A 144,179-nucleotide genomic window follows, 5' to 3' on the forward strand; every position below is an offset into this window, starting at 1 on the left:
ACATACAGTGCATACAGAAAGTATTCATGCAGTAGCCTGATACTACAATTGTTTAAATTCATTTTTTTCTCATTAATCAGTACCACATAATGACAGAGGAAAAACAGAATTTGTTGTTTCTACACCTCATCCAGCCAAACTGAGCAATCATGGAAGAAGGGCCTTAGTAAGAGAGGTGACCAAGAAGCTGATGGTCACTCTGACTGAGCTCAGAGATCCTGTGTGGAGATGGGACAAAGCTCCAGAAGGACAACCATCACTGCAGTCTCCACCAATCTGGACTGTATGACAGAGTAGCTATGGAAGCTTCTCCTCAGTGCAAAACACATGAAAGCCTCCTTGGAGTTCGCAAAAAAAGCACCTGAAGGACTCTCAGACTGAGAGGAACAAGATTTTCTGGTCTGATGAAACCAAGATTGGACTGTTTAGCCTCAATTCTAAACGTTATGTCTGGAGGAAACCAGGCACCTCTCACCAGCTGCCCAGTACCATCCCTGTTGGTGGTGGGGGTGTTTATCAGCAGCAGGGACTGGGAGACTGGTCAGGGTTGAGGAAAAGCTGAATGGAGCAAAGTACAGAGATATGCAAACCTGTTCCCCAGCACTCAGGACCTCAGACTCAGCTGAAGGTTCACCTTCCAACATGACAACAACCCTAAGCACACAGCCAAGACAACACAGGAGTGGCTTAGGAACAACTCTGTGAATGTCCCAGACTGGCCCAGCCAGAGCTCTGACTAGGGTCCAAGTCAGAGCTCTGAATGGGCGAGTCTGGGACATCTCTGGAGAGACCTGAAAATGGCTGTTCTCTGATGGTCCCCAACCAGTACTGAGTAAAGGGTCTGAATACTTATGTAAAATGCGATATTTCTGTTTTTCCTTTTTAATAAATTTACAAACATTCCTAAAATTCTGTTTTCACTTTACCATTATGTGGCACTGAGTGTAGATTAATGAGGGGAAAAAATATGAGGTTAAACAATTACAGTATCAGGCTGCAACATAACAAAATTAAAAAAGGGAAGGGGGGTCTGAATACTTTTTGCATGCACTGTATATACCACATACTGGCATAGCCTGTTTTCACTGCCGATACGTCCAGTTTGTTCAGTCAGCCTAATTGTTAAAATAACAGTTTACTAGTTAAGGGTAAAGGTTTTGGTGCAGATACTGGTGGAGAAACACTCAGCAGTTCATCACTAATTACAGCTCTGACTTTGATGAATACCCATATGAGGTTTGGTATCTTAAGGCCTATGCAGAGCTCCAATAAACTGTCAGCACACAACTGATGACAAAGCCCAGTTTGACAGCTGTGAGCAAGTGTGTGGCTGGGAGAGCTGCATATGGATATTACGCAGTGTTGCTGCCTTGTGGGAAACAAATGGTTCACATATAACTGTAAGGTTAATCCCAACTAATGTTTTAGAAACTCTGTTTTAGTTGTTATTATTAAAAATCATCAAATTAGGCATTGAGCACTGCAGTGTGTGCAGGATGGTTGCTCCAACGTGCCAAATCTCATTCACCACTTAAGTCATAACTATTTTCATCTGTCATCAATACGTGACTAGCTGCAAATTAAATATTTCCTTAGAATTCAGTAAATGGCGTTAGTTTTAGTTTGGCTTCTTGTATGGTTAAGGAAAATATAATGTAAGAAGTGAATGGTTGGATGGATGTTTAGGATCTTGCTAGACTAAGAAAACCAAGACCTATTGATGCTTCATTTCATGTGACTTTGTTCTCTGGCTTAGATCAATTTCACTAAATTGACTTATGATTTCTCTAGTAAAGATTAATGGAGTTGGTTTGTGTTGTGAGACGTGTGCACGTGTAACACTGACTGAGGTGAGTGATGCACAGCTCAAAAAAATATATACTGTATACTTAAAAAATATTGTGCAGAAAAAAAAAATGCTGTTTCCTTCATGGCCACAAAGGAAGAGCTCATACTGCAGCTCTACAAAGTTTACTAAGTAATCACCAAAAAAGGCAATTGAGATGTAGTTTATTCAGCAAAGCCAGGCGTGTAGGCATGCAGCCTTGGGGCCAATTTCCAACTGCATGAATGAAAAAGGGAGCAGATGTGGAGTAGGCAGGAAAAAAGGAAATAAAATACCAATATAGTGCAGCTAGGATTTCTCTTAACAAAAGCTTATATTCCAGTATTCAGTAATAATTCTATTCATTAATAATCATATTTATACTAAATAAAAATAGAGTTGATGAAGATTTTTTTAAAGAAAACCAAATCACTAACAAGGCATATGTACAGTATAAGCTGGCACTAAATATATTGTAGCTCAGCTTGTAAATTAAAATACAGTCAAGCCAAACAAAAACAAGTGCGTTACATTACATCCCAAGTCACTTGTTATTGTTGAAGTAATGAAATATCACAAATTTACCAAATTTGGGAATTTTTATTTTCACTTTAAGTCAGTTATGTCACCTTAAGAAACAATTTCAAATTAAAGCTGCTGTAATCAATGGATTAAATGGCCGTGTGTAATTTTAAAGCTGCTCTATCTTGTGAGTTAGCCACAGATCATTATTACCTCACTGTTGCTGCCCTTAGTTCCACTGAGCTATTTTGCGCCTTGTAACTTTGTGTTTATCTTAATGACCTGCAACTTTTAATGTTTTGGTTGACTCTCCTCATTTTCAGCAGCTGTTTTTAAGCACAAAAACTGATAAACTGAAAATATGTTTTCTTCCCAGCACCAAATAGCACACTGAGCAACTAGCTAGTGAACACGTTAGAGCATTTAGCAGCTAAAGAGCCAGATAATTCCCCCAAGAAACAACAGCAGAGCTAAAAGGAGAATGACATACATAGATATCATATAAGACCCTAAGGCTCACCCCAAGTCCGCCCAACAGCCCAAGCTAAGCCCTGGGCCAGGAAGCCCAGAACGCCCAGGACCACCCAGACCCCCTCATCACATACATATATACACACCTCCTGTGGTGTGTATGACACCTCCTGTAGTCCACTTGGCTGAACTCCCACACCCCATCCTGTGTGACCCATTTGAATCACCCACCCCCTTGCACACACCTTGATTACCAGTCCTCTATTAGCAATTAATGAATGTGATATTCTCAAACTCAAACTCATTTTTTGTGTTTTGGGGGGTTTGTTTGCTGTCTTACCACAGCCGTCAGAAACCAGTCAGAATGAAGCAGGGAGGTACTTGACAGACTCGCAGCTGATTATTTCTAAATAAGTGCACACTGATTAGAATCAGTTTTTTTTTTTTAAAAAAAGCCCATTGTAAATACTAAATAAATAACTGTACTAGTGCCTGGGGTCTGCCAACCTATTGAACCAGATATTCGATTAGTTTGATGGCAGTCTTATAATAAATTCATTAGGCCTTTACATAAGCAACAAACTTTGACCTCTCACTAAAATACTAACAAAGCTCAGAAGATGAACACACAAACCCCCAGGTCCAACACCAGTAATACTACCTAGAAACATATAGGACATAAAGTTGTATGTACCTTGCGTTTTTTTTCTTCAAACACCACTCCTGAAGCACATCCAGACATCTCACAAAGTGAAAGAACAGAGGCATTGTCAGCTTTGGTGATAACAATCTCAGACAGCCAACACCTCCACTGCCAGACCCCACTGTCTAACATTTATGTGTGTCTGTGCGTGTGCGTGTCCGTTTCTCAGTTTGCATCATCAAAGAGCAGCTGGTGGCAGGCGGTGCAGCCAACGAAGCCATTTGACAGCAGCACAGCACACAGAGGCCTGGCCAGCTTGTACCAATTTAATGCTGGCTGCTCTCATATGCATGTCCCAGTGGTGACCCAGTGACCCAAGTGCTACAGAGTGGGGGGCTGTTAATAGCTTGGTAGACATAGGTAATGAGATTATCAATTAGAAGGAGACTAGCTCTCATTTGTCCATGTTATGATGGACATAACATGCTGGTGGTCCATTATGGGCTTTTTTGTTTTGAGCAGTTATTTCCAATCCAGAGAAGGTTTTCAGAACTTGCACAATAAATTACCCAGACAGGACTACAAGTGATGATGGCCCATTATCCTGAGAAAGATAAAACCAGATCATAACCACACAGTTGATCATAAAGTTTGAGGTTTTATTTGCACACTGGTGTCACCATCATGCACTCACACAGCACACCTAAAGGTTTGCATGTGTATTTCTGCATATATGATGCTGATAACAGTGTGACGGTGTGTGCATTATGGGAGGTCACTCGGTATTCCCCTCAGCAGCTGACCAGACGCTGTGCACATCAGGCTCCCAGGAGGTCAGCCTGCATAAAAACAGCTCAGGCCAAGGATCTTATTCTCTTGCCACATCTGAAGCCTCTGAGCCATGTTTTATTCACATAGGAAGAGAAGCATGGAGCTTAGAGCATGAGGGATTGCAAAAATGAAAGAGAAGAGAAAGCAGCGGGTGGGACAGGAGCCGACAGAAACATGAGGATGAGCGCACTAAGGGGACAGGATTGTGTGAGACAGATAAACTGTTGGAAGGACAAAAACTATTGACATTAAGTATGAAGTTCAAAACTGAGACAAAGTTAGCTTAGTGTACTGTATATACGTCAAGAGCCTGTAGCAAACACTTGAGCATTTGATTTCACTGATTAGCATACCTACATTCAGGGGAGGAACTAATCAGAGATATCACCTGCTGTTGTGTTTGACTCCAGCTAAATCCTGTGTAAACATGATTTCAATAGCACAGGATTGGAGACCACCGAGCTTGACAGTAAATGCTTCGTTGATTTTCTTCCTGCCAGCTTTACTGTTTCAGTTCACTCTGATCAAGATTATTTCTGGCTGCCTGGAGGCAACCATTTATTTTAAAAAAAAAAAAAAAAAAAAAAGCACTAAAAATCCATTGCAAAACACTCGCCCGACCCCACATGGCAGCCAGTTAGCTATGAACTGTGTAGCATTTAGCAGCTGTGCCAAACTTTCTGACCAAATATTTTCTTCAGGTTTTGGTAGACATCAAAACCTGAGCGAACATTGGACTTGGTGGTCAAAAACACAACTCCAGATGAGTACAAAGCCAAGAGAAGGTTAATTTACCTCGCAAAATAAATAAATAAATAAAATAAATACAAAAATAAATTTAAGAAAGGAAGAAGAAGGCTGGGGAAATGGCTACTTTGATTTTGTTACAAAAAATAGCAGAACCTTATACACAAACTGAAATGTCAAACCAAAAGTTTCTTTTGTTCCGTTTGTATTTCTTGAGTCATGTAGTTGTTGAATGAGTCTAATCATCCGTCTTTCTTTGTTGCCGTCTGAAAAATCTGTACCATATTTTTCTAATTTTTCTCTCCTTACTGAACTTCTGACGACAGGAATTTTCAACCATCTGGTATTGCAACCAACTCCAGAGGCTTTAGCTCTATTCCCACGCATGATTTACAGTGTTTTTTTTTTTTGTTTTTGTGCAGTAAAGTGATTTCTCTGTGTTTATAGAGATTTCAAACAGACTTGCTGTCAATTGCAGCAGAGCAGGGCATTATTTAAAATGCAGCATAGTGGCTTGTAGACAGTACCCATGGTCACAGCTTTGATTGTTCCCACTAAATATATTAATGTGCTAATGATTTTTTGATGGTAAAAGCTGCGCACAGCTCATTTAAATTCTGATAGTATTTCATCCATGTGCTTTCCCACTTGCACCAAAGACCGCCCACACAAGCTTACCCACTGCGTCATCTTTCATCCTCAGGCTAACCAACAGTGGAGGTCAGCGAGGATGTCACTCTGCCACTCTCCTTCACACACACACAAAACAAAAACCATCCTATCTACCACTTCTTTCACACTCAAACAGCCTCACTGTCACTCATCCACATCTATGCAGCTCTCCTAATCATATGCACTGCACACCTATCAAATTAAATTTGCACACAAAACCCTTTTATGGTAGCACTTGGATGACTATTCAGCCACTTAATTAATCTAATTAATCTGAAAAGGTATATCCGCCTAATCAGAACATGTGTGTCATATCTGGTAGGATCATCAGTATCCTCCCACCACTGCTCAGCAAAGTGTGAAGGGTGAAACAAGGAGATGATGAAACTTTAATTCTGGTTTTTCTCCATTATACTCATATATTTTGCAGCATGACACTTTCTAAAGCTCGACATTGCATTATAGATGCTATACTTTGTTTTGATCAGACGGTGCTGACAGATGAATGAATAACTGACTATTAGTACACAAACGATGCCTTGTTTATTTGTTTAATGTGTGGCGTGGCTGTGCCTTGAAGATAACTAGTAAGAACCTCATTAGAATAGTGTTCTCATATTTGCTGTCTGTGTATAACAAAGATAACTGAGGCAGGCCACACATTTCACAGGACAATTTTGGGAATCCGTGCACGATATGCAGCACGGTGGAATATAATGAGTCATTTTTCTTATAAATTAAGCCACAGTGATATTAAAAAACAAACTTTTCAGATCAAAACTTATTTTGCCCATTGCTGTGCTGTGTTTGAATTAAGTCAGGCCCACACCTGGCCTGGAAGGGCAGCTTTAATGACTGGTTGGGCATTAATCAATACAGGTAATGCTGCAAGCTGATGTCAAATATTTAACATTCAAAGCTCATCCTACTGACGTTAATAAAGAAAGGTGTTAGGATATGGGACCCTTTTGGTCGAGGCTCCCTCCAGGGTGTCAGCAGCCATAGCAGCCTCTTTTGTCCACGTGACTTTGTTCAAGGACATGTCCAACTCCAGCCTGATCAACTTTTGCCTGTATATATATACATCTCTGTCTCTCTCTGCCCCCTCTGTCTCACTCCTACCGTCTCGTCAGGCTCTGTTGACCATACAAATGACAGTATAGACTACAGCACCAGTGTATCGGAACCAAGAGCTGAGGGGAGTGATGAGGGAAGGGAGAAGAGATATGAGACAAAACGAGATGGATAGAGAGGAGGAGAGAAAGAGAGTCACTCCTTTCCAGAGCCTGTCAGCCTTTTTATTACCATGATGCCTGTGCTTTTATCACTGTGCCTGCCAACAAAAGTCTCTTAAACCCAACAGGGCATCAGCTACGGAGACCTTGTTGAATGAGGGGAGGGGGACTCAATGGTTATTTGATCTGCAAGGCACTTGAGCATTGCCAGTGAGTCAGTAAGAAGGACAGAAGGGGCTGCAGGGAGGATGGTTCACCTCCCTGACCCTGTGCAGGATGGAAGGAAAGGGAATGGACGGTATGTAGAGGACAGCCAGTGGCGGTGGTCAGTGTCACGGAGAGATTTTATAGGCAGGCAGAGGATTAGAAGGTGGTGTACATACAGTATGTGCCTCATCTTACACTGTGAACTGCTGGGAAGCAGTACCACAGCTCACTCACAGAAGTAGATGTATTTTACAAATGGATGAATTTATGTCTGAGTAAAAATGGAATGGACAAAGTGAGGGAGGGAGACACACAGACAAAGGAAGATAAACTTTTTTTAAAAATGGAACTGTGCTAAAATTTGACCTTTAATATTCATGGTTTAACATAATGGCTTAAAAGTGTCGGAGCGAAGTCATATAATTTTGCCTTATTTACATACATATAGGCAAGGTAATGCAATCCTTGGTGACCTGTAAAGCACCAACCACAAACTGCAAAAAGTACATATTATAAACAAACATATCAAAAAGTTTCATATCATCCATCAGTGTGGAACAAAACTGTGATGTATCTGTGAAGTTTGAGTAAAAATATTTCCCATTAGTAAAATGTAACTTATTTGGCTGCTATTAATGCTCATGTGAGCATGGCACCACGTGAGGAGAGGAAACCAGTCATGCACATTGTGCTTGTTGTGGCAAAACCTGTTGGATGAGCAATAAATAAAGTGCAGACAGATTGTCTTTTCCCAGAATATATTTCTTACAAGAAAGGAGCAAAACAGAATAGAACACAATTGATCAGAGTCTTCCCCTGTTGTTCCCCAGTTGTTCCCCAGTTGCTCAGCTCCTATTAGGCTGAGGCCTCTACTTATACAGACATGCAAAGTAAATGCAAATAAGCATTCACATAATCAGATAATGAAGTCTGTACTTCACTATTGTTCTACGAAGTGATTCCCTAATAAGGCTGTATTCTAAAACTCTATATTCTCATTCGACAGCTAACCCTCCATCCTGGGCGTGCTCTGTTATACACCAACATCCTTGAGAAACTGTGTCCCTTAATGCCAGACTATACTAGGTCAGGAAGAATGTCAACATCAAATATGATTATGACAAACACATGAGCCTTGAAACCTGAAAAACCAAGAATGCAGTAAGAAATAATAAAAATCATAATCAGTAAGAATAATCAATCTCTGAAACTCATTTTTCCATCACATGCTCCTGAAGAGATAATGAGCAGTTTGTTTTAAATTGTTGTGCAGTTCAAATTGCCATTTGCACCAACTTGAGACTTTGTATTGTTCTCTTAATATACATGTATGCATATAGGAGACAAGCAGGGTCAGGCCTGGTTATTACTTGTGGGAGGGGGGGGGGGGCTCAGAATGCCAGGCATTGTGAGCAAAGGCTGGGCATTAGGCTAGCAACTGGTCCCTGTGATAACCTTATCTCCAAAGAAACAGTAAGTATTTTCATGAGTTTATTTTTCTTAAAGATGATTAAAAATCTTTGTTCTGACTTCTTAAACTGTGAAATAATTGGTAACTTTGGCAGATACTTGTGTACACCCTTAATACTCTCCTTGTTTCACTTGACCATTATACAGAAATTACAAACTAAAGGTCTTGTGTTGAGAGAAATATAATGATACAGTGACCACAATGATCCTGGCAATTTAATTTGTAATTAGATTTTTTTTTGTATGTTTGAAAGTCTGAATGATCTGAGAGCTTTAGCTCCTTCTGTGCATGTTCCCTTGTATATCATTGCTTCGGTCAGGGCATAGCCACCCACACTATAATCTGCCATACAATAAACAGGCATTAGGTTTTATAAAAGGGTGACGTGACACACCTCTTGTACTGATAGGAACTGGCACCTGAAGTCCATCTGAGTCGTGTCTCCACATGCACAGACTCCAGTCCCCACAAAAAGAAGCCAGTAGATACTATTACACATCATCCTCACCACTGCCCAACTTGTCATCATCCCCTATGAATATTTAATTCCTCTCTCCTCTCTTTGGCCTTCTCATCAAATGTCTGGTATTAATGTGCCACAGACGGTGTGCTGCACCCCTCTCCACCTCCTCCTCCCTCTGCTCTGCAATGACTTGTGTCTGGGCCAATGCATAATGACTGGTAAAAGGGTGACTCAGGCTGGGCAGCATGTCACTGGAGTGTGGGGTGACATGAATGGAGAGGGGTCATGTTAGGTGGCACACTGATACAAACGCAGCCAACACAGGACCGGTCATGATTCTGTAAGGATTCTAACCCAAAAAATTTGCAATGAAGAAACTCTTGATAAATTCAATGTAAGGAAAGAATCAATGCTTAATTTTATTTATTTTTTTGTGTGTGCGATAAAGATTTACCTGTTTTACTGAAGGTGTGAAACCCCAGAGGGGGACAACTAATTCTTCACATTATTTCCCAAGGTTTAAAAAGCTTCTACTCATCCACATTTTGCTGAGGACTTGTTAAAAGCCCTCCACGATCCCAGAAGGTACCTGGAATGCAAGTTGGGAGCTACTAGAGACTGTGTAAAGCACGTTGGTATTGCTTTGAAAGTGTCAACAATAATAGCAAGTGTAACATGACCTGAAACAGCTGTTCACATAAAATCATACTATAATGTCAGCAAGTTGTATGATAATGGTCTCTGAGGGCAAAGTGACTGCAAGAGAAAAAACACTTTATAAATAAAATGGTGGAAAACATAAAACTATGACTCACCACAGGTTATCTGATTGAACTGCAGGTCCTGGTGTGCTCTTGTTGCTTTCATTCCCCTAGTTCTTTTCAGACACATGCCAAGCTGAGCCGCTCACACTAATTGGCTGTATCTGATGAGCCCAGTGCTGTGCCTTAGCTACTGTCAAAAAACCTTGCATTGAGCAACAAGCTTTCAGTAAATGGCATTCATTTTGAGGAGGTAGTCCTTCCAATGCAAGCTACAAAGGACAGTGATGTTTCAAATGCGTCTGTGGAGGAAAAAGAGTGACAAAAAAAAAAAAAAGATAAAAATGCTGAAGAGAAAGAAATAATGAAAAAAGACCACCAGTCAATTTTTCAAGCTCAAGCTGGTACGAACAGGAAAAAAAAAAAAAAAAATCAGAATAACGAATGGGACAAGAGCCAAAAGACAGATTTACTAATGAAAAGAGCTAAAAGGCACAGAAATCTTGTGAGATTTCATCTTAGGGAATTTCTTTATGCCCTAACAGAAAATACCACTAACATAAGGGACTTAAATTAGCTAATTATTTTGGAAGGCTATGGCTTGTTATTAATGCAGATGTCAGTATTAACACACTATAGGCTTCATTAAGCAATATTCTTGATCTCATCCCTCTCACTACTGATTCTTCTCCAGCTGTTGACACAATGCAGATGATGGAAGACACACATTTACATATCACGCACACACACATTTAATTCTTTATCTGAATATGTTCTTACTAATAGATGTATTGTACAGTGTATATAGGTTATATACAGGACTGAGAGTGAATATGATATCAGTTTGTTGTGTAGATGCTGTTTCTCACAACAGTTATTCCCATTACAAATTATTTTAAATGATTTTACTTTAAGCTTCACTAGCGAGCCTGCACCGTATAGTGTGTTTACCAGCAGTAAACAATGTCAACACGCTGCATGAGTCATTGTCACACCTTCAAAGCCTCATGGGGCATGCTGCTGTTGAATGTTAACAAAACAAGTTAAATATTTTTCTCTGTCTAAATGCCAAGTGCTAAAATTTTAATATCCAGTATGTCAATAGCTTAGAACATTGACAGAAAACTGCAGGAATAGAAGCCCAGTGGAACAGGGCCTAGCAAACAGCAATGAAAGAATAGAATCGGCAGCAGCAATTCACTTCATACAAGCAAAAAATACTGCTTATTTATTTGGACCCAGGGTGAGGGAACTGTCTTAATTAATTTTAGTCACCACATTAGCATTTAATTTAAAAAGGTGCTTCCTAATGCTAACTTTAGAGAGGTGACTATATGTATCTATTTTTATGACATTGTTTTACTTTTTGACATCAGTGTATTAATCTGCCTGCATTAAACAGCACATCCAAATGGACTGAGAGTGAAAGTGAATTGCTGGATGGTGAACAAAGTCCAGCATTCAGCGAGCTTAACTCCAAGCTATGTTACAGTATGTCAGAAGAGGGTGTACCAAAGTAGAACTAAAATGTCAGTGAATATTAGACTTATATTTCCCAGCTAACCAGAAACACAACTCCGAAGTGTTAATGATGTGTCAGGGATGTGTTTCTGTGAGAGTATTTAACCTTTCTGCTCCTAAAATAGGCCATTTTTTCACAGCCAGCATGTTCACATGTCATAGCAGGAAAGGCACAGATGTAACAGAGTTTGTTTCCTTGAGTTTCCTTCCCTTCCCGGATCTCAATCTGTTATGTTAGTAGGCCAGCACAGACAATATCGAAATGTAATTGTTTGTGGAAAGACAGGTCACTCATCACAACACAGAGGCAGTATGAAGAAGATAAAGCTAAAAAGCAAATGAATATGGCAGAGCCCCTGCTGTTGGCCTCTGTGTTACTGGGCTGAAAACAGCAATGAGTGAATGTTTTCAACACTCATGATGTATTAAAAACAGATGGTGGACTAATCATATACAGTGTTAGTCACATAAACATACACACACACATATACGCGTACACTTTAGCTTACCTCTGCAGGGCTTCCTTATAGGAAAGCAAAGATTGTCGGCCATTGTCACAGTGTCACTCACACTGACACAAGGCATGCCATGAGATGAGATAACTTGAAATGACTTGACTGACATGAGATGAACTGAGGAGATGAGAAGATGAGATGAGTTGAGTTTAGATGGAGCTGATGGCAGTGGGAATGAAGCATCTCCTCTATCGTTCAGTCATGCAGCACGTTGAGGTGAGTCGTCCACTGCAGCTGCTTCCCTTGTCCATCAGGATGGCCTCTAACTTTTTCTGTGTGCATCTCTCCACCACAGCCTCCAGTGAGTCCAGCTTCATTCCGGTCACTGAAACAGCTTTTGCACCAGTTTGTCCTGCCACCTTGCATCCTTCTGTTCTCTGCTGCCTCCCCAGCAGACTGCAGCATAAAACAGCACACTTGCTACAATAGTTTGGTAAAAGTGGCTGCAGTGGCTCCTAACACTCCGCCTTAGGAGGAAAGGTTATCTCTGTCCTTTTATATATAGAACGTCCTGTGTTCAGCCACCAGTTCAACTTATTGTCCAGGTGCACACCTAGATATTTGTAGATATTCAACGTCCGGAGCACAGATGTCAACTGGATGAAGGAGCTTAGACGTTCAAAAATCCAGTACCATCTCCTTGGTTTAAGAGGTGTTCAGTAGGAGGCAGTTTTGTGACTCTGTACTTCTAAATGTGGCAACAATCAGAATTGTACTTGTAGTCTGCTGTGTACAGTGTGTATAGGAGTGGTGCCAATACAGTCTCCTGTGGAGCCTCTGTGCGGCTCCAAATTCTACCAGTTCACCAACCCGACAAACTGTGGCCTTTTTGTCAGGTAACCTGTGATCCAGGAAACAAAGCAGGGACAGCAGACACGCTACTCTAGGTAGTGGAACACAGAACCAGGCAGTTTTTACTGTTATCTACTGTTAGTTGTAACTACAGTGGGTACGGAAAGTATTCAGACCCCTTTAAATTTTTCACTCTTTGTGTCATTGCTGCCATTTGCCAAAATCAAAAAAGTTCATTTTATTTCTCATTAATGTACACTCAGCACCCCATCTTGACAGAAAAAAACAGAAATGTAGAAATTTTTGCAAATTTATTAAAAAAGAAAAACTGAAATATCACATGGTCATAAGTATTCAGACCCTTTGCAGTGACACTCATATTTAACTCACATGCTGTCCATTTCTTCTGATCCTCCTTGAGATGGTTCTGCTCCTTCATTGGAGTCCAGCTGTGTTTAATTAAACTGATTGGACTTGATTAGGAAAGGCACACACCTGTCTATATAAGACCTTACAGCTCACAGTGCATGTTAGAGCAAATGAGAATCATGAGGTCGAAGGAACTGCCCAAGGAGCTCAGAGACAGAATTGTGGCAAGGCACAGATCTGGTCAAGGTTACAAAAGAATTTCTGCAGCACTCAAGGTTCCTAAGAGCACAGTGGCCTCCATAATCCTCAAATGGAAAAAGTGTGGGACGACCAGAACTCTTCCTAGACCTGGCCGTCCAGCCAAACTGAGCAATCGTGGGAGAAGAGCCTTGGTGAGAGAGGTAAAGAAGAACCCAAAGATCACTGTGGCTGAGCTCCAGAGATGCAGTAGGGAGATGGGAGAAAGTTCCACAAAGACAACTATCACTGCAGCCCTCCACCAGTCGGGGCTTTATGGCAGAGTGGCCCGACGGAAGCCTCTCCTCAGTGCAAGACACATGAAAGCCCGCATAGAGTTTGCCAAAAGACACATGAAGGACTCCCAGACTATGAGAAATAAGATTCTTTGGTCTGATGAGGCCAAGATTTAACCTTTTGGCGTTAATTCTAAGCGGTATGTGTGGAGAAAACCAGGCACTGCTCATCACCTGCCCAATACAATCCCTACAGTGAAACATGGTGGTGGGAGCATCATGTTGTGGGGGTGTTTTTCAGCTGCAGGGACAGGACGACTGGTTGCAATTGAAGGAAAGATGAATGCGGCCAAGTACAGAGATATCCTGGAAGAAAACCTCTTCCAGAGTGCTCAGGACCTCAGACTGGGCCGAAGGTTCACCTTTCAACAGGACAATGACCCCAAGCACACAGCTAAAATAACAAAGCAGTGGCTTCGGAACAACTCTGTGACCGTTCTTGACTGTCCCAGCCAGAGCCCTGACCTAAACCCTATTGAGCATCTCTGGAGAGACCTGAAAATGGCTGTCCACCAACGTTCACCATCCAACCTGACAGAACTGGAGAGGATCTGCAAGGAAGAATGGCAGAGGATCCCCAAATCCAGGTGTGAAAAACTTGTTGCATCATTCCCAAGAAGACTCATGGCTGTACTAGCTCAAAAGGGTGCTTCTACTCAATACTGAGCACAGGGTCTGAATACTTATGACCATGTGATATTTCAGTTTTTCTTTTTTAATAAATTTGCAAAAATTTCTACATTTGTTTTTTTTCTGTCAAGATGGGGTGCTGAGTGTACATTAATGAGAAATAAAATGAACTTTTTTGATTTTGGCAAATGGCAGCAATGACACAAAGAGTGAAAAATTTAAAGGGGTCTGAATACTTTCCGTACCCACTGTATATTGGTGGAAATCACTATCTGCTGGAGATCATTTCTAGTAATTTCGAGTCTTGTTTCTTTAATAGTTTTGCACTGCATTCACTTTGCAGTCATGTAGTGGAATGAGTAATAAACAGCAAAACACTCAAGTTCTATGTTAATTTCCAGGAGCTTGCCATAACAATAGGCCAAAATGTTGCATGGTTGCACACACGCACACACACAAATTCAAAATACTTCACGTAAGGAAATTAAAGGCATTAAGATCGCTCTTAAACAATTTCTATTTTAGCAGAAAAATTAAAAGAAACCAACCAACAGTGATGGCCGCACACACACAGTTTGCTGAATTGTGCAATAACAATCCCAGCTATTTATAACAAACAAACTGAGCTCTAACCTCATCCGCCTCATGCTACATTCCATGTAGCTAATACTTTAGCATTCTTACACCAGATTTATGTCTGACTGCAAAGTAACTCACTCTTGCCTGTTGTTGATAAATGATGTGGCTGACAATAGATGACAATGGAAGGTGGTCAAAAAGTAAAAATAAACTTGTCTTTCATTTTTCAATGAACACTTTAGCACAGGCTACCCATTGTTTGTTAGTCTCAAGCACATGAACCTAAATTTCGTTTACATATATATATATATGATGGCAATTCTTTTAGCCCTGCTGGCCAAAGTGGTACAAAGGTTTTTGGAAGACCTCCAGCCTTCTCTGTAGTTGGACCTACTGTAGTTCATTGAATATAAAAAAAAAAAAAAAAAAAAAAAAATATATATATATATATATATATATAATACAGCAACTGCCAGTAGAGAAGAAAAAAAAAAAAAAAAAAAAAAGAGAGAAGTGCCTGATACTTATTGATTTTCTGGCTATAATCCAGGACTATTTTAGCACAGTAACTTTGAAACTTAAGCATGAAATCTATAATTCCTGCCAGGTTTATGAACATTTAACTCTAGCATTACACTGCCCCCTACAGGCAAAACTATAATATTCAAATCAATTTCCTTCCAGTCAAACTTTATTCATAATCTCAAAAAATTAACAAGATTCTGACCAAATGACAATTACACTCCATGTCTGGCATCCTCCCTGTCCTACCCCAGGCAAACTATTCAACTAATCAAATGTAGACCAATTAGAATATATCTCAACTGTAAACAGTGGCTTTTTTATCTTTTAGTGAAAGTCAGACAACGGAGAGCAGATGAGCTAAATACAGGCCCTTAGTTATCACAGTACATTATGCAGCTCAGTGGTAAGACAATGAGCTTATGAAATTACAGTTCTGCCTTATCTCTGTTTAACTCAAGGTCATGACAGACCCTTTGTGCAGTCTCTAAGTGGGGTTGCTTCAATTTCACTTCTGTGGATGTCAGTCTTTACATTTCATGTTGCTCTTTAAAACTGTCACACATCATCTGACCGAACATAATTAAAAAAAAACAAAAAAAAAAAACACTTTACAAAGACATTCCCCTAGGTTATCATACACATCTAATTAGACATATGTTAATAAATTAATCAGTTATTACCCCCCGAAGACCAGTTTGCCACTAAAAAAAAAAAAAAAAAAAAAAAAAAGGTCTCTTCACACAGATTTCCATCTAACACCATTTTCCTGAGCTAACAAGGATCACACACTTTTCCCCCCAGTGGTGTACCAGGTTGACATATAACGCAAAGCTTTGAAAACATTTCGGATGATTATTTCACAAACTTCAAATTAAAATACAAATCAACTGAACCATAAAACCTAATATAATAAAGTCGCACCTCTATTCTGTGATTCGACCCTGGTGCTGAGAAGGCAAGACGCATTATCCACATGCCTGACAATGTTAGGACTGATATCAAAACCATTCAAGTGCTTTCAAAACACAAGCAAAAGATTTTAGTTGACCTAGGCAAATTACAATGGTATAAAAATGGCTCATATTCTATGACAAATCTTAACAGTATTTTTTTTTTTTTTTGACTCAGTGTTTTAGAAAAAAAAAATGAAGGAAAAAAAAAAAGAAACGAGACAACCTGTAAAATGGCAGCTATTAGTCCATTGAAACTGAATGGCTGATGAGTTGGTGGTAACACACATTAAGTGGTTCATGTTGAACCAAGTCACATCTTAAGAGAGCTAAATAGTTCATTGTCACCCATCATTAGCCGCAGCCACTGAAGAACACAGCTAACCCACTGCTTGCAGAGGGATCATGGGTGATTGTGTGCCATTTAGCGCACAATTAGTTGAGGCGTGGTCGTGTCCTTATGTACGCCTGGCTTTTTGTCTCTTGGCCTGGCGTTTGGCTTCATCCATGGCTGCACTATCTCCACTTGTTTGTGCCATGCTCCTCACTCCCTGGATACGGTTCACCACCTGTAGCAGGAGGGGGATAACCTGCAAAGCAGAGGTGAAAAAAGGTCTTCAACAAATGTTTTTTTTTTTTTTTTTTTTTTTTTTTAAAAAATCAACAGTTTCCTTCTTGAACTATAAGGAAAAGCCATAAAAGATAAAAAAAAAAAACAAAACAAAACAAAACTATAACTACAATGTAGGACATTCTTGTTAACGTGGAAGTTGTTACATACCTTCTCATGGTTGTAGGCTGCTAACAGAAGGAGAAGAGTAAGAGGTAGAGCTATGTAGGAGCCCTGGGCAACATCCTGGTCAGGCACTTTACGCTGTGGGAAAACACACACACACACAATCTGCATTTACACAATTATAAAAAGCCCAAGCAATCATTTTTATACATAACCTTCTCAGAATAAGACATGACCCATATTCTTTAAGTTCTACGTTTTTTAAAAATGGATTTTCCTGCAGAAAACTCTGTCAAAGAGCAGATAAGGAACTTACAGTGGGGTTGAAGGTGAGCGTGACGTGCTTGTGGTAGCCGGTGGAGGAGAAGGAGACCTGAGGCAGCGTGAAATCGTACTGGGAGCGGGACAGTGTGGAATACAGCATCAGCACATAGTTCTGGAAATAATAGAAGAAACATCACTGCAGATCCAACAGCAGCATCCTAGGTCATGGTTACGTCTAGAGCCGTCTATGAATTTTAGTGACATACATAAGCATGTGAACAGCCTTATAATAAGTACTGCTAAATGTAGACAAGGAAATCACTTTGCACAGAAGAGAACCATACTTACCTCTCCGTCTCTGTCTAGAGGAGGAAAGTGGAAGAAGAGGGACTGTCCCAGAGAGACACTGTTGATTGGATTGTCCAAATTGTCACTCTTATACAGCTTCACCTGGGCAGAATAAGAGGAGAAAATAGGAGTAAAATTCCAGCAATATCAATTTGGTGCTTAATATACACGCTGTGAGACATATAAAGTTCTGTGAAAAGCAAAAGACCAAAAAGATCAAGGGATAATAGAAGCCAAACATTCATACCGATAGAGTTGGGAGGTGTTCAGGGGATGTGATGATGTTTCCACTGAGGTCAAACTGATTGATCTGCCTAAAGGCAATGATGTTAACCCCTTCAATGTCACTGTTCCCAACCTGAGGGTGAACATAGAGCTTAATGCACAGATACAACCTTGAAGAAGAAAGAAAATACCAACTTTGGAAAAGGCTTTGGTACAAGTCACCCGGTGTGATAATAACAGAGAATTAAGTGGAATTAAGGCATTTTCAGCCTTGCCAGAGAGATAAAGGCATCTGCACTTTTCAGACAAGCTAAAATTATGAACTTAAAGGTTTAAAAGTGCAATGGGATTATCACTGCTTTTGTTCTGCGTATAGAAAATGACCCATGTGATAAGACTGCTGATTAAGTCATAATCACAGGGTTCCCACAGTCATTTCAACAATTCAATTACAGAAGTTTTCCATACCCTGCTATCTAGTTTTCATGACTGTTACTGCAGTGCAGCACACAGGAAGGATAAACTATGTCATTGATAATTTATAGCTAAATGAAAACAGCAGCAAGGAAAATCATCACTACAATGTCTATTTAGGGGCTGATCTTTGTTTTTGATCATATGGACATGACATTCATCAGTAGATGCAGATTCTTAGCTGTCAATATCAAGAATGCACTTTCAGCTTGTAAGACATCAATGGGATTTTTTTAAGTGTTCAGAACAAGAAGTCTGTAGTAAGTTTGCTGCTTACCTCTACAGCTCTGTGCTGTGGCAGTGCTCTCTCTATGTGGTCGTTGCCTTCAGCTCGCAGCTGAATCAGATACTTGCAACCGGGCTGCAAGAAAACACTCTCTTAATGAAGTCATTTACAATTTTACACAGTAACATTCAATATGCTTACTGCACAGCATTATGTGCAGAGCCAAATGTGGCTTACACAAACATATTGTACTAGCTCAATCGCTCCTTTTCCTACTGATTTGAGACAAGTGGGTGATGAAACCAGTGTGAGAGTTAATTTTAGTTTGAAACCCTCCAGTCTGATTTTAGCAGTCCACAGCACCCTCACCAGCAGACCCCTGAGTCTGAAGCGGCCCTCCTCATCAGTGACAGTGTCCTCGCTGTAGAGGCTGCACTCTCCCTGTCCCACCGCCTCCACAGCCACATCTCTCTCTGCATCCCCACTCAGAGACTGCACTGCTCCATAGCAGCTGAGGGCAAAAGCACAAGACCATGATGCCAATCAGACACGTGATTCTGAAGCTTTAACCATATTCTTTTCTAACAAACACTATAAATTAGCAAGTACAAAAGAAAAAAAAAATGTCCTGCTGTAATTCTGTGCCTGCTCGCTAAGCAGGACATTAGTGTGTAATGTCCACTACCTGTATGCAGTCTTAATGCCAGTTATGTCAATGCTGAGGTTCTGGCCCTCCTCCACTGTGATCATCTGAGATGCTGGCTCAAAGCGGAACTCCTTCATCATGGGTTTAAAGTAGTACTGGCCAGGACTCTGGACAGAGAAAAGCAGTGATTATTTCTAACAACAAGCAAAGATGGTCAAAGTGTTCCTACAATAAGCTTCACAGCTTAGAGGGCAGATATCCTACAGTGCAGAAAACAGATTGAAGAGGGTCAGAGACAAATAAAGGGGTTGCTGGTTTCCTTACCAGGTTATTGAAGGTAAGCAGGCCAGTGTCCTGGGTCAACAGGTTGGAACGAAACTGTCCTCCACTCAGAGACAGAAGGACACCTGAGAGGGGCTGACCGTCCTCTGATTTGATCTACAGCACAGAAAGAATACTTTTTTGTGCGGAGTGAAAGGAAAGAGATTTTTTTTTTTAAAAGTTCAATGTGTAATATTTAGAGGGATCTATTGGTAGACATGGAATATATCATTCAGAAATATGTTGTCATTATGGTGTAATCACTGGAAAACAACAAACCATGTTGCTTTTCCATGTTTCTACAGTAACCCAGAATGGACAAACTAAATACTGGCTCTAGATAGGGAATCACATTTTGTTTTAAAGGTTATGGCCACTGTATCCTCGCTCACACCTGGACACGGTGGGTGGGTTGTGAGGGGTGGTCAGAATGGTGCATTCTGCTATCTCAAAAAAAAAAAAAAAAAATTATATATATATATATATATATATCTCACACTCAGCATGGTGCTATTTGTGAGCACCAAATTATGAAATATTCAGTATTGTCAGGCTGACAGGTGAGTTTAATGTCTCTGAAGTTTTGTTCACAGATTTACAGGAGGAAGATAAACACAGACACAAAACTTCATAAACTCTGCAGAAGATTTGAAAGCAATTTGTCTAAAACCAACACTGACCGTTTCTGCCAGGATTTCATGATTGTTGCGTATAATTACAGACTCACTTAACAAAAGCAGCACAAAGGGGACACAGTGACAGCACACAGCAAGGCACAAACCTGCTGCAACTATCATCAGTGATCTTTTCTTTTAATTATATTTTGAGAAAACACACAGCAGGAGCCAACAAGAGCTTTTCAATATGCCATTTCATTTTCACTTAAACCATATAATCAGTGAGAGCAGTAAATGTGAACAAAAGACTATAATTGTAAGACACTCTGGATGAACGTGTCAGCTAAGTAATGTGGATGTGGAAGTGGATGGTGATTACTGGGATGTAATGTAAGTGAGGATAGTCACATGTACCTTGAAAGTAACACCAGCCAGAGCAAAGGCCTTGAAATCTCCTTGGGTTCCGTCCACAGGACTCAGGACAAAACCTTCTTTACTGGCGCTGATGTCGTACTGCCGGTCGCTGTGGAGCGGACCCACGCTAATGGAATATGAGAAACCAGGTGGTTAGGAAGGCAATTTTTTCCGGGATGGACCTTTTACACTATGTGTCATATGGTTACTATGTAAAGGACAATGATGATACACATATGACAATGACAGATTTTTATCAATCTTTAAAATATTACATCAATAAAAAAAATAGGAAGGCTAAGTAGAAAAACTGACTTTATTTCCTTCAACCGAAAAATATTTGTACCATATTGCATATATGGCTATGAGACTACTATTTTTGTTCTTCGCAGGCAGCTGCTGACAAGGCCTCAGCAACCTCACAGGATCCTCCATACAGCAGCAAATAAAAATAAGCTGATCCTCTCCTACATCTAAACTTGCACCTTTACAATGGTTGTATCAGTATAGGCAATGACAAAAAATATTTGCAGTGCAACAATGAAAAAAAGAAACGAATGGATTGCTCATTCCTATGATCCTTGTCTTGCTTCTCTGTGGTTAGTTAGATAATCAGGTTTTAATGGCTCCACAGAATAACACTAAACAGAAAGCATAACACTGTGATGGGGTCATTTAGTTACATGTAGGCTACACGTTGAGCACAATATTTTTTGTGTATTTTTTTTTTACATTTGGGAAACTGGCCACATTAAAAGCAGCTAAGTTCCATCCATGGATGTACAGACGGCTATTACTGGACTACTGGAAAAGGTCCTTTTAAAGAAGCTACACCAGTCAGATGGACACTGGTACAAACTCTATTATCCATTTGTTTGAGCAGCCCTATCAGAGTTTTAACTAGAACACACACATCGCTGTTGTAAGCGTTACTATAATCTGTGTCAAAGACATCACAGGCTCAGAAATATCCTCCCTCTAGTTTTACACACTCTATTTACCTGGACATAAGTGCTGGGTTCACATACCTGTAGGCTCCCATCTCGTTAGTTGCCACAGTAATGAGAGGTGCTGCAGATCCTCTTTCAGTGATGGAAATCTCTACACCCTGTAGCTCTGGTGACACTTTGCCCTCCAGGAAGAGACCAGCACGTCCAGTGATGTCAACGAGCCGACCTGGACAGGACTCTGTGGAGAAAGGATAATTTCATTTTAGGAAGCTTGGTGGTATTTCATGGATAGAATTTATCATTTCAGCTGTTTTTTCTCTTCTTCTTCTTTGACACCAAAGAAATAGTGAAATATTATAAGTACCTGTACATGAGCCTGCATACTGGTTTAGGACTTAAAAACCAGCCATAACAAAAACAAGGATACAAAAGTAGGCACAGTGGGGCTTAGATTACAAAGTGTGTGTAAGATCTTACCTCCAGTGATAGTGGCCTCTACTTCAGGAGGGTAAAACAGCAGCTCCTTGGAGGAGGGAGTCACAGTGATTTTCTCTCCAGCCCTGTGCAGTATGTATTAACAGTTTTAGGGGAAACATGGAACACTAAACTCTAGACACTCCCAGCACTTGATACACGATGATTTTTCCAACTAAACTCATGCTTGTAAAAATGACATTTTAGCTTTTTTCTGTCTGTCTGGATTTGAAAATTCAGTTGAGCTGAATCCTGCAGACTACTCAATTTTGGAAATTGACCCTCTGCCTGTGATAGCAGCTGCTGATTCAAGTGGAAGAAGCAGAGGACTGCCTGACCTGTTTGTGCCTTTCACACAGAGCTGCTGGTGACTGGTTAGCAATAGCAAGCCAGATAAGAGCAGAAAAACGACTTTGTAAATGAAGATTTATTTCTCTGCAGTGGCAGTAAACACAAGGGCCCACCGATCTCTCTGCTGTATTAAGAGCATAACAAGATATTTAGTGCTGACAAACAGTAATTGCAATAAACTGCAGGGCTATGGCTATATACTGACACTCTCCCGCAGACACAGACAACTTCTCACAGCAGAAGTGCTAGCTCAGCTACTGTACAGCACAGACATCCACACAGTGTCTCTCTCACAGGGTCATAAATGTGATTCTAGTGAATGTCAAAGCTCCAGCAGACTCCCTCTTTCCACAGTGTAGACAAAGTGAAGAAGCTTCTCACAGCTGGCGAGCACTGCCTGCTGATTCTACGTCACTGTCCATGCTACACCAAGTGGTCTCCCCTATGTGCCCTTAATATCAACATCACACACTATACACACAACAAGGTCACTCACTCATCTGTTGCATTTTTTAGATATGCTGGGGGAGAATCAGTTCATATTCTGTTACATGTTCAGCTCACGGAACGGAAGTAAATGATGATGGTTTTAGAAACTGGTAACAAAATCTGCTGCTTATATACAGTCTCTGTTTCTGATTTGTGTTCAGATTAGTTTTCCATCTATAATGCCATGTTTGCAATTACAGAGCGTCCTGAATTTGCAACATCTCTGCCCACAGAGGCACATTCCTTTACAAGACTGTGACTGTTATCTATTGTAATAAGAAAAAATGAAAAGATGCAGTGTAACCGACCTGGCCCAGTAGGAGAACTCATAGTGGAAGGGGCCTGTCAGTTCATCAGCCTTCTCTTGAACCGGAGGGCTGTCGTCCCTGGCGCCTCCATCCTCTTCGGCAGCACGGCGCTCTCGTTCCTGTCGACGAAGTTGGATCTCTTGCAGCTGCTGATCTTGCCTCTGCTCCTCTAGGCTGCGCAGGGGGCCCAGCACCAGCGCTGGCTCGCTCTCAATGGATGACCTGACCAAGGAGAGTGTGGTATAAACCAGTTGAGACAAACAGACAAAAGCACAGCAGCTAGTATTACTACAAAGTTCAGCCACACTAAGTCTTAATTACTTGATGGTAACTGTGACATCTAGGAGCTTGTCTGTAGTGATGAGTCCAGTCATGTGATGACGCACGGCAGTGAGGGTGAGAATAGTGGGGGCTGACCTGCAAACAGGTTAACAATGATCAGAAGGATGACTTTTATCCAAGGGAACACTGTTTTACTCCAGATTAAAATGGACACAGCCTCTCATTACTTACGTATCATAGGTGTAGAAGTCTTGCTCGAACTGGTGGCAGGAACGTGGGGTGACTTTATAAACACCTGGACAAGCCATTTTTAGTTGATTAATTACTTTGCTCCAGTTATATATTTAGTCTGACACAGACCTTTGGGCACTTAAAACTGTAACTATGCACAAGGGAACAGTTGATACACCCATATTTTTCTGGTCTCAATATGCTAATTCATACTATGTTGAGCTAATGAGAGATCAGGAAGAGGAACCTCACCTGGCTTGGAGAGACAGAAGCGGTTGACTCCCTTAGAGAGGTTGTAAACGCCGACGTTCTCAGGTTTGCTGCCATCTTGGAAAAACTCCTGCACCGAACACGTTCAGTTAGAGGATTTTCAACACAGAGCAGGCAATACTTCTGCACTCCGTTACCAATTACTCACCAAAGTGATGGCATGGGACAGGGAGCAGCGCAGGATATAACCAATCTGTCTGAACTCCACCCCCAAGACATCAGAGTCTAGAACCTCCACTTCCACAGATTTATGTTTCCAGCACCACTCCTCATGAGAAATACTCACTGACAGGGGTACAGATGGGAGAGAACAATGAAAAATGAGTATAGTAAAATCAAAACTAAGAAAAACAAAGGATGCACTTGGTCACAGAAGCCTAGGAGGAGGATTAGTTACGTTTGAGACTTTCCAGAAAATCTAATTATCTCATCTCTAAACAAATGCAAACAAAGTAAACTTGCACTCCTCTGGCCTGGCAAATGTACAAGCTGACTAAACATGCCTCGAAGATGCTGTGTATGCAGATAGCTTGCAGGCACACAAACAGATTGTACATATTGAACAGAGTCAGAGATAGATGTTGCACCGGAAGGTGCAGGAGCATCGGGTGTGCTTCCTAAAAGCTGGCACAAAACACCAATTATGATTGAAAGCTGGTAATTACTAATTGATTTCTCCACAATCATTAGAGAGTAATTACTGTGATTTCTTGATGGATTCTGAAATGCAGGTAGATGAGAGAACCAGTTTATATACTCGGCGTGCCGCCTTCTGCTCAAAACCTGCGTGCTGACTCTGCATTCATGCTCCAAATAAATGATGAGACACTTCTTTAACTGGGAAAAACTCCTGCTTACAACTACCAATTTCTAAGACGTAATATCTCTCATCGATCATGAATATTATCACTTTGGCTCTGTTATATGAAATATTACCAAAAAATATTTTTTTTATATTAATTGACGGTAAAAGTTCCTACCAACTAGCAAAGCAGGATAAGGATGAATCAAAACACTTCTAGCTGGAAGGAACCTCCCCCATCTCAGCTGCCACTTTCCCAAAGGTTATTTATATATATATATATATATATATATATATATATATATATATATATATATATGGATTCCCTCCATTTGTTCCACCTTTTGACACTAGCCATGTGTTGTGTGTCCATGTCAGTGGGATTTATTATTTAATGCAAATCACTTCTTATGCTCATATATTTGGCCATTGCTCGCTTTGTTCACAGTCTAATACTTTTGTTACTTTGTCACTGCACAGCATAAACCAAACACGGCCCTTCAACAATAAAGAAACTAAAGGAAAAGTGCCCTGCATCACGTCCTCCGCCTCCATCATACCCACCTTCAGCATATATGCCTTCAACATACCTACCAGGTTTGGAATCTAATATTTTATAATTATTTAATTGTAAGAATTGGAAAAGAAACACCTTCAACATGTTTGTTAAGCCTCAAGGAAAACACCCACTGCTCCAGATCCTATCACAAGAGGACTCAGACTAACGACTGGACAATGCTGTGTGACCTCATCCATGCATCTGGCTCTCCTTGTGGTCTCTGCTTTTTAGGTTTCCAACAATGCCTGCATGTTCTTTGTTGCTATATGTGTCAGCTAATGGATGATTGACATATATCATAAATTACACATCAGTTTATCATCTTTGGTAATGGTAATTAAATGACAAGGCTGTTTTATTGCCTGGCCCTATTTGTCACTATTATAAAGAATGAGGAGTGGTGATGATAGTGAATTCTGACCTTTGTACTTCCCAGGTAAAACATTGTCAAAGGAGAAGCTGAGCATGTCGCCGCTGCCAGAAAGGGCCACCATCCTCCTCTCTCCCTGGCGACTCACTGGTTGCAGAGTTACTGAGAGGTCATCACAGGATGCTACAGGTCAACCAGAAGAACACAATGTCAGTTTTTGTTATAACTAAAAACCACAGAATTCAATTCACAATTCATGTAGTCTGCATCTGAAACGGTATCATATCCTGCATAATTTTTTCTGTTCTTTCCATAAAAGCAATTTATGAGCGCACTTCCTTCTCAAAGTCAAGACAAGTCTTTTGGAAAAGGTTTGAGCAATAAGTGACTCAGTCCTTGCCTAGACAGTAGACCTTTCCAGAAACAGAAGCCATAAATTGAGTGAAAAGTAGGTCTGTGAGGGGCCGGTCCACAAGGGAGACCTCCAGGGCTTGAGGCTGTAGAGCCAGGCCTGCTTTCACCTCTGTCTCAGGGAGAATCACCTGCATCCATGGAAGTGAAAGCAAAATTATTTTGTAGAAAACCAAGGTTTTACCATAATAATTACATAGGAGTTAAAATCAATTCTCTTAGTCAAAACGACCCCACAACTTGAAAGTTTAACAATACTGACCTATTTGGATCTTTTATGAATAGTCATGAAGTGAAAGATTACCTGAACACTGTAGTCTCCTGGTTTGGCCTGAAAGCAGAAGGCCCCCTGAGGATCAGAAATGATAGTCCTGGCTGAGGTCTTATCTTGGCCCTGGTGTGCCAGAGTGACTTTGTAGCGACCCTGCTGCTTCATGCCCTCAGGCAAGTGGCTGATGGAGATCTGGCCACAGACACTGAACCTGGTGTGGGACCAACATCAGAACATCATAAAGCTTGTAAAGCAATGTGGTTTCACTGAAGAGAGAACACACATGTTTTTTAACCAATTAGTAAGTGGATGGGGCAAACAAACCCTGCTGTGATGATGTCAGGAAGCTGAGGTGTGTTGGGGGCGATCTTCACCGTGACTGGCTCAAAGAACATAAGGTCCTTGCTGACACGGATGGTGTAGGTACCAGCTGTCATGTTCTCCAACCGGAAAGAACCATCCTCCTTACTGGTGACTGTGAGGGCAGAGTAACTGAAGTAAGTGTGTGAAAATAGTAATTAGCTAATTAGCTAACTAAGCGCAATGTCAGTCTGCCATGTTGCACATGTGTATATTATCATAGTCACTCTCAGCAACCACTGAAGTTTGGTGATTGTCAAGGAATGTGACATATTTTCTGTTTATTTGGCAAGATGTGTAAATTCATCGTAACGTCATTTCAACATGTCAAAAAAAATGTTCCCAATTTGACATCTGCAATATATCACGTATACCAAATTTGACACATATGTCAGGAAAGATGTAAGAGAAGTGTGATAAATTCCATTGTTGTACCTCACTTCGTGTTGGACGTGGCTATAGAAACCTACCAAGTCAATTCAAAAATGGCCCCGTGGGAGACAAACAACAACAACAACAACAATAACAATCCTTAAAGAAACAATAGGGCTAGAGACCTCCGGTGCTCAGGCCATAATAATAATAATAATAATAATAATGAAAGCTCCTGTACATTCCTACGTCATGGTGGGGTCAAGGTCAATACCGAATGGTTCATGGTCAAGTCAGTCACTTGAGTGATTACAACAGTCCCTGCACCTACACCTTGGGGGCCTGGGCCCAGTAATAATAATAATAGAATAAATAAATAATAATCATAATAATAATAATAATAATAATACTATTACTAGTAATCCTTAGAGAAACAATAGAGCTTTGCACCTCTGGTGCTCTGGCTCTAATTTGACCATTTCAAGACATGACACACAGTGTAGTGCCTTCTAGTCTGGTTACCTTTGATCTGGTTGTTGAGGGACACCGTGGCATCTGTGACACCCTCCCCACCAACACTGTTGAGAACTCGACCTGTCACAGAGAAGCCCATTACACGGAAGATGGGCTACACGTGGACAAACAGAAACAGCATTACATGGTCAACTATCCATAAATTGTATTCATATTTGCAAGATAATGACATACGTTAAAACAAATATCAGACATGATGTAGTGTTTTTACCTCTAGTTTCAAACTGTTGTGTTCCACTTTGAAATTCATCCTAGATGGAGCAACATCAAATGTGATCCTTTCTCCTCTGTAGAAAGGCACCTGAAGAATTTCACAAGAGCAGAGGTACTTACGTAAGAAAGGTTGTGAGTAACACTGAGCTATTTTCAACGCAGCTAACAGGATAAAGTTACAATTTCATGAACAAAACCGCACTTTTGGTGTTAGTCAGCGCATTAACATTTAGACTGCACACCACACAGATCAAGGACCAATTAATGCAGAGAAAACTCTGGTTATGCATCCACATGTGGACACTATACTCAAGTGAAAACTCAAAAAACCAATACATAAATAAATAAATAATGAATTGCCTAGATGAGGAATTACCAGAAAAAATTTTTTATCTCATTGAGAACATCTGTTTTTATAGGTCACTTTCTTTACTCAGTGTCAGGGGTCTATTATTGTTAATGCTGCTTCACAAGAAAAGCACACAAGGTCAAATAATGTCTCCTTTTTTGTTGAAACACCATGAGTTAGTTTCACTCATCTGTAAAAAGACTTTTGATTAAAAGCTTACTACGGTGTACTCTCCACTGGCCAGAGAGGGGAAGATGAAGGTGCCATCTTCCCTGGACAGAGCGCTGCACAGGTAGACCACGAAGCTGTCCCCAGAATCAGCACCCTCCACTGGGGATGTGTTACAGCCACTGATGTCCTGGAAATCACAGCACACACATCCAGAAAAGGAGTCATCTATGGTTATATTGCATATAGTTTCACTCAATCCATCACTTTTGCTGTCACTATGATATATGAAAGAGTTTTTAATATGGTATACTTCCATGGTATTCAGGAGCAATGGGAATTCTGTTGAAGTTATAGCAGCTATACTGACTTTCTTAAAATAACGTAGAACAGATTAGATAAGCAGTAAAATTACTTGATCTAATTTGATTCTTTGGTGTTTCTAAAATAACACTGGTGTACCTCTCGCTTGACTGTGGATGAATAGAGTAGGAAGGTGACCTCTTTCATAGGCTCTCCATCACTGCGGACCTCCCCCGAGACATCATAGCCTCCAACCACCAGATGGTCGGCAGCCGGGGCATTGGCATTGGAGACATGCACCGAGGTAGTACTCTGCAGGAGGAAGGCAAAGGTCATCATGTAAAGTACAGTGAGGGTGTGAGTGCCGGTTCTGTCAGGAGCAGTTTGATTACTGCTGGAGATCATTAGTTACAAACCCACTAACCTGACAAGGAACTTCACAAGCTGAGAAACTAGGTGAATAATGAGGCTTTCTACACTCTGCCACTTGAAATCATTAATTATATTTTTAAAAGCAACGTGACACTGACTATTTCTGTCTGGAGAGCTAAAATCCCACCTCAGTTCCCTTGGACTTCACCTGACATTGTACACTCTGAAAAGCTGAATCCCCATTGTGGCCTACTGTGTTTATATTAGAAAAGATTCAACCATGACAAAATCTTACACACTGAATGTTCCTAATGTAGGAGCAACCACTGCATGTTTGAGGTAGGGCTGGGTGACACAACAGTATATATCCAAAGGTGTAAATTTGATGTAAATCTGTCTACTAAAAGAAATAGTCACACCATTTACAACATGGTAATGTATACACATCAACATGTGGGACTGCTTGATGGTCATACTGGATATTTATTCATGATTTGTGCATCAATGTGATGAAGGATTTTCTGGATTAGTGGGTGTTTAGACTGAACAAAGTCCTGCATTTGAAATTTGCATTGTGTTTCACTGGCAAGGGCATGTTGTTTCATGTACCAGCTAAACACTAAAACAACCCAGGAATCCAGTCTGGGGAGCATATCTTTGTATGTGTTTGACAGTTACATACCAAAGTATTGCCAAAACAGTGCACGTGGGAATATAATAGTATGAGAAATAGCTTATTACTGCTCTAGAAAACTACAGCAATCATTTCATGTAATTTTTATCTAAAGCAATATGAGCTTGCACATATTTGATTGGTTACTGGAGTGTCTTGCTGGATTCAATATCATTGCAGGATTGTTATATTAGTTTTAGCTAGGTATGCCTGACTAACTGGCTATAGAATGTTTGTTTCCACTATTGAGAGACCAAGGCTTAAGTCTCTAAACTTGGATTTTCCAGCTCCAGTAAATGACAAAGGGGCCTGACAGAAAACAAAATGGGTATACCAGATTTTCACATTGCTGATGTTACATTCATATTTATATACTGTATGTACTATTATCACCCACAACCAAGGAAAACACAGTGTTTATACTTATAATATATATATATATATACCAACCTTCTCCAGAGTCCAAGAAGGATGCGAAGCTGTAATGTCGTAATTTCCAGGGAGTACTTTGAAGAAGGTATATCTAGGTTTGAAATACCAAAAATAGAAAAAGTCTAGACATAAACAATTTCCAATATATATTTACTGAAGAGACACCTGCATACAACTTTACTCTGGACAGAAGGGTGTCAGCCACTTACTTTCCACCAGGTTGTGTGATGACACTCTGGAGTTTCTCTTCTGTTCCCGATCTGCTGAGTTTCACTTCTACTCCTGCTGGACCCAGAACATGGCCCTTACTCAGCACCTGAACAACAGGGAAATCAAATAAAAGAACACCTATCTTAGTTCATTCAATTCAAGACTAATGCTTTTCCAACATGGACAAGAACTGGAAGACCAGGAAATGGATCTGCACGCATGCATGCACGCGCACGCACACACACTTATACAAAAGCACTAATGCTAGTGTAGTGCTTGTAGGGTCTGTAAGACAAACGCTCTCATTGATTAGGAAGAAAATCCAAAACAAATCTCACCGTTCCTGAGACTGAGAAACCAGTGAAAACAAAGTTGATGTCTTCCTCTTTTGTACAGATGTCACTGACTCCGTCCACATGGAGGTCAACACTGGTGGGCTCTTGTCACGTTACATACATAAAAACATAACATAAAAAAGCACACCAAAATATTTGAAATTAGAGTACACAGCCTATTCACTTCCTTAAAAACAGTTGGTGTAATTAATGAGCTTGTGAACACTGGGGACACAGATCTCACGGTCTTACCAAAACTCCACCCAAGAGGAGGCTCAATCTTCAAAACAAAGTCACCCTGGGGGGAAAACAAATCTTCATATATTACAACCAGCAGTGTAGAGTTAGAAATACTGGAATTAGTGTTTGCCATACCTTGTCGTACAGAGGGATCATGAAATAACCATTGATTGGAGCACAATCCGTTTGATATTTCAAGGAACCTTGTTTGGTGTAGAGTTTAATCTGTGCATGAAAGAGGCAACAAGTAGATTACACCTTAACTCTATTTGATAATTGATTAATCTGAGGTGTTCACTGTTGCATGGCCATGTAGAAATCTGAATAGGAAGTTAAGTAAAGTGATAGTATAAAGTGTATTTGCTGTAATGAACTAACAGGTCGGGTTGATTTCACTCACTAACCAAAAGGCTAATCCCTGTAAAGGTTTTAAGACAGGCAGTGCAGTGTAACGCCGACATTAATGTCAGAAAACATTTGGCTCTACAGTCAAATTAGCAGACACGTTTAGCCAAACAACATTAGCTACTCTGAATTTCTACTTGCTAGGAAAAGAGAGCTGCCTCTGAGCTGAAGCGCCCCATTCATTCACACTGTAATTCAAACACAGCTCCAGCCTCCCCTTGCTGCCACAAACCAGCTAGCTGCTAACAGTTAGCCCTCTCACCTCGATCAGAGAGTAATTGATTTCAACGTCGGATTTCACGAATCCTCCACACGCCACCACGATGTCATCGGAGGACACGGTCAGGAACTGAAAATAGATAATACAGAATAGCACCCAGAGAGACCCCATGTCAGCCCGGATGGTAATTCTCAACATTTCGGCTGACTATCTCTGATCTCTAGTTGAGCAACAGCACGCTGCCTCCGGTTCCGTACCAGCTGCTGTCACTGACCGGGCACAGACGCCGACAGCGCCAGCGCCCTCTATTGTGCCGGAGGGGGAAGTGTCAGAGTAATTATATTTCACAGGCTAAAACGTGAAAAAAGATTGAGGAAGTTATTTCACTAATTAACTATTTATTTTATAGGTTAATAGTTTACTGAAGTAAGGCAGCCATTACATTCATATAAATTGCACCCAACATGAAAAATATACTATTTACCCAAAATCTGAACAAAACAGTAGTTAAAGAAAAAACATACCCATCACATCCAAAAGTTGTTTTAGAGTTTAAAAAAAAGGAATGAGTAGAAGATGGCTACAGTTTAGTACTGGAAATTGCACATGTTTTTTGGGTTTTTTTTTTTTGCATTGTCATGCAACCTTACAGTGACTGATATAAATGTTAGACTAAAAAACAAGAAAAACACTATGATATAATGAATTCCTTGTAAACATAAATCCTTTAAAAGTAAGAAAAAATTAGCCTTAAATCTCTTAAAGTGCACCACATTCAGACAAGGTTTTCTAACTCCAGTGGATATAATAATGCAAGTCCTTCTTAGAAGGAAAAGAAAACAGAGACAACATATGGTAGAGAACAAACACCTCACACCAAAAAAAAAAAAAACATCTCAGCACTAAGTGGTGGTTTAAAAATACCTTAACATTGCAGCTTTTTAGCAATTTTCTAGTGTGAACAGAAGAACACTGAAAAGTCAAGACACATTTGTGTCAGCAGGTCCACAGAGGCTCGCATGTTGTAGTGTTTTCACAATATGGAGAACATTTAAGGGATGAATTCAAAGAGTTTTCAACTCCAGTAACTGTGTCCAGTCTTGCATCTGGTTTTCGTTCTGTAATATTAGGTCCCTGCCTCAAACTTGCGTGGACGAGTCAGGGTGTGGGTGTGCCAGGAACACCCCTTCATCAAAATTGCTGGAGAAGCTGGTGTGGTAGCTGGTACTGCTTCTGCTCCTGTGCAGTTTGGATGCTGAAGATTTGACAGCTAAGTGCCTCTGGGCCTGACACAACTTCTGAATCAGGAAACGTTTATCACGACCATCCTGAGAAACAAAGTAACATATGTTGTAGTTTGAGTAAGAATGCTTAAATAAGACTGATAGCAAACATAATGAAATCAAAATCTGTTTTAAAACATGTAAGCCTACCATGGCTAGCTGCTCCCTCAGTTGGTTAATAACTCTCTTGTGAGCACCAGCTAATGCAATCACATAAAACATGGCCAAACTGTAGAGAAAAAGGACACTACTGTTCAAAAACACAGCCAGACAGAGAACAGAAAATATAGAACATCTGCCTCAAATACGTACCATGTAACAACAAAGAAAGAAACAGCAAAGGCTTCAGATGAGAGTGCATGGAGCAGGGTTTGGACTCCACTGGGTAGATGGGATACTGTAGCTGGCAGCACCTCCCAGGAGGTGGTGTAATTAACAAATGGTCCACAGGCCTGGGAACAGTTTATTCTGTGCAAAAACAAAGAGAAATTTTTTGTATATATCAGGACAACATGTAAGTAGTGGTAATAAAGGTTAATGTATTTAGTCATTATATAATTATTTGTATTATTATCTTTTTTTCCCCATTTATATATAACAAACTAAATGGGTCCATTGTAAATGCAGTCTAATACTCAATTCTTCCACTCATCAGTACTTCCTCTTATCAATACTTCCTCTCATGGTTCTATTAAAGCCTCAGGGGAGTAAATGTATCATCAGAGAGACCATTATCAAAATTCATAATATGGTCATTACTCACTGTGCTACACTAACACCGACAGGCACACATGCCAGAGCCAGGCCGATCAGCAGCACGCCGAGAAAGAAGAAGTTGGAGCTGGATGCTCGGAATGGCCGTGTTGCAGGGCGGCAGTTGTTTATTAAGGATACCTGGCAAACAAAGAGGAAATACTGCAAGAACCGCTAATGAAAACTTTCAAGCCACCAAGGCCAGAAATCCTCCTTGTGATTCAGACCAATAACACGAGGTCAACTAGAAAAGACAAAATTCACCTTTTTGATGTAGAATATAAAGAAGTATTTGATGATGCAGATGGCAGGCAGCATTGGGCAGTAGAACGTGCCGATCCAGCAGATGGTCTGACCATAGACGATCTCTAACACGTTCTGAGGAATAGCAAACTCCTGCTGGCCCCACCACTTAGCCAGACCACAATCACAGTGCTTCACCATCAGCCTGAGTAGGAGAGTGCAACAGAAGGACACAGTTAGATATAGAGCCCGACCGATATATGTGTTGACGATTTTAATCGGCCGATATGAGCCTATCGCAGATATATTAATATCGGTGAATATGCCGCCGATATTAACATTTTTTAATGTGTGTTTAAAATGCATTTATGTATATATATTCTGTTTGGACACACAAACTGAAATGCCATTGCCTGTGCAAGTGTATCTAAACTTTTGACTGGTACTGTACTATAATATACACATAGATAATATCAGTATCGGCCCCAAAAAGTAAAAGATTAAAAAAAAAAAAAAAAAAAAACTATGAACCTCTGAGGGGAAATTAATAACAGATCACTACAAATAGATTAATAGAAGTTTGTACATTTCTATTGAAATGATTAAAATTTCGACATACTTTCTGGGGAATTCTACAAAGATGGTGACTGCAGCAATAATGATGAAATCAAATATGGTTAGCTTGTACATCTCCTGGCCAACACGGGTCTCCCAACACTGTGGACAACAACAAAAAAAATTCTCCAAATCATTACTTAACTGAGAAAGGCAACATCAGAGACCTATGGCAGGATCAGTTTCATCATTTCTAACAGTTTATTAACATATTTTATACTATGAATCAACACAAAGTATTTTCAAACTACACACATTGTAAATCTGCATTAGATGTGTTGACAGCCCATCTGAGTGATAAAGGGCTGAATAAATGTACCTTACTTACCACTGTAAACCATCTTCATCAAGACCAAGAAATGGGTATATACAGTCCAGGTTATGTTAATGTAAGATATAAATGATTAACATTGGAAAATTAAATGTAAAAACCTTTAAGATTTGCTAAATAGTTTCAGGTATTCTGCATGTATGCAGTAGGTTAGAAGCTGGAATCTGCAGATTACTGCATGTATGTTTTCTTGGATTTAAGAGAAAAAAAAAAAAAAAAACACTTACAGAGTAAAGAACGTGGTTATAACCACAGATACAGGGGTCCTCTTTACATTTAGTTATCTGAGACCAGAGAGAGAAGAGTAAAACCCCAATACTGGTCAGCCGCATGAAGACACACCTGTGAAGAAAGAAAAGGGAAAGGCCATGTTCAGCCATGTTAGCTTCACCCAACCATTATTTTTCACATCTAGTGAGATAGTGTTTCACCTCCTAATGCAGGTAGTTTTTCAATTTTAACATCACTATCAACAAAAATATAAGTCAGTGGTAAATAAATGCTATTCACTGTACCTCATAAGAGTGAAGCGAATCTCGAAGGCAGGAGAGTAGTCCTCATAATTGATGATAATGGAGAAGAGGAGGGGGGTGATGAAGTTGGCCAAAGTGATAACAATTGAGGGCAAATACTCAATGATGAGATCCACAATAAAATTCTCCTGCACAAAAGCAAATGTAGCTTTTATCCAAATCTGACAAAACTTTTCCTCAAAACAGAAATAGGACACTACAGATTGAGGAGCTCAAGTTCATGAACTAGAAGACATAAGAAAAGAAAAGAAAAACATGCAAAATAGTGTATGAAATAGCAGTTATTTGGTCAGAAAAATAACACTAAAATGAAGGAATATGGCATGCTTGCAACAGAACACTTCAGCCACATTTCATTACCTTTACATTATTCATCTGTGCTTCCTGGGAGAAGATGGTGGCTCTGTAAATGCTGTAGAAGCAACCAGCCAGTACACCAATAACAAAAATGTTAAGGATGAGGCGGATGAGGTAAATCCGGCATCGCTCTTTGCGAGTGCGATCTGCTATTTTCTGCTTGATCCTCTCTTCTTCCAAATCCGTCTGAGGACACACACACAAACTGCCTTAAACTGAGGCAGGTCAACATTTAATGAAAGCATCAACTACACTGTCTTCACATTTAAAACACTTTATAAAATACAACACAATTCCAAGCAAAGAATACTATCTCAGTCTAAAAAGGATCTAAGGATCTAAAAAACTAAAAAAGGATCTAAAAAGTCTTGGATGTTAATACAACTGTCACCCAGTGTATGCAGTCACTGAGATTTCATGTATCCACCCATAAACATGTTTACTACCTAGACTGGTAGCCGGTAAATATGGCCACAGTTGCCGTGCTTTACTCTATGGTACTTCTGGTATATACACACATCTTGCTAAACAGAATGAAGAGGATTCAGCTAACCTTGAGCTCATAAAGGAGACTGCTTCTTTTCAGCTTTGCAGCGTTCTCATTGGTAATGCAGAAATCCCAGCCGGCAAAGATTTTGTTGCAAAAGCTCTGGAAGCGATCTTCATCCTGAACCAAGCTACGTTTGAATCCTGTAGCAGACCTTGAAGAAAACCAACACATTAACAAATAGACCCTTCAGATGAGTTTCAATCATTGCAATTTTGTCTTTTCAGTACCTTCTGACAATCCAGATGAGACTGAGGAACAGGTAGGCTATAGTGACCAACAGGTATGCCAGTGGCAAATTGTAAGTGATGTGTGAAAAGTGGATTTTGTCCACTTTGTAGTAACCATAGAAAAGATAGGTCTGTTCTAGAAAACCCTGCAGAAAAAGCATATGCAGTGAATGAGGAAAGCCATGTGGACAGTTTTAATCCAGAGACAACTGAATGCAAAGTTTGAGAATTTACCCCTCCAGACAGCAGGTCTGTAATGTGCTCATGAAAGATGACAAGACCCCGACGAGCGCTGCTTGGATACACACTGCACAAACTACCTATGAGACAATTTAGCAAAGTGTAAGCCTGAGATTACTTTGTGCTTAGATTATGCTCCGGCTTGAAACAAACAGGCTCTCACTGACCATCGTTCTGGTTGTAGGTGGTGTTCCCTGAAGCATAGGGTACAATGATGATGGGCAACATGACAAAGCTGAACATGAGCAGAAAGATGATCAGGTTGAGCATAACCAGGAAGCGCAGGAAGAAGAAGTAAGACAGGATCCCTGTACCGAACATTCCTGTTGAATTGAAGTGAAACAAAAGACAGAACTAAACTCTAGAATAACAGAAACACATTTGGTACATTTTCCATTAAAGCAAAAATATATTTAATCATCCAGATGACCTGAACAAAAATCAATATATATCTCTGAGGGTAAACATAGAGTTGTCAGACAGTCAGACTATCTCATTATTCTTATTATCTCACCCTCTATCAGGTGGATGTCTCCCCTCCACAGCTGCAGTGAGTTCAGCCATACTTGGGCATCATCCTTCAGCCTCTTCAGATACCTGCGGGTGTTTTGCCTCCACTGTATCCAGTTGCTGAGGTCACGAGCCTCCTCCAAGCGCTGTGTTCTAACAGGTAACACAGTCAGACACACTGCTTGTTGAGAACCTAGCACACTATATACATGGTACAACAAATCTCTTCAACATCTTATTACAAGAAGGTTTTAAGGACACTATAGTAATGTCTTCCTTACTTGTCTCTTCGTTTCTCTGCCATGGTCTTGGCTAGTTCCCTGATGGGTCTCTGTGCTGTCTGAACCTTCAGTTTTTCCTCCTGTCTGCTGATGGTGCTTGTGGCCCATTTCCCGCTGCCAGAGGAGCTAAGCCGCCTTCTAGAGCTGGCTCTTCGTTTGGAGCCACCAGCTGATGACTTCCTGCGGTACAGCAGAGACTGATAGCTTGGGAGCTGGTCCAGCAGAGGGTTACTGGTGACTTTTCCACTACGATCAGTGTAGAACACTTAAAGAGAAATAAATAGGATTACAAACCTTTTAATAGACATGATAATGTGGTACTCATAGTAACCAGTTAATACAACCCCAACTTTTTATTTCCAACTGTTGTATCTCTTATTCTTTCATCATGGACTGAAGTCTTAAATAAATACAGTTTGAGATGTTTATGTTGTTTCATGACAGAAAACGAACAAGAAAAACAAAAAACACAACACGACTACCAAATAAATTTGATTTCAAATTAAAGCTGCAATGAATGGTGGATTAGTCATTGAAATTTAACCTGTGACTATTCTGATCATCCATTAATTGTTTTAGTCAATTTCACTTACAGAACTTTTGACATGAGAATTTGATGCCCTTTTCAGTCTCATATAATAATAAACTGAATATCTGTGTTTTCAGCTATAAAACTGCTGTGAGAAATTATGACATGCTTTTCTTTTTACTATTGTCTTTTCATACTGAACAATTAATTTCATGAAGAAAATCACATTATAACCAAAATCAGTAGATGACTAAATAATGAAAAAAATGGTATCCCCTGATTTAAAACCAGTGTTGACTTACATATACTCTATACCTCATATACTCATTTTAGTCGCCAATCAGATGTGCACATTTATTTTTTCATGTTTTTTAATGATTCCCGATCTTTTGTAAATAGAAACTAGCAGCATACTTTAGTTCATCTGCCATAAAAGTTGTCACAATAAAAACTGCTGTCAGTGCAAACATATGTAAAGAATTTTCTACACATTTTAACCAGTATATTTAATGCTGGGCTTCAATTTATTGTAATACGAAGAAGAAATTTCACAGACAGTGGGTGTACAGCTGCACACATCACGCAGCTATAGGGGCTTTTAGACCTGGCATTCATTTCCTCAGACTTTCTAGGGTGTTTAAAAAAAGAAAAAACAATCGTGGAGTTTGTCACGGTGCATCTTATACATGCTGAAAGGATAAAACATGCAGCAGGACGAGGCCCAACTGTTGACAAATAACTTTGGAGGTTTCTAACATTTTCTATCTTAGCACCCAGCACCACACGAACTAAAAACAGCACAGAGAGACTATACAAGTCATAAAGACACTGACACAGAGCCAATCAAACTAACTCCCTACACAAAATGTTACTCACTGGTCCTTAAATCATTGACTAACTTCTGCGGGACGTAGCTTTGTTTGTTGTTAGCCGCTATGCCATCTAACGTTAGCTTTACTAGCCGGTTTGCTAACGCCGAGGTCCTGAAGTTTTAATTAACGTTAACTTTATTAGTAAGAAAGACAGAAACATCGCGCTAACTTCAGGTTTACCTGCGTCCACGTCCATCGTTTCCTTTGTGATAACTACTGGCTAAATTTGCCACAACACACCTCTGCAACTGGGAGGCGCCTCTCCAGCTGCCAGGATAGATAGCAGCCTTTTCCCACTTCCTGAATGCGGGTGCAGCTCTGAGGTCTCTTTGATTGTGCCGTAATTGAAACTAAGCGTACCCATTTGTAGATTATGATTAAGTATACGTGTTAATAGATACAGATTATTTAAAAGAAAATTCAAAGTAGGTAGAAGATGATTAAACATCAATTTATGAACACTTTATCATTGCACATAGCTAGAAAATACACATTTAAAAAACAGTTTCCCTGAATGCATCTAAGTGGCATGTTTAGCTTTCTTTCCCTGCTTTTCCCTGTTAATGTCCATGGCTGTCCACGTTAGTAACTTTAACATATCAAATACATAAATAAATAAATTACACAAGAGAGACCAGATGATAGAGTTATTTGTATTGATTTATATAACTCAACACATGGGGCAACACTGCAATTAACACAATGAAGGTGTTTAGAGAAGTGAAGTCCATTTTTTGTCAAACAGTAATCTCTGACCTTTAATTTTTATCCAAGTGTCAGATTACAGCATGTGAAATTAAATGTTCTTTGTGTTGCTGTCTTCTCTTCAGTCTCAATGTAATTGGCCAAGGGAATTTCCCTTTATTACGCCTTATTTGTTGAGAACTTCCTTGTAAAGGATTTTTAGCTGTTTGGGGGTTCCATATTATTTATTGACTTGTATTAAGTCATTTATCTATTTATCTGTCAACAGTTTCAATCAATAAACACAACCTCAGATTAAACTGTCCTAAATCCTGAAAAACGAGGGGAAAGGCTGAAAATATTGAAAGAGATTATCTATTTTTGCCACCATGTGGTCAATTATGGAGCCATTTATGTTTTGATTAACAGTGAACCATGAAGTGCAGAAGACAATATGTATATTTATTTGAATGAGCACAAAGAGGCCATGCCTACTGGAGTTATGAACATTTCTTGCTGTTTTTTTAATGAAACACAGCTTTTTATTAATGTTTTACATATTTCATCCAATCTTCAACAACATTAGTACATACTTGCTTACATATAAAATTCTGCCATACAAATCAATCTATATACTTTTGTCACAGTAAAGTAGTGGTACAAAGAGCACTACTATAATGCCCACATAGGATTTGCCCAGCCTATTCAGAGGCAGTGTACTTTTACCTTTATGGGTTTACCACACACTTCCTGGTAGCTAGACCGTCCTTTGTTTTATCTGAGGCTGAGTACAGGCTGATTCTCTGGTTACTCCTCAGTTATTGTTTTGCAACTCTTCAAAATAAATTCAGGACCTAGGTTTGTATATTTTCTCTCCATTACAACACAATTACCAGGTAAGCAGAGTTTGATAAGAAAGCAGAGTGCTAAAATGTGTCAGGATTTTCAATCTGCGATCTTTCATACACTACTTGTGGTCCTGCTTTATGATTTGTTTATTCATTGTTGATTTGCCAGACTGTAGTTATCTAAATGTTTTTATCCAGAATTTCCTATCCTTCTATTGTGTATTGACTCTGTGTGTCAACCAGAGAGCTGTGTCACGGAATATGGGAGAAACCAAACCTACTGTATGAATTAATCATGAACAGATAAGGCTGGAACAAAGAGATTCAATTACACAAGCTTTCCTGACAATTTAGCTGTCACTCTGAGTACAGCCACTCAATATACAGCGCTACTTGTCTAAGTTACATCAAAGTTGATGCAGTTGACAACTGAAGCCTATATACAATATGTAATGAAGGCAAATATTCTCGACTTTCTGATTATATCTTAAGACAAACTCTTATAGTCATATATGTTTTTGTTTATTCAGTGGAGCAAGTTTGTTGCTTGAGGTGGAAATTACAGACATCAGCATTTTGAAGAGTGACTGAAGCAGTGGGAACTGAAGGAATCTCCTGGTCTCTGAAGAAAGAATCAGTGTCAAAGAGCTCATGACAAGTTACAGCAGTGGTGGATATTTTAACCCTGCCTACCATGACAGCGAGACTCTGGAAATTGATAGAAGGTTTGTGGCAATTTAATAACAAAAAATCTGCTGTGTGTGGTTGTGCTTGTAATCACACTGCATATATTGTACTGAACTGTGAAGGAATGAACAGGATGTTCTCAAGGAACTTGCAACTGCGTGGCTGTGGTATTTATCCTGACTTTTCTCAGGCTGCATAACACTTCAATTAAATTTTCTTCTTCTGGGTAAGACGTTTAGGATCTAAAGACTCTCAAAGTTTCTAGAAATATAACACTAAACTTCAGAGACAGATGCTTGAGTTCATTAGTTTCAGAAGAGTGCTCACAAATTTAACCCTGCGTTTTCTTGTAGGTTGATATAATATCCACAGGAGAAAAACATTACATTCATAACCATGACCACATTGTAATTATGACTAGAAATTTAAATTTCTTTCTTGAACGTCAGTGCTCTTAGATATCATAAACACAAAACTGCATGACTTCAACTGTGAGAACTGTATTGCTCACTTTAAACATGTTCTTTGTGGCATTTAGGACTTCCAGCAAAACCCACCACACTAATCCCTATGCTGGGGAATACCCAGCCTGGTGGGGTAACAGAGCAGACACAGATCACTCATCTGTGGGTCAGAACAGCACTGATGATGCTGCAGGGAGAGTACCCTTGGGGGGCTGGCACGGGGACAGCTGGACAGGGACAGAAAGTATCCCCATGGTCCTCACCTCAACACACCCTGGGAGCCCTTCATGGCAGCATGACCTGAGTGAGTGGAAGATCTACAGTGTGTGTGTGACATTAGGTCTGTGTATACAAGTCTTTATTGCATTAAATCAAATGAAAAATGGAAACTCAATAGTATCTGGTGGTGACTATTTGTTAGACCATATCAGGTGACCCCTGCAGTCTTGTATATATCTCTTTAAGTTGCTAGGTGATCCTTCTGTTTATACATCTACTATATTTCCTCCTCACTTTAGATCACAGCACCTTCCAAGTCGACCCTGATTATGATCGATCACCTTCTATTCGACTTCCTTCTTCAGTGTCAGGTAATACTTAAAGATAAAAGTCAGTCTTTACAAAGTTACTGCAAGCTCTCATACTGCATTACATGACAATAATTTAAAACAAATGTGGCATTCATGTGGGTTGACTTTGATTATGAATCAACTGAGCAAAACTGAACAACCAATTGGGTAATTATTAATATGGGCTGCACAACAATAAATGGCAAGGAAATAAAGGAGGCTGGCAATGAAAATAGACAATTTGCTGTTTTCAGTTAAATGGCCTATTGACATTTTGATGGGTTGTTATTAGTTTCTGATATTCCTGTATTTGCTGATGAACTGTGAAAACGTGGGTAACACCATCATTTTCTATCTAGTGCCATCATCAGATCAACATTCGAACTTGTCAGTAAGGACACTCCCATCAGCTTCAGTTTTGTGACTATTAATAATTAGCAAACAGTCAGATGCTGATGTAAACTCAGGTGGTGAACATTGTATTTTTCCTGCTAAATGTGAGCGTGGCATGTGTTGCTTTTCCTAAATACAGCCTGACAGTGTCACTGGGTCTATTCTAATATTAATGACAGTAGTGAACTAAGAGTTTAATGTATAATATTTAGAGCGATGTACAGTATTAGTAGAAATTAAATATAGTATTCATATATATGCTGTCACTACTGTATAATGACCACAAAATAATGTTGCATTTTCTTAATAATTAGAATGAGCCCTCAAAATCTAAATAGGGAGCAGGTCTCCTTTCATGGTGGCAGCCATGTTTCTACAGAAGCTCAGAAAGGACAAACCAACCACTGGCTTTAGACAGGGAATCGTGTTTTGTCTTAAATGGTATAAATGGTGCGTGGGGTGTTATGGGTGTTCAGATGGTTGCACTCTTCAATCTCACCACTAGATGCAGCTAAGTCTTTTGCATTTTTACATTGTATTTTTATGTGACTATAGCACCTGTAGTAGCTCAAACTGTATATTGCACTAACATAACCATTTCAAAGGTGTGTGCAGGTGATCAAAAACCTTGTACCTGTACTTCTTATCTGCTACATGTAAATATTAAGCTCACAGTAAAATCTGTAATAATCATGCAGCAAAAGACATTTGCCTCTTTCTGTGTACTCATCCAGGTAACATAACTGTACGATGGAGAGGCATGACGATGGGCAGGACGTGCATGCTTCCTAACGCTGACTACAACCATCTAACATTGGCAGAGGAAGCCATCAGGAACGAAATGGAGAATGGTAAGAGCCTATGGTCTGTCTCAGATTATTCCTCTGGATATGGGATATAAAAAGTGTGACACCTGATCAACATTCTTGATGGTGTTTGTAACATGTAAAGATACTGTAACAGGGAGGGCATGTTGTGTTGTCTTGTGTACGACAGAAGAACAAAACCTGGTCAAGGAACTTGTTGGTCTGTCAACGCGAGACCGAATCCGGGCCATCCGGGGACTTTCAATGAGCTTTAAAGAGAAGAAACACATCAGGTTGGTTTTGAGTCACTAGCAGTTAAAGATGAAGACTTCATTCAAAGTACTGAGTTAATCATTACGCCATACTTAAGCTCATAAAGTACATTATAAAAGGAAATAATCTGGAAAGTGTGAAATTTAAATGTCATAATAATTATATGAATTTTTGTTCTGAATTTCCTTCACAGGAGCCAAGTACTTGTATTCAAGTCATCAAAGCAATCTCACGCATTCAGATGTTTTGCTGATTGCTCTGAGAATGTGTCACTGGTGAGTGTTTCATTAATCATAAAACAGTATAACACTAATAATCAAGTTTTGATTCAGTGGTCATGTTTCAAGCTGTTCTCTCAGTCTTTCCGCAGGTGCGGTTACAGCATAAAGTCAGCCAGGCAGACCCTGAAACTGTGGCAAAGCATTATGAAAGAGATTGGCGGCAGGTTTGGCACCAGTGTCCTCTCCTATTTTGTGTTCCTCAAGTGGTTGCTAATGTTTAACATCTTCTCCTTCCTGGTTAACTTTGGATTTATCACCATCCCGCTGCTTGTTTATGACCCTTCACCCAACATACCACCAAATGTGAGCTTCACAGGACTGGAAATGCTGACTGGAGCTGTGAGTGGAGGCGCCCATCAGACAACACATCTTTACTTTTCATGTTTACAACCATCTCATCAATTCATTTAGCACTATACTGAACCCAGTCAGTTAATGCACTGTATTTTTAATTAAGATATAGATGCTCTGTAAAGAGTTCGGTTACATTATTCACTCTTCACAGAGTAAATTATGGCAGCAGGACTAAATCTTTTCCACTACATAAAAGATATGTTTTGGTTTCTCCAGGGTTACTTCACCTACACTATCATGTACTATGGTGGGTACAGCAATGAAACTCTTGTTGGCCTGGTGAAGTACGACATGAAGCTGGCCTATTTCTTTACCATTGCAGTCTACATGGTGCTTTGTGGAATTGCACTTATTTTCAGGTCAGTCAGGTGCTCTTATAACTATTGATTGAATACATTACACATTTTTTGGTCGGGTTTTAGTAGTATGAATTTAAATGTTGCCTGTCCTGTTTTCCCTGTCTGTGTCTATCCCTGTACAGCATGGCAAGCTCATTCAAGAAAAACTATGTACTAGCAGACCCAACTTCTAACAGTGCATGGCAGCTTCTAAGCAGCTGGGACTTCAGTATAACCAATGAGAGGGCAGTGAGACAGCGCAAGAACAACCTCCGTGTCCAAATACAGGTGACTGTTATTGTGTTTCAGCACTATTGTTGTCGAGTAAAACAGCAAGTCAAGAAAGCTATAGTCGATTTTTATGAAAAGATATTTGGCACACATCATGGAATATATACTGAAGACATGTGGATATTGGAAGAAGATCCCTGTGGCCCTAAATAGGAATAAGCAGGTATAGAGAAGAATGGATGGATGGATGGATGGATGGATGGATGGATGGATGGATGGATATTGGAAATCAGCTCTAACTAATCTATACAATAAGCTTTAGAGAAAATTCAGACAAAACATCTTTAGAGATAACTTCCTTTTTAGAGACACATCACACATCTCATTCTTTTTTATCACCATGTTTGTCCTCTTGCCATTTCTCTAGGAGTCTTTATCAGATAAAGCACAGAGGCAGCTACTAACCCTCTCTGAAAAACTGAAGCACCTGGGGGTTTATCTGGGTTTCTGGCTGCTCTCCACTAGCTTGGTTGTTGGCTGTGGAGTAAGCATCTATTATCTCTGCCAATATGAACAACCGGTATGTCAAGAATGAATAATTAGGCTTATTGTTGAACTGGGATAATTGTTTTTGTTGAATCTAGACTAAAAATAATAGAAAAAAAATGTTTATTCTCTGCCTGGAAAATATAATTCCTAGCCCCTTTGCCACACCATTTCCTTTTTTTTTTATTTTACTTTATTTTCATTACCTCTTCTGTCTCTAGGGTTTATTTATTTCTACAAGTCAGAGTAAACAAACATTTTCCATTATATTTTCCTAATAAGTTTCCCTCTGACTTGTACTAGTAGTTTTGCCATTAATGTTGAAGTTCCCTTTATGTGTATGTGTAAAGACAATGAATATGATAATATTTTATAGCGTGCTCATACGCAGCATATCATCAGTATGCATCATAAACTTACAACTGACTAACATTAATGTGTCAAGTAATTTACCAGCAGCGCAGGGTTTGATTCATTTTATTGCACAGCGTTCGTCTCCAACCACTATCTGGATCTGACCTCGATTTGTTATCTTTATAGCGAGAGGCAGATGCTGCCAACTGGTCTCTGCTTCAAGAGGCAGAGACACTCCTGGTTCCCTTTGTCGTGTCTCTGATGAACCTGGTTGTGCCACTCCTCTATTCCCTCTTCAACAAGTTTGAGCACTACTCCAGCCATCGGAGACAGATATATGCTCTGGTAGTCAGGTCAGATAGCAGATAGCACACACTACATGAATTGAAGAACATAGGATTATGAGGATATGTAATGCGATGTGAAGCAATAGACATTTAGGGTAATACATTTATCGCTTCACATCTGTCTGTTCAATCTAAAGCTGGACCCAACAGCTGATTAGTTTATCTTCGTATGGCACAAAGACAGGAGATGAAGAGAAGCATCTATCCTGCCTCTGTCTGGAGATAACAAAAAGGCCTTGAAGCATTAAAATGACATGCTGTAGTGTTACAGATGGTTAAGTAGTTAAGTAGTTAATGGACTACTTCTTGCATTATTCCCTTATAAAGCCACCAACAGAAGAGAGGGGGAGTATGACATTCAACAAGGTTCCCACAGCTAAGGGCCAAATCATGATCCTGTGGTTATGGCAGTTATGGCAGACGGTTATTAATCATTAGGTTGCTGGGTACAATGGTTTTGCACTTTGACTTTTTAATATTCTTATTCATACAGATTACACAAGATAGATTTAATTGTTCAATTACTGAGATTAGAAGGTGATAGTATGTGGAAGTTGCTACCTTCAGAAAGAGCCATGCTTGTTGTTTGCCCTTCAGCCTTTATACTACCTACAGCAAACTCAAGCTGCTGGCTGAAGCTTTACATTTAGTTTATATTCAAACTAGAAAATTAAAACGTATTTCATTCAAACTCTCCAATAATGCTTGAAATGTTTTCCCACATGCAGAAATATCTTACTCAAGATGTCCATTCTGGCTGTTTTGTGTTATTACTGGATGAACGTGGTGGCTAAGAAGTTTTCGGTATGTCTGACATTGAATAACGCCATATCAATATGAGTTTCACCATATAAACCTTCACTCACCCGTCTGATGTGTTTGCCACAGTGCTGGGAGTCTGTGGTAGGACAGGCTTTGTACCGTCTGGTCATTGTTGACTTCCTTTTCCTGATGCTGGGATCCTTCTTTGGAGAATTTCTCAGCAAGTAAGATGTAGTTAATCTTTTACAATATAAACAAGGAAAGTTATTCTAAGCTGTAAATGATAATCTTTTCTCTACTACAGTGTGATTGGGACCAGGTTAATACCACGTCTCGGGGTTCCAGAGTTTGATGTAGCCAGAAATGTCCTTGAGCTCATTTATGCACAATCTCTTGCCTGGTAAAAAATAATACATTTAATACTTATTAAAACAAATTGACACATTGTCTAGTAAAACAAGATTTACATTTTCTCCCCAGGTCAAAGTGTCCATTTTGTATTAAAGCTGGTTGTACTCTCTATTTTCTCTTCATAGGATTGGAATCTACTTCTCTCCTCTGCTGCCTGCCATTCAGATTCTCAAACTTTTTATCTTGTTTTACCTGAAGAAGGTAAATGCAGGTTTACAAGGTTAGGCAGCTTTGTAAAAGGAACTGCCATGAGGACACGCTGCAATCAACAGAAACAATGCCATCACTGCCTGAGCCGCTCTATATGCTCTTATATGGCTCATGTTACTCAAATTGTGTCTCTGAGCCAGTAATTAATTTAAACCCTTTCATTACACTGACTGCATGCTTTATTTTGTACTATGGAAAATACTACTTGTACTATGGGCTTTGGATTTTTAAAGTAAATCATTTGAATGCATTGTACTGTACGAGGAAAGGTTAATCAATCCCAGGAAGGTAGATGGCTTAGATGTGATTGGTAATTTTATCTAGTGTTGCTGAATATTTCACAAATATGCTGAATGACCTTTGAGGCAATGCTGTTCAAAAACCTTGAAGAGATCCATGTGTTTTCTTTTATGAGGCTAATCAGAAATTGAATCCTTATTGGAATCGTTATTGCGAAGAAAATGAAGAAAAATGGTTATATGCATGTGTTTGTTCGTGTGTGCCCTCATCCCTAGGTCAGCCTGACCCAGAACTGCCAGCCTCCACGGCGAACAGCCAGGGCGGCTCAAATGCAAACCATCTTCATTGCTCTGCTCTTCTTCCCTTTCTTTGTGGGATCTCTGTCCATAGTTGCATACACTGCCTGGAGGTACGAGGATATGACCTGTTTTTAAAACATTTTATGCAACATTAACAGATGGGAAACTTATGGATCAATTTCTGCACAAAACCCCCAACAATCCCATTTCTAGAGTTTAAATATTTCTCCCACCAAAACAAACACTTTCTGTGATTTTTATAGTTGTTGTCAAATCAAAGTTCAATCTAGTGTTCGCCCTGCCTTGCTCTGTAGACTGACTCCCTCAGAACAGTGTGGTCCTTTTCGGGGACTCAACAGTACCTTCAGTGTGGTTGGAGTCTGGATGGATGATCTGCATGAGATCCCTGGTTCTCAGTGGGTCATCTGGATCTACGAAAACATCATCAAGAGTGAAATCTTTTACTTTCTTATGACACTTATCATCATGTAAGTTCAAATGCAGGGCTTCTGCATGTACTGCATATTAAAGTGTTAGTCCAATTGGAAGTTGGACATGTTCAACATGTTCGATTAGTCTGGGTCTGCAGATCAAACATAACATCACATGATTTTTATGACCAGATGTAAGGCAGTTCATAAAATCATACCAACATTGCCATCACTAAAAATATGACAGAGTTGAAGGACAGTAATTGGAAGGAAAAATGATGTACAGCATCACATATTTAGTTTCTCAAATATATGCATAGGCAGAGATACATACATAGCAATAGAAAACAAGCCATTTATGAATTGTGGGTAATAATTCTAGTAATAATAATTTTAGTAAAGCAATTGTACTAAGAAACTATTTAAAAGGCAATCAAATGAACAAAATGGAGAACGAAATGTAAGTGTGATAACATGTCATGTCCAAAGCAGTAGCTTTACAGATCATTGCTCAGATCATTGATTTTCAAGGCAGTCTTGTTACATTATACAGTGAGTCTGTCACTCAGGCTAATCATGTTACATAGAGCAGCAACATAAAAACTGCACCATACCGAGCTGTCACAATAGTTTAGTGTCTTTACTAACATTTATGTAAGTGTAAAGAAGACACCAATAGAAACTGGAACACTGTGTTCATACAGTCTGTTTATCAATGTTCAATTTTATATTATTTATATATTTTATTCAATCTGTATTGGGGGTCTGCAATAATAAAATTACATTTCTTTCTTTTTTTTTTTTTTTTTTTTTTTTTACCCGGTCATGTGTTTCCTGCTTAGGGCCATCATATACATCTTCTGGCAAGTTACTCAGGGCCGCAAGGAGCTCATTGGTCTACTGAGGCAACAGATTGTTAATGTAAGTGTTTTATATATGTGCCTTTGAGAATACCTAGATGATGCTTGTTTAACTTAAGTGCAATAGAAATTCATTTTTGCCATGATTTTTTATTTTATCTCTGTTTTTTTTTTTTTTTTTTTACCTCAACAGGAGGGGAAAGACAAGTCTTTCTTAATAGACAAGCTGCAGAATCTCCAGAAATCTCAGCCAAATAAAAATCACAAACAGAAGAATCAAAAAAAGGTTTGTTGTCAAAATCGTTCTGTACTATTGAAACTAACTGATTTGTTAAAATCCACTTCACTGACTATTTTTTTCTGTCCCTCAGCACAGACAGCGATCAGATGGCCAGTCCTCAGGCAGCCAGTCCAACTCAAACGCCATGGTTCAGGCTTTACTCAATCGACAGCGGCTCGAAGAAGAAGAAAGACACGGAGCCAGTGGAGTTCTCATTCCCTCTGACATCTCCACCTCCAGCGCTCTGCTGCAAGCCATGTTGGCCCGTCAAAGAGCTGAAGACCAGGGTGAAGGTTCTTACTCGATGCCTGATAATTACCCGTCATCCTTCAGCACCTTCTCACAGGACATGCAAGCCAGACAAAGGGCCATGGGTCAAGAGAGGGAGGAAGACTACAATACAGCATTTTCAACAAACCAAGCAGAGGAGGACACAACGGAAATTGCAGATGACTTGCAATCTTCTGTGTCAGGGGTTAGGATGCAAGTCATGCAAGCAGAGGAGGAAGACAGGTTTCAGTGGTATCCTGCTTCCCCACAAGACCCAGCTCCTTCAGGCTCCAGCGCTCTCATTCAGGCCATGTTGGCCCGGCAGCAGGCCCAGAATGAATATGATGATGGTTACTGAACAAAAGGCTCAGACTTGATCTTTCCACATGGCATGAAACAGTACTGAAAATAACAACAGAATGGATTCTTTAAATGATGTAAATCCGTCTTATGTTATGGTTTTGCATCAATAAATTCAATCTTGCTGTACATGCGAAAGAATAAAGGTCACTGCTGTAGCAGGGCTATAAGAAAGTGCAGGCCCACCTCTTACGTTTATTACAAATATATATTTACTACTATGTTTCTATTACAGTGTAAATTCTTTGTATGATAAATACAGAAAGTATGTATAATTATATTATAAACAAAATAATATGTATACCATATGTACACCATTAATGAATATATATATATATATATATATATATATATATTAGTACATTACTACCAAAGTTTGGACAGTTTCCTATTCACAGTTTTCAAACTTTTGACAGGTAGTGTGGATAAATTCAAGATATAAATAAAAGAAAGGTAAAAATAAAAGATGTTCCGTGTATATTACATTGCTAGGAATTGCATTGAAAATATTCATGCCAAAATGAGCCAGTGGCAAGAAGCAAAATTACTGTCACGACGATCTTTTGAATAAAATATAATTTGGAGACCAGTCTGTCAAGGCAACAGTGCCCTCTGCAGGCTTTATGCACACCAGGCACAGAATTTTAGGCTTATCATAAATTGAAAGTCTTCTCAAACTTTCTGACTGGAGGTTCTTTAGTTATTTCTACGACTCCCATATTTTAAGACACATAAAACACTGCTTTGAATAATCATTGGTCAAATGGTACCTACTTTTCACCAGATGAAAAATCCAGAATAAAACAATACACAAATGTGTGTGTGTGTTTTAAAGTTTAAATTTATCAGACAAAAGACGTCTCCTCCATTCTCAGTGTATAAGTATCAGAGGCTTAGTTTCTGACTTTTGCGTGTGTAGGCTGACCACTGAATGATGGCTGACTTTCAGACTAATTGTGGTCTTATGAAAGCACCTTGTACAATACTGTATTTTTTAAACTTAGATTTAAGGTAAACACAGAGAAACTTTATCCAAGGAGGACATGAGGATAGTTGGTGTGGGTGAGGAGGATACAGAGGATAGGGTTAAATGGAGGCAGATGATTCGCTGTGGCGACCCCTGAAGGGAGCAGCCGAAAGGAAAAGAAGACAGAGAAACTTTATCCCATCAGCAGACAATAATGCCTTCTAGTGTCCAGCTACAGTAACAATTTCTTAACCTGCGTATTTGTCTGAAACATAAACATCTGTATGAAACAGGCTACCAGGCTTCACATATAAATGTAGTCTAATATTTTTTTTAAAATTGAAATGATATGTTCAGCACTGGTACTTTCAATATTTTAATATCAATTGAAATCCCATTTGGTTTCTGTTGATGGAGACATTAATGGTACTTAATGGTAAGCATATGTACCTTTACAACTCAGTACTATCCTTCATTGACTTATCTTTAAATCATGATCACTTCTGACATGTATGTAAAAGTGTAGGAGTTTATTCATTATAAACCAACATTTACATTTTTCGTAAGGTTTTTTTTTTTTTTTTTTTTACAGCCTTAAGTCTTTCCTGCAGGTTTGAGCATCCACCAACCAGAGGTTAGGACGATTGTCTTTTTGAAGCTTAAGAAGCAAAACACAGGGCAAACAAAATCAGAAATCCGTTGCCAAGCCAACCATCCATCATCTATACCTACTAATTTCTATTTATGGTCCCAGGGATCAGCTGGAGCCTATCCCAGCTCTCTGTGGGTGAAAGGCAGGGGTCCACCCTGGACAGGTCACCAGTCCATCACAGGGCCACATAGAGACAAACAACCTCACACACTCACACTCACTCCTATGGGCAATTTAGAGTCACCAATCAACCTGACATACATGTTTTTGGACTGTGGGAGGAAACCAGAGTACCTGGAGAAAACCCACACAAGCACAGGGAGAACATGCAACCATGCAACATGGAACCTTCTTGCTGGGAGGCAACAGTGCTAACCACCAATCCACCGTGCCACCTCCACTGTCAATCATACAGGTTAATTATTGACTGTTGTGAATAACTGAAATCCTAGTAACAGCATTTTTATTACTTCTGTTATCTGAATTATGGCAGCAGGACTGGAGAACAGCACACTACATAATCAAACAAAAACCCATTTCAGTCATGCCCCCCACACACTTCACAATTATGCCAGTAATAACAATGCATTATGATTCATTTCTGAGTGGATGGGGTGTTTAATATCCAGCATAATTATATGAAACATTAAGTATTGTCCTCCAATCAAAGCAGAAACATCAAAAGAAAATTACACACTCAATGGTCTATCGACGTCACTTTAAGTGTTCACCTGAAGCATCATGCAATATGTGGTTCACATTGTTATGTTGGAAATGCTTGTCTGGCCTTTGTGAGGCAAGAAACTTAACTGATTATGATCACCCACAACAAAAATTAGACAATTTTTCCACAACCATTCTATGTTCAAATGTACTGCACACTCACACTCAACAACATATTTACAATTTCTAATTGTAGGCACATCATTTGCAGCAAGTATTTGTGTCTTTATTTCAGTTTATAAAGACCAGTTAAACTATCATCCTGTCTTTGCATTGATATAGTGATTGATGAAAACTTATCTCTTAAGGCTGTTAGCATCTGAGAGCTCCTGTCCATCTTTAGGGGCACACATTTACTCTTAAATCTATGCTATGATAGGTTACACAAACAAAATAATAGTTTGTGATTAGTTTACGTCCATTTTTTTCCACTTCACTTTAACCCTGTATGCACAGGAATTGAATGTCCAGGACCTGTCTTAACTAAGGCAGTGATAAAATGTACAAATTGCTAATGAACTCCTGTCAGATGTTCAACCAGTGTGCTCATCCCAGAGAGGGACAACAGCACTTCCACTGATCAACACCACCACCTACTGTCCCATCACAATTCAGCACTGCTCTTCCCCTAAAGATGGTGTAATGTCACTCAAATCCAGAGAGTCTGCAGGTATGGGGGTTTTCCTGCCACTCTGCAGGGTCTGGCTGGAATAAAACTCCACGGACTTGGAGAGGGAGTGCACTGAGGGCTCCCGGAAATACCCGAAAGCCTCCCTTGCTTGCTCCTCACGAATGCTTTGCTCGAAGGTCTTGCGTTTGTGCCTGAACTCAATGACAGTCTTCGTGTAGGAGTTGAGGGTGGTGACTGATGCGCCCATACAGCAGGTAAAGGACGCCCAGGCCATGCTGAAATAAAGAGCAAAAATTTTATATTCAAATTGAATCCAGCATGTGATGCACTCCGTGCCAGCCTCCGGTGCATAGATGCAATCCATATTGCATTTTGACATTTTTCTCTCAACATTTTGACATTGTGTTTGCAGAGATTAGTGTCAATCACTCTAAGACCCGCCACTCCTCTCAAGCATGCTGGGTCACACGCAAGATCAGACAAACAAATCATCGTCTCATGTACTTTTAAAGCAGGTTGTCACCCACAAAAGGTCGAGAATTGTTTAGTCTTTAAAATGAATTTTCAGCATACTGTGCATATTGTAAAAAAGTGAAATATTATCCCCTTATGCAATTCCAATCACGCCTGTATTGGAGCTTTGGACACCAAAGCCTAATCCTGCCATAACATGAGAGCTTTGGGTTTTTTTCATTAGCGACAGTGATGCTGGGGAGAGGTGAGAGCAAACCTACAACTGACTATTTGGGGTTGCAACATGCAGAATGCAGTTCCTTATTTGGCTTCCTAATGCATGCATTGCCTTAGCTTTATGCATGTAGTGTTTTAAATACGTGAACATATTTTTTAAAGAAGCCCCCAGTCGTTCAGTTCCGCTGTGTGTTTGTGGCTTCATACTGTACCAGAAGGACCAGCCGTAGTCCCAGTTGTAAGGTCTCCAGTCTGGTGGACCGAGGCTGACGGTGACCTGGAAGACCTGTGTGTACATGACATGAGCCACCATGCCAAGAAGACCTGAAACCACAGGTTGGTTAACAGGACAATGACATAAGGCTCAAAACACATGACACAGGTATGGGAATTCTGCAGAAATAGGATGATTTGTTTTCATAAACACACTCACACTTATTTTGCTCTTTTCATGTATAGATAAATATGTATAAACATGCTGAAATAATGGAATCTCAAACTTTATAGCCTTAAAGCCCAATCCTATATTTTATACTTGTTCATTCTGAAATGTTCTGAACATTTTTTGGACAAGAGTCACAAAACAAATATCATCTTTAATTACAAACTCAGTTCTTTCATCTCATCAGCCACTAAAATTTGTTCACCTTTTGACTCGGCACCATGACTGTGTTTTACATTCCTACATCATAGATTTTTAATATATTTTGGATTTATTCCTGTTTTTCACATAAAACTGGCTTATTGGATTGAGACAGAATGCAATTTTCAGCAAGCGCTCACATCTTCCATATAATTTTTGAAGGCAAATGACGCACATTTTTTTATCCCTCCTTTCTTATTATGACATGCAAGGTAATATGTTATTGCCATATTCAAAGAAGCCATTTCTCAAACCTGACATAAAAAAGAACCACAAACATTTGACTACACTACAGGCAATAAAAACATGAAACATTTATTACAAGTCAAATTAAAACTACCTGAGAGCACTGTGAAGACGGCAGCGAAGGCATTGAGTTTGAGACCATCAATGATGTTGCTGGAGTGGACCAGCTCCAAACACATGAGACTGAAGCCCACCACCAACAGAACAATGTACAGCATCTCAGAAACCAGCGACAGCCACAGCATCCCTGAAACACAAGAACATTTGGTTACAGCTATATTAAATAAAGACAGTATTATGGGAAATGTGCCTGATACTGTGATGTAATCTAGTTACAGGAATTCTATTAGTTTAATAACTACATTTACATTGTTTTTATTCTTTGCTTGGATCAGTCTTAGTTGCCATTTGTTGCCATTTTACAACAAGTACTTCACTCCTGCTGTAAGCATTTAGTACAGATGTATATGGTAGATTCTGCTATGAATTAATTTATTATAATTGAAATGAAGTGATCAACACCATCATGCAATTCTTAGACTTAAATATATGCCACATTGACTGGTGGTCTTAAAAGAGAACTGCTGCTGATTTATGGGACATCAACTGAAATGGTCTGTAAACATTTTATGAACCATTGTTAAAACACCTAAACATCTGATTTACAGTAGATTTAATCCAACATCTCAGTGGTTCCTCAGACAGCTGTTCATTTTCAACTGATGTCAGAGCTCTTCAGTCTACACCACACTGTTTTCAGCTTTCCATTTAATCAAGCCAAATGTAATCTGGCTGCATGTAAAGATTAGACACTGCTTCACCTCTGCAGCCTGCCTCTCATGTTTGTTGCTATTCAATCTGTCACCTCACAGGTCATTTCTCAAAGGACAGTGTCGGCACAGCTGACGTCTAAAAGAAAATACTTGCTGGTTTAAGAAGTTGATGGAATTATATGAACAGACCCAAAATCATACTGAGGAAGTGTTTACAGTATGCAATGACCCCACACAGAGCCGGGAATAAACGTGACTTAGTGTTACTTATTATCTTAGTTCACAGTTGATATTAAACTCAAAAGGTGTAATTATTCAAAAAGCGTTCATTGTTGGGCATCAGCTTTAGAGATTCTATTGTCTTTTTACAAATAACACAGTTTACAATAACTGCATCAATTGTTGTGTTTCTTGTAAGGTTCAACAACAGGTTCTTTGATTGTAGGGAGAAATGGAGGGCAGTGTTACTTCTGACCGTCTTTCAGGCAGATGATGGAGCTTGAGCCAGATTATACCGTCCCATGAGTGGGCTTTAAGGAACTTTGTTAGTACGGTTAGAGGTCCTGATGAGGAGCCAGGTTCCCTTACCTTTCTCTGATGCAGGGGCCAAATCAATGAAGCTTCGACACCTCTCACCTAGCAGCACAGCAGAAGGAAAAAAAAAAAAAACGGGTTGCATTAAAATGGTTCAACACATCAGCAGTGGCATCTTTGGCACTATGCAGAAATAAGTGTTAGTTTGTGAAAAAGATCCATGTGGACTTGTGAAAAGTTAAAAAGGTTAAAGGGAACTGGCTTTTAATTAAAAACAATTAAAAAATGATGCTTTTAGTTTTGAACTGGTTCAGGCTTTAGTCCAGGTCCTAGTCTGTGTTTAAATCCTGATTTCTGTTCAGGTATGTTTCACAGAATCAGCTCAGACAGGATGAGAGCTCCTCCACAGCAACACAATGTTCAGAGTTCAAAAGTTCAAAAAACTGAATGAACAGAATGTTAAATAAGAGCCACATGTCAGAAACGCAGCTTTTAGAGCTTCTGATTCGGCGAAACCAGCTGGTGTGTTGGCAAAGCCGTTCAGCATCTGCTTCTTGTCTTACTGAGATTACAGGTACTTTGCACTAATAGAATCAAACAATAAAAATAAACAAGAACGGAATAAAGTTAGTCTTTAAAAATAGCCCTCTAATAACACGTCAGCCTGTCAAACCTTGGTGACGTGATGAGAGTCTGTGACTTTACCAAACAGGACAGAAAAAAATGACAGGCCACATTCCTGCAGCTGCGATGATTTCTCTGTGTCATCTGTTGAGCAGACTGTGTCGCTGGATTTGTTGTAGCTAAGTGGAACACTTTAATCAGGTACAAGGAGGGTGGCAACAGCTGTTTTGAGGAAAAACTCATCAAGGCCCCTGTTACATAATCCTTATTAACTCAAGCTGTCTCAGCCGCCCACCCTCACCCTATAGCCACTTGATGAGATGTGCTACCAATTGAATAATCTCAATGTGGGGTTCATTTCTATTATGTAAATATGTGACATTAGCATAGGCTGATATCAGATGGGTGTTTTAAAGAGTTAGATGCCATTTCAGAGCCAAAGTGAATGAAGAAATATAATGAAACAATCCGTGCCAGCCCCCCAAGACTACACAGACTTCTTGGTCCCAGTACAGTACTGAGTCTGCAGGATGAGCGCCCCCCTTTTTCCTCCTTTTCCCCAAGCTCGGCGCTTCACACCAGATTAAACCACATACATTTTCCAGATCTCTAAATACAGACTGATATAAATGAAGGCAGCTCATCCTGTAGCTATCATGAAATGGAAACGTTCAAACAGATCAACTCAGCTGTGAGTGTTGAGAAATGAGAAGGAAAGGAAGAAAATCACACATTTCCAAAGTGAAAATTTATTTATCTGGGGCTGTGTTTTAAAGTGTGATTGGGGCATCACAGTGAAAGCAGATTTAGACAGTAGCCTTCTGTTTGATTAAACAAAGTGTGATGGTGATAATTATTATCTGTAAGATTCAAACTAACAATAAAAACGAAATGAAAGGAAACATGAGGGGAAACTGCAGCCGTATGTCCGCAAATGCAATTACAGGTCTTTGACAATGGCAACAACAGCCCAGACTGTGTTTACATGTTTTCAAAATGGACTGTCAAATTAATGGCAGTAAACGCCCTCTTCTGCTGGTAATGAAATCATGTAAAACTAGGTATGTAGCCACACACGCACGCACACACACACACACACGCACGCACTCACACACACACACACCCACCCACACACACCTCTTACTTTCGTCGTGGATGTTTTCCTCACATGAGATCCAGATGCCTGTGTGGAACTGTCGGAACAGGAACCGGTCGTCCCCGGTCTCCCAGCTGTACACCACTTTGTTCGGGTCCGTCTCGTTCACTCCGTAGTCTATACACTGGTGTGTCCGCAGCTTGCTGCACTTCGGCTTGGGCACCCTCTGGGTCCCCACGCACCAGTAAGTCGTAATGAACGCAGTTATGGAGAAAAACAGGGCGAAGAAGTTCAAGGTAACCGAGAGAAGGGTCCTGCATCTGCGACTCGTCTTCATTGTCCGTGAGAAGGATGAGGCGACGCGCCCAGGACCGAAAAGTTCATAAGTGCAAAGCAGAACAGGTGCGCGAGGCCCGACTAATTTCCAGGCGCTCTGGGACACGCGAGGGTCCCGTTTGGCACTGCGCCGTTTCCAAACATGTCCACCGATGCGCAGGACACGGTCATCATCCTCACACTGAACTCAACCGTGTGCCAAACTGTTACATTTCCATCGTCTTGAACCTTTTACCTCGGTCACGCGCAGTGCCCCACGGACGTCACGTTGTCACAGGATTTGACGCGCGCTTCCATCAAGTGTGGGATTTTCTTATGATGCCTCCTCCCCTCTCTGTCACGTCCCTGTCTCTTTGTCGTTAGGGTGCGTCTCTCTCTCCATTGCTCACAAACAACTCATCAGCGCAGCATCAACCTGCTAAGACCAAAGTTTGCACTTTGCTGCAGAAATTCGAAGAGATCTTTCATTTGACGCCCCTCAGGGAAATGGTTAATAAAACATAAGAAATGAATAAATAAATAATGAAAACGCATCTCGCTCCTTTTGAGTTGTGATCTTAGAGGAGCTGATCTGTCTTCTCTTTTTTTGAAGGCAGCTCTACCTGCTGAGCTCTGCCCACTGTGCCCAGTAGAGATCACTGCACAACACTGGAACTCTGCAGTGGATGTCTACTAATCTGCCACTGTGCTGCGACACAGAGGCAGAGACAAATAGAGGCATTTCAGGCACATTTCCCCTGAGCCCTGCAATCCTTCATTTGAGAACGAGCTAAAAATACAGATTGTGTGAGCCTCTTCACAAACAACGTTCGTTTGCTCAGAGCAAATGAGGCCAAATAGGCCTGACATCTCTGTTACCTCATGCCTTCATCTTCCAGCCCTGAAGGCTAAGCTGCACTTCAGCATGACTCTGAAAACTGACAGCTCAGGCTGAGGCTTTCCATCAAACCTTCTGACTATACTGCAGATAATTACCACCATGATTCCACAGATAGAGGGAAATCAAGAGGTGAGAGGTACATTTCATGTTGCAGTTACACAGAATTAAATCTCCCACATCAGGTCCCTCTTGCTCTATAGAACACCGTTTTATAGGTGCAAAAATGACGAGGAATTTGATGATGGTTGAAAATATTTCATGAGATGACCCCCTGAAGGCCATAGGTCATCAGTGCCCACTTCTCAAAGCTTCAAAAAAAGCACTTTGTCCTTGAATCACCCAGCATTTCTTGCCAACAGCTGACAAGAGTCTTATTGAATATCAGCATCGTGTTGGAAGTCAGAGTACTTGGCTACAGTCTGGTAAACACTGCTTATGACGTCCATGCAGATGGTGATAGGCTGTCTCCTGTTTGTGGCAAAAACAAGAAGTTAATCCACACTCTCAAGTTAACACATTTTAGGGCTTTGGCTGCAGTGTGAGGGAATAAATGATCACACATGAACCTAAGGTCTGTAGTAGGGGAATAATTGACTTTGACATGTTTCAAAAGAGTTAGTATAATCTTCTGTGTTATGTACATAGGTTCCATTAACACAGTGGCGGAAAGTAACTAGGTACATTTACTTGAGTACTGTACTTAAGTACAACTTTGAGGTATCTGTGTTTTGAGTATTTCCATTTTCTGCTACTTTGTACTACATTTCAAAAAGGAAAATGTTATACTTTTACTCCCACTGCATTTATTATTTCACTTTAGTCACTAGTAACGTTTTGAAATCAGATGAATAAAACAAAATACATAATAGTACATAAAACTTCATTGATCCTCAGTATGAAATTTACAAGCTACCCAGCAGTATGTGAAATAACTCATATATTTTAAATAATACTAACTACACCTTCACGAGCCGCAACATTAAATGGATGCACACATTCACACACCAATAATTATACAATAAAAACTATATATATGTATTTCAAATATATCTGGCTGCTGATACTTTTGTACTTTTACCTACAGTAAGTACAATTTTGAAAAAAAAAAGACATTTACTTGCAGCAGAGTATTATTACACTGTGGTATTTATATTTGTATGGAAGTAAAGGATCTCAGTACTTCTCCCACCAGTGCATTAATTTCAGGTTATTTGTGAGGATGTGGGAAGGTCTACAGTGGTGTGACAAAGTGTTGGCCCCTCTTCCTTCCCTTTTTTGCATGTTTGTCACTTTAATGTTTCAGCTTATCAAACAAATTTAAATATTAGTCGAAGATAACACAAGTAAACACATCATGCAGTTTTTAAATGAAGGTTTTTATTATTAAGGGACAACAAAATCCAAAACTACATGGCCCTGTGTGAAAAATCTGTTAGGATTTGATAAGAGTTAATAAGAAGGCACATCTCCTTTCAGCTTTGCCTAAGCCTGAGAATCACGTGGACATGAACATCATGAATGATCACTGGAGAAAGCAAAATAATAGGCTGAGAGAAATTTAATGTCCCTTTGTTTCTCTGGACATTGTCCAACATGCACAGCTGTACTCTTGGAATGGGTCAAGATGGCCGAGCATATGTGTTCATATGTTCATTTCATGTCACAAGTGCTGAGAGGCCTCAAATCACCTGCAACAGCATCACTTTCAACTGAAAAATGCATGGACCAATTGTGCAGAAGTATCTCTGTCAAAGGGATTAAGAGCCATGACATTGTATGTTTCTATTTGGCCTTCAATACTCTTGGAGCATATGTGGCTACAGAGTGCCACACTGTAGGGACTAAGCTTTTCATAGACACAGACTTCATTTGTATTTCAGTGGCAACTTCCGCTTAAAGCTGCTAAGAGTAGAATTTGCCTCTAAACAGATAGCCCCTGGGGATTAGTCTTCATAATCTGCCGTTCACTGATCCTCGAAATCATACTGTCTGGGTGCTCTGAAATCAGCTTACAGTGACAGTAGATGGTGCGTGAGGGGTTTTCTGTAGGCTTTCTGTACAGAAGTGACATATGAGAAAAAGACAATAGTATCTTATTTCAATCTGCGCAGAGGATATGTTACTGACTGCTGTTGCAACAAGGTCTGTGCGTCAGTCTTTCACACACACTGGCACGGAAGTGTTCAAATATGCAATACTAGACAGTTCAGAGTAAGGCTTTTCCTTCAGCTGCAAAGAACAAAACAGATGTGTGAGGTATGAAGTGAGCATCTTTGGTAACCTCTGACTTCCATGTGAAAATCCACTTCCTACTATTCCTGAAATTCTGTTGTACATGCGCATCAATTGAAGTCATCCAAACATAGTGGCCTAAACATGCACTGTATGACGCAGATGTCAGCGTGAGGACGGAGGACACAGGCAGAACCAGTTTTCTGTCTTTTATATGAATAGCATCACAAATCCAGACAGGATCTAAATTGGACAACTGTCTCTCCTACAGTATATTGAAGTCTGACTGCAAAGATGACTTGGGTGGTCACTGGGTACAATATACCAGATGGTGAACAAAATAGGACTGAAATATTTATCCTATAAGATCTAATTTAAAACTAAATCTGAATGTGAAAACCAGTCTTGGTGTGACTAAATTCATTTCCTCAGGACATTAATCCTCATTATTCAGATGAAATTTTCATATAATACGACGTATAATCCGTGTAGGATTTTTTTTTTTTTAAATACACTGATTAACAACTCATCAATGTGCAGACCAATAAACCTTGCATATGAACACATAACCAGCATTAGAGGTACAATTATATTTCTTTAATGAGAAAAATTCTGCATGTCATCTTTAGCTATAGACAAAGCTGACACATATAAGCATCCTTTTAAACAGCACATTCAATCAGTATCTGATGTAAAAGATACACATTTTAGGACAAACAAACGAATAGAAAAATTGAATTAGTCTAATCATTCTCCATGCCAGAAGTGATATCAAATATAAAATAGAAACAGAGTTTGATATTTCTTTCATGTGGATAGACTGGTTATGGAGATTTGAAGCTGATTCTTATAAATAAGTTAATGGAAATGAGAAAACATTTCACGTGGCTTTTTTATTAGGAATGTGCTATTTAACCCCCTTCTCTGTTCAGAGCACAGTGAAATCAATATAGTATGTACAGTCGACTCTGGGTTTCAATCCTTTAGACAACAAGGGAAATGTTGATGGATCCCATTATCCGATCAGGAATGCGTTAGCACTCCTTTCTTTGTGATTAAGCTTCTACGCAGAGCTGGAGACGGCCAGTTTCTTCAAGTGGTCCATGAAAACCTGCAAGCTGACATCATCGGTGAGGATCGGGGCCCCTGTCTCCTGTAGATGCACAGAAAAGACAAAAGTTACTCACTTAGTTCACGGACAGATCTTTTCATGATGCAATAATGAAGTAAACAGGTTAATCACTGCCATAGATGTGACTGCACTGTTAGTATACAGTAGGTTGTGGTTCAGCTTTCTTGACTTGGAAAATAATTAATGCCATTTTGCTCTATCAGTCTTTCCCACTAATAACAAAAGGTTAACTAATCCAAGATGTGTGTACTGACAGTCTAAACTAAAAGCATTTGAGTTGCCAGTTTCAGATTGTTTTTTTCCACCCACAGCACAGACAATTGTGGGATATTAAAGATGCATGATGAGGCAAACCAGTAACAAGTCACCAAATGACAAATTTCATTCACTTAGTTGGAATGTCATTTATTACCCCAAGCTAAAACTAATGCAGTCTTATAAAACAGCCCAATAAATCCTCCTAATGCAGGTGGCAATGTTCACATCTGTTGACTGTTTCAGAGTCGTGTTATAAATGTGGTGGATAAACTATCAGGTTATTGTAAACAGCACCACAAACTACATGCTCTGAAATGACTATACTTTATCAGTGTCTAATATGGTTTCAAGAAGAACTAAATTTGAGTCTTCATTATATTGAAAAACAGGTAACAATCAACCTCCAATAAACTGAAAAAAAAAAACAAACAAAAAAAACCCCCTGAACAATATGACCCTCATGTTTGATAACTATAGTCTATTTCACTTTTGGTAATGGATGTGACCAATAAAACCAAATTGTTTTCCAAATTAAAAAAAAAAAAAAAAAAAAAAAAAAAAGCTCCAAAACAGAAAGTTACAGCTTGTAATACTGTACCTGTCCCCAGCCGTAGAGGTTGTTGTGGGTTTGTGATGGGTTGACCTTGGAGAGCAGGAAGCGAGCCTGTGAACCTCCGTGCTCTGTGTCGATGTAGCGTGGCATGGGGAAACGTGTCTGCAGGATCTCTTGGGCATCATCCAAAGGAGCCTGCAGCAGCTGCTTGAAGTTCTCATACTCTGCCATTTCCTGATAGCCAGCCTTTCGCCACTGGGCAATGGTCTGATAATAAAGGGCAAGGCAACAGCTTTAAGAAATGCATATATAGTTTTATGTTTTAAATGAAAATCAAGTTGTTTATCAACTGGCTAGCATTCCTAGTCAGTGGTCTACTGTCTCACCTCTCCATGGTAGATAACCAGCTGAAAGAATGTGTCCATCAGTAGGATTCGATCTGGTAGGATACTGCTACTGTCCAGGAGCACTGGCTGTGAAGAACAGATACATTTGAGACACAGTGTTGAACAATTCAGCACTAATAACAGCAGTATTAAACAAAGCCATATGCACCAGAATAAATGCAACTCCTTTGACGCTAACAACAATGGTTTGAAGGGTGTGACACTGACCTCTGGTGGCCCATAGAAGGAGTATGAGTAGAGGATGGGCTGGACCATGATCAGAGATTGGGTCAGGTCCTGCCTGACAAAATGGTGCCTATAATAGGACGATTCATCTGGGCTGTTGTTGAAAACCTGCAAGAAGGGCGATCTCCGCAGGTGGAACATAAACTGCAGGTAGAGGAGAGGAATTTACAAAAGTCAGTAAAATGAATAATTTGCTTCATGTCATCAAAAACCTGTTTGCTGCAGACTCATGTATTTCCACTAGGAGGCAAGATTACCTGTGGGTAGAGGGACAGAGACTCTGACAGTTTGAAGGATGTAGGATCATCTTTATTAAACTGGCCAAACTTCTGACACTGCAATGAAGGCACACAAAACATTGTTTAAATACCACGTAACGTATTATCCTACATTAGCGTCACACTATGAAGTTATAGAGAATGAATTTTTTCCATTACACAATCACAACAATGCCAACTATGCATTCTTATCACAGACAGCAGTTTATGTGTGGGAGTGTCACTCACCAGACGGATGAGCTGCCTGTCAAGCCAACGCAAGACATCTGGCCCCTCCTCTGATTCGGCTCTGAAGACTCCCAAGCGAGCCATGAGCACGGCGGCCGCTTCCTGGTCAAATGATGACTCGATGTGCTGAATCTGGGTCTGTGCATCTGCCCAGCTTAGGTTGGAACAGAAATAACGAGGAGAAGGAAGGGAGTGAGGAAAACAGGAGAGGAGAAACAAAGGAGGCGCAGGTGAACATGGGTGTGGTGTGAATGACGCACAAGCCCACAGGTCTTTGAAGGTGGTGTCTTGAATTCCAGGAATGTAAACATTGTTTCCTGTGAGGCTAATGTTGACTCTAGCTGTCACTTTCTTTGCCAAGCTCATCATATCATGTTCTTACCCAAAGAGGTTCATGAAGTGAATACTCACACCTGACCAGACCATCTTATTAATATCAAAATTAATACAATATTGATATCAATAATAATAGAGTCTGACACAGAATAGCTGTACAGTGTGTACTAAACAACAATATATACAGGATCTTACTTCCTGGCGATAGTGGTGACCCGTATCCTCCTCTGTGTGTTGGAGTGCTGGTACTGGGTGACAAACTGGATCGCCCCTCTGCCTCCCTGGGGGATTGGTGCATTGTGCTACACATGGACAGAAAACAGTAAAGACAATAAGACTACAGTTGGCAATCAAACAAACTGGCAATCTACTATATCGTGAAAAAAAAAAAAATACAAAAAGTCATTGTTTGAAGAGTTTGCAGTACAAAAAAAAAAACCCTTTATCTTCAATCACAATTATTCACTTGTTTGATGTGTGTGTCACCTCTACTATCAGCATTTTGTCAGGCCTTACAGTATAAGGCTCAAATAAGTGCTTGTTTACCTGATTCACCACCTCAAAGTATATGCCCAGTGTTGTGGAGGGGTTGAGACTACAGACTTTCCATTGGTTTGTGCCACCAACACCCATCTCCTACACAAAACAGAGAAAGTACTGTGATGCATGCTAGCAAATAACCATGCTCTATTGTTACTGGGAAACAAAGAATCTGAATTTTCCAGTTTTGTCTGGGGCAGTGACTCACATTCTCTGAAACGCACGATCCTTTGGAGTTGAGTGAAACACACGGTCCAATGGTCCCGCAAACCTTCAGCTCCCTAGATGTCTATAAAAAAAGAAAAAGCCAAGACAAATTTAACTTTAACAAGTATTTGTCAGATTACCATCTGATACCTTCAGGTTTAAATTACAATGCTGAATACAGAAGGTAGTGACATTTATCTCCCCAAATTCTAAACTCATTTCTTTACCTTGACTTCCAGGATGCCTCCAAAGGCCATGCGGAAGTCTCCATTGTAGTCTTTACTAAAGACCCTCTGGAAGGTTTGTTTGAAGAGAGAGGTGTTGAAAGAGTCTCCCATCACAATGTGGCCCCTGATAAATGTAGCACAACAGACTGTTACAATGCTAATCAAAAAGGAACATAGACTTTGTTACCATGACACAAATTTGTCCGGTTTAGCATACTGAAATGTGCAGTACAGTGCTGACTTACCCAGTGAGATTAGATAAGCACTTCATCTCCAGCAGTCCGGTCTGGTCCAGGGCACAGGCATAAATATCAATGCTGTGGCCATTTGCAGCTGAGCGGTTGGCCAAGGCTTCATAGTACTGAGTTACAAAAAAAAAAAAAAACACACACACATACACAAAAGCCATGAAACAACAGTAAAACTACAAACTTAAAGTAATAATATGGAAAAATGGGTAATAAATGGATAATTGCAATAGGTGGACATTTAGTAAACATTTGAAAGGAAAATTTCACTCAAATGTCAGCACTTTAACGCTACAATTGCCGGTACAGTATTCACATGGGAAGACTCCATTTGCACACCTTGGTGGCTTTCTTCAGATGGCGAGCATTGTCCTTTTGGATGTCATGCCAGGAGCGGATGGGAGTTTTCAGCTCGTCCCCCACCACCATGCCTGGGCCCTGGGTGGGGGGCCCTCCGACGAACAGCATCACACGAGCCCCTGTGTTGGGGAACGCACCCTGAGGGTGAGGAAAAGAGAAAGTTTCAGTTTCGGTTAAGCACCATTGCACTTGTATCCAAGCTACAACATAGACAGTAAAGAGTTTGGAACCAGCACAAAGTTTTTCCATTTGCAGACTGAAATGTATAGAATTCACTCTAAACAGATACTGACTCTCCTGCTGCACCTCTTTACTGCCAATACACTGGTGCTTTAATGGATAAAAATCATTCCTCGATAAGTTGTGTGCATTTATACTGGGTGCTTGTTTTAAGGCTGGGCATTTTGGTAATGAGCACTAATGGACTATTGACCCAGTTTTTACATTTGCTATTTAAAGAGGTGTGTTGGAGAGGGAGAAAGGGGCTCATTAATCTAATTAAGATTGCCTGTGCAAATACAGCCTCATAAATTCATTAAAGACTTTTAAAGGTGAGGAAAGAAAACTAAAATGTGTTTGATAAAACTATTACAATACAGAAGTTATTTGATTCAGTCATTTGAAAAACATTTGCATCTAAACAATATTGTTTTCAACACTGAAGAATGGAAATCCAGTTTAATTTAATTTATGTATCAAGTATAACAATGAATGTGCCTTTCTGGAATTGGGGCAAACCTTACAGCCAACACTTCAAACAAAGTCCATAGTCCAGGACCCTGGGAAAGTCCATGACAAAGATACATATGGGCACATGCCACTTTAGTCACACAGCTGCTAGAATAAGCTTTTAATGCCATGTGACCATTTGATACCATGTTTTACATAAACACTGACTCATTTATGAAAGGGACAACGTATACCAATTCACAAAAACCAACACAACAAACAAGCCAACTATTAGTGGATCCCAAATACTTTTAGAAGCTTGCCTTTATAAAAAAATCCATTCATCTAGTCAAATAACCCAACAACAGCAAAACCTGGAGTCAGATGTTCAAATCAGACCTCATCACGTAGCTGCTCATGGAAAGTTCAGCGGGGAATGATCTGTTGTGCTACCAGTTATATAAGCATGTAGATTAGCAGTAGGAGGGGACAGGATAATGATGGTGAAGGGAATAGACAAGGTAAACAACTAAGGAACCAGCCTTTGAACTCCCAAAGCACATGTACTGTTCCTACAGATCTGTGGTTCTGAACAAAAACGTGGCAGGATTGTCTGCAGAGGTTAAAGTTCAGGTTACTGTAAAGAAACCTTAATGAATGACTTCTAATGCATTTGTATGCTTTGTATTTTAGACCTAAATCACTTTTAAGATATAGGCACAGTATTGCAGCATTACTGCACAATGCACGATTATTTTGCACTTAGTGTAAAATATTTTTTTCGTACCTCGAGCAGACCGACAGCAACAGACAGAGCAACACCGGTGGAGCGGAGAGGCCGTTTGCCCTGAGGGACAGGCCACGGGTCTCTCTGAAGCTCGCCGAGCAAGTCTGTCAAATTCATATCAACTTTGTGCACAGGCTGAAGGAACCTAAATATGAACAAATACACACATTCATTGAAATAACTGCCTGAGGGTCAGCAAGGCTAAGTAAATTTGAACTTATGGAAACAGCTACTAGTGACTGACAAAAAGTGACTAATACATACCTGCAAGAGGCTGCGGCATCCTGAGGGGCCATCGGGCGACCTTGCTGTCCTGGAGCTCCTGGCTTTGTTAAACCCAGCATCTCCTGAAACACACAAAATTAAAACAAACAAAAACCACATTACTAAACTGAAAATACAGTTTTCCATAAATTTGAAGCTGACTGAGAAGAGTCAATCATATCCAACTGAAATACTATGAATCTGGTCTCATTTTCTGTAATGATAGTTTGTAACCAAATCTTCAACTCTATTTTTCCTCGTTCCTCTGATTCCCAATGCCTCTGCCCCCCACACACCTGGATTTGTTTGGAGGAGAGGTCCTTGGTGCCCCTGAACACATAGCTCTTGGCGATCCCCTCACAGCTGAGCTCGTGAACCTGGACCATGCGTCCAAATGTAATGAGGCCCACCAGGGCGTTGGGTGGCAGCAAGCTGAGGGACATCTGCAAAGACTCCTTGAGAGCCTGGAGGTCCTCTTCTTCCAAACATGTGTCCACCACATAGAGGAAGATCAGAGGAGCTGGAGGTCCACGCTGTAAAGAGATAAAGATTTACACTGTGGTGAGATCATAACTCATTTTTGCACACCTTATCATATAAAGTGATGAAATGGCACAGTTCCTTTGCAGTCTTATTCATTTATCATTGTCATCAAAAAGAAACAAAGTAGGGGGGCTGCTTTGTTGTTTGCTGAAAGTACTGCATGTTTAAAAAGCTGTCACTAGCAGAGACACCATGTGGTCACCGGTAGCTCTTATTACATTTGAAAACCACATGCATTATTGATAAAGTTATACTTGTTAACCACAATAGCAGTCACACTCTAAACTATTCCAATACTACAGATAGTTCTGTATAATTTTAGTTTTACCAGCTCTGCTATAGCCTACTGCATATTTTAACATATTAAAACACAACATGATAATTCTTGCAAATATGTGTGACTAATTACAATGTTGATCTGAATAGTTAAGGTACCAAATGTTCCCTGAACCCATAACAAAGAGTACTACAGTAATTTGACATGTCAGGGATGCAGGGTGAGACTGTACTTGCTAAGTTAACCCAAGGCTCAAAAGTTAAAACAAGGACTCTACGTCTTCATAAGTTAGTACTGGAAATCTTTAATATTTACCTTTACAAATAACATGCTCTGCACATACAATTTCCATAAATAAGGTTGAGGTGAGCATGCAGATATCTATGTTAGTATTTACCTGTACTATGTACTCAATGGTAGAAAACTGTGGCATGAGTTCAGCTGGTTGGTTCACTTCTGATATACCTGCATAAGAAGGAGGGAACTGGAGGGACAAAGAGAACCAGATTAACCAACCCAATACAGGAATCCACATGTGATGTTTCAGGCTTATATAGGTTTTGGCAACAAAATGTCAAAATAAAAGCATCAGAAATAAATCACTCCGAACATCAGTACTTACTGGGTTTCTCTGAAAGCAGAAGTTGCATGCCCATATTTTTGCTCTGAAGTCAACTTGACTGTAAAAGGATTGAAACAATTTAGGGTTAATATCCAGCTGACAGTGTAACTATGACTGATAGCAGGTTGTACCAAATGTGTTTGCACTTCTTAAATACCACACCCAGTATTTAGAACACCTCAGCATTTAGAAGTGCTGAGGTGTTCTAAATATTCAAAAGCAAGACCCTCTTTTATCCCTATTTACTTTGAAAGGAGGACAACAATGGAGAAATGTCAAGATCAAAGTTGGCAGGGCCAGTGGCACACATTATTACCCATTTTTTCTATGCAAAAAAAAAACAACTTACAATTATGCCATAAGTCAAAATAAAGACTTCAAATACAAATACTTGTTTTTTTTAAGACCATTCAAATGTACGTCTAAAGGTCTGGCCACTGTATTTCTATTTGACTCACCATAGTGGGTTGAGCACTGCCTTGCAATTAGCCCGGCTGCACAGAACTGGCTCGTACTGGACTGGTGGAAGATCGGGTCTCTCCTTGAGTGGTGTAAAGAGGCAGGAGATGGGGACCACTAGCCTGGTGGCCTCCAAACGACTGGACGGCCAGAAGTTCCAGCTGAATCTCACCCCATCCCTGTCCTCGTTCTGTTGGATGAACTCCTGGTAGGTCGCCATCACCAAGCTTCAGCAAAATAAATAAATAAATAAGAGCCCACTATGCAACAGTGAGATTGTTGGCCCAGTGAAAGAACCAAGTAACGTCTCAGAGACTCTTGTAGTCTATACCTGTTCTTGCTTCTGTCTAACTGCTCACACTGGCTGGAGTGAACACCTGCTTTATATATGTGGTCCTTTCTCTCTTGTGCTAAAATAAGACCTAGATTGTCAAAAGCATGACGCACAAAGGTATCATCAGGAAACCTGACCAACGTGTTTAGATGACGAAGTGAGCAGTACAGAGGAATCCTAGAGGAATCCTAGCAGTATTTTTAGACTCAAGCTTTTCTGGCATATGTCAGTGAAACAGCAATGACGCATCACTAGGAATCCTGTTGTAGCAACCACATGCACTACATATTTTTCATATTTTTCTACAGACCATACATAACAGTACTGATTACAAACCTGGAGGACAAAAACTTTAAGTCTTTTCATGACCCAACAATCTACCAATACTCTCTTCAACCAATTAATTAGTTATTTCATCAAGAAAATGACACAAAATTGTAAAATTTAGATTGCAGGTTCACAATGCCCAAGTGACAGCTTCAGATTTTTTTTTTTTTGATCAGCAATTCACAGTGCAAAGAGAGAGATGAGATTAGTAAGACTTTATTAACCCCCAAAGGGAAATTCAGGTAGTCTTTTAGTGATTGTTGGGTGTTAGTTTCCTGCTAAGATAACAAGATTTCTGATTTTATACTACACCATATGGTTCCAACTGGCATTTTCAAGTAAATACATTAACACAAGACAATGCACGTGAGTTATCTGACCTAAGAGGGGCTGAATTACTTAATAGCTAGAATAACCTAGGCCAAAAAAAATTCACAATAATTGGAACTCTAACTTGACTTATATGACCCTGGGATCTAATCAGAGATGAAATTCAAAATTCATTATATCACTTTTCAACATTTCATACTTTCAGTTTCTTCAGCAATATAGCTTCTTATCTCTGTCTTATGTAATAGTGTACTGAATGGGGTTTTGGACTGAAGAAGCCAACATCATCATCATCTTCCCCATTTACAATGTGTTCTTATAGATTGTGACCTTTGTCTTGACATATTTAGTCAAACTGTTGCTGAGAGTATTTGTGTCCCTTGATTTCCCCCTTTCAGCTAAGTACACGTGAAACCTGATAAATTATATATATAACAAATCAAGACAAAAAAGTATTTTAAGCCATTCATACAACATAGTCAATACGATTAGGACATACTGCTAAGATGACAACACAGGCCACGTATCATCACCCACCAGTCAAGCCTGCTGTCTTGACCTGCACTCAGAAAGCATTCAAACACGACCACTACCGCGGTGTGTGCTCCCTCCCTGAGGCGCTGAAACTCGCTATAAGCACGATGAGTTTATCAGCAGACTTTGTCTTGTTAATGATCCCAGTCCCTCAAACCACTTGAAGCTAACGCTACGCTGTACAGCTGAAAAGGTTACTGTTAGCTAACGGAATGTAGCATTGAAGCTAAACACTTCCCGTGCCTTCATAAATGGAAACAGAAAAGAAGGAAAGTGCTCACCTTTATATCAGGTTGGCCTCGGGTTTAGTCAAGAGCTAAAAAAATAGATTCTGTTTAAAACAATTAGAACATTTGGAGGTAAATGAAGCCGGATATACACGACAGAAGGACGACGGTGAAAGGATAACTCCTATCAGCCGGCTCTACTAGAATGACGTGTTACTCCAAGTCCAGACGTCTCCTATTGGCTCTTCATTTAATGTCGTCACTAGGGCGTACACTTCGCTTCGCACGAAGAAGAGGGTGAGTATGGGAAATGGAGTTTACAATATACCGGTGTTCGGAAACGGTGGTAGCACCCAGCGGTGAGTTATGTGATCACAGTATCTGGGTGTTATTCTCTATCGACAGGACTTACATTGTGATTAGACGAATGGGTCACTGTTTTTGTTCTCTCTCTACTACCGCAACTTTTATATATGTCGGCTGCAGTGTCAGGAAGTAATCTATTTCCATGGCTATTTCCATGTATGCAAAGTTTTGTTACACAGTCTTTATTATAGGTAGCCTTAATAGGTAGCCTAGTTAATATTAGCTTATATTATTTTAATCGTTTCATTATTATTATTATTATTATTATTATTAGTAGTAGTAGTAGTAGTAGTAGTAGTAGAAGTAAAAATAGTAGTATTAATGAAATTGGCTTATATTATTTTAATTTTTGGCTCCTTTAATGTTTTGTTTCCTTATCTCCTCATTTCGTTTCTAATCTCTTTTTGTTTAATTTTTCGACTTTTTTCCCCTATTTTCCCCCTATTTGTTATGACTTCTGAAACATCAGAATTTAACCTAATAAAGATTGTGTAGCCCCTACTGGAATTTAGCGTCTTTCATTGTTGTTATGAGCACATTTCGAGTATTTTGCTGTAATGTAATTAATAATGTCGCTTAATGTATATGATGATCATGTGTAATTCAAGCTTTTTTTGGGGGGATAAACCCTACCCTCCTGTTAGTAGTGCTCACTACTGGTAATAACATTAATAACCCCCTTTTAAATAAGACTATAGACCATAGTCCATCTACACCTTCTTGTTCATAGGCTACAGTTTATATGTCAAGGTCACGCATGCCCTGTTGCTGTCCATGGTGCTGTAGTGAAACTAGCCAACTGCTGGTCTCAGTCTTTGTGCGTTCACGTGATTTATTTCAATAAACAATCCAAACTGAATTTATAGCAAGTGGGACACATGGAAAACTGAAGAAAACCTACAATTTTCCACTGTCGTCCACGTTGATTCGGAGCCAGAAAGGAAATGAAATCAGCATTTCAGGTAGCGTGCTCAGAAAAATGGTGAACATTAGATGGCGCTGTAACCAAGCTGGATTTTTGGGGAGGTGCAAACCCCTGTGGAGAGAGAGCTACAGAGAGGCAGGGAAAGCCTGCTCCCACTCTGTGTTTCTGCCGTGCACAGCAGCGGACTCTCTCCTCTCTCTTGCAGCGTGCTCAGCCTACAGACGGCAGGTGTATGCGCAGACTTTATTTACTTTGACTACGCTTGCGACTGATTTTGGATACGAACCCGAGTCGACATTATATCACGGTGCAAGTGGGCTGCATAGTCACGTCTGCGAGGATGTTGCAGTGATAGAGAGGACAGCATCTTCTGCACTGTATTTCACGAAGCCGGCATCGTCAGCTGTTGCTCTAGCAGAGAGTGGAAGTGTCGAGGCAACATAAAAGGCCAAAACTATGCGACTGATTTCCAAACGGTAACCGTCTTCCACCCTGAGTCGACCGGGCAGCGGATGCAAACAGAGGTTTTCAACGAGCCTCTGAGTAATTTCTGCCCTTTGTCGCTGCCAGAGGAGCTGTGCCAATGGAGAAAGCGACTCCGCCGCCCCAGCCCCAGCTCCAGCTGTCGATAGCGAAAACTGAAAGTCCGGCGGAGGACATCTCCGGTCTCACAGACGAGGAGCTGCTTAAGTGGACCAAAGAGGATCTGGTTCGGCGGCTGAGGCGATCTGAGGCCGACAAGATGAGCGTGATTCTGGACCACGGGAATCTCATCCGAGAGGTCAATCGCAGCCTCCAGCTACACTTGAACGAGATCAGGGGGCTGAAGGTGAGGGGGCGCGCATTGGTGAAGGATGAGATCATAGGTTTGGAGCGCACCTGAGAACGCGCATAGCAGGATGGATGTTCTGCTGTACAGAAAGCGCCTTTGCAAACAGAATAGATGGTATCACTGAAGTTCACTTTGTCATTGTGTGGGTCTGTATGAGGATGTGATACGGATAAACGTAGAGCCCGTGTACACATATGCTTTCTATGCGTGCTTAAGGTAGGCAGGCTGATAGTTCTCATTTGACTTTTGCTGGGGATGTGGAACGTTCAGGCTTTTTAAAAATCAAGGAGACTTTTTTTTTACTTGTGACCGCGACCATTTGGCAAAAATGCATTTTTACAAGTCAGTTTATGAAACACAGCAAGTAGGACTGCAACATGTCATTAAAGTAGAAGTACACTTCAACATTCTCATCTGTGGCCAAATCTGCACCTCTGATCACATGCCAGTGCTAAAATCTGGAGTCCAGACCTCTCTCTGGTTTAGTTACACACACCTAGTGTTCCTTAAAGCCCTGCAAATAAATCTACCCTAGACTAAATGCAGAACAGTTTTCTTCTGGAACAATGCAGATTGTCACTTTCTTTTTCAGTAACCTTTACCCACTGCCTTAATTTTCTGCACTGCTGATAATAGGAATATAGCACAGTGTTTACCTTTAACATTGAGACTCAGCCTGAGGTAGCCTCAGATGAAACACATGGGGATCATTTGCCTTTTTTGGAGACCTCCTCACCACCTCCATCAATTTAAGCTTCCTAATTACACAGGAAAAAGCTGGAGGGCAAGAATAGGAGAGAGAAAGAGAGTGGGAGAGGGATGATAGGGGGTTTGGGTGTGTGTGTGCGGGGAGGGGCAGAATTCAGTCTACAGAATGACAGAGAAGGAAAGAGGGAACTGAAGAAGGTTAACTAAATGTTGCTTATTAAATATGTGTGATTTCACTGCACAACCCAGGCCTTTATCTGTGTGTGGCCTCTGTGTTTCCTTACAGAGCATTCTAATCTACATTATATAGTTCATGTTGAATCATTCACAATGAGTCAGTGCTTTTATGGGAGTGACAGATAGGATTAGGATTTCATTCCATTATGATTGTATACAGCATTTGACTGATATCTAAAAGAGCAGTGAAGTGGATTGGAATTGAAAAATGGTTACAGAGATTTACCTTGGAATATAATTAAAAATGGAAGAAAAAACAGTTTTGTCTGGTGCACAATCAAAAGCATTTGTGTTGTTCCACTGATCACAACTGACTTCATTTATGATGCTTCCTAATGCTTATTCCTAATGCTCAGTTGAACTCATCTCTCTTTTCCTTTTTTTTAAAAATTTCTTCCTCTTAAGGACATTAACCAGAAGCTGCAGGAGGACAACCGCGAGCTGCGGGACTTGTGCTGCTTCCTGGATGATGACCGCCAGAAAGGAAAGCGTGTGTCTAGAGAGTGGCAGCGCCTGGGGCGATACAGTGCCAGCATCATGCGTAAAGAGGTGACCCTCTACCTCCAGAAACTGAAGGAGCTGGAGCTTCGACAGGAGGAGGTAATACGGGAGAACCTGGAGCTAAAGGAGCTCTGCCTGCTGCTGGATGAGGAGAAGGGAGTGGTAGGTGGAGGTGGCGGAGGAAGTGGAAGTGGAGGGGGTATAGGAATGGGAGGGTGCCGCAACTCCATAGACAGCCAGAATAGTTTGCTGCTGGTGCCTGGGCAGGGCCTCCTAATGAGAGACGTGGGTGATGGGAGCAGCACATCCAGCGCGGGGAGTGCTGACAGCTCAGATCATCCTCATCATAAGCAGCCTCACCTGGCTGCAGGAGTGGGTGGAGTTGGCAGTGCTGGGGAAAAAGGCAGCCCTGAGCTTGTGCATAAACCCAGGTGTAGCAGCATCAGTGGCATAGGAGGAGGAAGTGGAGGAGACAGGGAAGTGTCCAGCCCTGAGCATCCAGCTGGGCGCCACAGGAGTACAAGCCTGGAGTATCCATACACCCTGCCTCAGCTCTGCCGACCCCGCTGCGGCTCCATATCTGTGCCTGACCACAGCAGAGTCATGCGGGGCCTCAGCCCAGAGAAATATGGGAGGAATGTGGGCCGACGCAGTCCAGAGCAGCACCCCAAGCACCACAGCTCTGACCTCCTCCTGGGCCAGAGGCAGCACTTCCTAGGCCAGGGAGGTAGTGGGGAGCTTTTTCAGAGGCACCACAGGAGCAGCATTAGTGGTACGGGCTGTGGGAGCCCCGAACCCCGGCAGGCACATATAGGCACCGGTGAGCACCATGAAAAAGGCTGTGTGGTCCAGGGCAGCAGCCCTGAAACACATAGGCACCAGTACAGTATGAGCCCTGATCATGTGAAGTTTGGCAGCCCTATGCGAGAGGGGCAGAGGAGGCCAACTGGAGACGAGCTGTCGCCACATCATCGGAGCATCTACAACGGCATGAATGGTAGGTGTGTGTGTGTGTGCAGGGACATGCTTCTATGTGACTGCATGTGATCACCCTGTGTTTTAACCTTCTAATTAAAAAAAAAAGGTACTGAGATTATCTAGCTTTCACATGCACACATCAGTAAATGATGCTGTGTGGTTACAACATTTACTAGGAATGATGTACAGATTCACACACACACACACACACACGCACACACACACGCACACATAGACCCATACACTGATACAAACCTGATCAACAGACGACCTTCATGTTTTGTTAATTAATTGTTTTTTCTCTGTGCAAGAAAGTTGCTGTAAGGTAGAGACATTTTTTACTCTGAAAACTCAAACTCTTACTCAAACTGTACAAAAGGAAATCTGTTGTCTGAGATGTGATTGGAATGCTCTTATTTGATTGAGAAAATAGAGATGCTTAAACTTATTCTGACTGTTGCAAAATTTACAGCACTATTGATTTTTTTGGTGTCTCTAAGGAGATGTGGGTTGGCTCGATGGATGAGAGAGAAAATAAGGGGTTTAGAAATATTTATTTTACATGCTCTGTGTCTAAGTTGAACAGATTTCACTCAAATGAACCATGCTCAGATTTCAGCTTGTAGTGTAGTGTTACAGCTGCTGGCACAGAAAGACACAAATACCTGCATCTTTTCTAGAAGATGATGAATTTGCCCCAAATTTTTGCTGCAGTGATGCTCACCTTATTGAGACAAGTGGGAGCTGAGGATGTCAGAGAGAAGGAGAAATATCAAAGTACCAACTTGGCTGCTGTTTAAATACCCCACAGTGGCTGATAATGATTTCTGAAAAAAAAAGTGCTGAGTGGAACAGAGCTGGCAGAAGCTAAAGGACAAACTCCTCAAGGTGATATATTGGCCTGACTTGGCAATATGAGGCTGAAATTACTGGAAAAACAAAAAGAGTCTACAAAGAGCAGAGTAAAACCAACTCATATAGGCAGGGTTTCAATAACTGTTCATGAGGTTTGCAATAGTAATGCTAGAATGTATGCTATAGTTACTGATTGATTGGTCATTTAATGCTGATTGAATGTTGGGCTTGATGAGACTTATTGTAAATAGACACCTACAAAGCAAAAAAAATCACTGGTTATATAGTGCTAGTTTTTAATTCGAGCTGGCCTTAAGAGGTTTTACACATGAAAAACAGTGTGCTAGTCATGGGAAATACTACTCAGTCTGTGGAAATGTCATATAACGTCACCTGTGGCTCTAACCCTGATGATGTCATCATGATGTAATCAGTGTTATCCCAGCTTGGATCTGGACAAATTTTAGTACAAGTACAAATTTGGCCAGAAATCCTTGGTTACAAGCTTCATCTGTGGATGTATGAAAAACAGGGCATGCAGGGATGGTCTAAGGAAGAGACCATGCCAAGTTGCATTATGGGAAATGTAGTACTTTGACTCTACAAATACTAGAGACAAAAAGTCAGGATATCTCAGCCTCTGCTGCTTGATGTGTCAGTGATTGTGTCAGTGAATGTTCTTTTTGTAAACTATTTTTTTTAGTTCAGCATTATGAAACATTAAATCACTAAAGTGCCCTTTTTTTATACACTACAGCCTCGGTAATGACTCGTTCTAGCCTTTTTGCAATCTCTATGGATTGCACTGGATTATTATAAAGACACATACAACTTTGATTTGGATCATCATTCTGTTTCTACTTTAGTTCTCTCTGCACTCTGTATAAGAGTTTTCAATCTTGATGTAACCTGAAACCCATATAATGTCTATAAAAGGCCATGGCACATTAATGCTTCACAAATCCTTAATTGGAAAATGCTGCGAGTGCACCGGGCACTCACTGGCCCTCAGGCCTGGTGGTTTGCCAACTGTGGCATAACTGTTGTGAACTTAGCTCTGAGTAATACACACACCAAATAGCCTTTAACCAGGGCCATAAAGACTTCATTAAGCCTGGGTGAGAGCACAGTTTGAGATTGCGTGTTTTGCTATGGAGCCATATTGTACATCATGGCTTGTTGTCTGTCAGAACAGCTGTTCTGTCTCTCGGTCTCTATTATGATCTGACAAGGACACTAGCTTCAAGTGTCACAACATGATATTTACAGTTAGATCAAGACATGCAATCAACACTCAGCCAGGCGTTAGAAACTTGTTTTTTGTTTTTTTTTGTGCAGACACTTAATTAGCTCCGTCATAGCTTAACAAAAAAATACTACCTTTGTGTTGCTGACAGAATAAAATACGCTAAAATACTACATAGCCTATCTATAGGGCAGGTAATAACAAACAAAGAAGGATGAATAAATATAGATAAAACATTTTGTGTGATAGATAAGTTAAAGAGAGCATATTTGTGGCCATGTCTGTGTGTGTCATCCACTGACCCATCCTTACAGCCATGTCCTTTATTTGGACAGAGAGGGAATTTAATTCCTGTGAGGATGTAGTACACTCCACTCCCTTGGATTATCCTCTAAGCCCTTTGCCTAGTATTATTTCATTTTTTATGTACTTTCATGTGTGTATATGTGTATATATATGTGTGTGTGATTTGGGTGGGTGTGCTAAAGTGTCCCATCCAGGGTCACCATAGCAGTGTAGGTTTTTTAATCCGACAAATGAAAGGCTCATGTTCATATGCCACTCGACACTGCAGAAGCTCATTTAAATTCCTGACAAAATCCAAAATGAGACCCAAACAATGCTCTGACCTCTGCAGCCTTTTAATGCAATCTGCTGTCCATTCTCTTGGGACGTTGATCACATCTATTACAAGTGGTAGAAGAGAATACCCCTAAAATGTCTAAAATCACTCTCATTTTGGCTGTGTAAAACATGACTGAGAAGTTAACTTTTTGCAAGTAGAACCTGAACCTGAAAAATCTCCCTCTAACCCACCAACATGTGAGGCAGTAACTGTTGATGCTAAAATGAATGTAGTGTAGAAAGGCCAGGGAGTATAAATTAGAGATTTACTGTAATGTCACTTTGGAGTTTTACAAGTTCATGAATAAAAATAAATATTGCCTTGCCCGTATAAAATAATAGTCCTATAAAACCTGTGTATGTGTTATTGAGTTTATAAATAAACAGTGGTGTCCTAGATCAAAAGTATCATTCATGTCATAGATTCCCTTTTATGGACAAATACTCATGAACTGCCCTATCCTGACCCACACTGGAGGGCTGATTGTTCCCTAAGCCTGTAGGATCTCTGCATCCAGAAGGACTTTTTTTTTAAAAAAGAGCAGAGACTTAATCATGTTTTCTGCTTTAGCAATCACAAGTTCTGCATATTAGCTTAAGCTGCTCAGATGATCGGAAGGAGAAAGAAAGGCTGCATGGGGAAAAAAAGACACTGGTGGATCTCACACACACACACACACACGCAAGACTTCATCATGTGGACATTAAACTGACTTATATCAATTTCCACTTATACCCATATCCATTTTGTCCCCAAAAGGAAGTTGAACCCACCCAATCTGACTGTGTAAACAGATACACACTATGTGCCCACAACACAAGTAATACAAGTAGGCTTACACACAGAGTGCTTGTCTTGTATGGAAAATATGTAGTTTACTGTGATAACAGTAGCAGGTTTGCTATGAATTATGCATTCTTCATTTTACATAGAGAAACATGCTTCTCTTTTCTAGTCAGCAATCAATGATTCCACCCCCTGAAATGGTCAAACTCTGAAACTGAAACTCTGAGTAAGACGTTTTATCAGCTGCAGCTAGTTACGTAAATAAACCTAATTCCGCAGTTTGGCTGAAAACTGTTGCTGACTGAGTCATTTTATAATGAAAACTGTATAAAAAGATGCAACTGATATGTATATACTATAACAATAAAAGCTGGAGAAAGTCAAATGGCAAAAAGTCAGCATCCTCAGCCATTAGCGAATGATCTATAGACACAGAAATAAAGAAGCAGTATTGTTGTATTTCAGCATAGTGCTACCTAGCAAAATATTCAGATCTGACTTTTATTTTTGTTTTTTGTAGTGTAATCCTGCTTAGCTTGCTATAGAAAAACATACTTGGGCAGAAAAGAGAGGGCAGATGCACATATTACTGATGAAAAGCCTTAGGACAGATAAGTGTAACAAACAAAACAAACGCGTTCACATATAATGAATTTGGCTGGGGTTGCTGGAGTGTAAACTTCGCCAACCAGATAAACACATTGCCTAATTCAGTCCCTACACTTTTGCTCTTGTGTCAAAAAAAAACAACACCCACCAAACTCCAAATGCATAGTAGCCTATTGCTACCCAAAGCCTGACGGGCATGCCATGGCTGATTACATTTGCTAATTTATGACTGGACAAGAGATTTAGCAAACAGTCAATAAAAAATATATGTATTCTTAACAGAAACTGAACCTTTGATATAATAGTTTGCTGAACTTTGGCATAATTATGTCCATCTCTATTTACTCAGAACTAGCAAACACTGGCAGCATTGTCTAACTGTATTCTTGAACATCCTATTAATCTTTCTAATTGTAGAATCAGTTGAGAATATCCAACTTCTCCAGATGTTGTTTAGAAGTGTTGCTGCCTGTCACTGCTACAGGAAATCATCAGTGAAGCTTTGGCCTCTCCCTCTCAGCCGTCACTGAGCAATCCAAGCTATCTCCCTCTCTTTCTATCGTTCTCCTCTCTCTGTCTCTGCCTCTCGTTCTGTCCTAATTGGCTGCTAGTGTGAACACCCAGCTGTCGGACAGGGAGAAAACGCTGATTACAGAGCCCTCTTTCTGGAGCAGGCCAGAGGATGTACTGTTTGCCAGGCTGAGCTGAGTAAAGATGGTTGAGGAAGTATTTGAGTGGATTACTGGCTGTTTTCTTCCCCTCTTTCTCTTTCTGTCTTCCCCTCTGTAACACATCTTCTCTTCCTCTGACTGGTGTCTGCCAAGGCAGTGGATGGAAAGCATCCCCTTGACAAAGTGTGAAGTCTCACAGCCAAAGGAGCATGAAGAAACTCAAATGTTTGTCACAGCTGCTTGGCATGAAAGGATTTAGGGGAACATTAGGATGCTGTAACTCAAATGGATTAGTATTATTACCAGGCAGCCTCACTGTAATAACACCTTTACCTTTCTTCTTGAAATCATGTATTTTTTTATCATTTAAGACCCCATTAAAATGTCATGTCAGTGCCTTTTTTCTGTAAATACAGGTAGTTATCTTCATTTTAAGATTAAGTAGTCCCTGCATGATGTGTTTTATCATTGAAAACAGCAGAGTAATGAGAGTAGGTTCAAAACTCCAAAGATAGTTGAGATTCCTAAGGTGGATGTCTTTATCACAACCCCACATAGGGGAAAATGTTACTTTTAAATGCTACCATGGCATTTGAATTTCTAATCACACCTGAGACCAATTATCCCAAACACCATTGCCTCTAGCCCATCAGAGCAACCATTAACCAAGGAGTGCATGATTAGGCATTTTGTTTATCTACCTCTGGTGCATATCTTTGTCATTTTAATCAAGTCCTTGTCAGCTTTGTCTCTTTAAAGCCTTCTCCACCTGGACAGAGCACAGTGCAGCACATTGTAGTTCATCTGTGTACTACTTTAACAAAACAAAGTACTTTTTGATTGTTTGTCTGAGTTTCTCTTGAGAAGCCTAACGTCAGCGGGAAATGGAGTGTAAAATGTGTCTAACAAGACTACAGAAATGTTTTTGGTGAGCTAAATGATAAATAACTAAAGGCAAAGAAAAAGACCATCAACTGCAGACAAAGCCATTTTAAAAATATTTTTGATACAGCTTTAAAAAACAGTAGTTGAAAAAATATTAAGTCAAAATTCAATAGTATGTTGAGGAGTTAGCTATTAATGTCTCCAACCACTTCGCACCCTGACAGCTCCAGAGTAGCAGTATGAGAGATGAAGGAGGCTGCTTGGCATGCTAGCATTGCTCCAGCCCAAGCCGCGCAGTAGCTCCAGTCATGTGGTAAGCACGCACACCCAGTGGAATGGAGAACAGTCTTTGTCCTCTTATGATGTGTCAATAGGGAACAGCCCACTGAGCGGGGAGGAAATTAACTTGCTAGGCCAGGCAATTAACTGGAAGTTGAATGGCTCTTAGGTATGAAGGTGGGCCCAGCCCTCAGGAAACACATGTCGGTGCCAAAGTCACCAGCAGTAACCACATTACATTTATTTTGGCTTTAGCTGTAAGTCATGCTGAGAGTACCTGGTGATTAGGTGGCAGTGACGGTGGAGGGTAAAGTGTATTGAAGTATGCAGGCTTTCATTGAGCTGAGTGTTTGGCAGCTTCCCTATGTTTTACTGCCTATAGGAAGATGTCTGCTTTTTTTCAGTTTTCAATTTTAGGATATGGTAAAAATGCTAGAGTGACATACATTGTCATCAGTCATTAGTTAGCAAATTGACACAGAAATGTTTGTTTTACAGCAGTGTTAACCTTCTGAATGTACATCTCATTATGTAAATGTTATAGCAATTTTACATATGACAGTGTCCCTAGTAAAACAACATTTTCAAGACCCAAATTTAATGCACATCTTGCTCTGCTTTATATAAAGCTTTTATATAGACCACATAATGAATGTGAATTAAGTATGTTGTAATCCTGTGCTTTTCCACTCTCTGACATTAGGTCACACCAGACAAAATAAGGCTACTTTGTTAAAACCTTGCATGTGTGCATCCGGTTTTTAATTTTTAAGCAGGAGAATGTGTTATTCTGTGATGGACTGGTGACCTGTCCAGGGTGTACCCCTGCCTTTCATCCAAAGAGAGCTGGGATAGGCTCCAGCAGATCCCTGTGACCCTAAACATGAATAAGTAAATAAATAAATAAATAGATGATGGATGGATGGAAGGATGTGTTATTTTTTCTTTGACTCTTGGCTAGCTTTTACGTGGTGCCTGTTTTTTGCACATTTGTATTACTGGTCAAGCAGCGGTGATGAGCAGCTTTGCTGCTAACATTTCTGTGATGGTTTTTACAGCCCCACCATCTGTTACAAGAGGGACAGAAAATGAGATAACATATCAGGAGCATAACATGTAAAAACTGCTGCAGCTGACAGCACTGCTATCCTTCCTTTTCACTACATCCAGGATGTAGTTATCCATTTCCTGGGACATAGATTTATCTCCTGCCCGTATTGTGCATTATGTTCATTTGATGTAATGTTTTTCCTGATGAAAATGACAGCAAGGCATGTGTGCAGCTCCCATTACTGTTAATAGATGGGCTGATCCTACCAAATGATTGGCACCACTGTCATTATATTTATATCATTATCCCTTATAGTTCTCTGTCAGCGGTGTCTTTTGGTCTGTGAGATTTCCTCTCACAGATATTGAAGTCAATTTCATTACCCCCTATTGCTCCAGACTGACTGGCCCATTTCCTTTACTGTTTCAGAAAAATGTACATTTAATTACCTCTTTCATCTGACTTTGTGAGAGCTTTAGCTGCAGGTAAAACATGCATTGGAGGGAATTCTTGGGTGACTTTAATATTTTCTTCAAATGTAAGCTGATGATTTCCAGGTAAAATTGTTTTGCTACTAATATCTCGTAATCTTCTAGTTGCATTCAAGTGATATGGTCATTTCATCCTATATTTAGTCCTGTATAACAGAGTGCTAAAAATCACATTTTCACCTCTTTTAATGTGAGAAAAACTGTGTGAGTTGTGTGCAGTACTTTAAAAGCAGAAAAATGTAAATTCTTACTCACACCCAGATGTAACCCTGAAGGCGCCGTACACTACTGTTAACATTAGTTCATCCTATAGGGGTTATGTGAAGAAATGTTGCCTAAATCCTATATTTCATTTCCTTGTTCTGATTTAAACTGCCTCGATAATATATCTGGCGCAGTATACTGCATTATTTCCATCTAAAACAAACGGCTTATTAAGATGACACGAGTATGAAAGCATCGGTTGTTTTCATTACAAAGAGAAGGGATGAAACAAAAAAAGTGTAAACAACTTTCAGCCTCAGGACATGGGTCATGAAGGTCCAAAGGCTTGTGGGAATTGAGAAGACAGAAGTCATTAAATCCAGGCCCTTGGTGCTACACCAAGCAGCAAAGAATTCTGGGATGCTTGAAATCTAACGTAATTTAAAGCTAGTGAAATTTCCAATATTGCATTTGAGCCACACATGCCACAATCCTCTACTTTCTACTGCATGCGGGGCCTGTTACATTATTCATTAGCACTGAGGAGTGATGACATGGTAAAATAGGACAACAGCAGTTTATCTTGCAAATGTTTGCTTAAATTTTTAATTGGCCTTTGAGAGCCATGGCAGAATGCATACCATGCCATTGTGAGTGACAACACTGGTGCTTGTTTGTGAAATTTGAAGATGGAGGACAAAAGCAACAAAAGAAGAATAAAGGGTTGATGTTGTGACAGCCAGTTTGTGTCTATAAATCTTTTCAACAGTATTCTGTATAAATTTTCCCTGCTCTGTTGATCTCTTTTATTTAAACATGACTCATGATTGATTTTAGAACAAATTTTGCATTTTTAAATATAGTGTTTATCCATCAAGCTAAATGAACATGTGTATGATTAATGTATGAGTTTGCACATGGTTGCATGTGTGCGCTCAACCTTTTGATGTGGCTATGTGTCTATGTCCGTGATCACAAAGGGGGCATATCTAAACAGACACACACACACACACACACACACACACACACACACACACACAGAGAAACAGTCCTTGTAGGTTTGATCAAACTACTGGGCACCAATTATCCAGCTCCCCTCCAGTGAGTTTCATGCTTTCAACTCTCCACAGTCTACTTCAGCCTCTCAGTGAACCACACTGCAGATACCAGGGCTTCAGGTTATTTGCTGTTCCTACACGCTGCCATCACTCATGCCATTCCAGTCTACACAGCATGGCAGTTATTGGTCTCTAAGTCATGTATTTTTATTCTTTGCGTACTTAATGCAACAACAATCGGGTGCTTAAACAATTAAAATATTATTACAGTAATACCATGTGGGATTTTTGTCAAAACAGACTAAATACATAAAAAAGAAGAAAGAAAAAAAAGGCTGCCATCTGAAAAACTACCATTTAGGCTGCTATTCAACATTGTGAGGTTTAATAAGTGTAACACTGACAACAGACTAATGAGTTTAAGCATGGCAGATAATATTAACACATCAGGCCTGGAGAAAAGTATATCAGGAGCGAGAACAGACCTTTGTTAGTGAGGACACCAAAACAAATAGGCTTTGGGACTCCAACCTGAAGCCATAAGTTAGGCTCTTCTGTGAAACAGTGTTAGCCGCTGACCAAACACTGACTTGATTCTATAAATATCCTGTCTTTTTCTTTCCACATGGTGTGTTGTGGCCACACATACGCTCCACATTATGCATTCAGAACTTACCCCCATGCTGCAGAGCTGCACATGACAGCGCTGACTGCAGCCGCCTGAGGGTTGTTAAGACAAGCAGCTCTCCTGTGAGGCAGCCTCGCTGACTGACTGACTGCCTCTCTGATTGTCTGACTGACTGCTAGCTAAACGGAAGGTCACTGAGCTACTGCGCATTTCCACAGGCTCTCCTGCCCATTCAGCTTAAATTATTTATGTGGCAGATTTTTAGAAGATCTGAGGGAATGGCCATGTGAAATTACCTTGCATTGATCCCGTAAGTTGGGGGCAGGGGGAGGATGCAATTGACAGATCAAAGAGGACTGAAAGATGAACTGCCCCAAGGAGAGCAGATTTGTGTGTTTACTGGCTTGACTGAGACATCAATAACAGCTTGATTACTGGTTTTGACAAATTACGCAGAAGTCATTTGATTTTTTTTCCAAAGATCTTTTATTGTCATTGCTGATCCCAGTCTCCTTGAATATTTTTCATCAAACATACGAGATCTGATTATTTTAAAACATTCTGTTAACATATGAACTGTATGATTATGGCTTATATAGAATAACAGAAATAATTGTCATTGTGGCTGCAGTGGGAAAATAATTCTATAGCTGTGATTTATTGAATGTGGGAGCAGCTTCTCCTGAGCCAATATCACAGATCTCATTCTGGGGAAATTTAGAGCCTGTCACTTGAACTCTGGTGTACAGAGTGGGAAGTTAAGGATGCTTAGGCCCTACATTATTCTGGAGTAATTACATTATCTATATACTCTTCCTCTGACCCACACCAAATCCCCTTCCCACTACATTTGTGTCACATCCTGTTAAATTCAATTTTGACTTTAACACCCTGCCCATAACTAAATCAACAAACACCCTGTGCTGAATGTTTTCTCACTTTATAAGTCTCCTTGAAGAGGTCATACACGCTGGTTAGAGTTCAGAAAGAGCAGCTTTCATTAGACACTGATCATGTTGACTTTAAAGGGCTTCTCTGGATTTTGGCACATATAGCTGGTGTTAGCTGGACTGCTACATCTCAAGACAGCAGTTTTTAATCTTGTGACCTGTGTGCGTGTGAGACCTTGAGACAGCAAATCCATTTAAGCTAATTATCCTTGTGCTTGAGGCACCCACGTTTGAGTCCTAAGACCCGGAATTGAGTTAGCTTGAGGTGCAGAACAAGAAGCTGCTGCTTCAAATCTTTTATGCAGCATGTTTCTCCATTGGCATATCTTCTAAGTGTACACTATTAGCTGTCTGAAAATGTCAGAGCTGTTATAACATTAGTGAGACTCACACAAAACGATAATGCAATGAGGCAAAAAGCATGTTTTAAACTAATGTGGACGTTCTAGGCGAGGTAATGAGCTAAAGAAAAGAGGGGTGCCAACCTTCATACAGCAGGGTGATGACAAGGCTCTGCTGATGTATGTTTATTATGAAAAATCATTTAAGTATTTAGTGACTGGCATCCATCCAAAACCACATCCAGAAACTGCTGGGATGTCATTGTCAGATCACTCTGCATTTGACTGATCCATCAGAGCCTGTTCAGACAAAGTACTCTTACAACTGTACCGTCTACAGTACTTCCTCTTCTGTGTGCTTGTTTATGTTGGTTGGAGATGGCTACTTGCTTGTCTAGTTGTACTGTGGAAGACGGAAAAGTTAAACACACCAGAGAAGAAGCAAATAACACAACTGTCATTAGAAAACTGGTCAGTCCAAACAAAGGGAAAAATAGGATAGAGCTTAGCTGCCATTTTTCTTTATTTTCTCACTTCTGTTTAGCTTTGAGGTTAGAAGGCATAGACATAAAATATGACAATATGACATTATATCCATTAACAGGCATAATTTCTCTTACCATCAATCCAAAACCACATTGAGAAATTGCTAGGATATAACTGCTGAAGCACTCGGTTTGTATTGATCCAGCATGTTCAGACAATGTCCTGCCTCCAAATGTACCAGCTAACAGCTACACATCCTGTAGACTTCCTGCACAGTCGTCTGTGTTGCTGTCTTAGGAGGAAGTGAGATGTATTCACCAGATGTATTTACCAGTCTCTTAACTGGTTTGTGAACTCTGCTTTAGGTGTGAGTCAAGTCCCATTCCACACACCCTGACTTCCAAAGGAAAACACCCTCCAGCCCACTCCTGCACACCCCCCCCCCGACTCTTTAAAGGAGTTTTCATAGCTATCTGTGCTGTTTTGCCTTGTCCCCCTCCCTCCAGATAAGATAAACACAGTCAGTGAAGGGGCAGGGAACATAGTAAAGGGGGCTACTAGTATCCTTCACAGAATTCAACGGTCACAAGAGTGTTATGAATATTTAATGTGAGATGTTCATGCACCAAGAAGAGGAAATGTGCTGAAAATATGATTATGGACTCATGAGAGGACACCATTGTGGGACAGAGAAAGAGAGAGAGAGATTAAGCAGGGGAGCAAGGAAAAAAGAATTGTTTTGAAAGGCTAAGGAGGTAAAGATGGATATCATTTAGAGGTTGGATTGCTATAGATAAAGGCATTTTTTTTCACTGCTTAACTGAACCGGGTGTTGCTAAAACTGCTCACAGAGCCACTGAACTACAAAAGAGCAAATATCATATATCCAGTACTTTAAAATAGCCTCACTTTAACACAATTTTGTTTGACAGCAACATTTTTCTGAGAGGCAAAAATAAAGCAGTGAAGCAATCTGCAGTCAAGGATGCCAAATGCTTGTGTTTGAAGACAGCAAAGTTGAGCATGATAGTTCGATGTCTTACTGGAGTGTCAAAGAGTGGACGAAGCTGTTTAAGCTGTCATTCCTAAGCAAAATAAATGCTGGTTTCTGTGTCTCGTTGTTTGCTTTGTCAGATACACTCCATGGTTAAAGCCCAGATAAATCTATCTGCCTGTGGGTGCACGTGTGTGTGTACATTATGATTCACATTTAGCCAACACTCTGCCTGGTGCTACTTGCACCATTGCATCAGAGACTAAAATGGATGATGGAAATGTGGAGCATTTGTAAACATTATTCTTAACAACACAACACAACACAACACAAAATGGTGGCCATGGAGCTAAGGGTCTCTTTAAATTTAATGTGTCTCTGGCACTGGTATGGTAAGCATTTTGTAAAGTGGTCTATAAAGCTGAAAGAAAAAGTATTCAGAATGGCCATAAGACTCCAAAGGGTTAAAACTGATTAATACATATGTTATATCCTTTTTATTTGATTAGAAATCATGTAATCTCTGTCATGGGGTGCCAGACATGTTGTATGTTGTACAGACATGCTGGGTGGAAGGATGAAATACTGTTCGTCTAGGTTCAGTCTGTTTTTGTGAGAACATTGCATGTTAATACACATATTCCTATTTCCAATTTTTACAGTTAATTTATGCTCATAACTGGTAGTATTCCATCAACAGTTTTTAGGAGTCATTTTGCCTGGTTTTGGCAGTATAAGCAAAGACACATCAGCTTAAAATCATTAGATTAATGAGGCGCTCAATTATTGTGAACACAACACATTTAAAACCTGTCTCTTCTCTTTCTCTCTCCTCTCCTCTCCTTTGTCTTTGTGTCACAGCTTTGATATCAGCCGGCTGCTGTACTAGTAACTGTAGAAATGTCAAGCTATGGGACAGGTAAGGATCCCTCTCCTCTTTGTTTCTTTTTCAGAAACCTCTTTTGTGTTAATTAGAGTTTTTGAAAGAAGAACAGTCAATGAAGGTCACTGTCTGTTCTTTCCACAAGGGCCCATAATCCTGTAATTACTCTGTTCTACCATGCAGTGTTCTTCCTTCAGCTGGAGTTTAAAAACCTATTTGCATTTAATTGTTGGGTTGGAGGACACTTTTAATTTACTTTAAGTAATGACAACCAGAAATCCCACAGCCAGGAGGGTATAAAATATGCTGTAGGATTTTTTTCACTTTGGTTTTTCCTAATCGGCAGGTGATCAACAAAATAGATTTTGTTGTGACCCTGTGTCATTGCAGGGTTATGCTATGAGTTTGGTGTACCAGATCTAGATGAATGATGTGTTTGCATTCTTGCTGTGGCTAAGGTGTAATCACAGTGGGTTTACAGTGAGACTACAGAGTTAGAGGTGACCCCATCCTGTCCCCGTGTGCCATCCTACATCTTCAATCAGGCCCCAGTGGGAGGGCGAGATGGCTCTATTAATATTTAATGACTGCAAGACAAGACACTCCTGTCACACAACACACACACAACTATTTACAAGCATCAACTTTGATAAAAGTGTGTTCCTTCTTTTTATTCACATTTCAACCCATCACTCTTCCTGTGCCTATGATTTTTCAGCCTACTCCTTTCTAACTTGTCTGAACATATCAATGACTAAGTTGAGGAAAAAAAGAAAGTGCAAAGCAACGAGGATGTACTAACAATGTAGACTGAAGTCAGGTCCCATGGACGGCCCTCTCCGTTATGGTGGGGACAGACACAGGTGGAAACAGCAGGATCTGTCACTGATAAGCAAAACAAAAACCTGCAGTGATGAACATCTTACTCACTCAAACTCCTTGTCTTTTTCACTTACTGCTCTACACAGACTTTTAAACATTTGTCGATTAAACTATCTGGGAAAATGGGACAAGTTGTAACTAACTGCTTTGTTAGTGCTTAATGAATCAGTTATATGTGTTTTATGGTTCTGTAACAAGCGAAGAACATGTTTTGGGTTGCCAAATCTCTTTGCCTGGTGTTAATCCCCCTGTACTGCAGCTCTGGAGCATTTGTTAACAATTCAATAATAATCATAACTGCAGAATTTATAGATTATTGTAAGACTGACCGAAGCAAATTACATTCAGGGTTAAACTGAGGAGTTGTGTTGTTATGAGAGACAGGTAACCTGAGGTTATCCAGCTAGAAAATACAGGTGAGTTTGTCTTTGTTCACATAAGACATTTTGACATGTCACAGTAGGAAAAGCATGGGCCTAAATAATAAAATGAATGAACTCCAGATAGCTGCTTCTGGTTCAGAGCCCTGGTATTAGGCTACTTAAACAGAGGAGAACCACTGTAACACCTGCAGCTACAGTGACAAGTCAAAATGTCTCCTGTCAAAAACATTCAGAGTAATGCAAGGCCACACGGACTTTTAGTGGTGCAGTTTTTTTCAATAAAAGTGCGTACAAAAATACAATATGTTCATTTAATACCACCAATTCACATCAACCACCTCTCAAAAAGCCTTTGTTAATCTAAGCACAGACACAAAATTGCATAAGTCCCTTTAGTATTTATTTATTATTATTTATCCCTTTTGTGTAACATTTAACTTTTAGCATTATTAGGCAGTTTATAATTATAATCAATAAACAGCTTATAGTTGTGAGCAGATAAGTCTTTAATATATTTGTTAACAACTTGGTTACCTACTTTGGGCACCCATAGATAGAGGCTACTGTGTAAACAGATTTAATAATAATATTAAATATGTGTTTATAGGATAATTGTTGACAAATACTGTACAGTATCTGCTATGTGCCTATGAACCATTGGCCATACAACCTATAAATCTTAATGATTCCACTTGTTAGAAAGTTGTACTATATACTGTATTCTGATTGATTTGCCATTTTCTGGTATACATTTGTATAAATCTGCAGTTTGTACAAGATCTGTGGAACATCCTTCAAAGTCAGTGAGCAGTAATATCTTCCATACAGTAATTTTAACTTTTTTTCTTGTACAGCTTTGACGCTTCCTCTTGACCTCAACTTGACCAGCTAGGCTGCTCAGACCAAGGGGGGTTTGAAGTGGTTCAGCCCTCCTGCATCTCTGGCCTTGACAGACACGAGGGGCCCTGGACACCACCCTCCACAGCTTCAGATGGTCAGTCATCCATGGCCTCATCCATGTCCACAGCCCTGAAACAGCCTGCCTCCATGACATTTTTATTTCTACATATCGAAAGTTTGAGTGGAGTGGAACAGTTTTGGAGAGGGAATTAGTACAATTGGTATAACTCAAGAAGCGTGCTGCTGCTAAACAGATTAGAGTGGATATCTCTCCCTGCCAACTATGACACGGCTACCTCCCGGAGAGCACCCAGAGAAAGGGAGGGACACTGGGGATCAATGAGAGGTGATGGAGAGGACTCTGCACTGTTGGTGCTGCTACCCTCTGTTTACAAATGTAAATGACTGGTGGAGAAGCACATAAATTAAGCTTTTCATATCCTGCTGTTCTAAACTTTAATTATTTTCTTACACTCTTCCCTCTTTTGCTCTTCCGTTTCCCTTACGTAGCCCTTCTGTTCTCCTGTTTTCTCCGCTCTCTCCTTCCTCTCTGTCATCTTCAGACATTTATCATCCCAAGTGTATAATGAGACTGGTGTAATCTAATGTTCTGTCTCCAAATGCGACTGATCACATCCTGCCATCGTCGCCTCTCTCTTCCTCATAAAATTCGACACATTTTCAGCCATTTCAAATGAACTTAAAAAAAAAAAAAAAACAATTGTCAAAGATGTTTTAGCAAAGAAAAAACCTCTTCCTGTGTCTTAAACCAAGATGGTCAACATTACTAGCTGCTGACAGATGTTCTAGTTCTATAAGATGAAATGTTCAGGTGTAATTTTTCTTTTTTGTATTATCTTTTTTGCTCCCTTAAAGCACCTATATTGAAGCTGGGGAGAAGATTAAATGTTTCTTCATGTTGTTTTCTACAAAGAAGTAAAGTCCAAGTAAAAAGTAGATTATTGGATTAGTTTTCTATATATCTATATAATATAATATGATCATTATTTTTGACTTACTGGTATAGAACTATTAAACGAAGATGCATATAATATATATCAAATAATAAACAGACCTCTTTATGTAAAAGTGTATCATTTGTTCAGGTTTGTTTTGTTGAATGGACTCAGAGGTGAGTGTGTGCTGCAGACCAAGTTCACGTTGGACATGTTCTGAAGCTGATTTTAAGGCTCAGAAAGATGCAGCAATGCCAAGAAAGAAAAAGGGATCACAGCTCTTTCTCAGCTCATGGAATTGTTATGGCAAAAAATTATGTCAGTGTGTGATGATAAAAAAGTAATTAAGCAAAATGGCATGCTGGCTACAACACGTTAAATGCATAAACTGTATATAAAGATGGATGATGTGTCACCATTTTCTCCCACTATGCAAAAATGAAGTCAAAATATTGTGAATACGTGGGCTGCCATCTTGGCTTTACGACACATTTTGAAAGGCCATAAATCATCCAAACAAGACCCATTTTTTAACAACTGAGTAAAAGCAAACCATGTCCACCTGTAATAAATCAGCTGATAATATCTATCTAAAAATGCTAGAAATCAGTTTTGCCCCATGTCCCATCTGCTAACTTGGAAGGAGCAGGGTTTATGACCTATAATGCAAGCAGCTACCAGGAGGTAAGTAACTAATGGGGGTTTCACATCTGGGGGTTGGGCTAACATTTCATTCATCTTTTTAGACAGTTTATAGTTGCGTCCCAATTCAGGGACGATGGCTGGGTCTGAAGGCCGAATTTGTCACAGCATCACGACAGGGCTGTCCCATTTCGAAGGCTCCTCCTAATGCAGCCTTCTTTCAGCGTGAAAGGAAGGCTTCAATTGTTGTTTCATTTGCGACTGAACTTATCCCAGCATTCTTTACGTGCTGGTGATGAAAGCCAAATATGCCGGACACAAGCGGAAAATCAATTAGTGGTCCAACTGTAGCTGTGAAGGTTGCTAGGGGACAGGCGTGGCACTTTGTGATTCAATGGTACGGGCGCAAACAGTTGAATACAGTAGAATAAGCCTTTTCATTTTGGTTCGGCATAGTTCGGTCTATGCAGTCTACAATAGCTACAAAGGTCACGCCTTTTTAGACTGTGTTCTTTGAAGGATGTGGCTCCTGAACTGGGACACAGTTCATGTTTAATGTGATGCCCTCAGATGTTGCCATGTGTCACCCTGTCAGATGGGGAAAAACAAGGCCAAACTGGAAAGAATTTCCTGTTAAATCTCTCATTTCCCTTCCTCTGCACCCATTACCTTTCTTCAGATCCTGACCAATAGGCTCATTCCACACTGGAAACACTACTAAAGATTTCTGACATCATTGTTTATAATTTGGGTAGAGGATATGGCCAACACTATTGTCTATTTTTTGCTACAGTCAGCAAAGCCCATTAAGGACAAAAAACCCCAAAGTATTTTAGTCTGTGTCTTTCTGACTTCTTCTCCTCAAATTCACTGGTTCATGTTAAGACATACAGTGGATACGGAAAGTATTCAGACCCCTTTAAATTTTTCACTCTTTGTGTCATTGCAGCCATTTGCCAAAATCAAAAAAATTCATTTTATTTCTCATTAATGTACACTCAGCACCCCATCTTGACAGAAAAAAACAGAAATGTAGAAAGTTTTGCAAATTTATTAAAAAAGAAAAACTGAAATATCACATGGTCATAAGTATTTACGTGCAACAAAGATAGTTGTAAAATGTATACTTTAATTTTTAATTAAAGTACTTAACTGTAGCACTTTAGTACTAAGTAACTGTCTGAAATAGCTGGGTACCGTAGTTTTTGGCAAACGTCGCTAAGACGGAGTTAAAAATTGCATTAGTTGGGAATTAATCGCAGCTGCAGATTGATAAATATTAGATGCACATGGGACTGATTTAAAGGAATAATTCACTGCCACATAGATGATCGTTTAATAAAACTTGACCCCCAAGATGAAAAATCCTACAACACCCAGAATGCATTTCACCCTGTGTATTCCAATGTCACATCTACTCTAGTTACATTTAATACCAAATTCCATTTGACAAGAGATGAGCTGTAATCAATAAGCACTGAATTCTCTTTTTAATAGACCCTACTGATCATCGATGAATGATGTGGTCACCATGGTGTCCAGGTTGGAGCGCCACTTGAATTTTTGCTTTTTTCCACTGTCACTGTTCATTGTATATGGATGTGTTTACAAAGAACTCTCCACAGTGGTTATACAGAATAAAGTTTAATGTTATTCACCGATAAAAACAACCCATGACTGAATTGGCCCTACGACCTATAACCCATTTGAATGACTCTACGAACTTTAATATTCAGGTTCAGAATAAAACAGCAACATCATCCTGTGCAACAATGTCTTTAGTACATTTTGGACAGCATTTAAATCCTATGGCAGAGACAAATAAGATATATAATAGGCTTTAACCACTCAGACAATACTGTAGTACACACACTTACAGATTCTTTGGTATTAGCATTCACGTGACACATCTAGTTGTTACAGCAGAGTTAGTGGCTACACCCATAGGAAATGAATGAAAGCCATTGTAAGCTTATTACAAATACCAGTGTGTCCTTGTGTGTGTATGCCTTATTGTGTATTAGGCTGCCTGCTGGACAGTGAAGGAAAACCAAAGCTGATCTGGCTTGACCAGTCCCCCATAAATCTCTTTATGGGGGTCTGTGCTTTGTTGGTATTTAAATCAGACATCTTGGCACTGCTGTTACACATTGCCCTCCTATGGGATGCCCTGCTGTGGTCCCCTAGGGTGATTTATAGCATCTGATGGAATGTGCTTTATCTGTGAAACTGTCTTGTTCCAATGAAAGAAAAAAAACAGACAAGGCTCTGTTTGTAGAATTGTATGATTAGAGGGGAAAAGAAAAGCTCTCTGGCCTGATACTGTATAGAAAATAACACAGAGAGAAAATGTTTTAATCAGTGTGTATATTTGGATGTATATAGTGCCTTTAATGTAGTATAATCCTAATGCCCCTATAAGCATTTTGAACATTTCTAATAGGTGTGCTTACAGGATATATTGTCTGCCTGGATGTGTTAACTTCTAGGTTTTGACAATGTGCCAGTTCCATATGTTGCCTCCACACATCTGCAGTGTGTATACAGTATATGCGTTTGTGTGTGTGTGTGTGTGTGTGTGTGTGTGTGTGTGTACTTGTATATTGTCTGTGTGTGTGTGCATAAAGGAGCATGGAAGTAAATGTGTTCAAATGCATGTATGTCTGCAGCTCAATATGCAAAGTCATGTGTGTGGTGTGTGTATGTTAACCAGCGACACAGCAGCAGTTTGATAAAGACACACCCCTGCCTGAGAGAAATGAGAGATTTTATGTGTATTTATATCGATTTACAAGCATCTGTGCATATTATGTATGGTAAGTGTGTGTGTAAAGAGTGTGGTGTGAACTGCAGCGTGTGTGTGTATGTGTGTGTGTGTGTGTGTGTGTGAGTGAGTAAGACCATGCAGAGCCACTGATCTGCTCTGCTGCATTGCAGCACGTCCTGCCCATCCCGAGGTCGCCGTCGTCCTCCACCAGGGCACTCTTCCAAGGTCGCAATAGGTCAATCCTCCCCATCTGCATACCCAGCCGCTGCGGGGGTAAATCTATAAACACCACACCAAATCTGTTGTCTGTTAGAGCAACGAGACACCAGCAAGAACCAGAGCAGGAAATGACCATATACTCAGGCTGCCTCACACATAATAATTTAAAAAAGACAGAGAGCAGACATGTAATGTATACAGATGACCACTTTAGCAATCAGGAAAACATGAGATGAACTACAGCAACACATAGTGTGTTGCATTGTACATGCAAAGAACATGCAGCTGACGTCAGATCAGGTGTTTCTTTGACTACAGACCTGTTTATTGTTGGTTTAGGGAAAATGAGGATTTTTATGGGGACGCTCATATCGTAGTTTTGATTTAGAATGACACTAAAATATTATTGCTTCCTATGTTACTAATTTTGACACCATGTAGAAACAAACAAATAAATAATCTTTAGTGCTTTAAAAAGCATATATATAAAAAAAAAAAAAAGTGCCACATGAACTCCTGAATAACTTTACTCACAGCAAACACTTTTACTGTAAAAGTGTACATTTAAAGTGAATAAAATTAAATATTTTTTTCTTCTGCTTCCACTTGTACTTGCTTGTACTGTGCCAGGCACATTTGACAGTTCTTCAGTTTTTGCCATGATTGACAAAGAGTGAGAGAGTTTGGGCATGACCCAAACAATAGAGCTGACCTGATATTCAAATACAAGCTAATTTAGTATTGGTATAATTAGAAATGCAACTTATACACCATAGCAACTTATAGTCTGGAAAAAAAAACAGAGACAGAGCTAGAGAGAGAGAGAAATAGTGGGAGAGAGAGCTATACACACTCTATAGTATAGTATATAGTCTTTGAAATTGCTGCATCTGGAGTGAGGAAGAAACAGTCCTTCATCTGAACATTAAAGGAGATCATAAAAACATAACTGCTACAATATATAATACGATATAGAAACACAATATCAGAACAAAGCCTGTTTAACTTCTCACTCCATGTAGGTCATCACCACACGCAGAAAAATCACGTCGAAGCTACGTGTCTAACATTTATTTGCTAACGACCCATCTCTAGTACAATAGGAGTTAATTACATCTTCTAATGACTTTATCCACTAAGACTAATGGCCAGCAGAGATAACAGATCTCTCATTACCACTCTGCACATATCTTGGCTGGAATGGAGGGATGGCAGAAAGGGAACCTAATGTGGGCTATTTAAATCTGTGATGCAGTGAAGCACTCATTTCACTTGTAAGGTAATTCTGGCTTTGATAATGTGGGGTCCACACAACCACATCAGCAGGGAAATTTATGGATGATGCACGCTTTGTGATGCACACCCTTTAAGTTGAGTTTAAGTTAAGTTGTGATATTAGACTATATAGAAAAATATCTGACTTGACTTGTCATATGTTTGACAGGTTACGAGCAAAACTGTAACTGCATGTTGCTGCTATCTGAAAATATATCATGTGCAGTTGTGGCTTTGGCCTAACATTTCTCACAGAAAAACAAAGTATGTGGATGGAAAGTATTATGTCCTTGTCAGAGATACTATGATGAGAATTTAGGCCCCAGAAAACAAAGTAGGAACATGAAAGGAGACAGCTGTCCCTCAGATCTTCAGGGTGAAGCTTCTTCACAACTAATGTAATTTGGGTTTTTTTATGTCATCCTGTCATTGCATGATTTTGCTCTGTTTTCACACAAATATCAAACACATTTTTGTGGTTACACAAAGTCTCACTTCATCAGTTTAGTTCTGGTGCAATAAATTACATCTGCAATTATTCACCTGCTTCACAAGTACCCAGTTGCACCATCTGGTTGCATCAATCCAAACCTTTTCGCTCACTCATTTCTCAGGAAAAACACTTCACATCTTACATGAAGTCTTCTAGGCAGATCTTCAGGGTGGCAGACTGCTGGAGCAATAAAACAACTAACACCAACAAGTTAAACAGGCTTTGTTCTGATCAACTCAGTAATTAAAAAAACAAACAAGAAAAAAAAAAACAAAACTTTGGCAATACGGTGGCATACTGACTGGTATTGTGATGACTTGCGATGATCATGCAGATTGATGGACAGGTGCGCTGACTGATGGATGCACAAGGAAAGAATTCATTCTATTTGCAGTTGCAATCTGTGTGTAATTAGCATCAGATTTACCAAAGGCAGCAGTTAATTATGCAATTAGTTACTGGTACTGCCTGCTTTTTAAATGCACTGTGCAAGGGATTTATGTGAAAACTGCTCCTTTCTTCCAGTTTCCCCTGAGAAGTTTTTTGATGTGCTCACAATGTCTGTAGTCAGTGAGATTTTGGTGTAGAATATAAGTTAATTAAATGTTCTGTTTCACACCAGTATACAGTACAATCTGTACCTGCTTTTCAGAGTTGGAGAATTTCACTCTTAAAATGATTTGCAGATAGAGTAAGATGAAAAGATAGATGTGAAGTATTTATTTATTTATTTATTTATTTATTTGCTGTCTCCTGAGTGGGTGAGCAGACTCAAGAATGGGGAAGTGAGATTTAAGTATTAGCACAATGCTGATATGCAGTGACAGCAGTGGAGGCAGGCAGAGACAGGACTCGAACTCAGAGAGAGAAAGAGAGAGACTGGACTGAATCATTGAGACAGGAGTGAGAACATGAGACCGGAGCTTTACACCAAGCTCCCACATAAAACTCCTCCTCTAATTTCCTGACCTCTTGTCCCCATCCTTCCACGTCTACATCTCTGTGTTTTCACTGTTGTGTTTTTTCTTCGTTTTGTAATTACAGTAAAGTATAAGATGGAATCTGTGCATACCTTCCAGCCTTTCCGGAGAAAGTGTGTTACCCAACTTAGACTTATTTCAAACATCCGTGCTGGGCTGCTGCTGTACACATGCACTGTAAATATGATGTAGCTAATGTAACTACACATTTTGGCTCTGCAGACTGTGTAGACACATGACATAATTGCTATTGTTGTGTTTGTTAATGAAAACAACATGGGCCTGTTTAATGAAGGGAATTTCTTTCTTATTCATTAAACCCAAACACATTAGCATTTTATATTTTGAACAAATACAGCCACCATAAGCCTTTGATTCATTAATTACTACTCAAAATATGAAAATGAAAGGAACAAACGTTCATAATAAAAGGATGGAAATTAAAAGATCCAAAGGAGTTTTAATCAATATTTTGTATCAAATATTACACTGAGTCTGGCACTGATTTAGTGGCAGACTCTGGATGAAGAGTGTTTCAGTATCAAAAATGATTCAGCAGATCTAGCAGTATCACCTTTTTTTCTGTTCCTCCTTGTATAAAGCTAGCTGTGTTATACTAAGAGTGGAAACTGTAGCCCCAAGCTGCTAGCCTCCGGCAAAGATGAACTGCAGGTCTGATTGGCTCACTTTTAACGCCACACCCCCAGATTCTTTCCACTTTCAAACTTGTAGTCTTCAACCTCAAACAACCTCGTGATGTTATTTACCGCAGCTTATCAGACTTTGTTCAGCCACAAGTCTTTGCACTTCTACACTTTACACCTCAGTCTTTATTATACAGTAGGTTAGTTCTCCCCCAGGACCTCTAAATTGACTTTCTTTTATAAAATCAGCCAACTGTTAAACAATGACTTACATGACTATGAGAAGGGGGTAACCTGTAGTGATGAGCCCACAGAGGGTGATACAAAAATAAAAGGGACAGCTACATTTTTCTGAGCAAAGAGTGGCCATATTTCTTCCATATACCCCAGCTGTTATCCCCCGGTGTTGACTGACAGCCAACGAGATTTTGTGCACCAAAACCAGTCCAAATGTGGAAATAGCATCAGACAGTGATGCTATATTTGTGCATGGTATATACTGAGCTGGAGGAAACATTTGGCCCAAATACTCACCAGGAGGACTGTGCTGCTGGGTGTTCTGTATTCTTCTGTGGAGAGTGTTTTGGCATCTTTTAGCTCATTGTTTTTATTTTCCAGAATCCAACTTTACTATTTTGGTTCAGTTTCACTTGTCTTGTCAACACATGCATGTAGCCATTTTTCAGTGAAAAGGTCAGAGTTTCAGAGCAAACAGCAGAGTTAGCAGCTAGCTGATGAATACTGAGAAGTCTTTAGAACCTTAAGTGCTAAAACATATTTCACACAGAAACCAAACACATAGTAAAAACCAAACTTTCATCAAGTGGCCAAAATTATGACCCCAAATTCCTGATTAGATTGCTCCATGTCTGCTGACTGTGAAAACAGGGCACATAATCCTTAAGGTATGATTGGTTTACAGCTTCTTTCTCTCAAAAGGCTTGTTTTTCATGCATCATAGGAATGGAGTCCCCACAATAAGACTTTGGCCTTTAGTAAAAGCTTGACCTTATCTCAAGATACACTTAAGGTAGAAAATGACCTTATGTATGTTACTAGAGCCAGTGCAGATACATTCATGCCCAAAGAATGTGAGAGGAAACGAGTGCATAACAGTCATGAACCTAAAGAGAACATGCAAACCACATCATGCTTGTCGGTATGAAACCTTTTTTTTTTTTTTTTGAGAAGCTAACTAGGACAGAGCAGGCAGAGAGAGCCTCAGCTGGACGTGATGGTACTGAAGAAAGTGGGTGGGAATTCACTGCACTGCTTGGAGGCATACCATGTATTAGATGCACAAACAGCACCTGATACAATGACAAATTTGTATCATCTGAAGGGGAAATGCCTTTGGTTGCTGATTTGCTGCTTAATCACTTTACAATCTTTCTGTTATTGTAGCAAAAAAACACTTTATTAGCAAATGTGAATTTCTAATGTAATTTCTAACATTATGACTTTTAATCTGTCTTTGTCAAATATCAAATTAATAAAACCACATCTACCTGAGTGATGATGCCAGGAATAAGCCACCAGCCCCAGCTGTCCACACACACACACACGTACACACACACTGTAATTATCATTTGACCCAATACAACAACTATACCAGACAAACAAGCTGCAGCTGGATGTGTCCAGCTTTTCTCCCACTTCAAAGAGACAACAGATGCTTTGGTTGGCTTCTAAAAATGCTATAACTACCTCTCTCTCCACTTCTCTTTTATGATTCTTTATTCATCTTTTCATGTTTGCTTCCTACAGCATGTGGGGGGTGCGAATCTCGTTCACACCGTGCCTTTCTGTGTTCTTCCGATGTCTGCATGGGGAGACATGAATTTTGGGATTAGGCTGATTGGTGACTCTAAATTGCCTGAGGGTGTGAATGTAAGTGTGAGTGTGTGTCTGTCTCTGTGGCAGCCTGGTGCTCTGTCCAGGGTGTACCCTGTCTCTCACCCAATGTCAGCTGGAACTGGGTCCAGCCCCTCACGATGCTGGATGTGCCAGGATAAGCAGTAAATGATAGATGGATGGATGTTTCCTTCCACTTTTCAAAACTGAAATAAAAAAGTAACAACCAATTAGCTTGAATTGCTTTAAACGATCTCTGATGAATTGGATATCACAAATACAGCATGGAATAGGTATTGTAAGTAATATAATCAGATGTCAATCAGCATTTCAGTGTTGTGTTTCACTGAGGTAAGCCAAGTTTAATTTCCCTTTGAAAGGGTATTTTTGGGCAAAATGCTAAAACCAAAAGGGCCCCATTTTAGCTCATCTTCTCACAATGATCTCACAGTGATCAGGCACAGGGGTGCACTCATGGGCAGGCATGCACACATATAGTCACACAAATGCATACACCCAGAAGATGAGGTGAGAAATAAAGGGCCATTTCAGATCGTTTCACTATATTAGTTTAGCTACAGGGTTTGAAATAAAGGATGAGATGACTCCTTAGGGATATTTTTGATGACTTTGTCCCCTCCTGTTCTTTACCACACTGACATTCCAAGTCCCTTTTTTCTGTTTTTATCATCACTTTAAAAATAGCCAAGCCTGCAACCCTCTGCAAAAGCTGACTGCTGTCATGCGGTCTAGTAAAAACATTGTATGTGCAAGTAATACAGTTTTCACAACCAGAAATATCAAATATTACGTTATTAAATGATAATGATACATTACAGCAGAATCTCTGCAAAATTATCCTTTAGTGGATTATGATGTCCTGCTTTAAGGCTGAGTCAGGTCACAATAAAAGAAGAACTCTTAGAGTATTATAAGTTACACAAAAGAGGGTAGTGTGCCGTCACCTATAAAACGTGATTCCCTGTTTGGTTTGTCCATTTTGGGCTACTGTAGCTGCCTCTGTGAAAGGAGACTTGCCCCTTGGATTTAAAAGGCTTATTCTAAGATTAAGAAAATGCAACAGTTGGTATTGCCTGGTGATTACACACTAATGACAGCATATTTATGAATACTCTATTTCATTTCTGGTAATAGATCTCTCTAAATATTATACATTGAACCTTTATGTGCTCAGATATCTTTAGGTCGTGTGTTATTATGGAAAGCTGCTGGACAGTTTAGCTCAATTTAGGAGTTGGTACAGTAACAAAAATGTTTCTTCATCTTTACAGATGATGGTGAAGATCATCACCAGGGGGTTGTAATGCACAGAGGTGTTCACAACATCCCCTGCTGCCTTGTCATTCTCTTCGCCTCAGCTGGGTGGGAACAGCAGACTCCGCTGTACCAATAAAATATACTGTGCAGAGCACAGAGCTATGCCACCCATAAATCTTGTTGGTATCAAAAGGGGAATATAACTTTAAATCTGACAGATCTGATAAATCTTTATGCAGTAGTAAATTGTTTATTTAAATGTGTAGCTTCTGTGTCTTTACCCAATTGTACAAAAGAAAAAAGAAAGCAATTATTCTACACTGTAAGATGTTTATAGCATTATAGCATCTAGCCTCCATGTTATTTTAACAGTTACACTATTACAATTAAATTAAATGTAGTTAAGACAAAATTTGAAATGTTTCATGTTTGTAAGTTATAAGTGCAATAAAATGATTACACCACAAAAATGAAATGAAAGAAACTAAAGAATGCCTTTCCTCTCTTGCTTATTCAGCTTTAATCTAGAACATCATTATCTTGTCTAATAATGTGAGGCTACTCTGTAGCGTCAGTGCTGGGGGCAAACAGTTGAGTGTAAACCAGCGTGTGTGGTGAGAAACAGTGGATGACGTGTGAGGAGCTTTGGGACAGGAATCAGAGAGCCCGAGACAGGCTGGAACAGCCATTCTGCTGCCCAGCAGGCCTTGGCCTCATTAGAATCAGCAGCAGTTTGGTTCTGAGTGTGCATGTAGTTGTACGTGTGTGCGTAAGAGTGTGAGTGTTTGCTTGTGCTAGCTGGGAGGCCCAGTGGGCAGGAGCAGATGCTCCATCCTCACACTCAAACTCCCCCAACAGAGTGTGTTATCTCTCTCTGAATATGGCCTTTTGCTTGCCTCCACTTTCTCTCTGTCTCCCTTTCACTTGGCCTTTCATCCTCTAATACTCTGATGAATATATACAGTTGATCATGTCAAACCGAGAGTACATCTACTTTAACTGTAGGCCAGATAACAGTGCCTATACATTATGAATGAACATAAGCACTGCTCTTCCCTATCAGATTAACTATGTCATAATCTCTCATTCTTCCTTCCTTCTTGTGCACCAAGATCATACTTTCCTTCCTGTCTGAACAATGGTGGATGTGATACAGATGAGCATTAACACAAGATGGCCAGACATCCTCCTGTTTTGGCACAATTTAGTTTTTTTTTTTTTTTTGCATGACATAATTTTAAAAATAGCATGTCATGTTCATTTGTATTTGCCTTGCATACTTACAGCAGAAGGTTATGCAATGACCCATGATAATATGGCTGTGCTCCCAAACAGAGCCAAACTGTGATGATCCCTGCCCTTCTATGAGTGGTGCTGACATCACAGTGACCCGATTGGCTCAACATGTGCAGCTGTGTGGTCGACAAGCGAGGGGGTTCTATTTTTGAAAGTTCAGCTTTCAATCATTGTAAAGCTGCTATGTTTCACTGAAATTATTTGGACATTTCTTTTATGTTGTCTTGTTCATTTGTAGAAGAAAGGAGCTTTGCCCATTTCATTATCTAATACAAGAACACAATCAGTCCTGACACTGGCTGAGGGATCAATCACACTGATATTTCCTCTAGTGACATCATTAGGTTGATTTGTTTATTTGCTTTTTTTTATTCTAAATGTCTTCACAACTGGTGCTATCCCTCCATCACAGTAATAGTTTGCCATCCACGTGGATCTCTTGAGTGTCAGCTCAGTGACAGCAAATATAACGTGACATGAATTTAATAATGACAACACCCAACTATAGGCTATGAAACACTAATAAAACAGAAAGGCCTTGTCAAAGTTGAATTGAGGCAAGTCTTTGAAACTCATGTATGTCATAGTTTGTGCATACCAATGAAGGCCAGTGTTTGAAAACAGAAAAAAGTTGTATTGATAGAAAGTCATACAAAAACTGCCTTATTCTTCAAAATGCAGTTCAGCAATAAGGATTCTGACTGGTCAACCCAAACTCATCTTCTTACTCCATTTTCAGACAATGATGTAATCTATGTGTGCATTCAGTTGAGCTCACATGCATACAGTACAGTTCAAGTAGATGCTAAAGTACATTATAAGGTATGTAGGCCCTAGTCCTGATGCCCCATTATGAGTGTCATGTCATCCTTGTTTCTGCCTCCCTACCTCCTCTTATCTCCAACAAGAAGCTTTATCATTTTGTGTGTGCAGCAGTGTCAGTAACCCAGACTAAATGGCCTTTTCCAGGACCAATTTGGCTCCACATCGATTAAAGATGCTGCTCCCCTGAAGGGTGATAGGGGCAGGAGGAGAAAGGGGACCTGATGATAAAATGACTCAGCTAGGGCAGAAATCTAAACTTGGATTGGACAGATTGAGATGGTAGCAAGAGGAGGAGCACTGAACCTCGACACCAGTAAATATCGAAGGCTGTTACTGACATGTCAGGAAGCAGTATTGATTTCCCCTTGTGTCCAGTCTAAAGAGGTAAACAAGAGAATAGGACTAACATATGGGGCCATTCCTACTAGTCTTTGTGGATCAATGCATGTGGACAAAATATGTTGTTTTTTCACCTGGAAGGTGTAGCTCATATGGACAACATTTTCACTGTCATTGACAACTGTTATATTGGGACATCTGTGCTATGACCCTCAGCAGCTTACTGAACATGCATCATATGAAGATGTGCTCAAATATGACAGGCATCAGAGTGGAAACAATTTGAATTAATAGAACTGAAAGGCATGATGTGACCTCAGTGGTCAAGTGCCAAATGTGACATGCTAACACAACAGTACACTGACATAACATAGACACTGGTAGAACAGAGCATTAATATGTCTAATATGTCAAATATGTCTGGCATAAATCATAGCATTTGTAAAAGCAATCAGAGCATCATCCTGTGTCTTGACTGTTACTGAAGAAGTGCTAAATGTTCAAACTTGTATGTTTTCATTTTCTGTCTCTAATTAATAACTAGCCATAGTGGAGAGTGGACAGGAAACAAGGGAGAGATGCAAAGAAGGTCTACAAAAGGACTCCACTGTGAAGTGTATATGGCCAGTGTCTTACCCCCAAAATACAACATGTTACTGTATTTCGGTAAAATTAGAGGTACTGGTAGTCAATGGTATCAATCTCTAAACTGAATATGTTTACTTACCAAATGCTGAACTATTTCTGTAAGAAACTTACATGCAGTGTGAACAAAGCTAATACCAGTTTCTCAAAATGTTGAATGATTCCACAAAAAATAATGTTTATTATTATAGTGCTATCTATATTTCAATCTGTGGGCTCTATGAGCAGCTACTTACACTTATGCTTTTTCAAAAGAAACAGGATCAAAAAACTACATCATGCAAATCACTCTTGCTATTGTTAGTAATGGCAACAGCCCCTTTTCTCTGGCAACCCAACGTGCCAGATTGTAAAGAAAGCAGCAGTTTGGCAGAAATGGAGTTTTTGGGGCGGTAGGAGGGCCATTGTCCCTTTAGTAGTTGAACTACAACACTACAGAGTCTAGAATTGGTCTAATAAAAATATTTCTTCTACATATAAATATTTTAAGTGATGCAATCAAATAAAAATTATTATAAATAACTCATAATTCAGTTTGGTTTATAATTAATTTATTTCTTAGTACTCTTGTGACAGCACGTTGTGATGTGTGACATTAGATGAGTGGTCATTCTCTTTTGTGCATTCAATGATTCAGCTCTTTCTGTTATGAGCAGTTATGCACATTCACTGTTTTCTAAAATGTCCAGTTACAGGTAAAGTTAAACAGGAACCACCTGAGCTTACCGACCAATAGCAACTGAACAAAACATGAAGAGACGCAAACAACCAGGAGCAGCATGGGATCGGTCCCACACTGATTTGTTGTGCTGTAAAAAAATCCAGTGGAGTAAAGTGATTAACACAAAAGCCTTGGATTCATTATGAATGTAATGTCTGAATTTTCATCTTACAGTAGGTATAAGACGTTCCAGGGTGCTTTTCCTGCAGGATGGTGACTGTTTCTCCATAGACAGGCAAGTCTGGAGGGGTCTGCAAAAACAGGCCAAGCTGCTCTTAAAATGGCCACTGGGGTGGGAGATTTATCACACCACCTGCACACTAGTAAAAAGAGATCATTTGCTCCCCCACAGTACCTCCATACATAAAATACTGTCTCATTCTGGGGGGCATAACATTTATCATGGCACACTTTCTGCCACTTCATCCTACCTCCTGTTCCCTATACCGAGACAGGGTGTTGTGTAGGAATGAGAACATTTATTGTTCAGTTTTATGCATCAGTACAGATGTCTTTTCTGACAGGAGTCATAGTTATGGTTAATCATGTAATGTCAGTTACATTTAGTGCCAGAAATGCATAAACATGCACAGCAGTGGCTTGAGGGGAAAAAACGTTGAGGTGAGGCAAATCAGAACACAGGATTCAGTTGCCAACAGATCAAGCAACTGTTCTGTCTCAGAAGCAAATAGCAGTAGACAGCCTGTCCTAAAAGAACACACAACATATCACAGAGTAATCTCACCCAATACCACAGGTTCAGAAAACCAGCTGTCTGGTCATATTTGTCCATATGTCCCCTTCGGTATCTGTGACATGAGGCTGGACTTTTGTAAATGAGGCCCTAGCTGTAATGTTTTGCAAAAATGCTGATGTTCAGCAAAGCTTGTGTTGAAATGTGCCAGCCTCAGTTTAACTCAGACAGTATCCTGGAGGGCTTTGAGGATGTAACAATCGTTCTGTGGCTGCAGCCGCAAGAGCTGCTGATAGTCCTTTAAATAGAAGTACTTGTAGGGTTGTTTTAGACAAAAGTGGGCCTTGACATGGTGTTGAGTATAAGGATACACACATAAGCACAGACACACACTTCTCTTACATTTTCAAACTCACCCTGAAATCAACAGCCTGATTGAATTTGGTTCTCCCTCTTTTTGCTCCCCAGGGGTTCTGTTGATTGGGTATGGCAAACGCAATGTGGTGTGTGTGTAACAGAGAGAGAGAGTACAAATATGTGTGTATGTTTCTTTCATTGTACTAACAGCAAAGTGGTGACTGATTTGCATTCTGAGAGGCTCTTGGGTCTGCAGAACAAAATCAAGGCGTTCTCCACCCGTGCTGCTGAATTGTTTCCCCATCAAGTTCGCAAACCCGTCGCTCCAACAAGAAGTCAGCTGAGGCAGTCACAGCTTATGTATCCAGTTAATCTGGTAAATTCATCATCAATCTGCCATGCAGCTATAACAAATATTGTCTTCAAACAAGTGAAAAAAATAAACAAAGTGGGAACTTTCTCGGATTTATAAAATGCAATTCTGTCTTCAAACAACTGAAATGATGAGCCTAACTTCATGAAAATATAGATGAGAAGAATCATTTTACCCAGGTAATAAATCATAAATGTATGTTTTGACAAGCATACACGGTGCATATAACAAAGGTCCTATCCACAGGACATTTAGGGACCAAATATTTTAAATGGCATATTATTGCTATTATCTATTGCTTGTGTAACAGCTTCAACACCAACTGAGAGAAATAAAATAAGAGAAAAAGAAGAACTGTGGCACTCCCTCCCCCTCTCTCTATGACTTTGCACTTTTCTCCTTATTAGTGGGGCGGACCTGCCAGCATCCTGTCGGGGACAGCAGCAGCAGAAGCCTAAAACTGTGGCCAGAATGTCTAATGAGAGGTCTAGAGAGATAATTGATGGCAATTTTGAATTTGCTAGCCATTACACAGGCCCTGAACACTTTGGTTTAATGAGAATTAAAGATTCAAAAGCAGTGCATTTTATATCAATCAGGCAAACAACCCATGGGAGAGGGAGCCGGAAGGGAAGAGGGGAAAAAGAGAAAATAAACATAGGAGCATTTGTTGGTCTGAAACAAGCAGTGAGGATGAAAAACAAGGTCACCCACAACTGATTATGATTATGGATATTTGTGTATGTGCGTGCATGCGTGTGTGTGTGTGCTTGTGTGTTTTAATGTTTTCAAATTTGTCTTTAAAGCCATACTAATGTAATTCTTTTTCTTGGTTGCAATTCTTTTACTTTACTGGCAGATACTTAATGTTACATTTTGAAATGATTTTCAGTTTTTTTCCAAAACATTGTTTAGAATATAAACATGGCATCTGTTTAACATTTTCTTTTGTTATGAACTTATGACAGCATAAATTTAGACTGTCCCCTATCACTCATCTTCTGATGTTCTTTTGTTGACTCAGTTGCACTGTGGGTGCACATGTAGGTGGTCTCCCTTTTCGTCAGCAATGTATGAAAAAAGGAACACAGTGTCCTCCTGACAACCTTCAGGCAAACTGGGAATGTCAACTCAAACTGCAGAGACTCAAAGATGGAAGAGGGATTGCTTGAAGGGAGCAAAGGGGTAAGACGAGGAGTAGGAGGAGGAAGAGGAGAAGGAAGAGGAAGAGGGAATAAAAGAGAGGGAGGAGGAGGAAGATGTCACAACAATCAGCACCCTGCTGACAGAGGCAGCCCCGCTCAATGGGGGAGTGGTGATGACATCATAGAAGCATCAGGAAGGGGCCGCCGACTCTTACTGTGTAGCGACAGGGTGTTTTTATTCCTCATGGGGATTTTACATTGACTTACATTCATTTGCTGGAGATGGTCTCTAAAATTAACTTTAAGCACAAACCCCAATCCCCGGCCTGACCTTAAACCAATGAGTTTTTTCAATGATTTACATGACTAGTATTTGACCCCACCAAGGATAGAGTGCCCACAAAGTGATAAAGTTCCAGTACCACAGTGTACATCCTTTATTAGTGTATAAGTCTAAGACAGATACTTACTGCATAGAGGGGAGGACCTAGGTTCATAAGGACTCATGGAGAACCAGTATGGTAAGTCTGATAAAAGTAGTCAAACCACAATAAAAGAGGAAGACTACAGACATAAAAACCAAAACAATGAGACAGAAAATCCTAAAACATTTAGAGCTGAAGAGAAATATAGACAGACTGATAATTACTCACATACATTACTCACATTTCATTTCAAGAGTTGTCATTATAAAATATTAATGAGATCCAGAGGTCTGTGGATATAAGACAAAGAATATAATTATAGAAACCTATGGTATAAAAATATTAAGATATTTAGTTTGACTTTCTAACTTTGAACATTTAGTTTTTGTGATGTTCAATGCGGCCTTTGAACAGATAAGCCAGGCTGTGCTGTACCCATGAAAAGCATTTCCAACCAAGTTCCTGGGCTAAAAGAAGCCTAAATTACTCTTGTGACCTGCCTGAGCTCACTTTGATAGATAATTCCCTTTTACGTAATCATCTTAACATGATTAATAGACTGTGAGAGCCGTCTAAGAGGTGACTTTTGTTAATCTTTCATGGGTATTTCCCTCTAGAGGAGTTATAAGAGGCTTGGTTATTGTCTGTTTCACCATCATGGCCAACACATACTGCCAGCGCTGATATACTTCCGTGACGTATTACCTCTCTCAGAGGGAGGGGGAAATGAAGTTCATAAACTCAAACATATCTCGCAGTAAGCACATGAAAAGAGCATAGATTCAATATTGTCCTCAAGAGGAAGTCTTTGCCACCAGCAGGTTCTGGCAACAGTGTATTCCAAGGACATACAACACGTAGGCCACTATATTTACTAAAAGAATATTTCATAAAATAAAAGCATAGTTGACATAGAGAGAAAGCAAATACAATAGTCCCATCAAGACTAAGAGTTGTTTCTTACTGATGGCAACAAACACAAAACATAATGCAGAGGTATATTTGTGCACATAAAATACAGCATCAATCAATACACAGGGGTGAGTACACAGGAAGACACATGCACAGCCCTCCCTTAATGTGCACTTGCACAGACACTCAGAAAGTGGGCTGTGACAACAGCAGGTATCCGGTAACAGTGCAGGGCTGTATAGTAACTACTGCAGAGGCCATTTGACACCTCCTCTGTGTAGAGTCAGACGCAGTGCACTGGCAGCATACTAGAACACTAGCTTAGACTGCATGGACTACATGATTTGCAACATTATGCCATTATTTCTTAAAGAAAAAGATATTTTTTATTCCCATCTTCCTATGGTGAAAATAATTTGTCCTCTTTTTCATTATTCTAAGCATAGACACAAATATGTGTTTCTACACATGAAATTGGACATAATTTATAGTTTGTCATTTCATGTCTGACAAGGGATAAGCTCTGCTACCAGACGAGCTTATGGTATTATAAAGCTTGGCATTATGGCATTACTGACTTTATAATACTATTCAGCATTATGTGGCCATGTCAAATTATATGATGTTTCATGAACAAATTTTCACTCTGATTCTGCTCCTTCCAAAGAGGCTGAGACATCTGTACAGCTCAGTATTTTAAAATGTGGATATGATAAACCAGCGCTGACACTGAAAAGTAAAGGGTTGTAGCAAAACACAGTTATTTGAGAATCATGGCATTGATCTTTCAATGTCTAGCAAAAGATGTTGTTCCAGTTTTACTCCAGTGATGTAGCTTTTCCCTCCTATAACATTTTAATGGACTTATGATTGAGAGATATCAACTTTTTTATTCCAAATTCTTTTCTTCCTTTTCAAATCCTTCTAGATTCAAGCAAAAATGAGGAAAGCGCCTCAGTGGTCTGGTAAGCTCATTTTTATTTAATGCCACACCCCAGAATTTTTTTAATTTTCCTACTAGTAATCTTCAGACCCAACTGATGATATCTCTTGAGGCCATTCATCAAATTTCACACAGCTTCCTCTGGACCCATAAAAGGCCTTTTTTCATGCATATATTGTGATAGTACCCTCTGATGCCATAACACACACTTTGATGTGTAAAATTAAAGTACACACACACACACACACACACATACACGTACACTTACACATACTACACATACTGTACATACAGATCAGACATACTGAGCAAGTGCTGCCATCCACACATTTACACCCACATGCTGCACAGTGTGTGGCCCTGCTAATCCAACTGGTCATCCTCTGGGGTCAGGGCTGACACACATCTCCTGCATTCTGACAGTGATTTCCCTTGTGTGCTGTTATACTGCTCCCACCTCAGCATGCCCCTGCCCATTCTCCACACACACACACACACACACACACACACACACACACACACACCCTCACAGATAAGATACACACAGGCAGCACACACACATACACACAAACACACACACACGCACACACACACAGGCAGCATACACAAACAGCAGGCAGAGAGACAGACAGCCTACACAGTCTGTTTTTACATCTGCTGCTAAAGTTTTCCTGTTCCTTACTACCTGTCTCCTTGGCTTCCTTGGATGCTTGCTTGCCTTTCTCACTATTCAACCCCTAATTGTCTGGCAGACTCACCCCCTACCTGCCTAACCAACTCATAACCCAGCTCAAAGGATAACTGTGTGGCTCTGCGCTTCTCAGCCTTCTTCCTGCATAGGCTCCTGGGGAATGCACAACACGAAGAATATTCAGACAGGCACCTGCAGGGGCAGCTACTGAGAACAACTGCTGGGCCTCTGGGATCAGGGGATTGCTGGTGGAGATGGGAGAAAGAAAGCCACTGACACAGAGATTATCACACTCTTTGTAGTGATACACATATATACATACACACCTGATTTTGCATCATCACCTCTAATACATTGGCCTTTTTCACAGCAGACATTTTGATATGCCACAGTAGGAAAAGCACAGATAAACTGTAAAAAAAATAAATATAATGATTTCCAATGATTTCTGTTTCAAAGTGAATGTTGGGGCTGCATTTGCTAAACAATGCAAGAAACATAATTACAAATAGTAACGTAGCTTCTGAATGCATTCAATCTATTTTCCGGTCAAATATGTACTCTATGTCACTCTTTTTACCTTGTAATGATGTTAGCTTTCTCATTTGTTTCAGTTAGTTTCACAACTACAACTATAACAGTTATTGAGTGTTAATAACAAGTAATCCCTCCAGAAGAATTCAATTCCACTTAGTCAGATTATGTTACATCTTGGCTGTTGCGAATTGCTCCATGACCCTGAAAGTGAAGCAGCTAAATGGATTTTGATTTAGTTCTAAAGGCCTATTAGTGTAATATCTATAACAGCGCTCTGTTTCCAGATACTGTATCATTTTTACAAACCTTAATTCAGTTCTTCATGACTGCTTATTAGCCATGTTTAATAAGCAGTTAGTGCCTGCTTTGTTCCTTACCACCTTATTAAGGTTTTATTGTGTTACTCAGTGTGGTCCTACTCTTTAACAAGCAACTCTCCACATCCAGACAGGAAGATGGAAATACTTTCAGGTTAGTTTCTTCTGAACTCAGGAAACAAACATCCTGCCACGTACTGTAAATTATAAGCTGCTCAATTCAAACAGCAACAGTTTAGTGCAAACTCAGCCCTCAGCTTGTTAGTCACTATCCAAGATGAGAAATCAATGGCATGCTGCAGTCTGGTTTCACTTGGCCAGGGGGAGAATATTTAGGATGGCTTCGACTGACTGTTGTTCACTCCTAAACCCACCCCATCTGCTGTTAATCTGCTTCTGTTTAAAATGGTGTTTATATATATTTCTTGGACTTTTGTCAACTTTTACATTTGAAAAATTAAGTCATTAGAGGGAGAAGCTTGGCAATGACAAAAATCTACTACTTTCTTTGTGTATTTTGCTTTACTGCTCTTTAGCAAAATGTCAACGCTGTGCCTTTGTTTCTCTTGTTTCTTCAACTCATTTGTATTTATTTATACTCACAGGACAATATGGATGCCCAGTCGACAACAGTAAACATAATACAAATGCACACACATACACCGAAACCTCCAAACACTCAAAAAGTGAACAAATATTTTCCTTACCATGGGGAATTTTAATAGTTTTATGAAAGTGAAATGAAACCAAACACACACACACACAGGTGAGGAGCCAATATTGTCATGACTGGGGGGACTTGAGTTTAATAACTTACTGAGGGAAAGTGTTTCCATAGGTGGGTGGAAGCAGCTTTCTCAGTAAACCGTGGGAGGAAAGATCTGTGTCCTGAAGCTTCCACACAGATGGGGGGCAAGGAGAGGCAGAGAGACTGGGGCTGCTGTGGCATAGACCCATTGAAACATAAGCATGAATTTTCTCTGGCAGGAGGGTTGATTAAACATACACATGCTGTGTGCAGGGGCATCAGCATAAACATAACAGACCAAGCAGTACAGAAAGTAAACCTGTATTTACACTTAATGTCCTTTCCTCTGCTCATACACTCTGCGGTGAGATAGGTGTGTGAATCTAGTCATCATTATGTGGATCATTTCGACAGTGTCATGGCATGTGACACACAAGGTGTCCCACTGGATCAAAGCAAGGATGAAGGATATGACAAGTGACACAAAAGATAGTTCAAAAGTTCTACTCACCATGATTCATTGCTAACTGCCCCTGAGGTTAGTGTGGCTGTGACTCAAACCGTTTTCCAATCAATACAACTTCAGCAGACATACTTGATTATTGCTTTAATGAGAGAGCCATGATTGATTTCCATTAGTTTATCTCAGGCTTGGATACCCCTCGGGCCTGGTTTAATTTTCCTGGTATCCATTTACCCCTAAAGCTGGGCCATAGCATGCCACTGGTGAATCATTTTTAGAGTCAATGAATTGGACTGACAAGATTACTGCTGGTGATGTTTGTGTTCCTCAGCAAATATAAAATACAATACATTAGAAAGCAAATGCAAAATGTAGTCTGCTTACAGTTTCTTGTGTACAGTGCAACACATCTGCCTCATTTCTGGATGCCATGCTTATATCCATAAACACATATGCCTTCTCCTATGAAATTTGAATATTCCTCTGATTATTATCATAACAGCAAAGACTCTGAGGTACAGTAAAGGGATCCTAATACCCTACTCCTAGACATTGGTAGGTGGTAGCAACATTGCAGTAGCAATGTGATTATATTTTTCAGTGAGACTTTTTCTAGAGATTACAATTTAAAATTTGGTAATTGTGTTGTAATCACCCAGTTAATCACAGTAACACTCAATTTGACACTTTGGGGGATCAGCTGGTTTGGCATCTTAGATGGATGGTTGACAATTTCGTGTGATTTTTCAGTTTGGTGAGCATTCATGCCCACACCAGCACATATCATCAGAATTACTCCTGAGGTATAGTCAAATGTATCTTCTTATGTATCTTTTTTTAAAGCATTTCCATTCAAAAGCACTTCAGTATGTATGTTTGTAATGGAACGTGTTCTCGTTTGTAACGCTGTGACGTCTGCCACTGATGCTGCCTTCAGTTCATTCAGTTGCTGGTTCAAACTGATACTTTGAGCACAACACAAACAAGGCCATCTTTCATAAGGTTAATATGTCGACAGCCACATATTTCTGAAAGAATTACTGTCACAGTTACAGTAGGTGGTCTCTGGACTTACTTAAGCTTGAATCTGTGAATTAAGCACAGCTGATCTTAACTCTATCTGGCCTCAACAGTTAGTGGAGCTAAACTAGCTGTCGCTGGTCAGTTAATACCTCTGAATTTTATGCTGGCTAAGCCTGACATGGTGTAAAGGCTTGAGATTTACTTTAAGTGCTGATTAATGATCAATTATTATATGTAATAAGCAACAAATATGTTACATAGACAATATAAAACATCCTGTCTCCACTCTTCCCATCACCCCTTCCTATCCCGACACTGGTGTCCTAAGGTGATAGCAGCAGATGACAGTAGCCTACAGATCATCTTATCTTGTCATCCCAAAGGCTCCAATTGAGTCTCAGGCCCCAACCTGACTGGTTAACAAGCCATTTGTGTACAACATACATGCCTTGTCTACATAAATGTACACTCAAGTGTGAGTAAGTTGTGCATGCCGGTGTGTTTGCTGTCACCTTATCTTTGTGTGTGTGTTATTTCTGCCATATCATCACTTTGGCTTCCCACACTTACAGTACAGTACAGACGGCTGGGGCTTGCAACCAGACATCTGGGTGCGCTCTCCCTCCTCCGTATCCATCAGAGGCATGAGAGAGAATTTGGTTACCCTCTGATTTGCTTAAATGACATACACTCACTGTATGCTCTTGGAACAAATTTGAGACTGTATTTTAAAATAAGTGCACTTTGCAGTGTGAGAGATGCAAAGAAAATATTTGGGAAATGTTGGAGACAAATGTTTAAACACTGAACAGTATACAATGCAAGATGTGTAGATAGGGTTGTCTGCAGAAAGTGATGGTAAAGTAATTACACTCCTGATCAAATTATAAGGTTTTCTTCTCCACAATAAACCGCATGGGACTGTCTTATTGTAGCCTACATCACATGAGAATGATGCTTGACCTTAAAACACAGTAATTTACATATAACCTTAAGGTTTACAGCTGCATTGATCATAGGTGGTACATGTATATGCTAGTTGAGCTGACTGGGTGTTGGGGATGTCTGCAGCACCAAAGACAGCTTAAAATCGAGGCAGGCAGGGGTAGAAATGATATCTATTTACCCTTTCTTTATGCAGGCTAGTCAATTAGCAGCCAATGGCTAAATACAACAGCCTGGCACACACTGGAAGATCTTTTCAGCCTGAGAGGACAAAGGACGATAATGTAACAGAATGAAATAAACAAGCTAAGGTCTAATTTAGGAGAAGATAATGAGAACTACTGTATGTATGAGTGCAATGAAATGTTTGCTAGTTATATTATGTTGGAATGTTAAAATGATAGGATCGAGAATGATTTATCATCATGATCTTTTGAAACCACAATTTTCCATAGTCAATATGCAGATGACAGTGACTTCTACTTTGACATTTTACATTAATAACATCCTCTAATGCTGGCAGTTTATGTTAATGCATGGTCTCACAGATATTTAATTCAATTCAATTTCAATTCAATTTATTTGTATAGCGCCAAATCACAATACAAATCATTTCAAGGCACTTTACAAAAAAAAAGAAAAAAATCCCAACAAATCCCTTATGAGCAAGCACTTGGTGACAGTGGAGAGGAAAAACTCCCTTTAACGGAAGAAAAAACCTCCAGCAGAACCGGGCTCAGTTTGGGCAGCTATCTGCCTCGACTGGTTGGGGTGAGTGGATAGAGGAGAGAGAAAAGCACAGCAACAATGAACAACAAATAGACACTGCAGGTTGGTGGAGCCTGTGACTGCACATCAGTGATATACAGCTCCAGGACCAGGGACACCTGCAGAAGATACAGAGAGAGAGAACAGAGAGAGAGAGAGAGGGACAGAGCACAAACTAGGGGAGAGAGAGAGCAAAAGGTTAGTGACATTCAATGGTGGAATATACATGTGAGGGGGGAGGAGAGGAGGAGAGGGGAAGGGAAGGGAGGGGAGGGTTAGGGTAGGGGAGCTCAGCGCACCAATGGTCCTTGAGCAGTCTAGGCCTATAGCAGTATAACTATGGGATGGTTCAGGGTTACCTGAAGCCAGCCCTAACTATACGCTTTGTCAAAAAGGAAGGTTTTAAGTCTAGCATTAAAAGTACAGAGAGTGTCTGTCTCCTGAACCCAGACTGGGAGCTGGTTCCACAGGAGAGGAGCTTGATAGCTAAAGGCTCTGCCTCCCATTCTACTTTTGGAAACTCTGGGAACCACAAGTAGACCTGCACCCTGAGAGCGAAGTGTTCTATTGGGATAATAAGGTACTATGAGGTCTTTATGGTAAGAAGGAGCTTGATCATGAAGGGATTTGTATGTAAGAAGAGGGATTTTAAATTTGATTCTGTATTTTACAAGGAGCCAATGAAGAGAAGCCAGTATAGGAGAAATATGATCTCTCTTGCTAGTTCCTGTCAGGACTCTGGCTGCAGCATTCTGGATTAACTGGAGGCTTTTTATGGAGATACTGGAACATCCAGATAGTAATGAGTTACAATAATCTAGCCTTGAGGTAACAAATGCATGAACTATTTTTTCTACGTCATTTTGAGACAGGATGTTCCTAATTTTGGCAATATTGTGCAAATGAAAGAAGGTAGTTCTAGAGATTTGTTTTATGTGTGAGTTAAAGGACATGTCCTGGTCAAAAATAACTCCAAGGTTTTTCACAATAGTGCTGGAGGCCAGGGCTATGCCATCTAAAGTAGCTATAGTTTTAGAAAAGCTATTTCTGAGGTTTTTAGGCCCAAATACAATAACTTCTGTTTTCTCTGAATTTAAAAGTAGAAAGGCACTGGTCATCCAGGCCTTTATGTCAGTTAGACACGTTGTCTGGTTAACTGGTTTGTGTTATCAGGATTCATAGATTGATACAGCTGAGTGTCATCTGCATAGCAGTGGTAATTAATAGAGTGCTTCCTAATAACATTGCCTAAAGGAAGCATGTACAGGATGAACAGAATCGGTCCTAGCACAGAACCTTGTGGAACTCCCATAACTAACTTTTGTGCACGTGGAAGGTTCATCATGGACATAAACAGACTGGAATCTGTCCGATAAATAAAATTGGAACCATTTTAATGCTGTTCCTCTGATACCAGTCACATGCTCCACTCTCTGTAATAAGTTGCTGCGGTCAGTAGTGTTGAATGCAGCACTAAGGTCTAGGAGGACAAGAAACAAGTCTATTATCTGAGGCTAAGACTTTTAATAGTGTTGCTTCTGTACTATGATGTGCTCTAAATCCTGATTGAAAATCTTCAAATAGTTCATTCTTGTGTAAGTGGTCTGATAGCTGCTTAGCAACAGCTTTTTCAAGGATTTTAGAAAAAAATGGTAGGTTGGATATTGGTCTATAATTAGCCAAGACTCCTGGATCAAGACTAGGCTTTTTGAGTAAGGGTTTGATTACTGCAGTCTTAAAGGCCTGTGGTACATAGCCTGACACTAGAGATAAATTTACCAAGTCTAATAAAGATGAGTTCATTAATGGCAGGGTGTCTTTAAGCAGTCTAGTCAGGATGGGGTCTAAGAGACACGTTGATGATTTAGATGAAGCAACTACTGATGTGAATTCAGAGAGATCTATTGGAGAGAAGCAGTCTAAACATAACTGAGGTCTCACAGATTATTCAAGAGCTACTGTAGTAGAAGATTCATTTATGGCACCTATAGGAAGCATCTGCTGAATTTTATCTCTAATAGTTGTGATTTTATTAGTAAAGAAACTCAAAGTCATCACTGCTGAGAGCTAAGAGAACGCTGGGCTCAACAGAGCTGTGACTCTTTGTCAGCCTGGCTACAGTGCTGAAAAGAAACCTGGGATTGTTCTTATTTTCCTCTATTAGTGATGAATAGTATGCAGTTCTGGCTTTACGGAGAGCTTTTTTATATGTTAATAGACTGTTTTTCCAGGCTAGATAAAACTTCCTTTCCAACCTTCGTGATGCCTGCTTTAAGGTATGAATATGTGAACTGTACCATGGGGGTAATCTCCTCGTGATCACTAACTTCTTCTTCAGAGGGGCCATAGTATCGAGCGTTTCACGCAGTGAGGCTACAGCACTGTCAACATGATCAATTTGGTAGGGAGTGGGATTGAGGCAACTGCCCTCCACTGTGTTGGCACATGGCATAGATGTAAATAAAGATGAAATCATTTTCTTAAACTTATTAACAGCATTGTTAGATAAACATTTGCTGTAGTGGAATTTTGTTCCAAACGCTGCATAATCCATCATCATAAATTCAAAAGTTATTAAAGAATGATCTGACAAAACAGGATTTTGGGGAAAAACTATTAAATGTTCAATTTCGAAGCCATAGGTCAGAACAAGATCAAGGGTGTGATTGAAACAGTGGGTGGGTTTATTAACATTTTGAGTGAAATCAATTGAATCTAATATTGAATTAAATGCAGTGCTGAGGCTGTTATTTTCAACATCTACATGAATGTTAAAATCTCCCACTATAATGACTTTATCTGATCTAAGCACTAAATCAGACAGGAAGTCAGGGAATTCAGTTAAAGACTCTGAGTAAGGGACAGGTGGACGGTACACAATGACAAGTAGAACTGGTTTTTGTGTTTTCCAGTTTGATTGTGAGAGACTAAGAGTGAGGCTCTCAAATGAGTTATAACTGTTCTGAGGATGAAAGTTTAATAAGTTTGAGTGGAAGATTGTAGCTACTCCTCCACCTCGACCTGTGCAATTTTTGTGGCTGAGGGGGGTTGATTCATTCAGACTGACATATTCATCCTGCTGTAACCAGGTTTCAGTAAGACAGAGTAAGTCAATATGGTGATCAATTATCAAATCATTTACTAACAGAGATTTAGATGAAAGAGACCTAATATTTAATAATCCACATCTGACTGTTCTGTTTTTCTATTAAATTAGGTTTTTATGAGTAACTCCTCTTGTGTTAACATCTGATTTATTTGATTTACATGTTCGACATTCAATCAGTGATCCTCGCTTCCAAAGCTAGCAGAACCTTACACTTAATACAGGTATCATTGTCACTAAAGGAGGCAGAGGAATAACTAAACATGTGGCACACCGAGCAAGAGAGAGAGAGAAAGAGGGAGAAGCCATGTTACTAGCTAGCTAAGCTAACTGGTAGGCTAACAGGTGCTAAGTCTGGGAATAGCAATAAATACCAGTCAAAATAGAAAGGTACTTGACTAGTACAGGAATGTGTAGTGGCTCAACCTCAACCTCAGTTTCATCATCATAAAATCATCATGGATCACCATAAGTTTATTTATATGTAATTACATATTTTAGACTTCTAGAGGAAAACACAGTGTTGGATACATTTGTTATAGGCATCTCTTTTAATAAGCAAGTAAAAAAAATCTGTGAATTTACAGCAGGAATGTTTTTTTATTTGCTGATATACAAAGTTGGAAATTTCTCCATATTTTCTCACTTTGAATACTCCTTATTTTAGCCTATCAGGGCAGTATCTTTAATTGGCTACATGTCAGATTATTCAGTCATTAAAAGGTCTTGCGCTAAATTTATTCGAAATTTATTACAAAGATATCTGTAAGAGGGTCTTCTGAAATATGTAGGTCAGGCCTAGATCAAGGCCCAGTAATACTTAATAATATATAGTTTGACAGTATTTGTCATTTTATGTGTAATTTCTAAGTTTCTCTTTATGTACTGTTCTTTGCCACTTGTCTTTTTTCTGCTTTTTGCTCAACTATAATTTAATTTGTTCTTATTCCTTGTATTTGCCTAAGTGCATGCTTTGTAATTTTATTAAAAATTGTGTCACTGGGATAGGACAGTAAATATACCTTTTAATTATCAGATATGTTATAATTATTCCTACTCTTCTTCTCTGTGGGGATATATTTGGTATTCTTGTGCTCTAAACATTTCTTTTGATTTCTTCTGTAGTTGTATTTCTCTCCTGCTCCCCTCTGTTTCTCATGGGATGTTTGTAGTTACAGAGGAGAATCTTGTCCTCTTGGTGACAAATACAGGAGGATACCCTGATCTGCAACAGCCATCCAGCCATTCCCAACTAATCATAGATCAGGCTGGGCTGAGGGGCACATCTAAGTAGCCTGTCTTAAGCATTCAGGGTCCTGACACCACACTCAGGCAACCTTGACTTCCCCCATCCTCCACCACCTGCTAAGGCCAGTCCCATCACATCATATTATCTGCTGTAGTTTGCTATGAAGCAATTGAGCAAAGGTAGAATAGGTTGTTTGTTTGTTTTTTTCAAACAATATCTCAATCCTCTAGTTGCCCCAAATGAGGTTTGAAATAGCAAAAGAGATAAAGTCAAGTGAATGATGAAGTGAATTGATTTTTGAGGAGAGGGAGTATGTTGATTGATGTCTGATGAATTACGCTACATGCTCAATCATTTTTTATTGTACACACTGGATAATGACTTTCATTAGTGGCAAAGGTTACATAAACACTTAACTTTAATCAGTGGCCTGGGGTCATACAGTGCAGCTCGATATAGGTTTGTTAGACTATATGGTTTCTTGCAACTTGATTTGGAGTTGGAAAAGTATAAACAGGTCTGTATACAGCAAATAGGCCTACAGAATTTGAAAGCTATTATTTGTAGACTCTACAGTAACATCAGGTTTTAAAAAACATAGCCAGTCATGCAGACGATTGTTTGGTCGAAATTTAAATTCAGCATTAAGCTTGTTTTAAGAGAATGTACAAAAACAATTAAGAAGATACAGCTGGATGTCTTAGACCTCCTCACTAATAGCCAGTCCAGATCAGCAACTACACCCTCAGCTCCACCACACTGTGTGCTTAGTCCACTCTTGGTCATGTTGCTGACATGTGACTGCACTGCATCATCCAGCTCCAAATGCATCATTAAGTTTGCTGATGACACGACAGTGGTAGGCCTCATCAGCAACAATGAAACAGCTTACATAGAAGAGGCAGACCTAATTATATCAACCTTTTCCAAAATATGGGGACTGACTTTAAAAATGGAGTGTGCTATTACTGCTCAGTATGGAAATTGCAGAGAAAAGATCACCTACACTTTATTCCCCTCCATACAACAAATACATGAAACACAGGGCACCCGCAAGGCTCTCTCCTACCCAAGCCACAGACTCTTCATCATATTACAGTCTGGCCAGAGGTACCAGAGTTATGACTCCCGCTAATAGGCCTGTATGTATGACATACAGTACATATGACAAGGAAAAAAAGCTTGAACTTGAACTTGTCTCCACTGCTTGAAATGATTGATGCCAAACTGCATGTTTAGGCATAGTACTGCAAAATTCAATTATTCCCTGTTGTTCCCAAGATTTAGAGGGCTACCATATAATTACAACTTCTATAAGAACATATTCTAAAGTATGTTATTTCTGCAATTATTTTCATTTTTATTAAACCTGCATATTATATTATCAGTCAGTTAACCATTTAATTAATGTACAAAATGTCATCAAATGTGATCAAAATATCCTCTTTATTTCACGGAGCCCAAAATGACCAAGAGTTTAACTGTATTAACATATTAACATTTGATTATCACTCAAACAAAAAAGAGCAACACGGTCGAAGAGCATCATTTTGATGTCATAGTCTTTTCTTCTTCCAATGTGGTAAAACTGGGTTCAACTGAGTCAGATCTCTGCTCTTTGTGTCTGAGACGCAGTGTCCTGATCTTGTTTCTTCTCATTCACAGTCCACAACCAGTTCTCATTACAGCGCAACGCAGTCACCACTGGGCTTTACTCTGACAGAGGGGTCCCACTTAATGAGAGCAGTTTTCAGTGAACATTTCATAGCTAAATGCTAATGTGCAATCATTTGTTTTCTGGTCTGTTTGGTCTGTTGTGTTAAAAAAACAAGAAAAGCTATTTCAGTCTTACAAATGGTTTGCATGATTACCAAGAAGGAGAGTTTCCCCTTAAATCCTGAGTGTACAACTTGTTCTTTCTTCCATTATTATCTATGGTCAGTGGGAATGAAATGGTTAAGAACAGCCATTTTTCATCCACCCGCTGCTCTCAGCTGGGACTGCATTGATTTTTGCTCTGGCAGGTGAGAATGACACAAAAAGAATGACCATTAGAAAAGAATATGGTGTTTTGAGGTAGAAGGGTGATTAAGGGCACAAGAATATGGCCTCAACACTGAGGCTGTGGTGAGCTCAACAAAAACACACTGTCTCATTCAATTGGAAACTAATCCACAATGCTAACCCCAAAAATGCATTTCCACATTTTTAAATAGACAAAGAAAAAGAAAAACCTCAGGCAGCACTGTGCCCTGACAATTTAACACCATTGTACTTAATTCTTATACATTATATTAACATTTCAATAGCAGCCTGAGTAGAAATGGACATTAATGAAAGCATCTTCTTGATATATGATTTACAAATAAGTCCTTTAATTAAGAGCAGTGCCAATCCTGAAAAGAGCAATATTCACAAATCTACCCTGTATTTTTCCCTTCTCAGATTTTATTTCCCACCTTTCCACTCCTATTTATCTCTATTGTCTCTCTTCTTCCAGTCCAGCCATCCAGTCGAACATTTAAATAGAGGAAACACTGTGCATTCTTCAGATCCGCAACACACCAATTGGTCCTGACACACAAACACAGCCTCACTCTGACAGGGGTGAGGAGTTTCTGTACCCTTCTCTCTACCAGCTAGTAACCCTGCTCAGATGTAAATTCAAATGTCAGCTTCCTTTTTCCTCAAAGGCAATGTCAGCTCGAGGAATGAGTGGGATCTTAACATCAGGTAATTGTTTTTGCCAGATCGTTGTATTTATTTACTGTATCGAATCAGTTTAAGCCACTGGAAGATGTACAACCAGGAGAGACAAATATATACGGACACATGCCACAGAGACACAAATGAAACATTGGGTTCACTTGGTTGTGTGTAGTGTAGTTCTCATGATATTCTAGGATCTATTCATTTTCACAGATTGCACAAGTCTTATTTTTTGAAAAATGTAATAATTCCAGTGAGTGATTCCATCCATTATCTATACCCACTTATTCCTTAACCAGGGTCACAGGGATCTGCTGGAGCCTATCCCAGCTCTCTTTGGGTGAAAGGCAGGGGTCCACCCTGGACAGGTCACCAGTCCATCACAGGGCCACATAGAGACAAACAACCTCACACACTCACACTCACTCCTATGGGCAATTTAGAGTCACCAATCAACCTGACATACATGTTTTTGGACTGTGGGAGGAAACCAGAGTACCTGGAGAAAACCCAATATATTAAAAATATATTGTAAATATTAAGCCCTATAGAGAAGGATAATTGGTTACTGTATTCATCATTGTTCATTGCAAAAACTGCACATATGCAGTTTTTAGTGACAATAATGGAGATCTGACTGTTGCTTCATCATAACACAACCGCCAAAAATTTATGCTGGTAGAACCTAAGCCATGGAGCATCTCTTTTACAGTTTGAGTCTGATGGATCCTGACGTTGTGATCCTAGAATATGCCAGTGCCATCAGGGAAGAAATAAATCCATTGATGAGGTAATTTGTTTATTCAGTACACTCAGGTAGTCAGTTAGTTTTGTTTTATTGCCACATAATGCTGAACAACCCCAGATCGTAACACAGTCCACAGAGACTTGTACACTGGACACTAGGCATGATGGCCCAATCGCTCCATGTACTGTACTTCCCTTCTTACTCAGACAAGCCCACAGGGAAACAGGGAAAATGTGAACTCATCATGACCTTTTTCTATTGCTCCAAAGTCCAATATATCTGCTCTTTAGCAAATTAAAGCCTTTTATTCTGATTAGCCTCATTGACAAGTGGTTTTACTATGGTGCCACAGCTGTTCAGTCCCAATCCTCTGAGTCTCCGTGATGTTGTGTGTCTGAAAAGGATCTTACTTTTCCTATTAAACATAACTGTGATTTCTTTTTTTTGATTTTCTATTATGAAACTTTGTGAAGTGTCGGAGGGATATCTTTTTTCTCTTCATATTTCTTTTGCAAATTTGATGGTTCATCACTCTCCTTTCAGGCTTTAGTAATGGACAGTTCTTAACTTATTTCAAAATATCTTCTGAGTTGCCTTTTTTGCTTGATGCTAGCCAATAATTTCACCCTCATGATACACAGGATATACTCTCTGTCGGCAGAACTCTTTCTTTCACAGTTTCAACCTTAACTGTGGTCGCCTACAACATATTAATCACTCCTGTAATTATCCAGTCAAAGGTGCTTAAGTATTTTCTCATTTATATCTGAGCTGTGACTTTTTTGGCCAGACAGTATGTATGTGCAGTATATATTTAGCTTATAATTAGTTTATAGTAGATCATTTGTGGTCAAAGCATTGCCAACACTTTGTGGCAAACAGTTATGAAATAAAAAATATCTGCACCTAGACTCAGTCAGAATTATTTATACAGTAATTTTCATGCAAGTATTTTATTAAATCAATATTCAACATCCTCACAAAATGTCAATTACATTTGTTGATGTATCCTCTTATTTTAACTTTTTCTATTTTCTCCCTATGTTATTGTCCTGATTAGTTTTTAAATTCAAAACAAAGGTTCATTCCCCAAGTGCAGCTGCTACTCAGTTATGACTTGGATTGATTTTTCTCTGTTTTTAATATTTTGCATATTTGCAATTCCATGCAGATAAATTGCAGAACACATTTATTTGTTGAATTAGAAGGTAAATCAATTACTATTGTTTTGAAGAAGACAACAAAATAGACAAAAGGGGCTCTCTCACAGAGACACCTCTAACAGTGTTAATAACCTTGTCGTAGCACCAAAGGCCAAAATGGTTCCACACAATTTGCTTCCGTCTCACTAATAAACTGTATTAATGTCATTTTCTCACACATAACCATGCTCCCCATGTCAAAGCATATGTCATCTCATCAATTTATCTCCCCTGGCACTGCAGCAGTCAGGTGATGAAGTTTGGGCTCACTCATAATGTTATTGTTGCTGCACTTCCCTGCTCTGGACCAAGGCCAAAACACATATTACACAAATAAAACAAGAGATGGACAGAGTGGGGATAGCAAGGTGCCTGCTCCAACCTTTGGCTCTTACCTCTCATCAGACTCTGTCACTGAATGTCACTGATGGGGGAGGAAGATCCTTGACATTTATGTCCAGATTCAGTGGGAGCAAAATGGACATATCCTCAATATAATTGAAATAGTTGAAAATACCAAAATGCATGAACAAAATCAAAATCAGTTTTTGAGCAGATGAGATAATATAATTAAGATTCTGACATTATGTTCATGCTTGTCAGTTTCTTGTTGGAAAGGAAGGGATGTGTTTAATTTATTTATTGCCCCTGCTAATCTGTGATTTTCACTTGACACAGAAGCCGCACTGCCAGTTGCTTGCAACATATTGTCTACATATTTCTCACAGTAAACACTGTTAAGAAATATGTCAATATAATTGCTTCCCTAAGATGCTAACTCCAACATCATTCTCACTTTTGGATATTATTCTATCGCTACTTTGTCATGAATGTAGCTAGATGGCCAGCTATGTCGGAATACTTTCTATATGAATACTCATTATTAAGCCTAAAATATTTCCCCTGGAGAAAACATCCTGCAAATAAGTACAGCACCAGACTGACCTGAATTAATAGAGATATTTGGAAAGTGGTTGGTTACTGATTTAGCTACAGCATATGAAACCAACAGAAAAAGAAATGCTTATAGTCAGCTGGATTTGATTTGCATTTAATGTAAATTGTGAGGTGAAAAACCTAAATACAACTGAAGATGAGCATAAGGTTACAGGACTAAATTACTTGTAGTAATTTAACAAATCATAAAACACAAAATTGGCTTTGGCTGTACTTGTTAAATCCACTGGATAGATAAATGACTATACTGTTGAACAGCAGAGAGCTGATATTATGGTCTAGTCTGCTATGAGGTTATCTAACTTACACCAGAAAGCGAATTAGCATAAATAGAGGCTAGAAATTGACATTCAAACTGATGATCATAGCAGTGCTGCCTGAGTGGCATGGATGGAGTAGAGGAAACCTGACCTAGGACTTCACATATGGTCAGGAATGAGAATGTAGGGAAGATGACCGGCCTCAGTATTAGCACCTCAAAAAAGACAATAGGCCAGTGTGATTTTGACAGTGTACACTTAACTGGAGGCAGACACACTAATCCATACAAAAAGTAAAGACAGCTATAGAGGAGCAGCTGCAGGCAAACAGTTAAGAGACACAGAGAGAAAAGTACTTGTGAGCACAGGACATGGAATCACTAATAAAGCCTAAAAGAAAGAGAAAACAAGGTGTGTGGCAGGCGGCACTTTCATGGATGTGAATTTACGGTGGCATTTAGATATCATTTACTAACGTTAGTTTTGCTTTGCTGGCAGCAGCGTTCGGCTGGGGTGATCACAACTCAATCAGCCCCGCCTCCAGCCGAGTGTCACTGCCAGGGACCAGCCATTTGTTATGGCACTCCTAATGGATATCTGGGCCGCATGGTGATCATAATTTACCATTACTCTTCCTTTTCCTCTCCTCTCACCCTCTGGCTTTTTTCTGTTTTTTCTGTTCTTTTGATCTCTTCTATCCTTTCACATAATGTTATAGCCTACGTTTTTGTCTCCCTTTTTACAACATTATTTATCACTTTCAGTCTAACTTTATCGTTTGCTCTCCCTCTATGTGATTATCTCTCCACTTTTCCTCAGATACTGCAGAGCAACAGCGGATTCATACATCACCAAAGAAAACAAAGTGGAAGCCACAACATTCAGATGGAAAGCCATTGTCTCTGTGAGTCTCCCAAGAGGTGCATTCAGTATGTTATAACCAGCCTGTAAGTACTGAGGAGCAAGGATTTCAGAAGCTGCTTCTGAAAGCATGTCTGTGCACAGGGAAATCACAAGCTCACCACTCCAGGGAGAACTGTACTGAGTGCACATTGGAAAAGTATAAAACTCTATCCTTGTTTTACTTCAGGGAGTGTGTATGTGTGTCACACTTGATTGCAGTAGGACTGCCTTTGACCAAACTCATCTCAAAACACACTTTAGCATAACAAATGTGACACATGCAAATGTTTCACAAAACAAGCATGTGCACCAACGTATGAATGCATAAACACAATCTGTGCACTGCAGGGGACTCCAGCCCTGAGGGCAGTTCTGCTCTGTTGCATGTGGGTCCTTAACCCAGCAGAGTGTGAATCATAGTCCAGCAGTCAGGTCAGTTAACCCCCTGTGAGTCTCCATGAGCATCCATTCAGACAGACAGTGCTTTAGGTTCTCTCTCTATATATAGCATCTTTATGCCAGGGGGCTGGTTCAGGGCATATGAGAGATGGCATGTTTTATTTAGCTAAATCTGTATACATTAATGCATGGCTTTACAGCTTTAGTGAGTGAAGACTATATATTGTAAAAGTATCAACATTTTCTGATATTCCTAATTTGTAATTCAGAGATTCTAATAATGTTCTTTGAGGACAATATGCTAAGAAGGACATTAGAAATGTTGTTCTATTTAAATTCAGCCCAATCATTCTAAATCTGCATCATTTTATCTGAAAGGTTGACACAACCATTTGTCCTTTTAACTGAAAGAAGGATCTAATCAAGTTAAGTCAGTAGTGACAAGACACTTAGTCACTGAATGAGCCTTCTGTGCCTGCAGCAGAATATGGTTCTATAAAAAAAGCAGTGGTTTTACCTGTGCATCCATTCAACTAAAGCAAATACAAACATTATCTGAGATTCTTACATGTGGCTTTGACTGCATAATCCCTACACACACTCATGAGTGCTCTGTGAATCAGAATGCCACTCAGGGTGAGAAAGGCATTCGCATTTATATGCAGCAAAGGCAGCATCCATACATAGCTCTGAGTCACTCTTACATGCCCCTGTAGAGGTATTGTTCATTTTGTCTAGTTGAAAAACATTTCTCCGGGGAAGTGACCTTAGCTGCTGACAAATACTCTGACCTTTGCATTATTTTATCTATTAACACATCACATACTGCTCAGTGGCACAGCATTACAGAATCAAAAACAGGGATGCTACCTACAGCAGCTACTGTGGAAGTGTAACACTGATGTAGGATCCACTGGAGCATCTGAACCGGTGGTTGATCACCAAACAAACACTTGCACTTACAAGAACTTGGTGTTAAAATGCATTTTCAGCATTTCATTCTTATTCTTTCTTCTGTCCCACAGGAGTCCTGTGGAGTGAGTTTTTCACCCTTATTTTATATCGTGTAGTATAATCTACATTTTTAGTTGAGAGAGTATGTGCTGCTGCAAACGATGAATGTGGGTAAACCATTAGGTCAACCAGAACCAGAGAAGACCATAAATGTGTAATAAATAAACAACACATTATATTTTGTCCAAAAAGAGTGAATCATTGTTGCCTAAACCTAACCAGAGATCGAGATAATAGTCCCTCATCATCTTCATGGCCACTAAAACACAACACTGACCCTGTGCACTTTGACCCATGAAGAAGTTGAGGACCAATGTACAATTCACATCCATCTATGGTCTGCAAACACAACTAGCTTTACAGTCAGATATGCAATATTAGAAATCATACACTTGTTATAAAAATAGTATGCTTAGTCAAAAGAGTTGCCTGTCCCTGAACCGTTTAACGCCATCAATTGTGTTAGTCACAGCCATGGTAGGGTTGATACACATCAAATAGTCCTTTTTAACTATTGTAGTGGTTCATATTATGGTAAGAACTAGACAAAGTTAAGAGAAATGACAGTCCATAATTACTTTAAGACATGAAAATCAATTTCTTCAAGTGCATCTGCAAAAATCATCAAACACTATGACAAAACTAGTTCAAAACTAGTCTAGAATTAGGATCACCCCAAGAAAGGGAGACTAAAAGTTCTCTGCTGCTGCAGAGGATAAGTTCTTTCAAGTGAACAGCATCAAAAATCATCAATTAACTGCACCACAGATTATGTCCCACTCATTTTATCCCAGAGCTCGAGTAGCAGACACTTCTCAATGTCAACTGTTCAGAGGAGACTGTGTGAATCAAGCCATGCAGCAAAGTCTTTGGGCGAAGCCGAGAACATGATCAGATGGTATATGAGGGGAACTGATGGTGCTGGCAATATGATTTATTCAAAATTCAAGGCACACTTAACCAGCTTAACCACTTTTGCTCAGCACACAGTATATGGCAACCTGTTTGAGACAGTATCCAAGTGTGATTTCAGAAGTTATCAAAGCAAAAGGTGCCTCCTTTAAACAATTTAAAAGGGCTTTTTTTAATGCTTACTTCATGAAAATATTATTTCAAAGTTTGAATATCTTTGGTAAGAAGTTACAATGTAGAAAACAAAAACAATTGAATGGGAATGTGTGCCCAATCTTTTGACTGTATATAAAATAAGGTAACATAATTTATATGTTGATGTGAGGTTGTTTGTCTCTATGTGGCCCTGTGATGGACTGGTGACCTGTCCAGGGTGTACCCCTCCTTTCACCCAAAGAGAGCTGGGATCAGCTCCAGCAGATCCCTGTGACCCTAAATAGGTATAAATAATGGATGGATGGATGAATTTGTATGTTGGCATATAAATTTCTACCTGCTTTAAAGCATTAACACAGTGTCAAGTAATATTTTTCAAAGCAAGACAAGGCAATGTTTATGTTGTAATTCAAGTTTCCTAAAATAACAATTACTAGACTGTATGCATTGTTAATTGTAATGATGCTCTATAACCCAAATAATTGGCTTTAAGCTGCATACACCATATCCTGGAGCATGTCTCATGAAGCAGAATTATGATTTTAACCAAATACATGTAAAGAATAAATTCCAGTCTTTTTTTAGAATAGCATATTGAAGGTTTTGGAGGGTTTAAGGTTTTGCTCAGTACTGTTATCCAGCTAGTTTAGTAATCCTGCATTAAAAAATAAGCTCTGGCACCTGCATTGCGACCCTGTTGACTGTGTACCACTTGTACAAGCGTCACAATTGCAGCAAAAGCTGTCAGGTTCAACTACATGGTGACAAGTTGTGCCTAAAATACTGCACAGCAGCTCTCATAAACAGCTATTTTCAACCCACCTTGCAATTCCAGGTGATATGTCTTTAGGAGCTGCACCACACACGTAAATTACAACACAAATAACTTCTGGAATGCAGTCAACGTCAACACTCTTTAACAAGGGTGTGAGAGTATTCAGGAGTAGAATTTGTTTTAAGGCTACAAGGTGCAGTAGCTGGCACTCTCCTGTTAATGTTGATCCATTATCATATATCAGCCTGCTGCCTCCAGATTGCAAATGTAATGCCCTTGAAGTGACAAGCTAACATGCTGATATAAATCAGTGAATCCACACTGCGAGAAATCGTTACTCACTGCTGACTGGAGGAGTTGATGTCTTACCTCACTGCTGTGGAATCGTGCTTTATGGGAATGACGTGGCAGCCAGGTGCTCAGGGGCCCGTCCCATGTGGGCCATGATTGATTGTCAGCTCGAAGTACTCACCTGTGCAGCCTCCAAAGATTCTGGTAGATAAGCATATTCAGGGCTGCCTGTCTTGACCTTTGTACGGTAATTAAAGGACTGAGCTTGCTGAAAGGAGCTGAGTGCTCATGCGCTACACGATGCTGCACTGGACCTCAGAGATTTGTCCAACACACAGGCTGGAATCAGGCTTTTGAATTCAGTCTGTGTCACCAGTACAGTTGTATGGTAGCACACATGCACTTAGGATAAAAAACAATAAATTATGTTTTTTTTTGTTGTTGTTGTTGTTGACTTGCTCAAAGTAGTGAAAAATATATGTACAGAAATGTTGTATTGTTAGAATTAAAATAATTAGAATACTGTAGTATTAATTCAAAGACCTCAGAAACACACGGAGGAAAGAGAAAAATGGCACATTTTGCTGGAGGCCTTTGAAAAGAGACAAAGACTCTGCAGAGAAATGTCTTCTCTGCTTCTGCTCTGACAGCTGTGACCTCTCAACTGCTGCATGAGCTTAATCAGTGTGTTTAACTCACGCTCTCTCACTCTGATCTTATATGTAGAAAATGTGACAAACCAAACCGATAAATTGGAACAGACTCTCAAATTAAAGTGTGCTGTTTTTGGATAATATAATTGGCACTAGACAAAGACACTCCAAAGAAATGTCAATTTAAGTGTTTTTATTATCTCTGCCTTATCCACTCTCTAGCCAAAATTTCCAGTCTGTTTGGCAAGCAACAGTATGATTGGCAAATGTTCTAGGGGCATGACAAATATGTCAACAAACAGCACTACAACTGAGTTTATAAGGCATGAAGCATCTGTAAAATGAGGTAACAGGATTTCTGAAGTGTGTTTTTGCCTGAAAGTAAAAAGTTCAAAATCCTCCTCTGATGAAGGTTTCCAAATGTTTGTGCCGACAGCCACTAGAAACTCTAGCCTCAATAAATCCATTATTTCCTATGCTCAGCCTGCTACAGCATGTAGCAGCATCTAAATCCCATCTTATCCCTAACTGAACTGTTTCTTTACTTTACTCCAGAGTTACTCAGTTGATCTTAACCTGACCTTCAGTAATGACTGAAACAATTAGTGACTGATGGGTTTGCTCTTTATGATTTAGTAGTCGTGTGTTATTCTGAGTGAACAAGTTTGTTTCTGAGTTGCTATATGTGTAGAAATGGAGATAAGCAAAGCAGTGATTAAAACAGAACATAATATTTTTCAACTGCGAGATTTCTTTGTTTGATTGAGTGAACTAATTAAAACCTTTTGTTCCAACATCGATAAGGCTGCTCTGGAGGTCAGAGTTACATAATAAAACAAAATGGTAAATCAAGATTACTGTAAACTAAACCAAAGAGAATCCAGTCATAAGCAAAAACTGAATGGACTTACCCGCCTACTTCCTTTCTAGAAACAAGCTAACTGCTGATCACTTATAGAGCAGTTATTGGTATTTTTCTAACCATGTGTGTTGTTTGTCTACATCTGTGTGACTGGGTGGAAAGCTCAATGTGATAGCCAACCATCCAGGGCTGTTGACCTTGGAGAACTACCTTCTGGCAACAGATCTGCTTCCTGCATTGATTTTTATTTTCATGGCTGGGTTATTTGGGTTTCTGCCCTCGAGCTGCAACTCAGTTGCCATCAAGGTCAGGTTGGGAAACGAGGAATCTGTCTTTGTCTCCATCAATTTCACATTGTAAGTAGATATGGATGTGTTGTCTGAATCTTATCCGTCTGTTTGATTTCATTGTAACTTTATACTGCCTTTTAAAATCTCACATTCATTTTTAATTTTTTTTGTAGCTAAAAAAGTCTCACATAAAAGACCTTTCTGACCACTAAAGACTTACCAAAATATTTGCATTTTTATGCTTTAGAGAAAGAAATGCACTGGGAATACCATTCTGTGGCGAACATGAAGAATGTCAACAGCTGGATTTGATTTCAGATGTCAGGCCACCACATGCAAACTGGCTGGTCTTGTCTTGCAGAAGAAGAGACGACCTACCTTTGACCTACTTCCACTAAGATTCACCAACATCGGCTCCAACACTCAAAATGTCCCCATCCCTCCACCCTGTTCCTCTCTGCTCTGCTCTGTCCAGTTGGGTATAACCTCCATTTTCCACCTGAATAAAAGCTGCCCAGGGCCCAGTGAATGGGGCTAGGAAAAGATCAAAGAAAATGCTTGACCAGCCTGCATAAATTAACCACAGGAAGAAAGGCACTGAAAGGTTGTTCAGGCTTTTCATACATAGACAACAGCTTGCCTGTGATGACAGCTGCATACAGTTGCGTTTTCCCTTCAGAAATACAAACTAAAACAATAATAAAGACTAAAATTCAAGGACAACAATTTCAAAAAATTGAAAAACAAAAATTGTATCAATATTCATCATCACAGCTAAACAAACTACATGCCATGTCTACTTTTCTCTTCACTCTTTCTGTTGTAATCTATCTGCTTGTGCTGGTAGGTTAAATTTCAAAAATCACTTATTGATCCATGTTCTCTTTTGTAATAGAATCAGTCAAAACACAGTAGCCCAAGGACATAATCAATAGTTTTTTCACAATGTCTGTTGTAAACTGAAGTTTCTCATTGATTACCCATTTTAACAACAGTGTAACCATTCATCATTACATTTCGAACCAGCTTATCCATTTCAGGTTGATTAGGGGCTGGAGTGTTTCCCAGCACATTCTGGACAAGACAATACATTCAGTTTGATAAATTACTAAACATGTTTGTTGGTATTTATGTGTTGGTGTGTGAGGGGGCAGGGAGAGTAAAGTGACATATTGCTGACTAAAGCACAACAGCAAATGATGTTGCTTCAATAATTAACAAGGGCCTAAACAGTCAGTCTGACCCCTGAAGAGTTTCTTTGTAGTGTGCCCCTCTAAGCTGTCCTTCCAAACATTGTAAGCAGGGCTGCCACTTCTTATGCTTTTCTTTTTCTTTTATTCTCAGTAAAGCCTCCATTATAGCCATTGTATACAATATGAATGAGCCAGTCACAAATGCATGTTTTAATACATGCCTATATGTGCACATAATGAACACCCACACACACACACGCCACTGCTATTCAAAGTTTGGTTTGAGACATTCCTGAGAGACATGAGCTCAGTTTGATCAGCTGTCTGAGGCTGGTCACAGGGTGCCCAGACTTTTATCACAGATGTGCACTGACACCTCAGTGCTAATAAATATGCTGCCATCTAGTGGAAATGGAAGCAAGCACAGCTGCTGTGTCTAAAGCTGCAGAAACCTGATATTTCCAAAACAATGCAATGCATGACTAACGTTTTTTATTATTCCCTCTTGACTAAGAGTGTCATTATGAGTCACTTTGTAATTGGAGCTAAATTTGTGATGGCACGTCACAATTAGTACAGCTGTTGGTACTACTGTGACTGACTCCTGTGATGAGTAGAATAACAAGGAATACACAAGGAAAATGATGCAACAAAACAGTTTCAAGCTCATAAATTATTTTTCCAGTTAGATGTAGGCATATTACATGCTCAAATAAGGCATAACAGATACACTTATAATAAAAAGGCAATTCCTCATTGGTCATGAGTCTGATACACTTGAAATTTACACCTGAGTTTTTTTAAATTGAAAGCCCTTCTGGTCTCGAAGTGGGATATAACATTAAACTAAATGTTCTGTAATTAACCTAACACATTTTTACTTGCAGAAACACGCATGTTCAACTACAACTGTGTACTTCCAAACCCAGATCTAAACTCTCTTTAGATTCACACCAGAAGTCAGATGACACAACGGACTAAAAAACACAAACGCTTCGGTATTTATGGTCACCATTCAAAAACAAGTGCAGTGGTGTATTTTCATAGACATATTGTTGCCATTAATTTTACAATTTCACCACAGCAGGTTTGTCTATAAACATTGGAGTTAGTTTTGTAAATGCTTTAACATCTGATTGCATGTGATAGTAGAGTGGAGGGATAGTGGAGGGATTACTGAATGGGCCTACGGGGCACAGGCCCAGGGGCATTCAAGACCGGAGAATTACATAGGGACTGGTAACCTTTCATTAGAAAGATATCAAATGACTATAAAACTAAATGTAAGTAGGGGGACAACACTATTACTCAGGTGCTGTTCCTTTAAAATGAAGACAGTCCAGTTTTTTTCCCAAATAGTGGACTATTCAAATGCACAATTTGAACCTCTTGAGTGGAAAATCATTGAAGTAAATTGTCAAATAATCAAATATATTCTCCACACTATGTATTTAGCATAATACTGTCTTACATGTGAGTGTTTAGCAGCTACAATAACAGTGAGATTGGTGTGTAATAAAAATGTTTTAGTTTTTATTCAGTCCACCAACAATGCACTGCACTTTTAGCAAACATACAGCAGAGGGTGGTGCAGTTCTATGTAGAGAGACCCAGTACAGAATCCACTACCTTGTTCAGAAAAACTTTTATATAAAAATATAAAACATGATAGTCCTTTTTCTTGTTAGATTCTGCACACTAAAGATTTCAATAACAAATTCTTTAGCATATGTTTTTAGTGTTTCATAGTCAATTCAAGTTTTAGTATTACATCGGTCAATTTTCTCTTTTTGTAACATACGGAGTATTAACGTCACAAGACTTTGGAAAAGCTAAGAATCCCGTGTCTGTGATTGTACTATAAATAGTAACAACACACAATATAAAAGTAGCTGAAAATATGTCAAAACTACTGTTGGAAGTCTGCTCCACCCATGGGAATCAAAGTGCTGTCTACTGTCAGGATGTTGTAACCCCATCAACTTTGCTCAGTGTAACCTATCATCAAGCATATATTACATTACACAGAAACACAAATATGCCTCTTAGTTCAAGACCCATCTACACACACACACACACACAGATAGAAGGAAACACACAAATAAAAATGCAAATGTGCATGCACCAGCATCATACATGCTGACACTGGCACACACCAACAGAAAAATTTTGGCCTGGCTAATGGAGCAAGGGAACCAGTGTTCAGAGTAATGTCAGGCCAACACACACATACTCTCATTTTCTCTCTCTCAGTGGGGACTGACTTTGTTTTATTTAATTTCTTTTCCTTTCTACACACTCCTGCCAGAGGACACCGAATATGATACTAGCTTGAATACAGCTCTGTTTCTGTAAAACCTGCTCAGCTTAAAAAACTGTACTGCAGACATGACTAAACAAAGTGATCAAACAGTAAATGCATGTCTGCAATATGTGCAGACAACTAAAACAGAAACAGCAAATTACATCACCACTGGTTATGATCGTTGATGGACTATGATACTTGGGGAGAGAGGAGGCTGTGGAGATAGTGTGTTTATGAGTGTGTATGACTGTGTGAGTGTGTAAGGTTGGGGAGGGCAGCGCGGTCACAGGTGACTGTCATGTTTAATAATGATTATCACCACGCACCTGCACCCCCGCACTAATTAACTGGATGCATATGCAAATGAGTCAGGGGATTTTAAAAAAATAACAGCTTGTGGAGTGGCAGTGAGCGGTTGTTCAGCTGCTGGATTTGATTAGGGTAATGAACGGTCAGCGATGGAGGCACTGCGTAAAAGGAGGAGAGATAAAGGAAAAGGAGGATATTAGGGTGAGAGGCGAGGAAGGAAGGTGTATTAGAAAGTGAGGGAGGAGGAGAAGTGAGAGAGATATCACCGAGGTAACATAATGGGAACAGGTGGATGAGTGGCCTGTTGACTGCGGGAATAAGAGGAGGGCTGATAGAGGAGGGTGGTGTTTGTATGTTTTAATGCAACCAGGGCCACAGAGTCTTACAGCGTGCAGGAAAGCTCAAGATCTTTACAGTGCAAACACTCAAATTGTTCCTTTATTCATAGCTATTATGTATAATTATGCATTCAGATGTTTAGGAAGGGACCTAATTATGTTTGTGAGCGAAGAAGTGTTATTTGTATTTGCACGTACTGACAGATGCCTTTCCTCTTATTTTGCATCGTTCTACAGCCTCATTTACACTTTGAAGAAGGAGTGACAGAAAGAGAAGAGTGAGTGCCTTTGAAACCCGTGCATCTATTCCAATGAATTCCAAACACGCATTCTATATCTCCATACCGTGATCCAGGCCATGCATGCATATACACCTACCTCTAACAAAGCAAATTGCGGTTCATCCAACTCGATGGCCCCAATCTCAGTTGGGGGAGGCAGGCTCGTCACTCACACAGATAAGGGTGAATTAGGGTCTCGCTCTGGGTTTTACATTTCAATTTAGCCTCCAGCTTCAGAGCCATTAGGGGCCTAATCTAAAGCTTGGTCCACAGGGTTCTCCCTCCCTACCAATCACAATATTGTTTTATTAACTTTCCAGTACCCCGGAATGAAACTCCAACAGATTCATTACTTCGAATTAAGTTCATATTAGGGTTATTTGTGATAGGAAGACCTTTTATTTAAGAATGGTGCAAGTCGTCAATGTGTTTGTAATGCAGTGTTGCTGTATCACCAGCTGCTTCATTTGGGCGAAGAAAACAGAGCATGTGAGTGTAATTGCAAGTTGATAATATGCCTGGGCATGCAGAATGACCAAGACAGCTCTTGCCAACAAAGCGTGGAGGAGGGAAGAAAGATGTGCAGGTGCAAAGTCAACAGGGAACTGCAACTTTCTTAGGATAACTCTGTGAAGATGAGGCAGTGTTGAAGGCTGCATAATATCTAGATAAACTCTTAGAAGCTCTTATAGGTCATGGTTATTTCAAATAATTACAGCATGAACATGAACAGAATATTTAAGAACTGTGTTTAAATGTTAGAGGAAAAACTGTAAAAATTAAAAGCTACAAAAGGAGCTGAAGCTGAAATAGTGAAAGGAAGTGTATTACTTTTTAAATATTACTCATTACTAATTGAAAAAGCTATTATGCCCATCCATCATCTCTCACTTATCCTTTCATGGTCACTGTGGGCTGGAGCCAATCCCAGCTGACATTGGGCACACCCTGGATAGATCTATCAGTGGGCCAACACATAAGACAACCACTCACGTTCACACTGGAGTCACCAAATTAGAGCAGCCAATCTGCATGTCTTTGGACTGGGTGGGAAAGAGCAAGAGAGAACAACTCCACACAGAAAGGCCCCAGGGTCAAATGGGATTAGAACCCAGAACTTTTGCGGTGACGTGACAGTCCTAACCACTGCGTCACAGTGACACCCAGCTATTACATTATTTTACTAATTAATCTACAGCAAAACATGCTAGCTATACTGCATAACTAGTTACCTAACCTTTGTTATTCAGCCCAGCTCCATTAAAGACGACTTTAAACTCCAAATAACTTGATTTATTTGACTTGTCTGTGCTGTTGTTGTTTGAAAACTATTAAACACACACACCAATTAGCTACACTGATGCACTCGGTGACATGAAGAAGAATCAAGCTCCAAACACTGAGAATGGCTGAAAGATTTTTTGCGGTGTCAGCAGTTAGTGATGAGCGAGTTACTTGAAAACTAATCAGTTACTAATCAGTCATTATCCATTACTCACTGAAAAATTTCAATTCAATTCAATTCAATTCAATTCGGTTTATTTGTATAGCGCCAAATCACAATACAATCTTTTCACACACGTCACTAAAAACAAAAACAAATCCCTTATGAGAAGCACTTGGCGACAGCGAAGAGGCAAAACTTCCTTTAACGGAAAAAACCTCCAGCAGAACCGGGCTCAGTTTGGGCGGCCATCTGCCTCGACCTGTTGGGGTGAGTGGATAAAGTAAAGATAAGATAAGATAAGATAAGATCAAACTTTATTGTTCCCACAGCAGGAAATTCACAGCTCACGAAGAAGTGTATTAAAACAAAAATATATTAGTAGAAAATAAATGTTAATTTAGCAATACAGTACCATGCAGGCTATATACATATTTACATTAGCAATGAAAAAAAAGAAAACCATGACCAGGGTACACCTAAACTGTTGACTTGCACAGTCTTGTAGTGGTGGGAATGAAAAATCTGTGGTGACGCTCCTTCCTACACAGTGTCACACTGTACCACTGAAGGAGCTGCTCAGAGCCTCTAGTGTCCGATGCAGTGGGTTAGATGTATTGTCCATAATGGATATCAGACCAGGACAGAGCTGGCCCTCCTGATCAGCTTGTTTAGTCTCTTCCAGTCCTGGTCGGTGCTGCTCCCGAGCAGACGACAGTGTAATGGATAGCTGAGGCAACCACAGAATCAAGTGAAAAAATTATGGTTTCTTATTAGCAGTGGCTTCTGAAATCTCTAATCAATGAAGCATGTTTCTTTTAGTGATGACCACCAAACCTCATAAACTAAAAATCTGCTCTACAGGTGCACTGGATGGAGTGGGTGTTTGAGAAATGGTTAGGCAACTTAACTCCATGTCCCACTGACCTCAAATAATCCATAACTTTTTTTCTTCTGTTGACTAGCTGTCCTCAGGCTCTGCTTCGGATGCAAAACAGTCCCTTTCATGGCTGACTGACTTTGTGGACACACGTTAGGCAGAGTCCTCGGTTGTGTGACATTTTGCTGTCAGAAGCTCTCTCACACACACTCTCTGTTGCTCTCATCTCTCAGCCATTGGAGTTTGAACCTCAGACTTCAATTTGTTTTTTGGCTATTAGCACACATCGTAAGAAAGCCCTCATCTAGGACAGAAGTCAAACCACATTCAGGCAATGCAAAAAAAAAAATGGCATTACCTGGATCAGTAACTGAAATATTATCATTTTAGAAATTGTAATCCCTTACACTACCCTTTAATGAGAAAAGCACAGTAATATTGCTGTGATGTGCATGTTAGTAAGTAATTTGCTCTTACACAACTTTGGTTGTACATTACACAGGTGAATGATATGGCAGTTACCTTTGGCATATTATCTGTGATGCCATTTATCTACTGTCACTGACAAATGATTGGAAAGGTTAACGCTCCTTCCATGGGAACTTACAATGATTCTTTGCTTTCCTAACCCTCCCACCAAGGCCTCTTTTCCCCTCTCCTGTCTGAAGCTGTTACTATTTATCTGAACTACCATAACAGCACACACTCACACACATACAGGTCAACCCCTCCACCACCACCTTTTTCCTTCGCAGGTTGGGTCAGTTTACCCTGCTCTGAGGTTTTGGGGTGGCCTGTGTTCCTGAGCCCAGCTCGCAATGGTGGCAGTGGGGGGATGCTTGCCAAACAACATAAAGTGTGTGTGTGTGCTCACATGTGCGCAAGAGAGAGAGAAAAAGAGAGGGGGAACATGTGGTAGTAATCTGGTTGTTTTACTGTCTGGCTCTGGTGGTGAAAGTGTTGGGCAGGGGCTATGAGCGGTCTGGATCGTGTCAGAAGCTGCTGGAGTCAGGTTACCCTGACAGACCAGACTGGGAGTGAGTACAGTGGGGAAAAAGGGGAGAAAAGGAGGGAGACAGAGAGAGAAAGATGAGGGGTAAACAAGTGAGTGAGGGATGGGACTGGAAAATAAAAGAGTGAGGTGGTGGACTTACGAGAGCCAACCGACTTATTCTGTCCTCCCTCAGGACATTTTTTATTAATCTCAGTATAAGTGTGTGTCTGTGTGCAATGACTCTGTGTGTGTCTGCGTGCGTGTGTGTGTGTGTGTGAGAGAGAGAGGGAGCATGTATGAACTCGGGCCAAAGGGCTCCAAAAGACGACCACTTCAACCAGCCCCAGCTGAGAAAACAAATGGCCCTGACTCTTTTTCTTCCTTCACTTCTCTTCTTCTCTCCTCATCCAATTTTCATCTTTTTTCCTCAATGATGGGCATTCAATCAAGTAAGGGAGCTAATCAAAGCCAGAGAAATGCTCCTGAACCCTCAACTATCTCTTCCCTAATCGTAAAGCTCTGCTTCTCATTTGCTGTTGACCTCGAGGACCAGACTTGTCCACTGAACCCCCCACCACAAGGACATATGAGGGAGCTGGATTGCTGGAGAGTTTAGCAGTTAGTAGAAGGTTATGTCGTGTGTTCATGTGTATTTAGGAGTATAAATCCATATCCTACGTCACAGCAAAATGAAATGTCAACAAACCTCTTAAACTATAGTGTATAAACCATGTAAAAGATGAGATGAATAGGGTTCAAGAATTAGGGAGTAGAGGGGAGAAGTGAGGAGGAGAGAGAAGGAGAGGAGCAGGGAGGATGTTGGAGGCTCTTGGGGTCACAGGGGTTGAGGTGATAAGTCGCCTGCTGAGGAATTAATAGGGAGCAGATGGTGCTACCTTTACTTAATGTAGGGGTGTGGATACAAGGGAAGAGATTTATCAGTCTGTATGAGAATGGAGTCTGCCGATAGCTGATGGGCTGACTCCCCCACCTGAGGAGGATTTAGCACATTCCTGCTTCACTCTGAAGTGCGGGGGTGTCTGTGCAATGGCAGAAGCTTTCTGTCAGACAGGGGGATTTAAAACAATAAAACGTGTGTGTGTGTGTGTGTGTGTGTGTGTGTGTTTATGTGTATGTATAGGTGTGTGTGCGCGTGTTGTATGATGAAATGAACCTAGGCTTTTTGAAGGTGAAGTGGTTTGCTATTGGACCGTTGAATACCCAAGGTTCTTGTGCTCTTCCTTTAATGAATATTTTAAGCAGGCGAAGGTCGTATTCAGTAAAATCAGGCTATGTTTATGCACATGAGTTTTTTAAGCTGTTATGTTGTTTTGTTTTTCTTTCTATTATTTCACTTGCATAAAGTTAGTTATCTCAGGGAATCAGGGCACTTTCAGCTTGAATAAACCAATTCTAAACTAACTAAACTAAATTGGGTCCTACAGAAGAAGTGCATGAAATGTGTAAACAAGCCACATTTTAATTAGATAAATGTAACCTCTAAATATCACCATCTGGAAAATGCAATGTAACTAGTAAAATAATATTAAAATTGGAGTCGAAATTATGAAGATTTTACAGTTTATCTCATAAGCCCATATCTGAACAGAAAATGTTTCTTCCCATTATGAGACATGTTGCCCAACCAAAACAGACATTTTTGGATATGAAAAGCTTTGTTTTATGACCTGTATGACTCACCGTGTAATGTCTTCCTCAACTTGACCCAGTTATTTCTATGGATACAGCAAAGGAACCAGAGGGAGCTGAGTGGGCCTATCACTCATCACTTTAGTGATAATGGCCGTCACATAAAAGATGACCCAGTGAACTCCACAAATGCCAGAGTGGCCCAATTAGCCACTATGCATTTCATACAATTTGCAAAGGGCAAATGTTCCCAAGCTGTAATTATGTACTCACGTTGCCCACCTTAAGTGACCTGCCAACCAGTCTTCACGTCTGTTCGTTGTAGAGGTCGCCATGACAGCGAAGGCAAAAACACAGAGAAAAATGAGCTGCAGGTTCTATCATTGTGTCTGTAATTGGTCAAGTTGCGCTTGTTACCTAGTAGCGAATACATAATGGATAATGCTGATTGCACTGTGCGATGGACAAGGAAATGTCACTGTGGGGGATGAATGTGATGTTGAGTGGGTTGCTGCTGGTTATGTCTACAGTTTTATGGTGCAGCCTATTTCATCAGCATGTAATGATGAAATGGAACAAAATGTAATTTTATGACTATTGTAAGACCAGAACTGACTTTGCTCATGGATGCAAAGGTTTGCTCTGACCCTGCCTGCAGGCTGACCACTACCATTTACGTTGAGGATGATGAACCTCTATGTCACAGCCTTGCTCAGTTATTTTAGGCAGTGTGAGTTTGCCCTGTCATCTGATAACCACAAACACTTGATGCTCCAGGAGTTCCAGAGACTCACAAAACATTCATCTCATGATGCTGCTAGTCTATAATTGGCTGTTAATTCATCTGTAAACTGTATTATATGAGTCTCCACAAACTTCCAATATTTGAACATGCTTCTACTGTACTGCTCCTTGCTATAGACTTCAAAGCTTGCATTGTTCTAGTATACACAACTCCCTGTAAAGCCACAACATGTAGTTTTTAAATTTCTGTTTTCATACAGATTAAGTGAACAAATCATGGTATGCTGTGCCAAGAAGGAGTCTGCCGACAGGTCAGATTTATTGAACTTTGACACTAGTTGCACTGACCTTTCTAGGCAGAGCCAATCAATGTTGGCCTCTACTTGAACTTGGAAAAAACATTTAGACTACTTGTGTTCTTGAATTTCCCAAACTGTACCAAAAAAATAAATACTGTCATATCCAGACCAAGCAGCCTATTTACTTGGCAAAACATCAGCTTACTGATACAGATACTGAGAATGTTAAAACACACACACACACACACACACACACACACACCTACAAACACACTGTTTGAATCTGTACATTACATTATCTGTAAAACGTACTGCACACAGCATTTGTCCTACCCATGAATTTGCAGTGGTACAGTAGCTAATGTGTTGATTAGCATGAAATGCAGAGGGCAAGACCCTCGTTTTCCATGACAATGTGAACATCCCTTAACTCTCTTTCTCTATCCCTATCCCTTCTGTCCCCCCAGCCCCTGAACTGTGTTGTAGCTGGCATTATCAAAATAAACAAGATCTATTCAACAAGAGGAGTTGGTTCAACACCTCTTGGAAAGTAACTCTGTTGGCTCACCGAGGCATCCAGATCCTGAAAAAAGACTCTCACTAAGCTAAGCAGCTGGACAGGACAGGTTAAAAAACAAAGAACATCCATTCTCTCTTTGAGAACACTTATCAAAAGATATTTGTGCATATGCTGTAACTTCTTCTTCTTCTTTGTATGA

General features: G+C 39.8%; 5 protein-coding genes across 6 annotated transcripts; 2 read left to right on the forward strand and 3 right to left on the reverse strand.

Moving 5' to 3' along the window:
• Nucleotides 1-15,456: 15,456 nt before the first annotated feature.
• Nucleotides 15,457-39,122, reverse strand: LOC113128112 (nodal modulator 1-like). Its single transcript, XM_026303175.1, is given in 49 exon segments — nt 15,457-16,852; nt 17,044-17,136; nt 17,315-17,434; nt 17,611-17,712; nt 17,858-17,968; nt 18,587-18,670; nt 18,905-19,046; nt 19,221-19,348; nt 19,506-19,619; nt 20,534-20,660; nt 21,562-21,721; nt 21,961-22,043; nt 23,106-23,327; nt 23,427-23,522; nt 23,619-23,682; nt 23,871-23,958; nt 24,037-24,173; nt 25,671-25,802; nt 26,020-26,161; nt 26,335-26,512; nt 26,626-26,776; nt 27,556-27,661; nt 27,779-27,868; nt 28,350-28,487; nt 28,760-28,912; nt 30,096-30,168; nt 30,287-30,393; nt 30,626-30,726; nt 30,875-30,920; nt 30,998-31,087; nt 31,530-31,716; nt 31,718-31,792; nt 31,972-31,978; nt 32,629-32,815; nt 32,921-32,999; nt 33,083-33,238; nt 33,534-33,664; nt 33,788-33,971; nt 34,386-34,483; nt 34,940-35,054; nt 35,228-35,373; nt 35,606-35,788; nt 36,156-36,303; nt 36,380-36,525; nt 36,614-36,699; nt 36,787-36,942; nt 37,134-37,282; nt 37,411-37,675; nt 38,992-39,122. Coding segments are annotated over 49 exon segments (6,024 nt in total). The 5' UTR covers nt 39,008-39,122; the 3' UTR covers nt 15,457-16,720.
• A 1,080-nt stretch (nt 39,123-40,202) lies between these two features.
• tmc5 (transmembrane channel like 5) lies at nt 40,203-50,236 on the forward strand. Of its 2 annotated transcripts, XM_026304211.1 has the most exons (21): nt 40,203-40,353; nt 40,874-41,068; nt 41,569-41,798; nt 42,013-42,084; nt 43,191-43,307; nt 43,453-43,555; nt 43,729-43,810; nt 43,895-44,155; nt 44,387-44,529; nt 44,652-44,796; nt 45,167-45,319; nt 45,826-45,992; nt 46,715-46,790; nt 46,875-46,972; nt 47,053-47,148; nt 47,285-47,360; nt 47,885-48,018; nt 48,223-48,396; nt 49,182-49,260; nt 49,393-49,485; nt 49,571-50,236. In XM_026304211.1, the coding sequence occupies exons 2-21, from the start codon at nt 40,995-40,997 to the stop codon at nt 50,105-50,107; spliced, it is 2,910 nt and encodes a 969-aa protein (XP_026159996.1). In that variant the 5' UTR covers nt 40,203-40,353; nt 40,874-40,994; the 3' UTR covers nt 50,108-50,236. The 2 variants fall into 2 exon arrangements, with proteins under 2 accessions (XP_026159996.1, XP_026159995.1); XM_026304210.1 differs by having other exon boundaries at nt 43,729-44,155.
• A 2,788-nt stretch (nt 50,237-53,024) lies between these two features.
• Nucleotides 53,025-58,170, reverse strand: LOC113128706 (germ cell-specific gene 1-like protein). Its single transcript, XM_026304213.1, has 5 exons — nt 57,737-58,170; nt 56,023-56,070; nt 54,756-54,908; nt 53,985-54,096; nt 53,025-53,357 (listed from the first exon to the last, which is right to left on the reverse strand). The coding sequence occupies exons 1-5, from the start codon at nt 58,023-58,025 to the stop codon at nt 53,063-53,065; spliced, it is 897 nt and encodes a 298-aa protein (XP_026159998.1). The 5' UTR covers nt 58,026-58,170; the 3' UTR covers nt 53,025-53,062.
• A 3,541-nt stretch (nt 58,171-61,711) lies between these two features.
• On the reverse strand, nt 61,712-71,717 carry sec23b (SEC23 homolog B, coat complex II component). Its single transcript, XM_026304238.1, has 19 exons — nt 71,563-71,717; nt 69,756-69,983; nt 69,298-69,355; nt 69,073-69,159; nt 68,152-68,388; nt 67,856-67,938; nt 67,592-67,736; nt 66,115-66,273; nt 65,773-65,888; nt 65,528-65,651; nt 65,302-65,382; nt 65,100-65,189; nt 64,749-64,855; nt 64,218-64,371; nt 63,969-64,046; nt 63,694-63,855; nt 63,466-63,552; nt 63,125-63,346; nt 61,712-62,289 (listed from the first exon to the last, which is right to left on the reverse strand). Exons 2-19 carry the CDS (start codon nt 69,974-69,976, stop codon nt 62,200-62,202), a joined length of 2,301 nt encoding a protein of 766 aa, XP_026160023.1. The 5' UTR covers nt 69,977-69,983; nt 71,563-71,717; the 3' UTR covers nt 61,712-62,199.
• Nucleotides 71,718-73,382: 1,665 nt separating this feature from the next.
• Nucleotides 73,383-101,253, forward strand: ccdc85al (coiled-coil domain containing 85A, like). Its single transcript, XM_026303176.1, has 3 exons — nt 73,383-73,628; nt 74,982-76,074; nt 101,162-101,253. The coding sequence occupies exons 1-3, from the start codon at nt 73,383-73,385 to the stop codon at nt 101,251-101,253; spliced, it is 1,431 nt and encodes a 476-aa protein (XP_026158961.1).
• Nucleotides 101,254-144,179: the final 42,926 nt, after the last annotated feature.

Source organism: Mastacembelus armatus, chromosome 1 (genome assembly GCF_900324485.2).
Source record: "Mastacembelus armatus chromosome 1, fMasArm1.2, whole genome shotgun sequence".
Taxonomy (NCBI): Eukaryota; Metazoa; Chordata; class Actinopteri; order Synbranchiformes; family Mastacembelidae; genus Mastacembelus; species Mastacembelus armatus.

Bases quoted from the DNA above. Each gene is read 5' to 3' on its own strand.
- tmc5 (XM_026304210.1), top strand. From the start codon at position 40,995: ATGACAAGTTACAGCAGTGGTGGATATTTTAACCCTGCCTACCATGAC. The intron at 42,085-43,190 runs GTAATACTTAAA...GTACTCATCCAG, and splicing joins ACTTCCTTCTTCAGTGTCAG to GTAACATAACTGTACGATGG. The intron at 48,397-49,181 runs GTAAGTTCAAAT...TTTCCTGCTTAG, and splicing joins CTTATGACACTTATCATCAT to GGCCATCATATACATCTTCT.
- LOC113128706 (XM_026304213.1), bottom strand. From the start codon at position 58,025: ATGAAGACGAGTCGCAGATGCAGGACCCTTCTCTCGGTTACCTTGAAC. The intron at 54,909-56,022 runs GTAAGGGAACCT...CTTGTGTTTCAG, and splicing joins GGCCCCTGCATCAGAGAAAG to GGATGCTGTGGCTGTCGCTG. The intron at 53,358-53,984 runs GTACAGTATGAA...TCTTTATTTCAG, and splicing joins GACTACGGCTGGTCCTTCTG to CATGGCCTGGGCGTCCTTTA.
- sec23b (XM_026304238.1), bottom strand. From the start codon at position 69,976: ATGGCGACCTACCAGGAGTTCATCCAACAGAACGAGGACAGGGATGGG. The intron at 69,356-69,755 runs GTGAGTCAAATA...ATCCTTTTACAG, and splicing joins GCAGTGCTCAACCCACTATG to TCAAGTTGACTTCAGAGCAA. The intron at 62,290-63,124 runs GTACAGTATTAC...GTGCATCTACAG, and splicing joins ACCTCTACGGCTGGGGACAG to GAGACAGGGGCCCCGATCCT.
- ccdc85al (XM_026303176.1), top strand. From the start codon at position 73,383: ATGGAGAAAGCGACTCCGCCGCCCCAGCCCCAGCTCCAGCTGTCGATA. The intron at 73,629-74,981 runs GTGAGGGGGCGC...CTTCCTCTTAAG, and splicing joins ACGAGATCAGGGGGCTGAAG to GACATTAACCAGAAGCTGCA. The intron at 76,075-101,161 runs GTAGGTGTGTGT...TCTCTGTGGCAG, and splicing joins CATCTACAACGGCATGAATG to CCTGGTGCTCTGTCCAGGGT.